This window comes from Glycine soja, chromosome 20, assembly GCF_004193775.1.
Source record: "Glycine soja cultivar W05 chromosome 20, ASM419377v2, whole genome shotgun sequence".
NCBI lineage: Eukaryota > Viridiplantae > Streptophyta > Magnoliopsida > Fabales > Fabaceae > Glycine > Glycine soja.
In genome coordinates, this window is record NC_041021.1 from 47387555 (window position 1) to 47528690 (window position 141136).

Here is a 141136-nt window from a genome sequence, read left to right on the forward strand (position 1 = left end):
ACCAGCACCTCCTCCAACGCCACCACCCTTTCCAATGCCACCACCAAAGCCTCCACCACCACCTTTACCTATTCCACCACCCTTTCCAAAACCACCACCAGCACCTCCTCCAATGCCACCACCCTTTCCAAAACCACCACCAGCACCTCCTCCAACACCACCACCTTTTCCAATACCTCCACCAGCACCTCCTCCTTTTCCAAAACCACCACCACCTCCTACTCCTCCACCTTTCCCAAAACCACCCCCACCACCTTTACCTATCCCACCACCAAGCCCTCCTCCTTTACCAAACCCGCCACCGGCACCACCTCCAATCCCATGTCCTCCCCCAGCTCCACCACCAAACCCTCCACCGGCACCACCTCCACCGCCAAACCCTCCTCCAGCACCACCTCCACCTCCGAACCCGCCTCCGGCTCCTCCTCCTCCCCCAAACCCCCCTCCACCTCCGAAGCCACCTCCGGCTCCTCCCCCCCCACCAATTCCAACACCGAACCCACCTCCCTTCCCAAACCCTACATTCTTTTCTTCATCATTTCCCACAGTTGCCACATTCCTTGCAACCACATTGGCCACAAAGACATTGGCACAAAGCAACAACAACAAAGCTACTCTCTTGTACCTCCGCAACATTTTTAATTGCTGCTATCAACTCACTGACACTCTTCAATATCCTCGTTGTTGGTTGAATTTGCAGAACTTCGAAGACGTTTTTATAACGCAGAGAGAGAGAGAGGGTCCTATATCACAATCACAAGCTGGCCCCTCTACGACTTTAATTGGTTTCAACCACTAACTGTTCGCGGCATTTAATGTCACACAATTATTCACCGCGTGTTCGGTGCACCTGCCTTAAACACTAAAGAAGTAGTAAAGTTTAAACTGCAAAACTTTGTACTACTGGACTGACACAATAAAGCTAACACTAATTTGAAATTCACACATGGTACTCCTTCTACTTACTATCATGTGGACTGTGTAGCTTTATCCCATTGGCCAACCTCTTGCAAGTATGCCATAACTGTTGTCCATTTAGCTTAGCAACACTCCTAGTTCTATTTCTGCAACTTGTCTCCATGTCGGTGTAAGTTCTAGTATTCCCATTCATCTTGTATGCATGCCTTAAATGTTATATCCAAGTGTACTTCGTAGGTTGTCATATGTCTAAATGAAATAAGCGTTGCATGGATGTTTCTCTAATTTCTACAAGTTAGATTAGATATTTTGGAAAGTATATTTATTATATACATATATTTTGTGCATACTCTAATCTAATCATTCACTAAATATTTTGGGCATACTCTAATCTAATCATTCACTTAAGCATTATGAATTAAGTGGTTGGTTGGGCTTTTATTATTCTTCGTAAGTGCATGTCGACTGTGGCAGTACGTGCAATTCTGGTTTTGAGAATTGAAAAATATCTTAGACAAGATTCTATGGGTACAAAGTCTGAACATTGTGTTATAAAACCAATAATCTAAATCTGGGTTAACTCGGGTTAGGCAAGGTACATATAGTAAAGATCATGGGCCCAACCCAAGTCAGACAGAAAAATTATGTGTTAGAAGGATTCACATCGAAGTTTAGGAACAAAGGTGTACTTTGGTGAACCATTGCATGTGCTGGGCAGATGCAAAATTTATTGCCCGGTGGAATTTTGTTTTGTTCTCCAAATCTGTGTGTGGCTGGCATCCATATCCCAGCAAATTAAGTAATCGGATAACGGAAAGAAAGACCCACCGAATTAGCCTAGAATTCAATTAATATTACTTAATTGTTATTTCGCTTAAATTTTGTTTTACTTTACTTTAATTACATCAGTTATATATTCGTGGAGAAAACTCTGAATATTATACATGTCCTGTGCGAGATATTAATTATGGTCACATTATATATGTTGTCTTGTCTGTGGAAAATCTTTAGTTGTAATTCTCTTCCCTAATGTCTAGACCTATCAATTCAATGACAAACATATGTAGTTATAACAACATGTTTGCCTTTCTTATTATCTAGTATTTAGATTACAATTAATTACTAAAAATTAATTTTATAATCTGTTTGAAGAATAATAAGTAACTCAAAATGGAAGAAATTAATCCAGAGTAACAATTAGAATAGATCAATGTGATCATGCTTTTTTAATCAAGAGAGTACGTTATGCCTCTTATCTTAGTGTTGAGCAGATCATTTGAGGTTTCGGTATTTAATTAACCTAATATTATTACTCCGACAGTAATATATTGTATGTAAAATTTAATTTAATTGTTTATGGAAGCAGAATCTGGCAGGGAATCATTTCATTTCCTTTTGGCTTTGGCTAGTACGTAACAGTATATATGTCTTTTTCTTCCCTATAGGCACATATATATAGATATAAGAAGCAAAAATTAAATGCCGATCTCAACTAACATCCAATTGGAAACTGCAGATATGAGTTGTGCAGATTAGAATTCGTTTTCTAGCCTCCAAATGTGACCAAAGCTGTCCGGTTGTTGAATCAGACCAGAAAGAATTAGCTATCAATAGTAAACGTTAATTTGTTTTGAACATATACAACCGTAAAAGCAAAGACCTATATCTCCTTTTTTAAAGTAGCCAAACAAAGTTCATGTACAGTACAGATCTCGGTCATTAATTAGAACATTAACAGAAAAAGCAATTACTCTTCCTTTTTAAAGTTAATTTTTAGCGGAGAAAAAATGATGAAGCTATAAAAATTTTAACTTCTAAAGACTATATAAAAGCACTATTAAGCACAAGAAGCTCTCTGCAGCACAATTTATATCATATCTCAACTCTCACCAGTGAATTCTCTATTCCTATATTCCTCGTTCCCAAACATACATATAATACCTATTGTTTGGAGGCAGTACGATTGTGCAGGCGAATGAAGGATTAAGGTATATGACAATGGGATAGGTAGGACAAGCACTCTCGTCATCCGTTTCGTTGGATGAAAATTTATCCCGTTTCATATATGTAATATTTATTTAGAAGTTATTTACAAACTTTATAAATATTCGAAAGTATACTCATGGTATTCATGGATATTTGTTAAAATACAAATTTTTAACTAGAAATAAAACAAAACTAACAGTAAATAATTTTGAAAAAATTATATATGTATACTAAAAATAGATAATTTTAAAACATATTCATACTAAAAAAATTGAGCAACTTACTTTGTAGATAACTAAATTTATTAAATAATTACAAATTGTTGGTGCTCACGGATATATGTACCTTACTGTCCGCCCTAGCTTGTCTCGCTAATAATCCGGTAGAGAAAAAAAAATTATTTATTTTACTTGCAAATATTCATTAAGTTGTTCATTTTCAAATTTTCAATCCATATCAAATTATACATGCATACATATATTTTTTTTATCATTCTTAATTAAATATGATAAGGGTAGTTTAATTTAGAATTTTATTTTATAAAAATATGAAAAATATAAATATTAAGGAGTTGCAAAAGTTAAGACCTACTTTTAAATTCTTCGAGGCAGACGACCCAAGCCTGTTTATTTGACCCACGAAAAGAGAGCTGACCCAACCCACTAGCAGGATATGCAAGATGCATTCTGGGATGACCATGACAACCAAAAAATGATCGAAAAGAAAAGCCATGAAAGATTCTCCCTCGTGGATTTCTTAATTATTTCATTTAAAAAATTGATTAGAAGAGAATTAACTTTGGAAATCGATGATTTTTTCTACCTTACTAGATATGCAGATAAAGTCAAAATATACAATATTCAAGAAATTAAAATTATGAATGTAACATTGATTGTAAATTGTATCTTTAATATTTGTTTTGTTTGTTAGACAACAACAAAAAAGAAAGAAGAAAAAAAGCATGACAGATAGAATATTACTTCCTTGTGAAGCAAGTTCTTATCTCATCAGCAACTAAGGATGTTTAGATTTTAGTTGGAGGTTCTTGTAAAACAATTAGAGATTATACTCCCTTTGTACAAATTTTAGCTAAGAAGTTCGTACATATTGATTTTTCTCCAAAAAAGGTATATAAGTGGATAATGAGTTGCGTGTTCTTATGCATGAACTCCCTGGTAAAACAGCAAGTTCATTTAGCAAAGTGGTGACATCCTGTTGCGTCACAAAAGACTTGTGTTAATACTCACAATTCACACAGCAAAGCTACTCAAAGTAACTTGCAATTTTCACATCCGTTACGCGCATTTTCCCTTGTCAAGACGTGGAATTGAACCAAACACTCCATTCGATCATCTAGAATGAGATGGATTATGTTGTAAGGAATCTGAATAGTAATCCACTTGTCAGTAACCAGCTTCCCAACAAAGTTTAGGGCTAGCTACGAGCTCAACAGAGTTACATACTATATAGAATCCAACCCACACTAACATAAAATATTATCAGAATGTGTGAATCAAGGCCATGAAAAAAAAAGTTTAAAAAATGAAAACGTGGCTTTGTAAGTATTGGAATATAAGTTTTGGAGTATTTTTTTTTATAACAAATTGTTTAGTTAGATGAGGATATTGTTTTTTTTCACAGTATTTCAAATAGAATTATCTCGAAAGAGAAATATACGTGAGAAACAAAACAATAATTAAAATGAAATATTTGAGTGATTATTTATTCAATTAATTAAGTGAACAAAATTTAGTTCAAAAGCTTGGGTAAATGCAAAAACCTGGGAACCTCTAATCCATTGTAGCATGAAAATCAGAATTTTGAAAAAGAGGAAATGTTTAAATTAGAAATCAGGATAATATTTGTTTTTTTTAATCCGTAAGTATAAAGATAAATATGAAGAAATTTATAACAACTCGTATGTTTTACTTAACTAATTAAGTTAAACTATTGTTAGGATAATATTCATAAATACACTAAAGAACGACAAAAAAAAATGCAAAAAATGGAAGATTAATAAATTGGAGGAAAATAATAAAGAAAAATTAAGATGTTTCGTTAAAGAGGTTAATAAAGATTTGGAGATATATATCATATAAGAGCATTCAATTTTCATCCTCATTTTTACAAAACAAGTTCAAAACCTAAAATGAATGACAAAACTTGACAATATAATTAATGTGTTTTTTTTTTTACCTTAAATCTGTATCAAATAATAATCTTCCATACTCACAATAAAAGGGTTTTAGACACAGTAAAGAAAGAGTACATTGTGCAGTGGTAGACATTAATGCTCATAGAAAACAGTACTGATAAAATCGTTTGAATTAAAAAGTTTGAGGAATCTTCAATATAACGTGAGATAAAAAAAAATACAAATACATTTGAAGCATTTGATTTGAAAGTTTTTTTTTATATTTTATTTTAATTAAAAGAACGAAGATTTACAATAAATATAAATTATGAAATAAAAATAACAAAAAATAATTACTATTAAAGGACAATTACTAATTAACAAAAATGTATGTTTGAAAAATTAATTATCTTTGAAATACAGGAAAGAGAAATCAATTTCAAACTTATAATTCACTTTTCTTCAATAAAAAAGTATTCAAATTATTCCTTACTTGACTAATAGAATTAAAATTTAATTTTAAAGTAAACATTAAAATAATATATATGAATCATACTAATGTACATTTTAAATATATTGATTATATAAGAAACATTTAATTAACTACTTTTAAATATATGATATCTATTCCTACATTAAAAATTTCAAAATAAAGTTTGAAAATGTATTTAATTAATTACTTTTAAATATATATTTTTCTTTTAAAATAGTTCACTTAACAGTTAACACCGTAGAACAATCGATTAAATTTTTTTCTCATGATTAATTTAAATTACTCTTTTTTGTTTTTTATTTTTATTTTTCACCATAACATTTGCACAGTATCCATCAATTTTGTGTGGATAGCTTATTTTTGTTAAAAATCTTAATTAAGTCACCTTTAATAGGATTTTTTTTTCAAATATTTTTTTCGATGAAGTTTGAACTTGAAATTTGCTGAAAGCTAGGGATCAAAATTAGTTCCAATGAGGCTAATGATTTATTGGGTTTCTATTTTTATTTATATACTTAATACTAATAATATATAGAAATTAAACTTATAATTAAACAACAAAATATATTTTATATTGCGTATAAACATATTTTATATTTTAAGATATTTGTTTGTTATAAATTTTACATAATATAATCTAAAGAGTTTCTATGTCCCAATAATTTAGGGGGCTTTGATACTATTAATTTTTTAACCAATCAAATTATATGTCATCTTTTCATTAATTGTTTTTTTTTTGTTTTTCAAATTATTCATTGATTATTATTTTTAAAATTTTTAAATTGTACTTTTTTAAAATTAGAAGATATAATTAAAGATAATTTTAAAAGTCTAAACCCTAAAATATTTTTAATTACTTATAACACTTTTTATCAAACTTATGCTTAAGAAATAATAATAATAATAAAATAAAAATAAAATTTAAACCCTAAATCTCAATTTTTTTATAAAAGGCGTCGAAAGTAGCTAAAAATATTTGAAGGTTCAAACTTTTAAATTAACCTTTAATCATACTTTTTAATTTAAAAAATTTGTATTTTAAAAAAAAACAATAAACAAGTACTAATTTGAAAAAGCAAAAAAAATAATGAAAAAATAACATGTAATTTGATTGGTTAAAAAATTAATAGTATCAAAATACTCCAAATTATTGGGGACATCATAAAAACTCTATAATTTATATATTTAAATTTTTTTTTTCCTTTATAGGTGATTATGCTTTAAATACGAATCATATGATTAGACCCTGAAAATAATGTTTCGTGATAATAAATAAAATCTATTTTGTTGGTTATTGTGAATATTTAAATAAGTTTTTGATAATTAAAGAGTTACAGTGATATTTTTATTAATTACCTTAATTTAACAAGAATATCATAGTATTTTTTACTATACTAAAAAAAATTAACTTGAGAAAGTAAAATTTTCACCTTCCTAAAAATATTTTTGTAGGAAACTAGTTAAAAAAGATTGTCTAAGTAGAAATTTAAAAGTTATTCCCCATAATATACATCCCCTAAGTTTTTCTAACAAAGATTCAAATCTTAGAGAAATAATTCATGGTTTAAACAATAACTCAAATTTATACTCTTCTATTCTTAATATATATCTTTCACATGAGATAATTCTATTACAATTAAGATAAAATAATTTCATATCAATTCATTCAGTGTGTGGTAGAAAAAAAAATTTAAATTGCCTTGTATTAAGGACTAGAGTTACGTATAAAGCTTGTTCCCTAAATTCAACTCTCACTGATTTTTATTATATGAAATATAAATACTAAATTACTAGTGTAACTTACATTTTATTTTTCTATTATTAATAAATAAAATAAACAGTAGTAAGTGGCATGGGAGTTATATCATTGAGATTGGAGGACAAATGTGTAAAACAATTGAGCAGATAAATATATTGACCCTCTTTTTCCCTCACACAATATTATTCCTTTTCCCTCTCCCATTCCTACTCCCAAATCACAATTCCTCTTCTTTTTTTCTTTTTCTCTGAGTCTCAGCCATATCCATCATCTTTCTCTCTCCGCCGCATGCGGCGGTGACGTTTGATACCCTTCTTCTTATACAGATCCGCCGCCCCTTCTTCCTCCCAACGCCGCTTTCTGGTTCCCTCTCTTCCCCAACCCTTAACCACATCTTTTCGCCCAATTTTTAATTATTGTTATTATTATTATTATTATTTTTTAATTTGTTACCGTTGTCACTTTCATTATCTAATAGATTTTTCTTTTGATTGCATGTTGGAACCTTTAGCTGTGGACCCGGTTTATGACGATTCCTTGGCAAACAACAAACGCATATTGAAGAATTTGTGGTTTCACGATTTTACCCCTCGAAATCAGAAGTATCAGTAGCGTCTACGCTTGACAACCCTACGATGATGAGTCAGCATCCCCGTAGGAAGCTGCCACGTGGCAACCCAAGAAAGGGCAAGCACGCTGAAGTTGACAAGCCGGCTGCGCCGAAAGCTACTGAGCCGCCATCCTCAAATCGGCTTCTAGCCGGCTACCTTGCGCACGAGTTCTTGACCAAAGGGACTCTGTTGGGTCAGAAGTTTGAGTTCGACTTGACCCGATCCGGCGTGGCTGAGCCAAAGAGGGAGCAGGATAATTACAAGGAGGTGGCAAACCTTTTGAGGACAAAGGGAACCCATGTAAAGGGAATTGTGAATCCCACCCAGCTTTTCAACTGGATTAACAAGGTATTATGACCTGGATTTTTCTTTTGTGTTGTGCCTCTAAACGCATGAATCAATGATCAATTGTATTATTTGCACAGCTTAGTTTGAATTTGATTTAAGTTTGGGGATTTTGTTGTTACCAAAAAATATAATGTTTGTGCTTGAGAAATATTACTCATCGAATGTGCAGATCATCTTTATCGGTGACTTTTTCTGATTCTTGGTTCTTCCATTTCTTTTATGTGTATCGTAGCTAGGATGCATGATTGTGAAAATATACCCTATTTCTTCTGTAGATCAAGATGATCTAAAGTGAATGGTGCGATTGATATTAATAATCATCAATTTATCCGTTTAAATTTTCATCATCTTTTTATAAAAAATAATAATAAATTAACTTAAATAACGTGTTGGTATTAGAATTAACTTTGATGATATAAGTTTTATTAGGAGCAGGAGATTATCCCGAGTATCGAAATCGAACACAGAGATTCTACGTAATAACAAATTTCATATATAGATTGTAACTGTATAAGGTAGCTTAGTTATTATTAATAGAGAGGCTGGCTAAAATAGCGAATGGAGGATTGGAAAGTGGAGTTGGAACTTGGAAGCGAATTGAAGATGACATTTGTTTTCATTGAGAGAGATATGGTTAATATAGAATTCTGACTTTTTTACATTTATATATCATATTCACATAGTTAACACTTTTATTTTCTTTTTATCTCTCTTTTCCTATCAAATCATATCACATTAGAATTCTGCTAACCAATGTCTTTAGTGTATTGGTTAAAAAAATTTTAAAAAATACTTATTGTAAAAATGATAAGAAAGTATAAAAAAAGTCATGAGCCTAATTTTATGCATGCATCCCAATGAAAATATTTTTCCTTTAACCAATGTTCCAATAGTATTGGATAACATTTGCCCACATGCTACACTTCTCTCTCTTTCTCTCTCGTGCATGGAGTTTTGATTTTTTTTACATCCATATATCATACATACTTAATTGACATCATTATTTTCTCTTTATCTCTATTTTCCTATAAAATCATATCACATATTATACCTATATTTTTTTCTCTTTCTCTCTCAAGATATCAAGTAACATGGAGGTATCTATGCATCTTCGTTTGTTAATATATAACATTAACTAAGTTTTTTTTATCTATATATAGAGAGAGAGAGAGAGAACAAAAATAAAGATATTTATTAAGCGTTTGAAATCCGTGGGTTTCAAAATATAAGTTCTCTTTAATAAATTTGAAGAAATCTTGTTCCAGTGCATATTATTCTCCAAGGTATGGATAAGTTGTCTAGACTGGCTTGATATTTCCTATAATAACTGTACGTCCCATTTCTTCCAAAATTATCGAGTTTAGCATTTATGTTGCAACCTTCAAAACAGAATCATGTGGAATGTTTGTCTGGTTTTCCCAATTATATATGGTATAATGGTTCATATGGCATGCATGCAACCTGCAGGCCACTTTCAAGGCTGCATATTGGGAGATAATGGACGGCATGTTGTTCAGATAATGGTCTTGGTTGAATGCTAGAGTGAATAGTTTTATTTATCCCTTACATGCACATGCTGGCACCTTAATCCTACGCTTTTTAAGTTAAGCTCCTTTGGGTCTTAGTGGGAATTATGGAACATATATACAAAAACAATGTTACTGATTCGTGCTTACTGGTTTCTAACAGATGTATTAATTGTATTTGTGACTGCAATAGGGCAAGGGATCGCAAATATGGTCTATTGTTGCTCGTGTACGTAAAACTAATATCAAATTAGATGATTATAAAATTTCAATTTTCAAGCCTAAAAAGTTCTTGCCTACACGGAACATATTAAATATAAAACTAATAATTAGAAAGAAATAGATAACTCATTCATTTGTACATACTGTTAAAATAATTAATTTCTTTGGTTTAGTAGTCAGATAATCGAACTTATTTAATTAATTAGGTAGCTTATTTAACAATTTGATAATACATAATTAGTTGATAACATAGCTAAGTTTGCACTAAGTATTTGTTTGATAACTTATTAATTTTGAGAAATAGTCACTTTTTAAAAACAGGCAAAAATATATAAATGATTATTCTTTTGAATTTAATTAGAGCGCATGTACGTATAATGTATAAGTTGTTTAAATTATTACCTATAATCATAAATTGGTCGTATAATGTATAAGTTGCACACTCGCACCTGAATTCATTTTTTGCCCACACACAAGCATTCTGATGTCAGCTTCAAATTGTTTTCGACTTTAATAGAATTAATGTTGAAGAGAATTGAGATTAAAAAACTATTTAAAATAATATTATAAACTAAATTTAAAGGAGTTCATTTAAGTTGACTAGTAAAATAAATTACTTTTAAAATATATTTTATGAGTTTTATATCTTACAAATAAAATTTTTATTTTTCAAAATCAGATTCACTAAAAAAATAATTTTATAAACACAAAAAATACCAAACAAAATATTTTTTCTCAATATTAATTCTAATAAGGAAAAACGTATTTTAAAAAAGGGCTCTAGAATAAGTTTGGATCAGATGGTTTTTAAAAATTAAAATATGATTATAATTTTTTGAGTTTAACCCACACTATTCTTGCCATAATTTGATACCATCAGTAAGCAGGAAACTAATATCTCATGTATCAATATTGGCAAGTGCTAGTCCAACCAACCAGGTCATAACAAGCAATGGAATAGTCTAATATGGCAAACAAACTATGGTGAATGCTCCCCTATTAACAAATATGGTAGATTTTTTCCATCCCAATTTACATAGGAAGGAAACAGAAAATTACCCAAAAGTGTGAAATTTATGATGTCCTAGGAAGCCTTAATTGCAACAGACCTTGCTTTCAGATTCAGAAAGATTGCCCTGACGAAAGAAAGTAAATCAGAGGCCCATTAATTATTAACTCATGCTTCCCTTTAAGAAAACATACACAGTACAATAAATGATCAAACTTAAAAGCAAGGAAGAAACTTAAAAAAAAAAAAAAAATAGAGAGAAAAGATTGAAGTACACCTTAGAGAGGATAGGATATCCTCCAAAATATTGAAACTAGAAACAATTCGAAATGATCAAGGCTAATCCAGTATGATCATAAATCAGTACAACTATACATGACTTGGCTTTGCCAAATTACATGTTATTTTGAGCAGATGGAATAATCCAGTATTGCTAATGTGTGGTCAATGCATAACCAGTTAATCATCTTATAGTACACTTCAAATTGAGGACAACACAAACACATTGCATAATGGACAGAGAAATTTTTTTAGTTAAGTGAGGAATATGTAGAAAACCAAACTTACCAAAGCAATCAGCATGTGTCACTCACACAATGCCTTCACTTAAAACCTATTATGCACTTCAACCTCATGTAAAATGAAAGTCCTAGTGGCTTAGAAACATACTGGCATAATTAAACCCGATTCTAGGCATCTGTTTTGTTTTTAAAAAAAGAAGGCAAGGACATCAAAAAGGGAGGAACATCCCAACTTTGCTGGTACCCACCCATCTAAAGATCCCCTGCCCAAGCCAACCCAAATTTATTCATGATAAATAGATAACAAAAGAGCATGGGGGATTAGACCAAAACCCATGTCAAGGAAAAGGGAATCTATACTAGGGAAGCCCCTTTAAATTGTGGGCGTAAACCTGAGAGGAAAAAGAAGGGACAGTGTTAGCAAAATTGGCAATACAGTCTGCATAATGATTGTCTTCCTTATAAATGTGAGTAGCTCTAAATTTGGTTATAGTACTTGAATCTTTAAAATATTTGATTGGAGGACTGTTTGGTTGACATTCAAAACTAAGGTTACACACTTTCTGATGCAAAAACACACTATCCAATACACTTTCTCTCAAAGCAATTTTTTTTGCTTCCATGAAACCAAGTTTTACATCCCCATACAAATAACAGACACTAAGAATATGTTTCCTAAAAACTTATAAATTATAAGCAGATAAATAACTTTTGTTATGATCTAAAAATCAGGATTTCAGTATGAAATAAGCACCATCAACATTTATGGAATTCAGTTCAAATGGGCTATGTTTATTTCCATTCCTTTTATTATAGAAAAAATGTACTACATTTAATCTATTTAACAGAAAATCAAATTACAGCTATATATTATACTTGGTAGCAAGTTAGGCATAAGCCTTATATGGTAGCTCTTGCAAAGATTCAACAAATATCAATAGTATTTTATCCACTCTAAAATCTATCCTCTCTTATGACCTTCCCCATAAAGTCAAAACTGAAACTGCTACTTAGAGTAAATATAATTTCACATCACTCAATAGGTACCTTTTGTAATTTACAATAAAATGCATACCTATGATAGTATTATCAACTGATGATGCTTATTCATTAATTTTAGAACCAATGAGAGATGACATTAACTAATCATGGAAGAGTAATAAATAGCAAGTTGAAAGATGTAGCTCACCAGCAAGCAGCAACAGAGCTGTGAAATACAACACGGAGCTGCAGAGGCATATACTGGTAATTCACCCAACCAACTATAGGCCAAAACTGCAAGTAAAAAACAATATAACTTCAAAAAACTAACTTTTCAAATTGCTCCATAAGCTAAACTGCAGAAGATTGTTCTCATAGCCATACCTTCCATGCAGTCAATTGAACAGAAGGGTAATCCTTTTTAACTTTGTTTATGACTGTACTCCAAGGTCTTCCTGCAAACCAGCCTCACACTTTAATTACCATGCAATGCAGATAAAATAGTTAGGATATTTTATTTACAAGTAGAATTAGTCATGTAATACCATTTGTATTATTCATAAGTCAGAAAATTTTTCAAAAGATTATTTTGTCATATTTAAGAAATGATTCATTATATCTTCAAAATGTATTAGAACACTTAACAATGCCAGGAAGCTGCCTACATTTTTGGTTTAGTCCATGAATAAAATCAGAGAGAAATATGAAGTGTTTTTTTTCTAAGAAGCTTAAATTTTATCTATCACTCAATGAATACTAGTTTATTAAAACTTCAATTTGTTTGTGTCAAAGATAAACCTATGAAATTTTTATTATTTTTAAAATTTAAATAATAAAATAACTGCTGCAGAATACATTTAGCATTTCCCATGCGTTGAAATTCATTATCAGTGTTATGGTAGGAAAAATAAGAATACACTGAGGAAATTCATTTTCCAAGTACCACATTCCAGAGCAACACCATATTGGCATACAAATGCTTTGAGCTTAGGAAGACGTACTAACTTCAGAAATACAACAGTAACAGAATCAAATTAAAGAAGTAAGCAGCAATATGTGACCAATGTCTGGCATTGGCATAATAATCATGCTAAACATATAAAAGCAGGTATTTAAGGAAGAGCAAAAACACAATGGTTCCTGTTTTGAGTAGGGAGGTGGGGTGCAGAGCAGATGAGACATTAAAAACAAAAGATGCCATTAAGCTTTAATGGAAATATTTCAAAATTATTATGTGTAAATTGAGGAGTAACATACAAATTCAACCATATTTTTATCAATGAGCATACCTTCTATAACCAAGCCATAGTACATCATGAACAAAAAGTTGTTCCATGGGGAACTGGTTATCTGTTCAAGGATCACCTAATAACAGGATATTTCATTTCATCAGAGCATTAGTTAAAAAATTGTAGCAGGGTCAAGGAAATTATAGAACCTAACAATATACAAAATACTGTCCCTGTAAGTGAAAGGGGCAGAGGAGTGACCAGCATACAACATCAGAAGCTTACCATACCTTCTTAGCAACAGTATCATTGCCTTTGTTCCCCTTAAAGATTTTATCCATCAATTTGTGGAGAAAATGTCCAAAGGGTCCAGAGTAGGCGAAACCATAGAGCTGCGAATCAAATTGCTTAGTCCTTAAAAATTTCACTTCAAACTTAAATTTCTGCTTCATCTTTTTGAGAAAAGGTGAAACAGTTAGCACAGTGTGTTGATTTATTTTCATATGATCATTGGTTGAGAGTTATGAAATGGTTAATGGCAAAGACCATACTCTAGTTATCTTCATGGAAAATTCGGATTTTCAGTAAATTCGATCCAGTCATATAGATAAAGTCCAAATTGATTAAGAAGAAGCACAGTTAAGTCAAATGGACATACCATGAAAAGAAGCACCCTTCTCAACTGAAGCTTCTTGGCCCCAGATAACTTCTGAGCAACTGCATCACTAAAACCAGCCAAAACTGCTGCAGTAATTGCCTAACACCGCAAAAGTTTTGTTTTTTGAACAACCCCATTAGTGTCTCTCTCTTAAGAACAAAAGTGGAAAATAAATAAAAATAAAGACAGTTTCTTTCAATTCAACCGAATCATTCTCTTATTAGAAATCAAAGTGAGAAAAATGAAAAGGGAGATTAGAAACCTTGGTTCTGAGAGGATGGAGCTGAAGCTGGTTGAGATATTTCTTGAAAACGCTGTTGACTTCGTCAGACATGGTGGTTGATCAATCCCGGATTTTGTATGAGTAGTTTAGTTTGTGATAGTTACTCGTATCCTATATATGATGGAGGGAGATTGAGAGCGACAGAAACATAGAAATTGTGGAAGGACAAAACAAAAGCATAGGAAAGGGGTACGGAATGTTAGGTGGAAAAATCAAATAAAGTGAGGGGTGCTATTTGCTAAAAATGAATCACACGCAACATTCACCAAAGACTTAACCATAAATTATTTCTTATTAATTAATTAATGCCTATCATAAACATTTAAAAAATAGAAAAGAACCAACGATGAGGGAAGCCTGCCTCTGTTGATTGGATCTAATTGATCCGATATATTAATTTAACAATCAAAATTAAACTAATTAAATTGATTTCATTAATTACTTTCTTATAAATGTTAACTAGTGTCTTAAGTCTAAGTGAGGAAAAAGAGAAATATTTTTACTGGAAAGAAAAAAAATAGGCTTCCTTTGATTTTATCTAATATTTTCAAATGTCTTCATTTAGTATTTTTTTGGTATGTACTCATTTATTTTTATTTTATTCTAAATAAAGAAATTAATTATATGTATAAAGTGATAATTATAGAAAAAAGTAGTTAGTCATTCAGGAATAAGAAATATTTTTATATGTTAACATAAAATAGAAAATGAATAGAGATAAAAACTTGGAAAACTACACCAATTTATTTTATATCTTAAACAGATTGACTTGGTTAGCTAATTAGCTTAAGTAAAATTTTTAAAACCTCACACCAAATCAACACAATTAAATAGGCTAAAATATATTTTTTCCCTATAAACATAAAAATATTGACAAAATTTTGAGTATTTTTTTTATTTATACAAAATTAAAACATGTTACTTTTTGATTTAGAGAAAAGTTTAAATATCCAAAACGTGTATTATTTTTTATATTAGTTTAGAGCAAAGTTCAATTTTGTCAAGACAATAAAGTATTCAAAATTTTATAAAAGACAAATTTTAAAAAAATATATATTTATGAAGACCAAAAACATATTTTATATAATTGATTTGGATTTAATTTTATGTTAAACTCAAATCAATCAAATCTATATATGAAGACCTTTGCCTATTGTACTATTTATTTACTATTATTCAAAAAAATTGGAATTTTTTATTTTGATATATTCTATTGTTATTTAAGATTATAATATTAATTTGCTGTTGTTTTTTTTAGGCAGTTTACTACTGTTTTTTTATACAATAGTTATATTTTAATTCATGACTATAAGTAATATTTCATTATCATTTTTATTAATTTAATAATATTTTATAATAATTTCAATTTTTATTGTTATCTAATATATATATATATAGTTTGAGAGAGATATAAATAAATGAGATGAAGTGAAATAATTCTTATTCAAATAAGGTTATTTATTTACAATCATAATTACCTAAAATGGATGTAACTTAGTTTGTGGGAAAGAATATGAATTCAATCCCATAAAATACATCTTTTGGAAAGAGTGAAATATTTAAATGTGACTTAATTTTTAATTAAAAATTATTCCCATAATCAGTTCAAAGTATCAAAGTTTACTAAATTTCTTAGAGTGCTACTAAGAAACCAAAGATTTTATTTATTTATTGTAGTTAAAAAAAATAGAACTATAATTATGTTATCTTTTAACAATCTTATATGATTTTAATTGAAAAAATAAGTTATACAAAATCTATATTTAAATATACAATATTATAATTTAACAGTTTATTTTAATCTAATAATTATTATAAATAAATACTTTCATTCGTGTGCAAAAATTTCAATCTATATCAGCTGGGTTAGATGCGCATGTTCAACCTGCAAGTCTGCAACTCTTGATGAGTTGATGGTCACTGTTGGACCTACAATAATATACATTTGCGACATTATTGGTATTTAGCATCCAAAAGGAAGACTTTTAATTAAATTAAAAAATTATTTCTAAATTAATTTAGTGTTTATTACTTTCGTCGAGGACTTGGTTGGCGATCATCTTTAGACTTGGTAGATATTTTTTTAATTTACAAAACTTAAAACATAATATATTTTTTAAAAGAATTAATTTCAATTTTACTCTTATCAATAATATATTGATTTAAAATTTGATTTTACTTATTTGGTCTTTTAGACTGAGTTTCACCTTATTTTTATTAGGAATATGCATATTTTTTTCTTTTCTTTTTTACATGATCAAATAAGAAAATAAAAGTACCTTATCAATAAAATTAATAGATATTTCACATTAATAATATAATGACAAGAAAAAAAATATTTTTGTAACATTCATACTAAGTAATCTACAAATCATCTCACCTTCAACTCAATTGTTTTTCTTTTTACAAAACAAACCATAATTGTGGTTATTAGATGAAATAGAGTAGCTGAAATTACTGACTCATCCAAGATTATTCAACATGCATGACATATTCCAGCAAAAATATTGATAAAAATGTTCTGCATCCCTTAGTTTTTCTCTTAATATATTAATTTGTTTAAGCATTTGCATAACACTGTGGTCTATAACTAATTTGAGATAAATTGAAACAATATAACAATAAACGCAGGAAGAAACTATAAGAAAATTCATGAGCTGGATTCTAAATGTTACTAAGCAATGGACAACAGTTCCTTTATAGTTGCAAGTATTGATGATATGAAATTTCATTATTAGTGCTGATGGAAGGTGGCACTGGTGCTGGAGGAGCATTTGGCGGCCCAATCCAACCTTCAATTTTTCAAAAAAGGAAAAAGAACATTTCAATTTTACAATTAATTTGAAAACGAAATGTAATTGATTATTTCTTCCTTACTAGCTGGTTCCCAAACGTAGAAATAAACAAGTCTCTGTAATACCTTTGGAAGGGTCGAAACCCCTCAGCATGTTCTTGGCACAAGGCACACGCTTCGCAGCAGAAATTAACACAGCAATCACAACAAGGTTCAGCTGCTAATTTGGGGTTGTTGAATGAAACAATTTGAAATGGCTCATGCAATTGTCTTTAGGCATAAAGATGAAATATGTTTAACAATTTTATTATTCATTGTCTGCTTTACCTTGAGTTCATTCTGCCGTCTCATCAGTCCTCACCTTACATCCTTTTTAGATAATTATTGCATAACTAAAATTTCTTTGGCCCGTCTTCGCCATTTTCTTTTCTGTAGTCCTCGTTGCATTTTTTTTAATTGGTAGTTAATTTTTTCATTTTATGTTAAATTAAATTTATTTTATGAAGAATCAAATGTTTTTAAAATTTTGAAACTTGCAACTAGAAAGTAAAAACCATCCCAAACTGGCCCCATTCCGGTTGCGCGTTGAGACTTTGATTAAACTCAAGTTTAGCAAAAACAAAAAATACTTTCTAAAACAAAAAATTATATAAGCTTTATTAAAAATAGTAATAAAAAAATAAAAATAGTAAAGTTTAAAACGATAAAGTAAGTAAAATTAGTATCAATTTATTCTCTTTTTTTATCTTTTACAACTATTTGCATTTATCTTATTAAAAAATCATTTTGTGGGAGCAAGACCTATTTTTTTATGGGGATAAAAAAATATTTATTCTAAAAAAATTTACATTGTGGGGGCAATTGCCCCATTAAACTTCATGTAGATCCGCAAGCGTGTGTCTTCTTCTCCTTGTTGTGACTCTTTGAGACCACCTCCCATTTATGCACATTCCATTTCTATGATTTGCAATTTAATATGTCTTGCAAATAGTACAAATCGAAAAATTCAAATATCGAATCTACAAGGACTTACCTCTACTTGGCTAGTGCACAAACTAGGCAAAGGATAATTTGTTTTTTATGTAATATGATTAAAAACATAAAAAATAAAAGTGAACAAAAACACCAAAAATTAGTGGGTAAGAGGAGCTAAATGCAAAATAAATGAAGTGTTGAAAATTTGGCTACAATGAACTAACAATTTTAGTAATCACAAAGATTTTATTTATCTAATATTCATTCTAATGTTACCTCAACCTTCAATGGTGCTCTAACCATAATCCCTCATATGAGAGAGCTTAAGTTGTTTAACTCAACTCCTAATCCCTTTAGAAGTCAAGCTAAACCACTTGGATTCGAGAACAAAGGTTAAACAAGGCTAACAAGTGTTATTTCATCCCTAGACATAATGTGACACCCTCTACCCCAATATACATATTTAAATAAAAAAAATACATGAAAATGCGGAATTACATAAAAGATTTTATTTTCTAAGCATAAAAGAGTTCATGTGGGTAAAAGGTTCACATTGACGTTAATCATTGAATTAAAAACTTATCAAATAAGAGTTTAAAACATCTTCGACCTAAAACAAGGTCGTCCAATTTTATTTTTTTTTACAAAAGGAAAACAAGTTAAGTAATGGAACAACATAAAATAACATGTTCTGAATATTATGCAAATAATATAAAAACCCATGTCCCAATGTCACATTTTATCAGAGCGTTGTATCCTAGCGTCCTCTAATACGAGATTCTTTAAAGTCATTCACCTAACCATCTACTCCAAAGAACATAAGGTTCGAGATCATTATAGGATCCAAACACAAACAATACAAAAGGAGTGAGTTATCATATTTCTAAATAGGTAGAGATAAATGAAAGCACACGCACACACACAAGTATAACAAGCTCAACTTAGCACAATTCGCATCATTTTATCACTCATTGTGAAACATCACTTATCCTAAGGATTTAATCACAAAATCACATTTTACACCTTCACATTAATCATTTGTTCAGAACAACACATCTTAAGTACAACACAACATCTCACACTCACACAATTCATTACCCACCATTACATAATAATTCACAATGATTATTATAGAGGCGTTATGCAACAGATACATTAAGACTCAATCTTGTATACAATATGGTACCATATCAGTGAAAAATCTCGTCAGACGCCACGTCAAGGAGTACATGACAAGACATACCACACATTGGTAAGTCATATCACTTTCACTAGGTAAAATCATAGAGAGACCATCAGAGTCACGCTGTTTTGTGAGAGTACTCTAACCATGTGGGATCGACACAAGCTTAAAGGAGCACTCAAACCGGATATATTTACCTCGAAGGTCTAAATTCTGAAGAGTCCGTCAAGGAGAAAAATGAAGGGAAATGAAATATGAAGCTCCTTAGCCACCAGACACAACCCTTGGTGAATGCTCTCTTCCATCCTAATGAAAACAATATTTAAATAGATCCAAAAAGGTTGTACTATCATTTTTGCAAAATGGCTTGTGCATTGAGCCCAGGGTTCACGCTAATCGTGTATACAAAAATAACATTTGGTTAAGTGATTGTGCCTTGAACTTGAGGTGCACGCCTAGCCCAAATCTTTGACAGTCAGAATAATTTGCTTAGTGTGCACCAAGATTCAAATTCCCCCGGTAGTCTGTAGATGTTTTTCATATGGTCTTCCAAGTTGACTCTGATGCATTAAGTGTGTGCAAGCATGCTAATAAACTGTTTCATCAACTCAAAAAAATTTCCTTCCTTGTTGATGCACAAAAACTCTACAAAACATAACTAAAACTAATGAATTCACCAAAATTAACTTCATTAAGCTAAAAATATAAAAGAACACCAAATTCTAACTTATTGGAATAAAACTAAGCAATAAATAAGAAGAATTAAGATTGTTGTGAAAATTAAGTACAAAAATTAAGTATGCAACAATTATCACAATTCCCCTACCTATTCACAAAAGCATCATAGGGATACACAATTTAAGTCCACGATCACCCAATCACTCACTCGTTTACAATCACAAAAATCCAAATAAAAGAATTTCTTATCACTTATATAAACAAAATGCCCCCAAATAAAGAAATAATGCTTACCTTGATCCTTTTCACTCTTATCCTGACTACAATCCACATAATAATCAAAATCATCATGTCATCTTGTTCTATAAGTTAAAAGTTCATCAAAGACTATAAAATAATGCAGTAAAAAATAGATAAAAAAATCCTCAATTTCTTTTCCTCAAAACCACAAGTATTTGAAAGCCTGAAGGATGCCGATCCAAATAGTGAGAAAAAGGACAATGATCCATGCATTGCAAAGCGACTATGATGTGAATGAACGAACCCTATTTGGCTATTTCCCTTTTGATTAATTTCTGCCACCAGGCTGGGCAACCAGGCTATTTAGGGATAAAAAATTATAAAATCAGAAAAGAAAAGTGTAATAGAAATAATAGGGAGTGGAAATAGCAATTGCTAAACAAAATTATTAAACCTGTTTTGGTCAGTTGCAGCAGCGAACCCAAATAGCTATCGGGTTAATCGAATATAAGCAGAGAGCCCAAATTTCTATATACATGGCCCATGGTTGTTTTCTTGCAATATTCTCTTGTCACGCCGAACCCAACCACACCAGTGTGGAACCAGTGTTTAAAAATTCACAAAGTTGTGTAAGAAAATTGTAAGCGATGAAGAATTTATTAGTGTAAAAAAGGCAACATTTTAATGTAGTTGTAGAATCATCAACGTACCATGATGATATTTACGTCATGATAACGTCAATATTTGATAACCTAGGAAATCTTGGCCTGTAGTTTGATATTTGATAACCTAGGAAAAGCAAGAAGTACTGTTTCATATTCTTTCAGTGCTCTGCAATGGATGATATGATAGTGTCTCCTTAGGTGCATCTTCTTGGCCTTTCCATATAGATTAAATATTCATTCGTCGATTAGAAAGTAGCAATTGATGCCAATTTCAGTGCTCTCACGGTGAATTCCATAATGGGCCCTTATTATAAGGATGTCGATAATTACATGCTTTTCTTAGGAATTACTTGCATATTATAAGGATGTCGATAATTTTTCTTGTGCCATCAACCAATCTCACGTCGAGTTATTGGAAGAACTTTCGAAATCATGGACTTATCGTGTCACCCTTGAGAAAAATTGGTTTTATTTACCTATCATTTTAAAATTTCAACAACTTATTAATTATTATTTTCTCAATTATACTTTATTAAAAAAGAGAAAGAACAACCGTTTATATGAAATGTTAAAATAATAAATATGAGAATAAAAGACATATTAAAAATTTAAAATAAGTTTAACATAAATTAGGAAATTAACCGTTGAATACTTGGATTAGCTGGTGAAAGCTAGGTTTGAGTTTAAACAGAAATCTTGGGTATATTTGTGATTTATTAAAAAAATGACGAATTAATATTTTTTCTTAAAAAACATCAAGCAAAAAGAAACGACCGGAGTATGTAACAAGAATTTTTTTTTTTTTTTTTGGTCTCAAGTTAATAGCTAGAGGGAGCATGTATTCGAAATTGAAGTTAGGTTATGTAGATATGATCTGATTTATGATAATGGCACCAAATAAGAATATGCCAAAGAACTCTGCTGTGCATTTCACTTTGTTGCTTTCCTCTTTTGCTATTTTCTTTCTTTATCAAATGGCCTGTTTGGTTTGGCTTACCTCTAATGTCTCTGTCACTATTTTATACATTCTCCACTCAGAAAGCTAATTGGTCTTGCCCTTTTCTTGTCAATCTAAAATATTAAAGAAATTGAATGTTCCAATCCCCACTTAAAGTAGAGCCATTCATTATATACATTCTGTATTCTAAAACTGGATTGACTCCACTATGTGAAATCCAATGGTAAAAGTAGAAAACCTTTGGTACCAAATATGATTCATACATCTATAAGCTGTGAAGGCTACCGTTTTCATCTTCTCCATAATTTCACTAAATCACAATCATTTTTGAGAATTAATCAGTTCGTCCTGTATTCTAAGTTTTTGTTTGTTCTAAGAAAAGAAATCAATAATTGCACATCTCTATGGTCCACATAGATAGCTCAGAAAATCATCCTTAAAACATGATGGAAATTAATAATATATTAATATCTGTATAGGTTACTGAAACATGAAAGTATTAAAAAATTAGTGCACCAATAGAACTATTTTAAGGTTTATCAAAAGCATTCAATAGTGACAATGGCAACAAATTTTAGGTGTCTAAGCTTTTTGACTGGCAGTGAGTGTTAAAAGGAAATAGCAAGAGAAAAATAAATTGGACAAAAAAGCTTAAAGATTGTCAAAGAAAAACATTCAATTGACGCGGATCCTGATTTATTAGTTCATCTGTCCCCATGATGATTAGACAGGTTGACCAAAAAGTGAGACAAGTACTAACTTGCACACTTGAATTGCGGATGGGGAATGTAATGGTGGAATGTTAAATGTCTTTTTCATTTGGAAAGAAGAGATCCTTATGTGATAAATGTAACAAGCAATCAATGGAAAGATATGGTTTTGGTTCCACTTTAAAAGTTCTACAGACATGTTCAAACTGCATCATTCAAGTACAAGCAGCCTCTTCCCAGATTTGCTTGGCCATTATTACTTATAACAAAAGTAATCACCCTCTTGTTTGATTCTTCCTTTTCCCCTTTAATTTCTTTTTTTAACAATCCTTGGTGGGGCCGTGATGAGGTAGAGAATTAATGAAGTTATGAGCTGCATCTTAACTTTCATACAACATGGTTAAAATTTTGAGGGGAATCACTAATTTATTTGATCCTAGGAGCTTTTCATTGTCATGTCACCTGTAAATAATAAAAAAAGAGGACCCAATTGAATGAATCTTTTTGCTTCTTGAGCATGTAGAGATTAATGGACCCAATTGACAATGTAGTACTTTTGTGAAAGGTAATTGTGGAGTGATCTGTATATATGCCGTCTAACTTCTACTCTACCAGTATTGATTTGTCAGATATGTGAATAAACAAAATTCGTTCACCCCACTTGAACATTTTTCATTAACTTTTGCTTTTCACACACGCCTCATATTTCAATGGCTTGAAATTTTATGCAAATATAATTTTCGTTGTCACCACCTTTTTACGAGTTAATCAAATTTGACATGATTAGAATTCTCATTTTACTTTCGCAAAATATCTTTCTCTCTTAGTCCTCAGGTCAAATTAGCCACTATATATATCATATTCTTTTCCCCTCACACCTACATATAACAAAATGAAACAGAAATGAAGAGTTAGCAAAAAGCTTCAGGTGTTAATATAAAGTCTATATGTTGACATTAGATAAAAACTAGTACCGATAGTGATGGCCAAAGAATTACCACTACATCCCACAATACTATTTTTATTATCATAAAACATGCATGTTAGGTTACTATAATATTTTACATATTATAAATGATAACGGTAGGGTCAACTTATAAGTTTCATCAATCGTAGCTTAATTAGTGTTATTTTATTTGATTGATGTAAGAACACAAGTATGTCACTACATGATGTTTTTTTGCAGTAAAAAAATAAATATCACATTGATAAATGGAGATATAACTAATTTTATGACGAAAGTAAGATCATATATTTTGTATTTTATAAATCACTGCTTACTTGCCTTGTGAGTAAAAGAAGCCATATTCAGATTACAGTAAAAAAGATAAGATAATATGTCTTTCAAAACATGGACTAATGTAGAGTAGCCACCCAATTTGATACCTTACAAGCCACTATTAATTAAGCATAGAAAAAGATAGATTTGACAGTACTCTTGTCAAAACAGATCAGTGCCGTTACAATCTTACATGTTAAATGCACATGATGTAGATGATACTTACACCAAAGTCTAAGCCTAATGAATCATGATTCCAGCAACATTAAAAAATTAATACCACTATAGGAATCTACACCAATTGCATTAATATATTGCATGTAAATTTAGTCAGTTTATGTACCTACTTGATTATTCATTTTTAACTAATCCAAGATTCAGGGGAAAGTGGGAACATAAATTATGTTACCTCATGTAGACCATTTCCTTGGCTATTTTAAGCACGGTTCTGCTACGTGCATTTGCATATGAGGTTATGCTTGCCACTATATGCACTATGACGCTATCTAGTTAATGCCCATGAAGATAATGGATTACACACCTCTAACTGACTTGTCTTTTGCAAATACTAAGTTTAATACTAAAATATAGATTGAAGAGTACTCGATATGGAGCAAAATGAAAACATATATAGGAGGAGAAAAAGAGGAAATGGAGAGTGAGTGGCCACTGTAGAATGCACTATGTTGTTTTAATTACAATAAAGTACGTACACTTGATTGAAAACGTGACCATACAAATGACTCGTTATTGTTATACAGATCGATAATGATCTAATCTCTATCGTTTGAAAGTGTGCACTTAAGAGAGTAGTTTTGATTCAAAATTTAGCGAACAAGGAAAGACAGTAGCCGCACCCTGACCCTTATGAAAAGACAAGATCATTTTGCTGAAGAGGGAAAAAATCATGGTGATCGAAAGACTTTGATAATAGCTTATCAATTTTGACGAATTATTTGTCTGTTGATATAAAAAAGAATCGATTATTTAATTATTGACATGTACAAAAGATTAATTTGGTTTTTGTGTTTTTATTTCTGTTGTCTCTTAAATTATTAATTTACATTGTAGTATAATTAATGTAATACCTTGCTTCCAGAAAAAAATGTAAATATATATTGTTAGTGTGAATTTAAAATATTTATATTTATAACTTACTTTGTAAGATAAAGATTATATTAATGTTTAATATTTTTTAGTAGATGTATTTTCTTTTTTCTTTTTTATTTAAAAAAAAGGCGTTATGATACTATAGTACAGCCAGCTCAAGGTATAGTTGTTACTTTAGCACAAAGGTTATGATAGAATAATAGCATGTGTACTATTATAATGTAAATCTACCATGTGCATATTTTGTTAATGCCAAGGTATAGTAGGAGACAAGATGGATACGAGAAATGCAGTGGACACGGGCAGGACACAACCGGCAAGTACACCCTGTCATGCAAGTAACATATATTTTTAATGTTGATTTCATGGTAAACAAATAACAGTTATCGGATTCTAAAAAAACTTATGTTATCTAGACAACCGAAATTTTAGTTGACACAAATGAGTAAAATATTACACAATCACGTGAGAAATTATATGATTATGTAATTTTGTATAGAAGAGGAGTGCTTAACAATTTTTTTTTATTATTGATTAAAATTTGGTAGAAATTACAAAAACCATGCTCATAAGTGAGGCTCATTAAATGAAAAGTAAGACTCATAATTTTTTAAAAATTTCTAATAAATTTTAGTCATTAATAAATAATGAATAAATTTTTCTCTTACATAGAAATGATTCCTTGATAATACATCATCATATAAAATCACATGATGCTACTAAAAAACTTACACTCATATGATTGTGTAATGCTAACAACAATTATTCTTTGGTAGTACTCGATCATGTAATATCTCCTAGTTGTATTTATGTGAATTACATTTTTATGCGAAAATGATACATGTGACTTCCTAAAGTTCAACAAACCTTATACAACTCTAATACACTTCCTAAGGTCTGCAGATTCATTTAAAACCCTACATTTACCTTAGTCATTATTTTTTAAAAGAGAAAGGAAGTATTGGAAAATTCAGTCTTGGCGCTTGAAGCGATAAAACTAACACTAAGCACTAGAACAACTTTTATTAAACCAAGAGGACATGCACCAACACTAAATACTAGAAAATGAGGAAAAACGCTATGCATAGGGATTAATGAGAGAGTTGCAAGGTCAAATTAGCGAGTTTCTTATAGTGAATCTCATTGCTATTACCATTACCCAAACAAGAATGAAATGTATTGCATATTTCGTCGATAGGTCAAATTGCACATGTAATTATTAGAATAATTGTTGGTGGAAACTCAAATGGTGAATATGTAAGCATGATAATTTGTTATTTGATATCTCAATGAATTTAAGAACTTTTGCTTGAATTGTATCTTATGGTCTACCTACTGAAACTGATAAAATTCAAGATTATGCAGGATTATCATGAAAGATCCTTATTTGGTTTATTAAAAATGGATTCTCTCATTCATGCTTTTAGAAACCATGTATTTTTAATCCACGCAAGACAATCTCAGCAGGCCATTGATCATGTTTGCCCGTGAGAGTTGCAAGGCCCGGGTCTGCCTCAAAATTGTTAAAAACTCCACAGTATAGTATAGTTGCTAGCAGTAACCCACCCACCCACTAAAGTAGTATTCTTCAACCCCCTCAGTAATGGGCGTCTTTAAATTTGGTATGCACCAAAAGTCACCCCTGCATGCACAATCCCATTAACTTAAAGAAATGTATTTGGGGAAATACTGTCTTAGTGGGAGCAACATAGTCTAGTAAGTAGTATCCTTCCAACGTCATCCACACTCAAGACTAGCTAATTGCCTCCACGATTACAAACCCACTCAAACAAGTTCCTTTGTTCCTTCTACTGTATAAAACAACTCTCTAATAGTTCAAGGATATTCCTCTTCTAGCTGGATAGAGCCCCCAAATTCATGCTTGCATTTCGCTACACTCTGGCAGGGAATCTTTACACGTGGTTCTACATGTAATGTAAGATATATTTACCCTAATTAAGTAATGTCTTTGGTTAATCACTTGTATTTTTATTTTTCTTTTCTAAATTTTAGTTGAGGGTGTCCTTGCTACCAATAAGATATGCAAAGAAATTGTTGTTATCTGCTGCCATAACAATGAAATAAGCCAATAATAATGTGAAAGCACGCACATTAATTATAAGCTTCAAAGAGAATGGCATGGCACAAGAATACTTGACACATAGTAACCCTCGTAAGATTCTAATGTAATGGCTTTCCCACCTTCAGATAAAAATAAAATAAAATAAAAAGAAGCGAGTGACATAAGAATGCTTAAAACATAGTAGCAGTGTTTAGCAAGCTTTGCTTTTCAGAAAACCATGATTTGAAATGCACCAACCACCAGTCTACTTAGCAAGAAGAATAGCAATGAAATGGAATGGGGAAGAGATGCTTGCTGCAGAGTGCAAAGGTTGTTGGAGAAAGACAAAAAAATCATTGACTCATTAAGTAAAACAATGAGAGTTTTTTTTTATATATATTTTTTATTGCTATTGTTTAGCTTTACCAAAATTCCAATCAGAAATGCCTTGAATGTGCATGTGCAGAGTGCAACATGAGTCCATGCGAGACCCAAGGATTCTGTAAATTGGAGACAATTACTATGCCTCTGTGAATCAAGTCCCTTATTGCCCTGTTTATGTTTCTCACGTACGTCTTTTATTGCTGTGTCTCTATGTCTCACATTCTTATTGTTCCGTTCAGTCCCTTATGTATCACAATCACATACATTCCCTACAGTTTCTTTCTTTTCTTATTAAAACATTTTTTAAGTGAAGAAAACTTAAATGTGATAATTATTATGCTACGAAATTATTTAAATAGATAAAAAGTTGTTAGTCGTTCTATATATTGACAAATTTCTCCTAAGATTATTGATTTTATACTTGTTTGTTGTTTCACCTTTTTTCTATTTTTATAATTGAGTAACATAAATTAGTTCAAGTTCTTTTAATCAATTTATTTCATGTCACATATGTGAGGAAATTCTCACCAAAAAAAAAAGTGTGGAAATATTAATTTTTTTAAAAAAATCATTTCAAAACTTTGTATAAAAATATGTTAACCAACAATTGAGTAAAACTTCTATACTGCAACCTCCATGTTTAAATGATATATGAAATTCCAAAACAAGCCAAGTACTTGTAATAAGGTGCTGCAAGTTGTCATGACATTGTACTGTGGTTAGATCCCCAACAAGTTACACATACAAATGATTCATTAAACGAAATCAAACATGCAAAAGTTTCAAAGAAAACCAGATATGAAATCTTAGCAAAGAAAAGTTTTCTACTTGGAATCCCTCCATGCATGCATCCCTTTTTCCTTTCATTATTTTCCCTAAGCTAAATGGGGTTGTGCTTTTTACTTTGGAGTAGTATCTACTCAGAATATTCCAGTTTCAAGAAATTTATTAAGCAACTGAAGTGAGGTGGGGAAAGTTCTTACGACATCGTCTTTAAAAGTAATAAATTATGGATTGGATCCAAGACCCCTGCCCCGCAATTGTTGTGTTCTTGGAGAAAGCTCTCACTACATGGTCTTTATTACAAGTAATAAATTGTGATACTGAATCCAGGACCCCAATTATTTTCTCTTCATGCATAGTACTACAACGTCATCTTCCAAGATCCTTGAGTCCCAACTTTTGTGGTCTGGTTGATATATATTATTCAGGTTAACTGGTGTTGCTTTTGTCGTACATGGAGTGTAGAAAATACTACTCCCTTCATACAATTATAATTATCGTAGAAAAACATTAACTTAAAATAATTATTATTTTAATTTTTCAATGTGACATTAATTATTTTTTATTTAAATTTCTTATAATATTAATGATAAATAACAAAATTTATAAATGAATTAACGACAAGATAAAATTAATTTTATAAAAGTATTATAGTTTTCTATCTATTTATTAATTTTTCTTAATGTGTAAAACAATCTAGCACCAGTATAAGTTTAAACATGTTTATTCTTATAAATTTACTTTTTTTTTAATTTTAGTTTTCATAAAAAAAAAATTTAGTTTAATTTTCATAAATTTTACATGAATCTGATTTTGTCATGTTAATTATCATTTTAAGGTACTATGTAATAATATTTGTTTTATAAACCAAAGTTTGCTAGCCTCACGTAACACTAATGATCCCAATTAGGTTCACATCCGTAGCACCTAAGATCCTAAGTAACAAACCAATAAATTTTTTATATAAAAAAAATATAAGTCAATTTAATGAGATCATGATAAGATAACATAATCTTTGTGTAATTAAGTGCAATTATTATCCCGTATTATTAGCATGTGATCATATAAATCAATTTGTTTAGTCTAGACGTAATCTTAGAAGTTTTATTTGGAGAATCAATTTGTATAGTTTAATTTTACGAGATTTTGTTGAAACTCTCTTGTATATATTTATGTCTTAGAAAACATGAAATACAGAACAAAATTATTCTGTTATACAATCCTTTATGGTATCAGAGCCAATAGGTTTTGTTTGAAATTTAGTGGCAATGAGTCATCATGAAGAGGAGACTCCTAAGAATAAGTCTCATAAGCAAAAAGAACATAAGATGGTGAAAAATACTTCATCACCGTATGAATTAAATTCCAACGACAACCTGAGAATTGGACGAGGAAAAAGAGGAATAGTACGTGCAAATGTTGTGTACAGTGGTGGAATAAGTGCAGACACCAGAATCTCAGAAGGAGACAGTTCAGGTTTGACTGGATTATTATAGAGCAGTGACAGATGATGGTAGAATTACTAAATGCTCATAAAACAAACTCTAATGACAAGATGACAAGTGAGCGTGATACCAATATATGGATAATTGACACAGGGGTTTCCAACCACATGACTGGAAATCTGAATCATATGCATGAACTACGAGATATTTAAAGTTGTTCAGTTGGACTTCCTAATGGACAACATATAACAACGATTAAAGAAGGAAACATGGTGATAGCTGGAGGATTAAAACTTACTAATGTTCTCTATGTGCCTAAATTGAATTGCAATTTGATATTTGTTTCACAGATGATGGATGAATTGAAATGTGTTGTTCAATTCACTCATAAGTTATGTGTTGTGCAGGACCGTATTTTAAGGAAGCTGATTGGAGTAAGTGAACGGAGGGATGGACTTTATTTCTTCAGAGGAGTTCGAAATGTGAGAGCTTACAAAACTAATGGTTTGCATTCCATGGACTTGTGGCACAAACGGTTGGGACATCCTTCCTTGAAGATCACCCAGTTGATTCTTGAGGTTAGAGAGCACAAAGTTAGCAATGTAGTGAATAAAACATGCGAAGTCTGTTCTAGAGCCAAACAGACTAGAGAGAAGTTTCCTTTGAGTCAACATAAAGACAGTAGTGTATTTGAATTAGTTCATTGTGATTTATGGGGACCATATATAACTCCTTCTACTTGTGGTGCTTTTTATTTTCTGACAATAGTTGATGATTATTCACGTGCTGTATAGGTATACCTATTAGCTGATAAACGAGAAGAATCAACAATGCTTCACAATTTTTTTGCTCTGCTTGAGAGGCAGTTTCATAAACAAGTCAAAATATTCATAAGTGATAATGGGACAAAATTCACAAGCATGAAAAGATATTTTCTTGAACATAGAATAATTTTTTAGACATCTTACACCAGAACACCCCAAGAAAATGGGAGAGTCGAACGAAAACATAGACATATTTTGAATGTGGCTCGGGCACTACGATTTCAAGGTAATATTCTTATTAAGTTCTGGGGGAAATGTATTTTAACTGTAGCATATTTGATCAACCGAATTCCTTCCACTGTTTTGAATGGAAAAACTCCATATGAGAAGCTACATGGGCAACAATCTGCATATGAACATTTCAGAATACTTGACTCCTTATGTTACGCCCATAATCAAAGAAGGAATGGTGATAAATTTGCAAGTAAGAGTAAGAAGTGTGTGTTTATTGGCTACCCATATGGCAAAAAAGGGTGGAAGCTGTTTGACTTAGAAACAAAAGAGATTTTTGTCTCTCGAGATGTTGAATTCGTTGAGACCAAGTATCTTTTTTCTATTGATGTCACTACCAAAAAATATGTTCCTCCTAAAAATTGGAGCTGTAAAGAAATTGTTGATGATGTGATTGATGGTGTAGAAGAAACGGATCACAGAGGAGGTACTGAAGAAAGTGGTGATATGCCAATGGATGATAGAAGGGGTGAGCAAGATGCGGGGTTCGATGAACAATGTGTTACTCTACAAAATATGGACACAAGATATAGTGCTTCCATCTATATCACCAATCGAGTCATTATTGGGTATAGGATATATAACCAAACAACCTTCTACTCGATTGCAAGATTATGCGACAAATACCACCAAAAGATTGAGTTCATCCAACTGTTCACTCTCTCCAAAGGCAGACTCAGGTGCACCGTATCCCATAACTGATTATGTGAATTATGACCATTTTTCTCTTGCACATCGTGCTTTTCTTGCATCCATTTCATAGGAAAAAGAGTCTGTCACTTATGCTGACGCGGTGAAAGACAGTCAGTGGAGAGATGCACTGAAAAGTGAGATACATGCACTTGAGACCAATGGAACTTGGAAAGCCACACAATTGCCTTAAGGAAAGAAAGCACTTGACTGCAAGTGGGTGTACAAAATAAAGCATGATTCTGATAGAAGTGTAGAACGGTTCAAAGCACGGTTAGTAATTCTTGGCAATCATCAAAAGGAGGGGATCAATTACACAAAGACTTTTGCACCCGTTGTAAAAATGGTAACGGTATGCACAGTGTTAGCCGTAGCAGCCACACGAGCTTGGGAATTACATTAGATGAATGTGCACAATGCATTCTTACACGGGGACCTTGAAGAGGTTGTGTACATGAAGCTGCCTCCTGGCTTTCTTCCTCAGCAATATGGCATGGTGTGTAAACTTAACAAGTCCTTATATGGACTCAAACATGTGCCTCGTTGTTGGTTTGTCAAGTTGTCTGCTGCACTAAAACACTATGGATTTCAACAATCTCTTTCTGATTATTCTCTTTTCGTCTTGTAAAGACCGGGGGTACATATTATAGTGTTGGTGTATGTTGATGACCTAATCATTTCGAGTGATAATCATAAAGTTATCACCGCATTTAAAGCCTATTTACACAATTGCTTTCACATGAAAGACTTGAGGATCCTTAAATATTTCTTGGGTGTTGAAGTGACGCGATGTTTCGCGAGTATCTTTCTTTGTCAACACAAATATGCTTTGGACATTATAGCCAAAGCTGGACTTCTTGGAGCTAAGCCATCAAATGTGCTAATTGAACAGAATCATCGTCTGGCACTTGCCAAAGACTTGCCTTTTCCTCATCCTGATCAATATAGACAGTTAGTAGGTCGTCTCATTTACCTCTTTTTTACCAGACTTGAGCTCTCATACTGTGTGCATGTGTTGTCTCAATTTATGCAAACGCCTAAAGAGACCCATTAGGAGGCTGCTCTCTGTGTTATTCGATACCTGAAAGGGAATCCTGGACTGGGTGGTTTGTTGCGTAAGGATTGTGACCTGCAACTATTTGGTTGGTGTGACTCTGATTGGGCTAGATGTCCTTTAACTCGTAGGTCCCTTACCAGATGGTTTGTTCTACTTGGATTTTCTCCAATTTCATGGAAAACTAAGAAACAACAAACAGTATCTCGCTCTTCTGTTGAGGCTGAGTATCGATCCATGACAGCTGTAACAGGAGAATTGAAATGGTTAAAAGGTCTTCTCCATAGTCTTGGTATCTCTTATTCTCAACCTATGCGACTTCATTATGATAGTCAAGCAATGCTTCATATCGTCAAGAACCCAGTTTTTCATGAGCGCACCAAGCACATCGAAGTGGATTGTCACTTCATTTGTGACGAGTATCTCACTAGCAATATTGCACCTACTTATGTTCCTACATATGCACAATTAGCTAATATTTTTACTAAGGTTCTTGATCCCACTCAGTTCACCTCTTTGTTGTACAAGTTAGGGATATGTAATTTACATGCTCCAACTTGAGGGGGTAATGAGATCATGATGAGATAACATAATCTGTGTGTAATTATGTGCAATTATTATCCCGTATTGTTAGTGTGTGATCATGTAAATCAATTTGTCTAGTCTAGACGTAATCTTAAGAGTTTTATTTGAAGAATCAATCTGTATAGCTCAATCTTAGGAGATTTTGCTATAACTCTCTTATATATATTTATGTCTTAACAAAGCATGAAATACATAATAGAATTGTTCTGTCATAGAATCCTTTGCAATTATACATTTAAGAGATCTGCAAAACTATATTAAATCATATTTATAGGATTAAAAAAATATTTTAATCTTTTCATTTAATTCTCTTGTTTTGCTTTTATTATTATGCTTATTGTATTTATATGGGTTTGCAAAATTAAAAGACGTAAAGGTTAAAAAAATATTTAATATATTAAAGATAAAAATTATGAAATATTTACTTTTGATAAATTAAAGCATTTAATATAATTTATATTAATAATCAATATTTTTAAAATACAAGACCCAAAATTATTTTCAGATTTCTTTAAGTTATGGCCGAAACTAATGAGTTGAACTTTTAAATTGCTCGTGACTTGATTTATTTATACAATTCATTAATTAAAAGTTTTCATGTGATTTGTTTTTTGACAGTAAGTTTTGTTTTTACAGAAACAAAATCAAGATATTTCATTCATGATAATTTGGAGAATATAAGAAAGAATGCAATGAAAAACTTTGAGGCTAACATGAAATTTATTACCCTCGCAAGCAAATGTGTAACAATATTTGCATGTCTCTTTACAAATTTTACTCAGTTTGGATTCGCACATATATCTTTCTAATAGTGGCTCATATCTCAGTATCATCTATGACAAATCAAGCTGTTGATTTTATCTACAACTATTTTGCAATCAGACTAAAAAATAACGTGAGAAACCATGGAGGTCCGTCACCCATTGAAGCGTCTTGAGAATTCCCAACGCTTATTCTTCAAGAACCTGCCTGCAAGGATAACCCCAAACCTTTGTCATTGTTAAAAAACAAAAATCATCATATAACCTATATATTTTCATTTACTGTATATTTTTAAATCATAGCAAACCTACCACGGCAATATGGGGACTCGAAACATATTTTCATACCCTCGGATCACAAATAAACTTTTGATGTGTTTACCTTAGCTGGAATAGAGAACCATTCCATTGAAGTAATTATATATGTTATATATTCTAATTATATAATAAGAAATGATGTCTAGATTAAAGATGGAGATATCTCAAACTAATTCTTTTCGCTCTCTCTTCTTAAATGGATATATGAAGTCCATATATTAAGTTTGTATACTTTCATTATTACAAATAACATACGATTACACTAACTTTATATTATAAAAATCTATTGCGTGGGCGGCTCAAATTTAAAAGCTAGAGAAAATAAAATGGAGCGTAGAGATTCGTACTACAAATTTATATAAAAACAAAATACTTGATAAAATATAATCATTAGCTAGCACGTACATGTGTCAAAATACTTGATAAATTTTTTTGAGTTATAAGATTAATTTGATGGTTAAATAAAAAAAGAAAGGAAAATCAAATACTATTATTTCTAACAAACATCAAAAGTTTCAATGAGAAGGGAATATATATCATAGCAAGAATCGATTTTAATTGCAAACAGAGTTTAATGTACAGCTTGTACAGCCATATGTAACCACTGACTTGCTTTAATATACAAGTTATTTGCCTTTCGAAAAAAAAGAATCGATTTTAATTGCAAACAGAGTTAATTATAAAAAAAAAGTTATCATAAAAATGCCAACTAAATATTTATCAACGCATAAAATCACTAACCAGCGCAGAGATAAAGTTTCAATTTAATCCAACCAATCTTTTTAACCATGACCTTAACCCATGGGTTACGGCAAAAAAAAATACACAGAACAAAAAACAAATCTCTTAAAAAATTATGGTAAAAAACGCAACAAAATCATGAGTCAGGACTAGCCAATGGACCTACTTTTTTTTTATTTATTTATAAAAAAAGACAATAACTATTTTGTTGTTAAAAAGTATGCCCTATCGATTTTATAGATCAACCCAATTCATGAGTTGACAAGCCCACTATGAGTTTTCTGACTTGCTTCTATTTCTTATTCATAAGTTATATTAATTAAGTTGAGATAATTTTTTTTAAAAAAATTTATTATCGAACAATCCAATTTTTTTATAGCATTCCAAATTCATAGAAATGTGAAACTAACAACATTATCATTTAAGGGACACAATTATAGTTTTGTAAATTTTTTTAATCAATTTATTTATTATTATATTAGACTAAAATATATCTCTTTATAACATACTAAATTACTCATGCCCTCTTGCACAAAGATTATGTGCTAAACCACTGGATATATGAGTAAATTGACAATCCAGATTAAAAATTAACTAGTGATCACTCGATCACCACTTAAAAAAAATCATGTATTTTTTCAATTCTTACCATTCAGATATGATTTAATGACATGTATATTTTGTAATTCTTATTAATTTCTCATTTGATTCATTTAATTATATAGTTACATGTCTATTTAAAAAAATTATATATAATCACATTTCTCACACACACACATATATATATATATATATATATATATATATATATATATATAATCAAATTATAGCGGTGTAATTTTAATAATTATTATACTATTTTTATAATTTGATATAAAATGTGATTTTTATTAATTCAATCATTGAATTATATCTAAATAATATTAAGATCGTTTGTGTCAAAATTAAACAACAACAAAAAAATAATCAAATAATTCATATTTTAAAATATTTATCAATTTTAATTTATATAAACAAGATAATAAATGATTTTTTATTAATATAAATTTTTATATATGTGATTTATGTGAAAATGATTTTCAATTTAATGATGAATTTTAAAAAAATATTATTCAATTAAAAGTTATAAAATAATATAATTATTGAAGTTACAATGTATCTATCTCTATGTATATAAAAAGTAAATCTTAATTAATCAACCAATAATATAAAAATGATTAAAAGAATTTTAATCTTAAGTTTACATTTGAATTGAAATTGGCTACTCATGGTCTCCTCTATTTGCACACGGCTTCTCTCTCTTCTATATATATAAAATCTCTCTTTGGGATTCGATTATGACACCCCCACTTCTAATAACCTATCTTCCACAGTTCCACCTTTTCCTCTACACAACACAACACCTATCACTCTTCTAGCTCTGATCGTCGATCATCCACAAAAGATAAATTACAAAATGGTGAAGTTCTCAAAGGAGCTAGAAGCTCAACTGATACCAGAATGGAAAGAGGCCTTCGTCAACTATTGGCAGCTGAAGAAGCAGATAAAGAGGATCAAGCTCTCCAGGCTTCCCAAGCAATCCCACCACCACGCAAAACCAGACTTTGGTCTCTCCATTTTCGATTCTTTAAGCTTCTTTGTTAAGAATATCGCTCAAAACTTCTCAACTTCCGACCATCATGACCTCAACATCATTCAGGTAATTAAGGAAGAACAAATATTTATCATAATTATATAATTTTACTTTGATCATGAGTTTGTGCTTAATTAATATTACTTCCCGCGAGTTTGGTTAGTATTTTCCGTCAAATTTCAGCTTTTTTTTTTGGTGTTTTCTGGCAATGAAGTACTAGAATATATCAGTATCTATCTGGCACGTCCGGAAAACCTGTGTTGGCAACAAAATGTCACACACACGCACGCTGAAACCTCGGTGACATTTTTGCGTGTCTCTCTATCTTTTGTCTTCTAGTGTTCCATTATTTTATACTAGCATGTTTTGGATGTGATAAAAGAAAAAAATATGAATAAAAAGAAGAAAATAATTTTAGAAACAAAATTTTTATTTATTTAATCTATTCAAATAGAAGAGGGGTGATGTTTTAGCGCATGACTTTACTGCATGCAAATGGAAGAAAACTAAAGCGACATCTTTTTTTCTGACAACGAATTGTTTTGGAGAATTCAACAGCTGAAACTCTTCGCTTAGTGCGTTTTTAAACAACAGATTATTTTTTAAATCCTCGTTATGGTTAATATGAATGGCCAAAAACAAAACAAAGAAAAGAAATTAAAATTAATTTGTTTGCCAAAATTGTAGTAACATAGTGTGCGTAATTGTAGTTGAAGCAATTAACAATTGAAAACCTTATTCGTCATTCATATACACCGTGTGTGGTCCAGTGAAATTGTCCACATGATTCCTAGAAATCACCCATATTTGATCAAATTAACAATAAACGAATACTAACTAACGGGGTGTCTGGAGAATATTTATTGATAAAATAATAAATAATTAGTTTTATTAGCAATAATGATAAAATAATTAAAATGCATTATATAATTATATTTCTGTATGATTTAAGAATACTTATTAATTCTTATCATTCTTTTTTATTTAATTAGGTATTATTATTGAATTTTTGAAGATAAACCTTTTGACATAATCAATACTTAAATTGAATTAAATTATTTTAACGATGTATCAACATACTATATATAGAGCGGCTGTATCGTAAAATTATTCATCAACTCAACAATCCTATATGCATGGATTTAAGTTCTTTTTTTTCTTATTACCCGCCCCTCAAAAAAAGTTCCTTTTTTTCTTTGTATTTTGCTATTATTAAATGCCATCACTTATTTTTGATGAATTTAAATGCCACCACTTAGACATCATTGAAGTTGATATTTCATTTTTATCAACAGTGAATGGTAATAAAAAAAGAGGAGAAATACAATGAATCATGAATGGTTATTAGAAGAAAGAGCTAGAAAATAAAAATTAGGAAAAGTTGGGCATGGACGGAAAATGTAGCGAGATGAGTATATGTGGGGTTAAGTACTAAATAAAGTTGGTTTGGTGGCCTCCTTTTTTTTTCGTGAAACCCTTTTTCTGCTTTCTTTTGGGGAGTTTCTCAATCTCTCACGAAAGCCAACGACACGGTTGTGGTGTTTGGGGTTCTATCTGTGCCACTAGCGTGACAACATAAAATATAAAGGGAAAAAAAAATATTAATGTTAACACCAAAAAAGTAATATATTGCTAAAGAGAAAAATAACTAGGGATACATTAATTAATTTTGTGACGTATGTATGTAGGTGAGGAAGAAAACCACAAAGGGTGACGAAGAAGAAATCTATGAGACAGAGCTTGCACAATTATTTTCTGAAGAGGATGAGGTATACATTAATTAATTTGTTTTATATTTACTAAATTATGTGTATATAATATTGTTGGACTCACATGCATGAAATATATCATTGGTTTTTAATTATGATTTTATGTTCAGATACGTGTGTTTTTTATGAGGCTGGATGAGGAGCTGAACAAGGTGAACCAATTTTACCGGAGACAAGAGAGTGAGTTTATCGAGAGAGGAGAAACCCTGAACAAGCAGCTTCAGATTTTGCTTGATCTCAAGCGAATTATCAGTGATCGTCGCCGGAAAAATTCTCCGTCGAAGCCATATAGCACCGGAATATCCCCTCAATATTCTCCAACCCGAGATTCTGATTATTCGGGTAAGCTTTCTTCTTCATCTCATTAATTTTTCTCTCTATCCAAAACCACATACAAAGATGGAAACCTCTGCTCTGCATATTCAGGAGATGATTGTCTAGATTAATATTATTATTTTTATTGTAACATTGGATTTTATACTATTTAATTCAATCAAGAAATTGGATCTTGATTAATTAGGTTAGTTTGCGCTCAAGAAAATTCCTAGTGTCGATCTATTTGTGCTTTTAAGTGCTTGCTGACATCATACAACATATAGAATATTGTATGTCTATGCGGAGTAGTACGTGGAACATTGTCGACCCATCACATATATACTTCAATATGCAATAATTCTTAAAAGTAATGATCGATATTTGTATATTATTTCTCTTACGTTATGTATTTTAGATTACACGATAAAACAACACATTTCAACATACTCTATTATCTTCTATTTCTCAAGTAATTAAATAAAGTGTTAGCACAGTACATAATATTGTTCAAAATTTAAAGGGAAATATTTATGTATGTATAAATAAATATATAGTTCTCATTACTCTTATTAGCACAACAATACATGTTGAAGCCAAAAGTGAGAAAAAATAATAGTAACTAATAAGGAATGCGTGGAATGTGTGGGAGTAAATTGTTTTGTTAGAGGTTTAAGATTTTGACAAAAGTTATATAAGTAATATTTTAATATATCATTTATCTTTCATATTAATTAGATTTTCTTTTATTTGTATTTCTTTTTTATTTTCTTAAAACAAATTGAGATATATATAAAATTTCAATAAACAATAAACGGAAAAAAATGCAAAAACAATTTTTTGTGTGTCTATAATGAAAATATCAATGTTAGAACTTAAGATCTTGAGTGAACTATTTAAAGCCTTCATTATTAGGTTGACCTTGGTAGATAAAAAATTTAATGAATACATATTATTAGTGTAAAAAAATTTAAAACTAAAAAATTAATTTTTGTATGAATTATAGGATAATTATTATCAAAATCAATAATTTATAAACAATGCATTGTAAATTATGATTGAACAATAATATAAAAAGTCTGGACGATACTTTCTTTTTCTATATTCTTCATATATATGTGATGGAGTATATGATTAAGTTGCATAATTATATATTAGTTTGTGCAGGAAATTTTGGAGATTCTGATGAAACAAATTCAGAAATTTCACATACGGATGAGGTAATCACAACATTAGAGAGAAACGGTATAAGTTTTGTGAATTCAGCGACGAGGACAAAGACGAAGAAGGGAAAGCCAAAAACGGCAATGAGAATTGATGTTCCAGCCACCAACCCAACTCGGGCAATTACAGCTATCACTAGCATGCTGTGGGAGGATTTAGTCAACAATCCAACCGGAGACTTCCTTCACAAGAGAAAGCTCCAATGTGCTGAGAAAATCATCAGAAGTGCCTTTGTGGAGCTCTATAAAGGCCTTGGCCTACTCAAAACTTACAGGTTCTTTTTTTTTATTATTATTATTATTTATATATATTCAAATTCCGTAGTTTTTATTAGTATTTGATTATTACAGAATAATTTACTTTTAACTAATGTTTATTTTAGTATGAATCTTCAATATCTAAGTGTGAAAACGAGTAAAGCTAATCTAAAATTGTAAAAGTCTGTAACTGTTTACCTTTTCTATTAATTCATATATAAAGTTTGAACCGTAAATTTTACTTAAAAAGATCAAACTTCTCAGCATTCAATTCAAGGTTGGTACTTGTTGTTATTAATATTATCATCATCGTTCCATTTGCCGGTTAAAAATGAAAAAAAAAAAACCTTAGAGAAAAGGGAATATTGATTTCGTGATTATCTTAGCCAAAGTTGGAAAGAATATATAGAAATGATAAGGAGGCCAATGAAAGGGTGTGCTGCATGGCAGTTCACAACATCACGTAAGGTTTTGGATTAGAGAGAATAAATGAAGGTTGGTGTGATTGTCACGTTAGATCAATAGATCTATTCACTCAAAACATATCACTCAATATTTATATATAAAATATATATTATATTATATTATTAATATGTACTCATAATATCTCTGTACTATTAATTTGATTTCATTTAGACAAAAGTTATATTAACATAGACAAATACTAATGTTTGACATTTATCTTATCTACTATACTAAATGACATTTTTTATAGTGTGAATAAGGCCAATGGCATGCTAGGATATTGTTTCTCTACCTGAAAAAATCAAAGACAGTGTGAAATAATGAAAAAAAAAAATTGGCATATACCAATAAAAATATGTTAAGTATTAAGATTATTTTCACTTAATATAGTTATTTTCTAAAAAAAATTAAGCTGATATAAACATTGTGATTCTACCCTAATAATATAATACTAGTACATTACACTAATATTATGATATACCAATTAATAGAATTATCATTTTTTATATTAATAAAATTATTTATTGGTATACATTGTATTATTGTATAAACCCTTAGTGTTTATATTGATTGTATTGATAATTTCTATCTTTAATAAAATTAAGTTATACTATCACAGAGAAACACAGGACATTAATGTGTGTTGTAAGGGGCATTTTTTTTTCCAATGAATCTATGCATGTATGAAATAATTATAATAATTATTACCGTGTGAATGTCATTCAACCTTACATTTCTTTACAAAATATATGAATATATTTCGTTGGGTGGTGGGTTTTATGCAACATTAATTTACGTATAAGCATGCACCTCTTTCATGTTTTCGCAACTTCTAATACCACATTCTCTCATTTTGGCAGCTCACTGAATATGGTAGCATTTACAAAGATATTAAAGAAATTTGACAAGGTAAGGCTTAAAAATGTTTCCTCCTCTTTTCTCTTATTATAACACGCTACATGTGCAAATATACGTAGGCAAACACAAATTAAGAAGGATATGATGAGATTGAAGAAGTTCTCGTTTATACTAGGTGTTACTCTGATGTCACATTCAATCACATATTTTGCAATAATATTAATAAAGACGAAAACCTAAAGGAAGTTTCTTAAGAATTAATCCTTTGTCGTATTACTATTCATGCTTAATTGCACCTGAAGGCTACGCTAATTCATACATGAAAGTCATCAGAATCTTAAACTATTTCCATGATGGACAAGATCAAACCTGATTTCCCATCACAACTAAATTTGACTTACAGTATATATGACCTAAAGATAGTGATAGTACCACTAAATTTCTCTTTTCCATTTCCTTTTGAGTGATGGAGTCACATCTTATATATACGTCCAAAACTCTTTTTGCTTCTACATCTATTTAATTTTATTCAATCAAAGGGAGTACAGCTGTTTGACACAATATATGAACTTAACATTTTTTAGGTGCAAGTCTGCGAGTGCATAAGAAAAATATGTGCGTTCGAATATAATATTTATGATCATAGTCATAGAGAGCTTAGCTTCATATATTTAATTATGCTTAACATATAGCTGGTGCGTGATGGCTTTTATCTTTTTCTTTTTTAATAAGATGTGGTATTACAATTCTTTAGTCACAATATGGCGCGCACTCGTGCTTTTCTTGCAATAACATAATCCGTTTGAAAATGTTTAAGACAAAAAAGTTATCAGTTTGAACCCAAAACAAAAATTCTTATAACTTTTTTTTTTCAATTTTAGAAAGACAAGAACCACTTTTTTTTTTTTTAGGTAAAAGTGAGTAAAAGGTAAATATTGGAATGGTTATCGGCGCATTCAGCAAAAGTGAGACTTTCAAGAAAAATAATTATAGTGTTCTTGTAATTGAATATTTTTTTAATTTATTTTTTATTTACTTCCGAGTTCCGACAATAACCTTTAACGGTATACAGATGTGTTATCCATGAATGTGTTTCGGTAAATCAAATCATCAGAGTAATTTGTAATGTATTTGTTATAAAAAATAAAGGAAAGAAGATGATATTAACCCAATTCATCAAGATGTCTAAGGTTGTTGGAAATATAGCTATTAATATTCCTGGTAATGCATATATAAAAAGATCCTGATAAGGCTTAGTTAATCTTTTTCTTTGAATTTGCCATTGGGGTTAACTTAGGTTGAGTTTATTTATAATATGATATCACAATTCATTCAATGTTCAATTTTAAATCATGAGGAAAATGTTAAGATGTTCCACACGAGAGATTAGTAAAATTTAATCAAATATTAGTATATTTCAATGTAATATGCATCAAAAGTTGTGCGTGGTCTCAAAATTACACGAGCTATTCCTTGGCATTGATAATTTATTATGCTATACTGACTTTAATTAAGTTTCCATATCTAATCTGTTACTATGAGTTCATATTCCTATTATATAAAGAAAAACATAAATAAATCATATTGTCATCTGATCGAGCAGGTATCTAGTCAAAAAGCTTCTGCAAATTATTTAAAAGAGGTGAAGAGATCCCATTTCGTTAGTTCTGACAAGGTACATTTTGGTTTCTTCCAATGCCTTAAAAGAAAAAAGATAAGAGATCAAGCATTCAACTTTAATTTTTTTTATTTTGGTCTTCTTTAATTCTTGATAATGGGTTATATGGTATTCTAATTAGTGGTTATCATTATAATACGTTGGGTTTGTAAGGCTTTTAGACTAATGGACGAAGTGGAATCCATATTCACAAAGCACTTTGCCAACAACGATAGGAAAAAGGCAATGAAATTTTTAAGACCCCAACAACATAAAGATTCTCACATGGTCACTTTCCTTTTCGGTAATGCTTCTCTCTCTCTGTCTCTTCCTTCATATTGGCATGGCACTTTAACATTGACTAACACTTGCAAAATATTTTACACACAATGAAAGTAGTGTCGCTTCAAATTGCAATGAAATATATCTGAGTTGATCACTGCATGTACCAACAGACAAGTCAACTAAAATTTTGATGTACTGCTATTAGCATATGCTTAGTGGCCACTAATTTGAGAACTGCGTGAACCTACCAAGCTGATTAGTCAAATTTTACTGTGTCTGCAGGGTTGTCTACAGGTTGCTTTGTATCCTTGTTTTGTGTATATGCAATCTTGGCACATTTGTGCGGTATATTCTCCTCTAGTAACGAGCCAGCTTATATGGAAACAGTCTACCCCGTTTTCAGGTTTCTTAACATTGTTCCAACTTGAACACATTTCACACATTATCTCTTTTATGTACTATTCTACTCCACATCCTAACTCTATGACCAAAATACCACGTAGGAATGTGATATGCAATTCTATATATAAATATGTTCAACACAAATAGCTAAGTAGAAAAACCGGTTTGAAATGAGCTCTTACTAATTTATCTCTATTAATAAGGGTAACCTTGAGATAAAAACTTCCCGTAGGTAGATTATAAAATCCTATATATCTTTTTTAACCTTGCTTTATAATTATAAACCATGAAATCAAATGTAGTTAAACTAAGCAGATTGTAAAAACTCCCCTGAAAATTTAATTTCCAGAATTTTAGACAAAAATGCCTATGATATAGGTGCACTAATAATGGTTACAATGATTTTGTGCAGTGTGTTTACATTGTTAAGCTTGCACTTGTTTATGTATGGATGCAACCTGTTCATGTGGAAGAATACAAGAATCAATTACAATTTCATATTTGAATTTTCACCAAGCACAGCACTCAAGCACAGAGATGCATTTCTGATAAGCACTACCTTAATGACAACTGTGATTGGGGCAATGGTCATACATCTTCTTCTAAGGGCTGCAAACTTTTCTCCTACCGAAATTGATGCCATTCCTGGAATTCTTCTTCTGGTTAGCCTAATCACTATTGCTTTTCCTTGTTATTTATAAGATAAACTTGTTTGCTTTACATTTGGGAAAGTAGTTTATTAATCCTTATAGTATAAGGCTGATACTGATAATGAAATTCCATTTTCAGTTTTTCATAGCACTGCTCATTTGCCCATTTGACATTTTTTATCGCCCAACACGTTACTGCTTCATCCGTGTTATTTGCAACATAGTATGCTCTCCCTTTTATAAGGTAAACTTCCCTCGTCCAATTTATTGGAAAACTTGGATACATTGAAATACCATATATGTAGAAAACTGAGCTGGGCATATTTTTTTCATTTTAATTTATCATTTCTACAGGTTCTGCTAGTTGACTTTTTTATGGCTGACCAACTAACTAGCCAGGTGATCTTATTATAGCCTACAAGTTGATTTTACTATTGTGATTTTTTCACTTCTACTTATTATTATGCATCTTAAGTAACATTAAATTTCTATGTTATGGTTGTGTTTACAGATTCCATTGCTAAGGCATTTGGAAACTGCAGGTTGTCACATTTTTGCTAGAGCTTTCAAAACACACCACCCTGATACCTGCCATTCTGGAAGAGTATATATGGAAATAACTTACATCATCTCATTTTTGCCATATTATTGGCGTGCTTTGCAGGTAAGCCTAGGATGCAGATTGGTGGTAATTGTAGATTCTCTTTTGACATTGCAACCTAGGAAACTAATCAACTACTTCAACCATTGGAGACATGCTACATTGCTAATTGAATTTCTCTTTTAATGTATATTCCCCATTATTTCATAAACTAACACATGCTTATTGAATGCCCTTACAAGTGTGCGAGACGGTGGTTTGATGATGGTGACGTGAACCATTTGGCTAACATGGGCAAGTATGTTTCAGCAATGGTGGCAGCAGGGGCTAGAGTAACATACAGCAGACAGAATGACAATCTATGGTTTGCTATAGTCTTAATTACTTCTGTAGTGGCCACAATGTATCAACTGTACTGGGATTTTATCAAGGACTGGGGATTTCTTAATCCTAAATCCATAAATCCATGGCTCAGAGATGATCTAATTCTAAAGAATAAAAGCATATACTATATGTCTATTGTAAGTTTTCTTTGCCTTCTGATCTGAATATCACAATCATAAGCTTTTTTATATAATGAAGTGATATTGGATTGCAGGTCTTAAATATTGTCCTAAGAGTGACATGGGTAGAGACTATCATGCACTTCAAAGTAGGGCGTGCCCAATCACGACTACTAGAATTTTTATTAGCTGCACTCGAGGTTATTCGAAGAGGGCATTGGAATTTCTACAGGTATATTTTATCATATTTAGAAGAGATGAATGAATTTTTTATCTTCCAGAATTTCAAAATGCCTATCTCATCCAATGTAACACAAGCTATTTCACTATTTGTGTTTACCAATAAGCAAGGACACAACACATGCCTACGTAAACTTTGGGTCAAAACAATAATGTCACTACTCACTAGAATATAGGGTGACAATGACAGAACTCTAAGTCATAATGATTTGGTTTTGTAATATCTTTTACCATATTACAGACTCATCTTAAAACCTTAAAGCTAAGCTTCTAAAATTGGTCCTTAACAGTTGATAAATAGTGAACACAGTCACTCATGAACTTGATAACTTGTCTGAACAGGTTGGAAAATGAGCATCTAAATAACGTTGGCCATTATCGGGCAGTGAAGACAGTTCCACTACCATTTCGAGAGGTAGACTCTGACTGATGAGTGATGAGGTGATTTTTTTTGTAAAAAAAAGATGTCCTATGGACATGCTAACCAAAATAGAGGCATGGAGTGTAAAGAATAAAGAAGGGAGGAGGAAAGAAACTTTTCTTAATCTTTTTCTTGTTTATTGCCTCTTTTTCAGGCAAGTGGACATGCTAAAAATCGTTCAAAGAACATATTGTTCTTTTTTCTTGATTTTAGTAAATATTGAAATGTTAGTGTTGCTTATAATTTAGTTTGTCAGGTAAAACAAATTTATTTTTTTTTATCCGTAAAAATAAAAAATAAATTATTAACAATAAGTCATATCCAATTTAATCAACTAAATTAGATTCTCCTAGTAAAATAAATTTAAGTTGGCCTACAATGTTTTCCAAGTTTTAAAATTAAAGCAACTTTCCACTAAATTTGTTGAACTTCAATACTCTCCCTCACTGACTTTTTCCCTTGACGCAAATCTCAAAATCAAGCTAAGTTGTCTTCTAAACTTTTCAAATTTTGGACCACTGAGTCCTTTGGTAAGTGTATATTTAACCGAGCCTTCAGTGCTATATAGTTCTTCTCAATGTCACCATATAGTACCATTCCTTTGGTACAATTTTTTTATCAGCCAAAATGGAATTATATTAATAGAACCGGGTATTAGGGTACCCGAACAGTTACAGGCAAAAAGAAAAAAGCAACTACTATACTGGTGATTATTAGATATTTGACCAAGATGATAATGCACTTCCACATGTTTGGTTCTGGCATGAAAGAAAAGATTTTCTACCAAGTGAATCACTACCTGATTGTCACACAATATTGCATAATCAATCAGTTGATGTACATTTCATACTAGTTGTATAAGCAATGTACACCCTTGAGGTGCCGTTATTTCTACTCTGTACATAACAAAGATACAGTAGACAGTCTCTTGGTGCACCAAGACACTAATCCTGACCAAAAAAACGAACATATATCCAATTATCAAATAACACGTGTCATGGTTACTACTTACTAGTTACTAGTATAAGCAGCAGCACAATATCCTATTACGCTACCAAATGTTACTTCTTTGGGTTCTGCATGAACCAACTTACCACATCCATAGCATAGCATGTGAATGCAGGGACGGGGGCAAAAACCTTTATAGTTAGGCTGATTTTTTTTTTCTTTATAATTGTTTAAATGTCTAATTTTTAATAAATAATAATTTTTTTAAAAAAATTACTATTTTTACCCATAAAATTAAAACTAATTTTATATTAATTAATAATAATCTTAATTGTTATCATTGTAATAATAAACAAAATCAATTTTACATAATTTTACATTAATTATCATTTTAATCATTATAATGGAAAAAAAACATAATTAATTTACATAATTTTATTCTAATTAACATTAATCATTATTATAATAACAACATACAAAATTAATTATATACTAATTAACTTAAAAATATATATGTATATACATAAAAATTTTCCAAACGAAAAAAGGACGGAGAAGAGGTAGATTTGTCCCTATCTGAATGTAATATATCATAGCAAGTTAAAATATGATAGATCAAACTATATCAACTAACTCCCTATATACCGTGACATTTTCTAAGTCCTTTAGTTGTTTCGACCTCCAGACCTAGAAAGTGTTTTGACTTTCTAAGTTCTTTTACCTGAAAGTGTATAGACAAATTACTTCTTAGATGCACTTCCTCTTCTACTTTATTTCAATGTTGAAGATTTAGGTAATTAAATCTTTATTCTTAATTAATAACAGTAGGCAAATTACAGTAAAAAAAAAACTCAGCCAAATTACTTTTTAGATGTACTTGCTCTTCCTCTTCTCTCTTTGCCTGAAAGTACGACATTTATTCTATAGCCATTACTTCTAAGTACACACAGGGTTGATCCTGATATTTTAGAGGCCGATGACAAAACTATAAATAAGGACCCCTTAAATATTTAAGTGTTTTAAAATATGAATATATATTTAAGAAATAAACATGTAATTTCATTAAAAATAATATATTTTATTACATTGAGTAAATAGCCTAATTTAGACAAATCTTTTTTAAAAAAATGTATTTTAATCAACTCCATTGCTATCCTTTATCATCAATCTTTTTTAATTAATTTAAATTCTTATTTTTATTATAGTATTACCACCACACTTTTGTAGTTTTGTTATTAATTTTTAAAATAAATAATGAATTATTTCTCTTTTTTATGAAAATAAGTTTTTTAATTTATCTAATACCAACTTCAACAGCTACAGACTAGATTAACTTCTTTTGTATCTGTACTTGTCTATCAGTATCATTTTTTTTCTTTGGCTTCCATATTATCCAATCTTCATGTTGGGAAAAAATCACGTTGCTATTACAAAGGCACAGACCTGGAGAATAGTGAAATTATTTTAATGTTTTAATAAAATTTGAATCTTCAAATAGTTGAAAAGTTGAAATGAGATTAAGTCATTAATTGAGAATTGAATAAGATAAGTTGAAGAAACAAAAGGTCACAGAGATTTTTATTTGAAAATATTAAAGCTGGAACTTTTTTGGGTCCCTTTTCCAACATGGGCCAATGCACCAAACCATGCTCTGGGTCGGACCTGAGTACACATGCAATGATGCAAAATTTAGATAACTTTAATTTTATTACTATTTTTTAAATTAATTTTTATTTAAAAGACTCTTTCGATAATCAAATAGAAAGTGAATCTAAAACGATTATCATTGAATATTTTAAAGCTTTTGCAATAACTAAATAGAAATAACATCTAAAATGAATGTTATTAAACTTTTAGTTTTAAATTTTTATATTTTAATTTAAGAATTAAACTCTCAATTAATTCTCTTACACACAATAAACAAAATTAAATGAAATAAAATTTTGAAAATAGATACAAGAAAATTCTATTTTTATATTGTATTTTTTAATCATTTTTTTTTTGGATTAATTCGTTGACATTTTTATTACAGACTCACAAACTCAAATTAACTGTAAAAATAAAAAAGCAATTCAGTGCGGATCTAAAATATTTATACAAAAAGATGAAAGTGAAAAGAAACCAACAAGCCCAATAAACTTGGAGCAGTAGCTTTGCTTCGGAAAAACCAAATAAGGGAATTACTACTCCCTTCTTCTTTCCCTTTCCCTCACTCCTCACTTCCCAGCACCTCACCTTCCCTCTTTTCCTATTTCTTTTCTTTGATATATTTTGTTATATATCTTTATTTTATTAATAATTTAATTAATGATTATACAAATTATCGGAATGATGAAAAATTACCTTTATAATAGTAATACAATTAATTGTGGTATAAATTACTTTTTTAATTAAAATTTGAATTAATTATTACACAAGTTTCCTTTTTTAATCGAATTAATTAGATAAATTAATATTATAATTAATTTGATTAATATTAATAAAATAAATTTGTATAATAATTAATTCAATTACTTTTATATATGATAACTTCTATAGTAATGAATTCAATTTTAATTAAAAATGATATTTATTACTGTTAAAAAAAGAGGTAGATTGTATTTTAATTTAATTTAAAAAGGGATGATTTATATTATCATTAATTTCATTAGTTTAAAAATAGTAACTTGTATCAATAATTAATTATAATTTTTTCTTAAAAGTTTAACAAGTCAAATACATATATTTGTTGTGTAAAAGAGAATATAAAACTACACAAAAAAAAAAAAGATTAACAAAATTATATTTATGTTATTAAAACATGTTTAGCGGAAGTAAAAAAATATATATAATGAAAACAATGAAATCATATTTCTTGTTGTATAATTTTTTTTATCTCCTCTTACATTACAAAAATACATTTATATGATATATTTTATCAAATGAATAATATTTTCATAAAAAAAATATTTTCGGTAAATAAAATTTAAAGCAGACTTTTGGGGATGAGGATAACAATTATCACCAAATAATAACACAGGGCCCTCCATTTTTATTTTTATTTTGTGATAGAAGATAGAAGATGCCTGTTTGGTAGAGTGAAAATGGTGAAGAAAGAGGGGTGAGGAGTGTGTAATAGTTTTTATGTGTGTTGTTAGGTGATGATTAAGAAAGGAAAAGTAGGGAGGAGAGGTCCCTCTTTATGCTGCAGGTGCTGTAATTTAAGCAAGAAGAGATAATTTGTTGGGAAAATATTAAAATAATGCCCGATGTTGTACACTTTAAAAATGAAGATTATAATGACTGAGCCAATTGGAGTGAGTTAATGACAGGGCTATACAAGTGATTGACCCAATTGTTTTAATTAAGCTTATCTGTGCCCATGTTTAGCCTGATTTCATTTCACGTTCCACATTGTGTTTTTGGTGAACTTTTGACAGTTTGGCCATGCACTCACTCTAAAGTAGATACTGATGTGGGTCATTCAAAGTTCAGTTGAATTTCAAGTGGACCGGGAAAACACTGAAGCCAATCATCAATTCACTAATCATGCATGTTATTCCCATAAGAACGACCCATCATCTCTGCAAGCTAAAAAATTAGTTTTGCACAATGATATTAAAGCAAGAACTTTAATGCCACGAATCTGATCAAGCTTTCTCAGAGTTTACTTAGCCTGTTGTAAATTCCCTTTTTTTTTAATGTGTATTTGCATTTTTTATATATAATGTAGCACTCACGCTGTCACGCTAATTCAATTTGCTTAAGAATTAGTGCAATCCTTGGACAAAAGATCATAATCATTTTGAAAGAGTCTTGTGCAACATATATAGGCAGTGTTGGAGTTTGACTTTACTGTCTCTATTTTCTGCAATCTTTATCTAAAAATTGATAGTTATATATACTTGTTGCTTAAAGAGGAGCTCAACAATTCCTTCAAAGAAGAACAGTGGTGTTAATTTCGTACGCACGAATTAACAGTATTTAGTTAGCTAACCCCTAACCATATAGCATTGAATACGAAATTTCCTAAACTGTTTCAATTCCGTGCTCTTTTGTGTCTTATTTTCTTTCAATAAACTCCACGTGTGCAATAAGTTTGGAACTTGTTTTTATCGCGTCAAAAACTTTTTTCTATCAGGCACGGTTTTTTAACTTTGACATGTTACCGTTGTCATCTTTTGATTGGATTTCACATCTTAATGCCATGACTGAATTAAAAATCAAACATATCTGTTAAATAAAATATTTCTCTACTTATTTAAAATGGAAGAGTGATCAAAATTAACTAAATAGATTGCATAATTTTTTTTATAAAAAATAAAACAAGATTTTAATTTTTATATAATATAGTAATAACCAATAAAAATACCTAATTATTTTTTAATTCTTAAAATAAAAAATACATACCAAAACATTTATAATAATTCACATATTTTATTTAACTAAATCAATTGAATTAGATTCTTTTAGTAAAAATATCTAAATATAAATTTTAAAGTAATTAATTTAATAATTAATAAATTTATCATATGACATTCTATTAATTAAATGATCATATACAAAATTACGTGTATTTTAATTATTTAAAAAATATATAAATTTGACCTTAAAATTTAAATTTTTACTTTTTCTTAATATAAAAATATGAATTTAATTTGGCATTGCTAATGTAAAATTTTTACACTCTCAACTAATTAAAACATCCTATGTATAACTTTTTAAGTCATTATTACAAAAATCAATATTATCGTATATGATAATACATGAAAATGGTGTAAAACAATTACACTATCACTTTATTTTAATTAAATTTTAATAATATTATTATTTTTGTCTTATAAAAATATTAAATTAAAAAAACCTAAAATGCGAAAGAAATAAGATTTTCCATAGTTTTCACTTCAACTCGGGGGATTATAGAGTTTATTCTTCATATATTATTGGTGTAAATATTTTGTGCTACAACAACTACTTAAATACGGTCTTAAAACGTATAAATTATTGAGTGTGTGAATCAATTATTGTTATTTTTTTTAGTTTAACTAATAGTTTTAAGTTTTAATTTAGGTATATATTTATGTTAAATACTAAAAAAAAACTTTATTCATGTAAAGATTCTACTTACCTCAAGAAAAATTGTCTCTTATGAAAAATATATGCAGTTTTTTTATATATAAAAAAATAATTGTTACTAATCAATAATATTATTATTTGATTGTGTAAAAATTACCTAATAGTATACTCTATTAAATTTGTTTATGTATGGAACTAACATTTTAACTATTTTTTTTCAATTTTTCCTGCCAAATAAATAGATTTTTTTTATATTTTTATTCTGCTTCCCTTTCATCTAGTTTCTTCCTCTTTATTTTCATTTACCTTGTATTTATTTGAGAGGAAACCATTTAAAGAGAAAAATAAAATTTTAATTTTTGTCTGTAAATACTCAATTTTTTCCAAGAATAATCTGAAAAAAAAATAAAAATAAAAATAAAGCAAAATTTTTGAAGATTTGAAAAATGATGAAACCATAGAGAATCCAGAGAGAGATAAGAATGAGATTTTGAAGATTAGAAAAAAGGAAAATAGAAAATTAGAAAGAACCTGGGAACGAAATATGAGAAGATACGTAAACAAAATAGGATATAATGGAAAGGAAATGAACCAAGTCAAGCTAAGCTAAGCTTTATTATAAATAGACTGTCATACACTCAAGAAATGGGGAGGAAAAAGATTAGACAAAATGCAAAGGAAAAAACAGAAGAAACTATCTCTTGCAATTATGGGTGGAAATGAGCCAAGCCAAGCCAAGTTTTATTAGGCTTAAGCTCGGCCTGAGTTGAACACGTAAGACTTGAGCTTGGCTCATTACGGCTTTTGTTTAAGGTTCGGCTCGACTTATATAAAAGTCTGGCTTGGTCTACGAGCCTATTTAAAAGTCTGCTTAAAGACGTCTTTGATTAATTAATTATTTTAAAACCTAGTGAAATACTAACTAAAAAAAGAAACTTATAAAATTTCCTATAAGTAATGTACAAATCCAACAATAATTGATAAACAAAATCATATTGAATTTAAGTCGTTAAAGCACAAAGTATATCAAAAAAAAATAAAAGAGTATAATATTAAAAAATGTATGGAGTAGAGATGATTTGCAGAAAATGAATTTTATTCTACGTGAACAGTGTGCATGAACAGTAATAAAAACTGGAATTCTAAAATCTTAAAATTATTCTCTTCTCCAAAAAAAACTCCTTAAATTAAAACCTTGGTGCCCCAAAGTTTACAATTCTATTTTAAGTCCAAACACATAAATGAAATAAAATAAAATCTGGACAAGATAAGATGAGATGAAATAAAATCTGGAGGAAATAAAATCTGGATAAGATAAAATTTGATAAAATAAAGTTATTATTATTATTATTAGGTAAACAAGCCGGCTTCTTAAGTTTAACAAGCTATTTTTATGGTTTGAGTTTGGCCTTTTTATCTAAAAAGACTTTTTAAAAAGCTTGAGTTTGACCTTTATAACAAACAAGTCAAACCGAGTCGAGCCTTAGAGCCAAAGGTCCTCGATAAACTGCTCGACTCATTTTCACCCCTAGTTGCAACAAAGTGCATTTTTCTTTCTTTCTATCAATTACATCTTTTTCTGTTTATATACTGGTTTGTTTTTTTTATTTGTCTAGAATTAGATTGAACCGTGTTATATGCCATTGTGCCTGTTTAGAAATTTTCTTAGTAAATACATATGTTTCAGATTATTTTCGATTCCTTTTTTTTTCTCCCTTTTGCTTCCTTTATCATCATGTCAATAGCGTTTATCGAACTTTTTAACTTTGTGATAGTTCTTGACTTGTTGTTTTATTGGTGCTTTTGTATATGTATGGTTTTATTTTTGTAGGTAAGATTAGAATATAGGATTAAAAAATTTATAGATTTAAGTTTATTTTTAAATGTTAAAAATAACAATAAAATAATCTGATTATGTATTTGAATTAATTTGTAGTATTTGATATATATGATTTTAGATAAAAATAATAAGTAGAATTTTAATATTACTTAAATCATAAGAGTTTACAGAATAATTGTTATCATAAACTCTGAGCATGGAGTAAGATAAAGTTGTTTTTTTTTTTCATTTAAAATAAGAATAAAGTCATCCCAATATGCAATAACTTTTATTTCAAATACCAATTTAAAAGGCCTTATCAATATTTTTCCCAAAAATAAAATACTAGTGAGGACTTTATTATAATTATTTTTTGTGTCGTTATTGTGGTGATCTGATTGTGAAAAATCATTTATCCTTTTTTTTCTTCTCTTAATTAGTAGATGCATCTTGGTAAGTGTTAGTAATATATTTTTTAACACTTTTATTTAACACATTTTATTACAAAATCATGAATAAAACTCATTAAGTATACAATAAGATTTATAAAAGTTTATAATTTTTATTAAGTTTTTATGAACAACAAAAAGTATGTCCAAAAAATATTATAGAATAGGTTAGCTGGTTCATTAAACATGGGGGAAGGCTAATGTGGTCCATTTTGAAGTGGACAAGAAGGAAGGATGAAGCATCTCTCAGTCTCTACTGTCCCAAGTCTCAATCCCTAATTTGACCACACTTGTAGGAAAGATTCTTCATGAGGCAAGGCAAAACTGAACCAGAAAAAAAAAAAAAGGAATTTTATTACACAATATAATATTACTATGGCATCATAATAAAATAGTAATAAAAATTAAGTTAAAAAAAAAAAGAGTCCGTGACAATAATGATCCTCTTCTCCTGTGTGAGTTGTGCTTGGCCAGGAAAGAATTTCTCGTTTTCTACTTTCGAATAAACGAATAAGAAGCCTTCACACCGCTTCGTTTTGTGGTGCTTGCTTCTTTTTCTCTTCCTTTTCGCTTCTTACTAGTATTCCTTTCTTCTTCATTTCGTTTTCTCCGCCGTTTTCGTCACTCAGCATCAGCAGCAACAGCACCAGGTTTCCTGCGTTTTGCCATCTCACTGTCGTTCATACATGTGTATATATATTTTGTTCATTTTTCAGTTGTTTCTCTGGTTTCGAGTGTTTTTTTTTTTTGCTCTGATATGGATTTAGCTTGACTAAAATTGTCTCTGATTTTGAATCTGAAAGTGTTTTCATATATCATATTCGAGATTCGTCGTTTTGCTTTTCTTCTTCTTCTTTCGCTTAAGAGAGAGAGAGAGTTTCAGTTGTGCACATTTGTATTTTGTGGAGTCTCTTTGCGTGCTTTTGGCTTTGTGTAGAGAGCAGAGGAGTGATGAATAGGGAAGGTATGGGAATACATTGACTTTATTCAACCGTGTGGAATAGTGATGTAGGGTTACTGCAAATGTCTGTTTATTTATAGGGGAAGTTTGTGCTAGAATGCGTTTTATTGAGTAGTTAGTGGCCTATGTGGTTAGGGTTCAATAGTTGTTAAAAATGTGGCATTCCTCAAAATTAGGAAGTTATAAAGGCAACACCCCAGGCTTGGGGTTTGGCTTCAATTTATGATTTCAACCTTGTAACCATGAGGAAGAGTCCCTGGTTAATACCAATTGACCTCTACATTTGTATTTAGTCATAAGTTGTGAATTAATAAGCAGTTGTTGTCCATTCAGTGATTCCAACAAAAGCTGATGGATATGGGATTTTCCACATATTGAAGTTAATATTGGTTGGCTTTTGTGGTTAGAGATCACAGATGAATGTTTGTGTTCGGTTTTTTCTTTGTTGTTTCTTTTTTAACAAAAACACAAGACAAAGATGAATTTTGTTTATTGAGCTTGGGTGAGTGAAACAAAAAAGTGTTGATGGATTTTTCTGTGGTAGATGATGCTTTTAAAATATAAAAGTTACAGATATTAAGCATTTATTGTATGTTAGATTATGTATCATAAAGCAGATATGTGGTTCATAAAGCAGATGACTAATAATGAACCAAACGAAACTTGTTATCTGTACCTTTTTTGTAAAATCTAGAATGTTTTGTCAAAGATAGGAAATAGGGATTGGATTAGTAATGGCTAAAATAATGGGCATTAATTGTAATCCTTAGCTGTGTGAGAAGATCATGTAGGCATCCTATTGTAGAAGTTGCTTATTATTCTAACTGGAGAACGAGACTATGTGAGTAAATAGCCTAGTGCTCAAATGGCTGTGGTCCTGTGGATAAGATGGTTATAACTATACAGATCTCTATTGAATTGAATTAAAAAAATGAATCACTGGCAAAATTCATTTAGCTAACCTTCCCTGCTCAACATTTATTTCTATAGTTAGTTAATTACCTTCATATATGTCATGCTTTGACTTTTATCCTCTGAATTTTGTGCTATATAATGGAAGCTAATTTGTCTGGCTTTTTGCTTGGAAGGTCTACCTACATTTGGCCCTGTTCGGATACAAGGCTAGAAGTGATTTTGAGAGCTCTTGAGAGTTTCTCTGCTAGAAAAAGCTCTATATTTCTAGTAGAGAAGTTCTCAAAAGCTCTTATGACTTGTATCCAAACAGGCCAAATTTAGATCATATGTAATAAGTGTGTTGATTATGCTTCATGTATACAAAGGGGTATATTTTATGTCATTTATTTTGCAGGTGTCTACTATCTGACTACACATGTGCTGTTTACATTGTCTTTCAATTGGGTGAAGTCTGACTGAAGAGCAATGCAGAAGGATACCAGTACCACTGCCCCATCAACCACAAGCGGTCGGGTTAGGCACCGAAAACGCTCAAATGAGGTTAATTTTTTAAAGTTTAATTTATCGCTTGATCATCTTTTGTTTTGTCTATTAAAAGAAAAATTGTATTAGTGAATTTCATGTAGGAATTGATCCTGAAATTTGAAGAGAACATGAAAAAACTGTCAAAACTATCGGACAACAGATAATTGGAAGCATGGTTAAATTCTATTTTTCTTTTCTTTTTGAATCTATGTCCTTTTATTTTTATTACTGTTAGGTTCCTTCTTGATGCAGTTGTCTCCAAAGATGAATTTGATGTAATAAGTTTCAATGACATGGGAATTGAATCCCTGTAGTATCTTTATGGAAAAGCTTCTGTATAATATTTGAAGGTAATTTTATGATGCCTTTATCTTAGGTTATTCCGGAGGTTAGCAAAGCAAATGGGACCCAGTTACTGGTTAATGACAAAAGCAAATACAAATCCATGCTAATTCGAGCATATTCATCCGTATGGATGATTGGCGGCTTTGTATTGATCATCTATATGGGTCATCTCTACATCACTGCAATGGTGGTTGTTATCCAAATCTTCATGGCAAGGGAGCTTTTCAATCTACTCAGGAGAGCTCATGAAGATAGGCAGCTGCCAGGATTTAGGCTATTAAATTGGTATCTACACAATTCATTACTCATGCAGCAGTACAATAATCCTTTTCATGATTAACTAATGGCCAGAACCTTTTTTTTAAAAAAAAAAATAGTAACTCGTCATTGACATATATCATTTCAGGCATTTTTTCTTCACTGCAATGTTATTTGTTTATGGACGGATTCTGAGTCAACGCCTGGTTAACACAGTAACTTCAGACATGGTTTTATATCGGCTAGTGAGCAATCTTATTAAGTATCATATGGTTATCTGCTACTCCCTATACATTGCTGGTAACTTATGCTTATCTATTTTGTCCTTATAATGTTCATTAGCCAGTGCTTGTTCAAAGTCTCTATCAGATGCCTGGCATTTTCAAGCTAGTTTTTTTACCTTGGCCGTGATTTTACTGGCTATTTTCTAAATATTGCGAGGGTGCTAATACTTTGGTTATCTACCCTTTTATTGGTTGAGTGCAGGATTTATGTGGTTCATTCTCACATTGAAGAAGAAGATGTACAAGTACCAATTTGGCCAGTATGCTTGGACACACATGATTCTAATTGTTGTATTTGGCCAGTCCTCCTTCACTGTGGCAAGCATTTTTGAAGGGATTTTCTGGTAATATAACCTATGAAAGGAAATGATGATTATTTAACTCTTATGCTAAAAAAACTGCACTACATTTTGAGGATTTTCTTTTGCATGAAATCATATCATGCTTCACAATGCTATTCCTCATACATGTGGACACTTTTTATTCTGGATTTTTTAAAATGTTATTTGACCGGTAGTTGATGCCATAATAATCACCTTAAGGAATGGTTGAATGAATTGCATAGTTTGTGGGCTTGTTGACTGAATCACACAGGATGTTATCTGGTCTTTTGCCCAGATGGTGGAATCAAGGCCTTATGATAGGAAAGATGGAGGAAAGATTAGGGATTGAGCCATGAGTGATAGTTTTCTACTCCATGGGAGGTGACCAAATAATTATATTTTCATCAAAGAGGACTATAGGAGTGCCAATAAAGCCATAAAACAAGATCAATTCCCAACTTTTCAGACTGCCGGGAATTGAGTTTTAAAGTTTATTCCCATATCGTGTTTGCTTTTGCTTGGGTTGATTGTTAAGGGTGTTATTTTAATTCTTCTCAATGAAAAAACTGTATTGTTTACTGATGATATTGACATCATCTTAAACTGCTAAGATTTAAGTGATTTTATTTGTATGTATATTTGCTTTCATAGAATCATTTTGTTCATATATTTAATTTAATGTTTGACCATTGCTATTATACGAATAAGACCTGTCATGCACTGTTGCTTCTTAATTGCATTGATGTTAATGTCTTGCTTGCATTTTGACCTACTGTACAGGTTTCTTCTCCCAGCAACACTTATTGTCATTAATGACATTGCTGCTTATATCTTTGGTTTCTTCTTTGGAAGAACCCCTTTGATTAAGTTATCTCCAAAGAAAACTTGGGAGGGTTTTATTGGGGCATCCGTTACCACCATCATCTCTGCATTTATGGTGAGCACAATTTCAATTTGTTATTCAAGATGCAACTATTGGGATGGTTTTTTTTTGGTGGGGGGTTGCTTGTCATTGAATCAAAATCACTTGTTGATGTTTATATTCCTCTTATAGCATGATTAAATGATTGCAACAGTCTAAGTAAACACTCAGAAAGCTTGATCAGATTCATCATTCATGGCAATTAAGCTCTTGCTTAAGTCTTTATACATCAATCAAGTTATTCTGAACTAGATGCTAACATTATCATTGAAAACTCATTTTGTAGCTTGCTAACATCATGGGTCGTTCTCAGTGGCTAACGTGTCCAAGGAAGGTATAACTAATTGATATAATGTAAGGCATTATTCAACAACAAACTGACTAATGCTCACATCTCTTTGGGAATAACATTCAGGATTTGTCAACTGGTTGGCTTCACTGTGATCCTGGTCCACTGTTTAAGCCGGAATCTTATCCCTTACAAGGATGGATTTCCCACTGGGTAAGCACTTGAAATTCCGCTGAACTTTGAATCTTATGTTCTACATCAATATTTACTTGACAGAGTAAGTGTGTGCATGGTCAAACTAGTAAAAAACTTCCCCAAAAACACAATTTGGATGCCTTAAATAGCAAAAAAAAACCTCAAATTTGAGTTGGAGAATAAAACACTTCAAAAAAGTATAGCACATGAAACTTAACAGATCTGCATGAAAACAATTGGGTCAGTGACTTGCATAGCTCCGGAATGACTTTCTCAAATTGGCCCAGTAAGACATTTTAGTAAATTTTTATCATGAATGTAAAGAAAGTCAAATGTGGATAATGCATTTTAACCTTCATTCTTCTTGGATAAAGGGGATGCTGGGAAGAGTTTATGCGGTCTTATCTTATGGCATAAAAGTAGTTGGATAAACCTACAAAAAGAGCTCATAACCGGCTCATAAGTTATTTTCAGCTTATTTCAATAAGTTCCATAGAGTAGCTTATGAAATAGCTTCTGCAGAGCTTGAGCTCCCCGTCCCGTCTTTAATTTCCATCCACTCCCTTTAGTGCTTATGATATAAGCTCCCATGTAATCAACACTTACTTAATAAGTGCTGTTCAGCATATAAACATTAAAAAGTGACCATTCTGTATTCATGAGATGCTAATCCAGATTCCTGGAACGTCTGAAAATCATAACTTACGACCCACTATATGTTGTCTTATACAGTTTGCTTGGAAAGAGATATCAATCCTACCAATTCAATGGCATTCTTTATGTCTTGGCTTGTTTGCTTCAATTATTGCACCTTTTGGAGGCTTCTTTGCAAGTGGTTTTAAAAGGGCTTTTAAAATAAAGGTATGCTCTCAAAACTTCTGTTTTTGTAATCAGGAAGTGAGCAAATATAATCCATTTAGGTATAAACAGACTTGCTGTGTTCCCATTTTTGCAGGATTTTGGTGATAGTATTCCAGGACATGGTGGAATTACCGACAGAATGGATTGCCAGGTAGATTCTTTTGATGTTACAATCTACAAATTTATTTTCAATCATTAACTACTTGGGACTCTATGCTTTTTTGTCCTTGTGGGGAACTTTTAATCATCATAGTACATAAGCTGACCATGTTTTTCTATCCAATGTCTCTGCCCTGCCCCAACTAAGTTTAAAAGGAGAGGAAAAAAAATGATAACATTAAAAATGACTGTACACATTGAATAGGTAGAACAGAAAATTAATATTCACTTAATTCAATGTGAAGTAAAAAGCATTCAAAGAATTTTTCAAGAACTCAACAAGAAAAAGAATCTTCAATGACAACTAAAGACATGTAATTGGTAGAAGTCTTGGTGGTCAAGTCTAGTGATTATGAGTGTCAAATGCATACTGTTATGACCCAGGTCTGATTTAATATCATTGTGAAGTGGTTATAGGTATTTTATGTGACATATGGTGCCATTAAATAGTATAAACATAACAGACCAAAATTTGGAACTCACTGGCAACTCCTATTTTTCACTCTCCTTTACATTCTGCCTCAGTACACTATTTGTATCTTTAGTTGAGCAAAATTTGACCAATTTGTCTTGGTGTGTAGATGGTTATGGCGGTGTTTGCATATATATATCATCAATCATTTGTTGTGCCGCAAACTCTCTCAGTTGAAATGATTTTGGACCAGGTAATTATGCTTATTTTACTAAGTATATTGCTTTGTATTTGTATTTCTATTAATTAACACCTAAGATGTTTAATTTATGGCACTACCACTGTTTGCTTCAGATATTGATCAACCTAACATTCGATGAACAAGAAGCTCTATATTGGAGGCTTGGGGAAATTTTACAACAGGGGATTACAAGGAAATCTTAGATTCATGGCGAGGTGTATTTGTTCTGTCACCCTATTGTATTCCTTTACATACAGGGGGAAAGGAAAAGATACTCTGTACATGCGTTTTCTATCTTTTGGGTGAGACGATTCAAAGGTTCAGAAGCTGTCAAGATGTGCATAGTGTATGTTGACCGTTAGTTCCATTCTGTTTTTCTCGCCCGTGTTTGAATAGTTGATTGATGGCTTTGCTTGAACAGCTACCGTTCACTCGTGATCTTAAATAATTGACATGGCCAATGGCAGTAATTGAACGCCTGTGATGTATTCAATTCCTGGAGGTGAGGGGTGTTAATATTTTTCAATTACCTTAAATGTAGCTTGAATCACGTTTTGATAATATATTCTGTTCTAATGCGATCAACAATTATTTTTCTTCTTCTATCAATGTTGCCTATATTGTGAATGGAAGCGCAGATTGTAATGTGTGAACAAATTATATGATGAATAGGATATAAATTGTTTTCCATTTCTATGCCACTCTTTTCTTTCTTTCTTTCTTTCTATTTTGTACAATTACCATGGTTTTGGCTTGCCTTGGGTTCTTTTTGGACTGTAGATTTTTGCAAATTCTTTTTCGGTATGTTAGGTATTCAATGTGTCCAACCCGTCACTCACTGTTACAATTGGATCAAAAACCTCCCTTAATTGGACTTTTTATCAAGCTGGCAACAAAAAAAGCAGTGGTATGAATTTCTTTGTGATTAAAACATTAGTTTCCTTTAGACGTTTTAATACATTGAGGATTTGAAGTTGAACTGGCAGATTAGTAGCAACGTTTTTTATGTTTTCTTGCCATCAAGATCCTGAATACAGCCAGTGGTTCGCAGACTGGGGTTACTGCTATTTGTTGACAATTACACTGCCAATGGAACAGATTATCGCGAACATTTTTATCGTTAGCTTGTACTTCAAGGAGTTATTTTAAATAAAATGCTCGAGCGCTTTTGATCGAATGCAAAATAATTTAATCTAATTATGCATTAAGAAAAACTACTCCTTAGCTGCAAACATGAATATGATCTGCAGATGTACATATTCAGTCGCATAGGGCATGATTCCCAACTAGCTTTGTAAAGAATCATAACAAAGTAGCTCTTGCCAAAAGGGACGAGAAAATGTCATCAAATTCCAAAAATGCATACTTATGGTTATGATGTTGCTTTAAGCGTCACCAAATTCCAAAAATTTCTCAAGGAAAGTTCCCCTGTGAAAGCAACATCAAACTGAGTTTGACGCTTAAAGCTCAACAAATAAAAGTTAATCACATGCTCACCTAGAAAGGGTTACACTTGCACAAAATGTTACAAAAAAAATGTAGGGTGATTCAACTGAGTATTGCTAAATTTTTAGTTGCCATAAATAGAGTTTTGTCCAGGCTCAAGCGACACCATCCATACAGTGGCATAAATATGGTATACATGTCCTACGTGTACACAAAACAATTAGTAATCATTTAAGGCACTCTATAGTCTAAAAAAAAAAAAAAAGCCAAGAACATCTATAGCTGACAACTCTTTTCCAAAATGTATCATGACAAAAATTTATTTTCATCTTGTATTATTTTCTGTTACTGGCGTCTTGGCTTCTGAATCTTGACATAGGGCAACACGCCCATTAAACGGACAATTGTTGGAGACCAGCCACATTGTTGAGCACGGCAAAACATCAAGAACGTGTTAGCAAAGTAGGAGTTGAAACCCATGAAGAGATGCCTTGTGGGTTAATTGGCCAACTTGATATCATGTTGCAGAAAACAAGATCACTTAGCCAACCTGAACTTCCCAAAAGAAGAGTAGCTACATAAAGCCGTGCGAGGCACTTGGCGCACACATCATCGGTGTAAATGTAGTACTTGTATATTCTAGGAATACAGAGGAGGCAGAGGATGACATAGTGAACTTTGAAGCCTATTCCTTAACGGAGCACTGAATGAACGATGGCGAAAACGGCACCATATAAACATAGGAAGATGGGCATTGTACGAGGATACTGCCAACCTGGGGAATAGAGGATGTAGATGTATAGCAGAATCTCCCACATCATTGGATTTTCATGGCTCTGCTATTGCCTAAATCAAAGTGCAACAACATAAAGATAAATTGTAAGAGATATTTAATTATGTACGGATTAATAATTAAATATTAAATTGTAATTCGATTAAATTAAAGTAGTTTATAGAGATGATTATTAGTTTATGTGAGTAGTGATTATAAAGGGGTTAGTACTATAAAAAAACACACACAATGTTGATTTATTATTTGGGAGAATCATTTATTTCAATATTTAACTGATTTCCTATAATTGTTAGTCTTGAAAATTCTTAAAATTTTGCATAAATCACTCACCCTAAACAAAAATATTTTTTTTATCTACATATTTTTGTTAGAAATATCACTTCAAAGGATTTGAAAGTATTTTTGTTAAAAATTTTGTACATAAGGAAAACATGGCGACAATGGATGGAGACTGAAAGGAAAACACACGATGATCGTCACATACCAGAATTCTAATATCCAGTTTGTTTTTCGTTTACATCTCGTAATGTTTAAACTTGTACATTAAAGTAAAAAATACGTCAAAATCTCAAAAAATATTCAAAAGAGATGAAGAGAAAAAACAAAAAGAATATACAAGTAATTGTAATAAGAAAAAAAGTCTCCAGTTGAACCGGCATATCCGAACTAATTTTTAAAATTATACTTTAAAAGAGTGCCTACATGCCCAATGAGTACGATATAGTTATTGCAATAATAAAAGTCTAAACTTTCACTTACAAGCTTTGTTGAAACTAAAAGACTTACAATGGCTATATTTTCAAGATGGGATAATACATACTAGAGATGTGAAGGACCAGAACTTTTGATTGCAAATTGAATCTTTATAAGCTATTGTAATCTTATTCATTCTTTTAGTGTGCTAAGGCCTAAATTAGAACTTCATCTTGGACATCCGTCTTTACAAGTCAATATAGGGTATATTTGGATTTTCAGGTTGTAGTGTTTCAAAAATATATTTGAAATTAAAATTAGTTTGGAATTACATCTGATTACCTCCTAAAAGTATGCTTGAGAGGAAATTTTACCTAAAAATTCAATTTTAGAGAAGTGAGACTTGAGATATTTTTACAAATTCAATTTGTAAACTTAAGTTTAATCAACTTAAATTTGTAAATTTTAATTTAAACATGTACATAGTTGGTGAATTCTTACACTTAAGTGTGTAAGTGACTCGAGTTTAGTTGATTTAGATACAAGTCATAAGCTCTTTTGAGAGCTTCTTTATTGGAAATATAGAGAATATTTCCAGTAGAGAAGCTCTCAAAAGAATTTATGGTTTGTATTCAAACAGACATTTAGTCTATTTTTCAACTTAATCCAATTAAAATTAATTAAGTTGGGTTTTTTTTGTTGCCTCCCAACCCAAACCATGGGGTTCAGTCATTAAAAAAATTGTCTCATCTTCTATTCTTGAAAAAAAAAAAATATTAAACTCAAAAATAATATTGATCAAATAATTGTTGTATTCATATATAAGCCATAAACATGTTATTTGTTTAAGTAACTTATTCATAATGGTAAAACATAAACATGTTTTTTTTTATCCGTGAAAATCGAAGACTGTCAGTAAATTTATAATAATTCACGCACTCTACTTAATCATCTAAATTAGACTTCATTGACACATGTAACATGTTTAACAACTCTACAATATTCACAAAACACAATATCTATATTTTTTATGTGTTAACTTTGTATTCAAGTTGAGTTTGGTTTGATTGAGTTCAAACTTCAAATCTTATTAACAAATTTAGTTTTAATTGGATTAACTGCAATAAACTCAACCTAACCCAACCGACAAAAATGTAATTGAGATGGGTTAGTTGGATTTGAGGGTTGGACACAATCCCTTACATCCTTACTTGCACTTAACCTTTTCCCAGTGAAAATAGTTGAAACCTGTGGAGATTTTGTAAAAAATAATATTTTTTGAGTTGCTTGAAGAAAAGTAAAAGAATAATTATACTCAAAATTAAATTAAATAAATTATAATGTTTAATTTTTTTCCATATTTACTATGGTTTCAAATTTAAAATTTGCATGAATTGCTAATTCAATTTGTAATAAAAAATAAATTTAAACAAAGGTATAAAAATGTGAAATCCCTTGAGACCTACTAAATATAAGTTAAAAACCCAAAAGTAGTAAATGTCCATAAATTTTATGGGACAATAAAATACACACTAAATAAGAGTGTTTGTTTTTTTTTATAAGCCTCATGAAATAAGAGTTAAGCACTCAAATTGGATTCATGCATGCAAACTGCAAAGATGCTCTTAGATAATGTGTAAATACTCAATTTTGAAAGATGATTTGTAAGTCACTTCCAAAAACTTAATTTCAAAAGCGGTTTATTAATCACTTTCGAAATGAATTTTTCATGAGAGTGTTTAATTTAATACATTATAAAATTAAATTTTGAAAAGTGATACAAAAAAAGTGGTGTGACTAATAATAAAAATGTGGTTCAAAAAGTAATCCTTGCCAAAATACCATTCTCTCTCTTCCCTAATATTAAAAATACAGGTAACTGTTTTAAGTGGTAAATAAGGCCACCAATTATCTTAGGGTCCCTTTTCTTTAGTTTTTATTTTTTATTCACAAAATTATTACTTTATGTTAACTTGTTCTTTATTTTCAAAGATTTGGACTGTAAATATAAAAACAAGCAAAAAAATGTTGTTTTGGTATAAATATTTGAAAACAAAAAACAAAATAAAAATAAAATGACAATTTTGTAATTAAAAATAAAAACTGAAAATATTTTTTCAAAATAAACGAACCCTTCTAATCTTGATCATTCTTAAATAATTAAATGATTCAAATTTATAGTTCTCATTTTGAATGATAATTAATTGTTTTCACAGGAGTTACTCCAATAAGAGTACTTTAATTTTAATCTTTTTTTTTTATCTTGAGTTAATACTAATCCCATCCGACACCAAAATTTGGATATATTAAAAGTTTCTTCTCCTCATTTCATTTTGACGTAGTCTTCTTTTGTTGGGCCTTTGGCCCTGTTGAATTAAAGAAAAATTATTATACTTATACTTTTATACAAAATTTAATGATGGGATATGGCAATATATTTTATTCAATTAATATAATAAATTTTATAATACTTATACTTTTATATTTTGATTGAGTCTAGTTATTTCTTGTTTATCCAATATTCAAACGTTACGATGCGTGTTATAATTAATTACTTAATTATGTTGAAATTAAGTTTAATATTATTTATTATATTTTGTAAGTTATAACTAGGGTTTGAAATATTTTTTATTTATTTAAATACATTTTATATTAAATTTTTTTATTTTGTTGACTTTTTATAATTAATTTTAGTATTAAAATTTCAAATTTATTACTTAGTTTATAAAAAAAAGTTTGTCACAAGGAATACATATATTTTATTAAAGCGTGAATCATAAGTCAGTATATAAATACATAGACATTCAAAGGGTATGAAAATAAAAATTATTCGAACATAAGTTTAGAAATAAGATTTTTTTTTTTTTTAAAAAAAAGGAAGAAGCTCAGTAACCTGCTTAAACCCCATTCATTATTATTTTGATGATGGCTGATTATTTTTTATAAGAAATAATATCAAATACTAATAAATTTTACATAAGCACTTTATATTTATTTATTTTATTCTTGTTTTTGGAAAGAAATATTTTTCCTATAAACATTTAAAAAACTTTTTTTTTTGCTTTAATACATTTAAAAAACTTTAGTAAAAAAACAAGGTAAATAATTAAATTTATTCTTAAAATGATAAAGAGGCTGACTTATTGATTTTGAAAAATAAAAAATTTAAATTTGATCATTAAATATATAAAAAATATGACAAATTAATCTTATAGACAATTTAATAACAAATAATTTTTTAAACTTTATAATTTAATATGAATTTAATCTTAAAAAATAAAAATTATTATCAAATTAATTTTTAAACATTATAATTTAAATAAAAAAACCACCTTACAAATTTAACATATTAATTTATCGTTTTTTTAATATATTTAGGAATTTTTTTTAGAACCAATTTGATTATTTAAAAAAAAACACTCATTGAAGCATTATTATTACGTGGCGCTCAGCGGCGACCACAGAAAGTTAAAAGTCACTCCTCTTCTGGTCCTGGTGTCTTTGTCAGTTAAATCTCAGTCACAAAAACTCAACTTCCTCCTTTCTCCAAAAAATCTCTTCCAAATTCCACACTTTTCCATTTCCCAAACCCACCCTCCAATCCATGGCTTCCCTGAACCTCCTTCCCCACCCTCCACTTTTCTCTTCTTTCCTTCACAGACCACACTGCAACACCCATCTTCTTCTCACACCAAAACCTTCTCAACGAAGGCCTTCTCTTGTGGTCAAATCTACTGTGGGTGTGGCTGACCCTTCTCCATCTTCTTCTTCCTACGCTGGGGATACCTCTGATTCCATCTCTTCTTTGAAGCTCAATCTGCTGGTGCGCTTTTATAGTATCTTATAATTGCAATTTTCATGATGTTTTGTTTTGTTCCTTATGAGTAATGAATAATAAGTGCAGAGTGCTGTTTCTGGGCTAAATAGAGGCCTTGCTGCAAGCGAAGACGATCTTCGAAAGGCAGATGATGCTGCTAAGGAACTTGAAGCTGCTGGAGGACTTGTGGATCTCTCGCTTGGTCTTGACAATTTGCAAGGAAGATGGAAACTCATTTATAGCAGCGCATTTTCGTCTCGAACCCTTGGTGGAAGCCGTCCTGGTCCTCCCATAGGAAGACTCCTTCCTATTACTCTTGGACAGGTTCTGTTCTGTTACCACTTACCAATCACTTCATTCGTTTCTAGTTGTCAAATGCATCAAAGTTATTGTTTTCCTTTTTTCTTTTTCTTTTTTTGTACGTTGATAGGTTTTTCAACGAATTGACATCTTGAGCAAAGATTTTGATAACATAGTGGAGCTTCAACTAGGTGCTCCGTGGCCCCTACCACCCCTTGAAGCGACTGCCACATTAGCTCACAAATTTGAACTCATAGGTTGGTTTTATCATTTTATGTTTTGTGTTTTTGTTTCTTATCTGTATGTGCGTGCTAAATTTTGCATGATTACTACTAATTGCCAGTTATGAGAATTGTAGTATTGTATAGTCTTTGAGAGTGCCTTTTTATCTTTTGTGGGTTTTGTAAATGTCCCAGGATCTTCAAAGATAAAGATAGTATTTGAGAAAACCACTGTGAAGACAGCTGGGAATTTGTCACAGTTGCCACCATTGGAGGTGCCTCGGATTCCCGATGCATTGAGGCCTCCATCTAATCCGGGAAGCGGTGAATTTGAAGTTACATATCTTGACTCGGATACTCGCATCACAAGAGGAGACAGAGGCGAGCTAAGGGTCTTTGTGATTGCTTGAGTTCCTGGTGAATGCAACTATGCACTATGCATTTTCTCTGTTGGACTTAAAAAAAAAAGGGTTTCAACACCTTGTGCCATCATTTTGTTTAGTTTTTTCCTCCTGATGGTATTTGTTCTAAGTTCTTCAATATTGTAAACATGATGGAATTAAACTCTACTATATAGTTCCAAGGAAGCAGGGTACTTTTTGTTTAAGTGTAACATATTTCTTTTTTAAGGAATAATTGCTTACAGATCATTAGATATGGATACTTGAATACACTGTTGAGAGAATTCCCCTTCAGTCTTAGACTCTGTTCGCATTGGTATAATGTTTTTTTTTTAGCCATATTTCCTGTGTTTGTTCACCATAACAAAAAACTCCTTTATGGCAATCAAATTCAAATCCATACTTTTATTGCTTAAGGTTTTAAAGAAAAGACAAAATTAAAAATTGGATTACTATGTTATCAACCTGATGCTTCTTGCCTCAGTGTAATGTTCTTTGGAATTATTGTGCCCCTGAGGCCCTGACTCTGGTGTTTGGGCCATTTATCTAAATTCTTGGTCATAACCAAGTACTTTGGCTCTTTGCTCTTTTTGTCTCTTATTTTGAGGTAATGACGCATTACATCTTAATTCCAAATTATGTTTCTCTGTGTTCTTATTTCATTGCTAAATTCAAGAGGGTTTTGTTGTGGTGCTTCAAAATAGTTTTTTTGGTTGAAGGTTTCAAATGCAGTTACTACACAAACTTTAGTATGCTTAAAATGCTACCTACATGGGGATTAGAGGATTTTGACCTCTCTTTCTAAATATACTAGCCTCTATCCATCCTGGTGAAAGCATGAATATTCAGGTATTGTCTTTTCAATTGAAGATTACCTGAAGCTGAGAATGATCTCAATAAGAACTTGGAGATTTGTTGGACTTGCAATATCTCTAACATGAATGTTGGACATTAACGATAATCCTTAGTCTTGTACTCTGGTCCTCTGGTCTTGAAGATGCCTGATGTCCTACTAACATAGCTTAGTCCTGCCCCTACCTCAAGCCCCCAAGGGGGTGGATGATCATTTGGTGCCACTTTTTAGGGTTTCTGCAATTGGTTACTAACATGCAACACTGGTAGCTTCTTTCCTTGCCCCCTCCCCCCCCCCCCCCCTCATTTTCTTCTATCTATTTTTTGTAAGCAATGGAATTTAGCAATAATTACTTTATCTATGTAATTTCTTGCATATATTTTAGAGAGATTTTAATACTATTTCCTTTTATGTTTATGTATATATAATTGAGTAATGCATGCCACAAAATACGTTTTCTGTACGATGCCTCATGTTGCTACTGTTTACTTCTGCAGATGTGATTTTTATTCATCTTTCCATGAGGATAATTTCGTTCTGAACTTGGTTTTTATTTTGATCCACTACTTTGGAGTTTATGAACCAATGTATCTTTCATCTGAAAAATGCTTGTATGTTAGGGCAAAAAGGTATCTTCTACCTTAGATTGTGAATCATCACTATTCGCTAGCTTAGGAGAAATATATATAGTTACTAGAATATTGAAAGCACATTATTATAGATGGAATTCAATTTCTCATGTTTCATAGGATGTTGCATGTTGGTTTTCATCGGGATCTAGTATTCTAAGAAATTTTGAACCAAACTTTAGAATTTTACATTCATGAGCATGTTCGGATGAGTTGTTCAGATTCTCTCAGAAGAAGTGCCACCTAAAATTTTGAACCAAACTTTAGAATTGGATTTATGATGGTCGACAGAATTTAAGATCTTTATTAAGAAGCATTTATTCTCTTTTGCTGTTTTATATCATGTGAGGTTACAGCAGCTTGTCTTTTTAAGAAGCATTTATTCTCTTGTTTTCTACATCAGATTTGAAAACATTTTCAAATATGGACAGTAGTCAAATGTTGTTATATTGAATTGAACTACTATATGGTAATTGCAGTTCACGTGAAGCATTTGTATCGTAAAATCCATGTAGATCTTGCTGTCTTAGTAGTGACCTAATTTTAACTTTCATTGTGCCCTGACAAGGACAAATTTCAGGATGGAAGAACCTTAATCTTTGGAAGACATCGATGGTGAGATGCAAATGAATGTGCAGGTAGTAGTCAAGACCCAATTAATAATAATTCTTTTCCTCTTCAATTTTTTTTAATAGTTAATATTTTGTATAACATGATATTATATTATAATAAATTGTTTATTTTAAAATATATAGTGTAAAATATATCTTAATTAAAGTTTATACTTCTTTTTATTTTACAATTTAACTATACATAATATTAAAATTAATATATTATATTAAAAAGTCAAGTCAGCATAGTCTTGTCTCATATCTTGATTGGGTTGAGTTTGGATTTATAAAATCAACCCGATCAAAATTTTGGGGCGAAAATAAACAAGGATAAATTTGACCCATGTCTACACCTAGAATGACATATTAGTGGGTACTACTGCTTATTCATTTAGGATAAATTGTAACTTTGATTAAATTATAAAAATAAAATAACAAGTTTTTTTGTATTTTTATTGCTTCAAATTAATTAAATACTTTTATTCTTAAAATTAAGTAAATTTAATCTTGTTTTTAATTCTCTTCTATTAAAAAAACCTTTAAATTCTCATTTTTTTTAATTTATCATTTTTATAAATTGAATAAGTTAAATTATTTTAATCCTTTTCCTACTCAAAACACACAAACCAAAATATCAAATTTTACTCAAAATACAAAATCTCAAAGTTTTCCTAATTTCAAACCCTCGTATCATATCTTATAAAACTTTAAAATTTTATCATTTTTTTTACAAAATTTTGAAATGTAATTGTATTTAGTTTTTGATAATTAGGTCCAAAGTGACCTAGTTAAAAAATCAAATACATGTTAGAGATTCAATTGACAAAATTAATTCAAAGACCTATAATGACAAATAGCTCAAAACTAACAGATTAATTTAACTAAAGAAATTATGAAAACGAGTAAGTATTTTGCACATTGCACGTGTTTTTTTTTATTATTATTATGGGTTGGAGATCACATGTGCCTGCCAAATTTTTGGATTGTCATTGGTCAATAAAATTTTACCAAAAGAGATTGAATACAAATTTCCTTGCTAAATAAATTGTTTCCTCATATAAATACAAGAGAATGCTACACACGTCAACATTATGTGTTACACATTGCACATGTTTACACATGATGTAAAATATTAACAATAAATTAAAAAATACTTAAAAGTTATGTTTATTTAATTTTTTAAAAAATTCGTAAAAATTAAATTAATTAATAAAATATCATTCTAAATATTTTGAATGATGACTATAAACATTATATTGTATTTAATGTTGATTAAAAAATTAATAATGAATTAAAATGATTAAATATACTAAAATTTATACTTAATTGGTAACTAACTATAAAGGAAAAAATGGATTTGATATAAAAATTCGTAAGATACGTGTTACAAAATAAAAAAGACATTGATAGGTAATAAATTTAAAGAAACATGAAGTATAATAAGATGTTTAAACTTTAAACCATCATTCAAATAATACTTTGCTAATTAATTTTATTTTTAAGAAATTAAAAAAAAAACAACTAAACAATTATGCTTTTATATATTAACATATTTTATTACCGGTAAAGAATTAATTATTTTTCAGAATTATTTTTAATTTTTTTATTTTACTTATATTATAAACTTACATGAGATTTATCCCTTATTTTTAAAAAAGAAAGAAAGAAAGAAAAACACATAGGAGATACTTGTTGCTTCTCCTTCTTTTTTTTTTTTTTTTAACAAAAGATACTTTTTTTAGAGAAATTTGTCAGAAGATACTTCGTACTTTGTTTAACGTGATTAAAATGCAGCAACATTGAGCAATCATAAATTGAAACCCTTAGTAATCCTCCCAAATTTAAGTCAACTTTAATATAAGGTTTAAATATTTTTTAGTCTTTATAATTTTTTTTTATTTTTAGTCTTTATAAATGATATTTTTTTATTTTTTACTCTTATAATATTTTAGATAATATTTTTTTACTGTTTAAAGTAAGATCTAAAATTCTTTAAGGATTAAAAATAAAATAAACATAATTTGTAAGGACTAAAGTTAAAAAAAAAATTAGGAAGACAAAAAGAAAAAATCACTAAATTACAAGGATTAAAAACTATTTAAATATTAATATAATTTCTTAAAGTTTAGAAAGAATTATTATATCAGTAACAAAAGAAAGAAAGAGTTATTATAAAAAAACTTTTGCGTTAAATTAGTAAATGCTAAAATGGGGTAAATTTGTTCAAATTTATTTTATCAAGGAGCACTTTTATTTGGACTCGTTTTGTGAGTTATTGTCCGTTAAATAAAATTAATTTTGGTCAAATTAATTTTCTCCCGTGAAAAATATAAATGGAAACCCATATAGACGTTAGAAACTGTAACGGCTACATTTTCTTTGAAATTTCAAAACCCTCCTTTGTTTCTCTCTCTACCCAACATTTTTCATTTTCTTCATTTCTTTCTAGCTTTCTTGCAAGTATTCTTCCTCGTTCGTGATACTAAATTGGGGTCACAGATTCAACCCCCGAGAGATTCAATCCAATCTTTCTTCTCATTTCTTTCTGGTTTTACAATTTCTCACATTCAAATTCTCCACCATGGCTCCCACCCCTTCTTCGAAACAAAACCACCCCACTCAATTGAAGACTCCACAGTCCAAGCACCGTCTCAACTTCAATGGCCTCAAATCAGCACCTTCTCCGAACCCTAATTCTGTTGCAAACAAGGAACCCCCACCTGAACACCCAATTGAAGTCATTGCCAGAATCCGTGACTACCCAGATCGAAAGGACAAGCCTTTGTCCGTTCTTCAAACCAATTCCAACTCTAGTTCCATTCGGGTTCGTGCCGATTTTGGGTACCGGGACTTCACCCTTGATGGGGTATCCGTGTCTGAGGAGGAGGACTTGGATGTGTTCTATAAGAAGTTTGTTGAGTCAAGGATCCATGGGGTTAAGCTGGGGGACAAGTGCACCATCATGATGTATGGGCCAACTGGTTCTGGGAAGAGTCACACCATGTTCGGGTCGTCGAAGCAGGCAGGGATTGTGTATAGGTCTCTGAGGGACATTCTTGGAGATGGGGATAGTGCAGATGGAGATTCTGGGGGTGGGTTGGGGACTTTTGTTCAAGTCACTGTTTTGGAGATTTACAATGAGGAGATTTATGATCTCTTGTCCACCAATGGAGGAGGTGGGGGAGGAGGATTTGGATTTGGCTGGCCTAAGGGGGGTAGTGCTTCAAAGGTAATATAACTTATGTTGCTTCATCAATTTTTTTGCTTGTGTCTGTAGGTCTTTTGGATTGTTATTTGGGTTGCTTTTATTGTATACTCATGATGAAACTTACATGTTGTTACTTGTTTTCATACCTAGTATGAAATTGGCTGGCTAAATGTATTTATTTTGTGGCTCATTTTGCTTTCAATTTTTGCTTGCTTGTCTGTGTGAATTCCCTTTGTACGAAATTGTGAGGCATTTCTTACTTCAGAAAATAATTCCCCCTGTTGGTATGCTTTTTTGGCAAAAAAAGATGAATCTTGACTGGAAACTTATGTTAGTAGATGCTGTAAAAAAAATTATTTTTTTATATTATTTCCTTTTGAATGCTTGTTGGGGAATAGCTTAAGGGCAGCCAATTGCATTGCTTAAATTCGGATTGGAACTCCATAATGAGCAAAAGCAAGTGATGTTTCTCTTATTTGTGCCCATATATGATTATTGTCAGCATAATGAAACATGTATCGACTTATTTTCCAAGAAAAAAATGTTTATACAAATTATCAGATAATAGTTTGGAAGTAGTAATTGAACTATTGCAGATTGCTCTTTAATTAATTGTTTCTCCTTGACATATGAATGGGGTCACTTTCTTACTTTTACATTTTTACTTGTAGGTGAAACTTGAAGTGATGGGGAAAAAGGCAAAGAATGCAACCTATATATCTGGAAATGAAGCAGGGAAGATCTCAAAAGAAATTCAGAAAGTGGAGAAGCGAAGGATTGTTAAAAGCACACTTTGTAATGACAGAAGTTCCAGAAGTCACTGCATGGTAAAAAGCTGCTTTGGAAGATGGTTCTAATTAGACTTGATTGGTAACTGATTACATGTCTGTCTTATATTTTTTATCAGGTAATCCTTGATGTTCCAACTGTGGGAGGGCGGCTAATGCTTGTAGACATGGCAGGATCAGAAAATATTGAACAAGCCGGTCAAACTGGATTTGAGGCCAAAATGCAGGTAACTTTTTGCCAATTTGATTTCATTTTTTAATCATGTAGTTCTCTGCTGATTAGTATACTATACTGTCAATGAAATTATAGACTGCAAAAATCAATCAAGGAAATATAGCGCTGAAGAGAGTGGTGGAGTCCATTGCAAATGGCGATTCACATGTGCCTTTTAGGGACAGCAAACTTACCATGCTTCTGCAGGTAAATATTGTAGTCTTTTAATTGAGTGAATTGCTAGATTCATATTCTCTGTTATTTGAAGTTTTATTGATTGTGAGTACTTTTTCTGCTTTCCCTTTTTAAGGATTCCTTTGAAGATGATAAGTCAAAAATTCTAATGATACTATGTGCAAGTCCTGATCCTAAGGAGATACACAAGACAATCTCTACACTTGAATATGGGGCAAAAGCAAAATGCATAGTCCGTGGACCTCATACTCCAGTCAAGGATGATGAATCTTCTTCAGCTGTCATTTTGGGATCAAGAATTGCTGCAATGGATGAATTTATCTTGAAGCTACAAATGGAAACCAAGCAAAGAGAGAAAGAACGGAACGAAGCCCACAAAAAGCTTTTGAAGAAAGAAGAAGAAATTGCTGCGTTAAGAGCTAAGCTGGACATGGCAGAAGGCAAAGGAACTCCTCCAAGCGAGGAGGAAATTAACCTGAAGGTAAATGAACGAACCCGGCTTCTGAGACAAGAGTTGGAAAAGAAGTTGGAAGAGTGCCAAAGAATGACTAATGAATTTGTTGAATTGGAGAGGAAGAGAATGGAAGAGAGGATACTGCAGCAGCAGGAGGAAGTTGAAACTCTGAGAAGGAGACTGGAAGAGATTGAGTTGCAGCTGTGTTCAAAGCAAGGGTGTTGTGTGGAAAATGAGTCAAAAGACATGGAGTCGAGTGGGTTTATGAGAAGGTTATTGCGTGTTTACAAAAGTGAGGATGATCCTGGAATGGTGAAGTCAATGGATTTGGACATGGATGATCAAGAACCCCTTGGCCACGAGGTAAATATCGTTGGTGGAGTTATGAGCAGGGGTGATTACAATGTTAAGCAGGACTTATCAAATCAACCTTGTCCGAATGCTTTGACTGGTGTAAAAGAAGATGCTCATGTTTTTTCACCAAACTTTGGCCAAAGGGTGTGCCTTAGTACAGTATATGAGGAAGAAGGAGAAGGAGATGAAGACAAAGGGGAAGATGAGGAAGTGGAGAAAGGAGTGATAGAGGAAAAGAGGGTATGTAGTGTTGACAAGCCTAGTGCTGCAGGTTCCTTGGGAACCTTAAACCTGTCTAACACAAGTCCAAACAAAGAGGAATTTTGTTTCAAGGTAAGTTCAGTGGATAATGACTCTAGACTCCTGAGAATTCAAAATATATTCACTCTGTGTGGCAACCAAAGAGAGCTCTCCCAGCACATTGGAACCCCAGTACAACCTACAAAAAAGAGGTCTGATGAAACTTTTGAGTTTTCTCCTGCCAAGACAAGTGACAAGGATTCCGTTTTCAAAATTTCCAACAAGGAGAACTTTGAACCACATAATGTTCTAGGAAATTAGCTCTAGTTGTTTGTTTGTATTGAAAAAATGAAAAGACGTGTACTACTTGTCATTTTTCCTTCTGGAAATACTGTGTTTTTTGGGTGTTCTTTTGAGTATGTGTACATAGTTTTCATCGGATTTGTAGTTGTGTACTACTTTGTGTTCTATAAATATATTTATGTCTGCCCTTCTTTGTTCTATAAGCTATTTAAACTAATTTTGCTCAAATCACTTTCATCGATAGCTGTATTATATATTTCTGTGTCGGCCTTTCTTTGTGTTATTTAGTGTGTGATCAGAACATTTATAAAAAGATTTTAAATTTAATTGATTTTTAAATCATTTATGTTTGAATGTTTTTATTTTGAAAATAAATTTATAGAGTAAATGAGTCATTAATTAGAGAGATAAATGCCATATTAGAAAGTTACTAGATATTTTCTTTAATACATGTATAAAAATCTTAAAGGTCATATGTTCTTGAAAAAGAATATAGAATTTGGTATCAATTTTTCAACTCAAATAAATACATAGTTGTCACTAGTCAAACCAAGGTTTTGAAACAATTAATTTTACTCGATAGGAAACCAAACACACTATTTAACTACTAAGCATCTAAAATTTTATAAAATCAAATTTAACCACATAAAAAATCAATTCTCATTATTCCAACCCCAAATCAAACATGTTGTTTAAACTCCATTTTTTCACCAATAAAAAATATACGCAGTTTCAAAAAAGAAGAAAAAAAATTGCACAAATCACTTTGATCAATAGGTGCATTTTATACCAATTCGTTACATATTATGTAACAATTGAATCCAGAAGGATCCAAAATAGCCGATGACACTATTACAAAAAAAAAAAAAGGAACTGAATCTGGTTGGTAAATGGGATGGAAGTCAGAGCAGAAGACGAAGCGAGATTGGTTTATAATACATAGTAGAGTACTTAATAGGTAATTAGTAATGGAAGAATAATTAATTTCTTGCCCCTGAAATCTCTCTCTAAACTGAATCTGCAGCTGGTTCACTATCACGGAAGATGTGTGTGTCTCTCTCTAAGTGGGCCCAGGCCCAGAATCTGAGAAGGAGAAGTCAGTTAAGGAATCTCCCTTGGAATGTCTTTGAGATCTGGGAGCCCTCCTCGAGGAACCTTCTTTCTCGTCCTTCTCCTCGGACGACGTCATCTTGCTCTTTCTATTGCGCTGCGAATGTTTTGTTGTTGTCGGAGCCTTCTCTTTCTCTTCTTCCGACAAGTGGCGATTCATCCTTCTAGAAGATTCCGAATGGTGTCGTCGGCTCGGCTTGGAGCCTTCGGCGTTGGAGATGTCTCGGCTCGTCGAGGACTGGCTCTCTGTAGAACGAGGCCTTGACTTTCGATTGTGGCTTCGCTTCCCTTCCCCTTTACTATTAGCATCACTATTATTATCTACAACACCACATTAATCATCATGTCAATAATAATAATCAATATCAACTAAGGTGTGTAAGACTTTAAAAAACTAATTCAACCTTCTGTTGTGGCCTTCGTGGGGTTTACGACTGTTCCAGATGAAGCTTCTGATGATTCTTTGAACTCGGCCAACTGAACAATATGTATAATTTCACGTTTAGAAATAAGAAGCAGTTGAAATTAATTACGTAAATTGAGAATCGAGAAGGTGAAAATGAATTAACGTTAATTACCCAGCTTGGTTGACTTGCTTTGGCATTTTCAGCTCCAATGTGTGCCAAGTGCTTTACGTCTGTTGGGAACCCGATCTGTATCTCCTTTTCATCCTCCTCGTCTTCCATTGCAATGCAAGTTAAAATTAACATTTATTTTTCTAAATTTAGGGCATCCATGCATGCATGACTTCCAATTATAACACACACAAAATTAAATTTTTTTATGTATACAAAATTAAAGGTTTAATTGAAATATACACTGTACCTTTTCTTTTTTTAATACCAAAGCATATATATATATATATATATATATATATATATATATATATATATATATATATATAATACATGTATTATTTTCCCATGCACTAGGCGCCACATGCATTAACTACCCAAATCCATGCATACTTGCACCCCCATCTCTACATTTTACCATCAATACAATACCCACTCACCCCTTGCCCTTAGCACCCAAAACCCCAGTCTGCATCCACCTGTATCTCCCTAAAAAAAACTTTCCTTTTCCATGACATCCTCGATGACTTGTGTTTTCTAAACAAGCCAAAGGATTTAAAAATCAAGAGCCTCTCTTTTTCCATCCTAGCCAACTTAATTTTTATTTCTTCTACAATATCTATAGGATGAGTTTGTTTAAACTTAAAATAAAAAGAAAATTATTTTTTAAGTACAAATAGTTTAGACAAATATCCTTGAAAAAAATATAAAACTACTTATTTTATTAAAATAAGTGTTTGTTTTAATAAATAAATTTAGACAAATTAATTCATTATTGTTTATTGTCAAAAACCATATAATAATTTGCCTTCAGTATTGTCTACACCATACACCACAACAAATCATATTGTGTCCTCTATCATTCTCCTTCCACTCGTGACAATCCCTTAAATTGTTAGAATTATCTTATTATGTAAGGGTTTTACTAATAAGTACTCTTAACATATTGATTAAGAAATTAAAATAAAAAAATATTTATTATGAAGATTATAGGATAACGTAAAATAAATTATGAACAACTTAATTTTGTATATTTCAATAAAAAAAAATCTCATTTTAATTCCTTAAACAGTATCCTAAATGCACTCATTAGCATTTGTTATTATGTAACACTGTATATCATCCTAACCACCTTAAACATATGGTAAATCCTAACCAAATGATTAAGGAAGTAAAATAAAAAAGTATTTTATTAGAATGCATAAAATGTGCTATCGTATGATTTTTAAATATACTCCCATTTGATTTTTTATTCTTCTTTAATTTCTTAACAACCTTCAAAACATTACTTAATAAGATCCTAAACATACTAACTCCATGAGGACCATGTGCACTAATACATAAAATAAATGATTCATTGACTCCAAACACCATATCTCATCATTCGTCAATATCCCTCTACGCCTGAGATTTTCTTTGTGGGCAATCTATTTTTTGTAGCAACTTTCATGCAAAGACTGCCACCTTCAAAGAAACCACCCCTATCCGAAACTTTCATCCAGATCATACGACCATGATTCCTACTACTTTGTTTGTCCTCCATGAGCACCTTATAAGCATAAGAGTCTCCACCAATTGCACTTTCCACTGAAATAACTCCATCCTCCAGGCCCAAGACCACACCAAAGACCCATCCAACCAACTTCCACACATATATGTTGCCGCCAAAGGGACCCATTTCTTTTCTTGCATAATTTACGCTCCTCCCCTTCCTCCCTATTCAACCCAACCAAAACCTTATACCATAGGCTCTCCTTTTCCATTAACATGCGCCACCCATCTCTCATTCATGACAATGAACTTTCCTCACCTCCTCATAACCACCCCCATAAAGTTCTACTTAATCAAATCCTAAACAAAGATCATTTTCTCCTCTCTCTTTTTCTCTATAGAACCTATGCATATATATTTAGTTTTATTTAATGAAAATCACTTCTACAAGGCTAAGGAAACATATTTCCTATTCTAGTTTTTTGTGATGATAGAAGATTGTGCTTACCAAATATTTGGGATATGTATCTAAGTCCTTTGAGGAGGCCTTTCATCTGGCCTTTCACCACACCTGACGTCATTGTTGAAGCTCTTTGATCTATTTTTGGGTCCGAAAACTTTCACTTCAAATGTGCTAGTACTTCCAATCTTCAATGGAACCAGCTACAAATTTCTGAAAACAATGGGATGATACAACCGATCTTCTTACCATTTAATCCCATTAACGTACAACTAATCACATTATATCATGGCCCAACATTTCATAGATGCATTTCTCAAAATGACTTAAGGAACTAATTGCACTATTCTCCCAATTCTATTTATTTTCAAATTGACATTTTTTTAAAAATAAATAAAAAAGCAAAAAAGATAAGAATACAATAGAAGACACCTACCTGATTACCTCCAAGACAAATGTTTGAATCAATCAAATGATGTATTCTTGGTGTTGTAAATGAATTAGAACTAACGTTGAAGGCAACACAGGAAGAAAAAGTTTTGAAAGTTATTGTGGTTCTGGATTGGATGTTTTGGAACGAGCATCCAACCCCAGAAGAGAGAGATTTCAGGTTGGAAAAACTCAAAAGTGTAAAAATGAAAGAACTTGATTTTGATCTACCGCCCCCAATTGGTGGCCAGGCAAATCAAAACCAATAACACAACATGTTTTTGATGGAAGGCCAGAGAGGTTTAATTTCACTGTAATTTTCATCTGCATAAGCCAAATTTAGTGGAAATGCGAGAATAACGGGTTGAAAAGCATAATCCTATGGCATTTATGAATTTGGTGAACCTAAATTAAAAGGAAAATAAATTAAATAAATAAAGTATTAACTTTTATTGTTTTTTTTTGGTGTTCTCTTTGACTTTTATGTTTTTTGTCTACTACCAAAAAACAAACAAACAAACGGAAATATGGGAGTTTCCAACTTGCATTTTTTTTTTAATTAGAATAATGATATCAAGTCCCGTACTTCTATATGTCTCGTATGAAATTAATAAAACAGTCTTAAGTATATTTTTCTATTACGGTAAATATTATAATTTTTGGTTTGATCTTTCATTAATTTGTGTTTAGTAGAGATCTCTCATTTTTCTCATTTTTCTAGAACGATGTAGTAAATGAAGGGTATATTTGATAAAAATACCTTAATTTCATTTAAAATAGTTTTTTTAAATTTATAAAATGTGTGTCATGCAATGCAGCATATTACCGTAACTCCAACTAGGTTGACATCCCATCCGTTTAAAATAGTTTATATATAACTTGTTTATTTTGAGATACTTTTTCTTTGCAAATTAAAAAAAGAGAATTTAGAGTTGCTAATTCGGACTAGCTTAATCCATTTGAGTTGCAACATGGGTCAACACATATTGTGTATTTCCAACTTTATCTCTTTAACTTTTCTCATCTAACGATGTGTTTTTAAATTTTAGGAATATATTTTGTCTTTTAAAAGAAAATAGCATTCTCTCTTATCACCTTTTATTTAACTAAATGAATGGAGAAAGAACTCAACATTTCTTTTTATTCTGTTTTATTTATCTCTCGTACCAAACAATATAATAATGTATTTTTTTCCTTCTTATCATCTTCTTCACTGCCAAACAAAATTACTATATCTCATTTTAACTTTCCAATTTTTGTAAAAGCTAGTTAAGCTTTTCTATTTTTAAAATCAAGCAAATTTGGTTATATGATATATTTTCATATATTTAAAATCCACAAATTTTTAATTTTTATTCAAATATTTAAGGGTTAACAATTTAAAATATAAATAATTTTAAAAGATCAGAAGTTGGAATTTTAGTGAAATTTTAATAAAAATAGAAGGATTTTATTGGATGTGAAATTAAGGGTTGAAATGGAAAAGATTGAGATTTTTTATTTTGAAAGAAATATAATGTTTTGATTCGTGAGTTGAATAGAATGGAATGTGAAAATTTAAAAGTTTTAAGTATAAAAAAAATGACAAACGAACGAGTTACTTGATATTAAACAGAGAAAATTTTAATTAATTTAAAAATAAAAATAAAAAACCTAAACCACACCGTACAAACTGAAAAGGAAATTATAAGTACCATTAAGCCTCAAAACTAATCATCTGTGTTTTTATAATAATAAATAATAAATTAACAACATGCGAGTTCAAGTTTTTTGTAGCCAAGTAAAATTGTGCTAATATCTCAAGATTCTATCCCACCAAGCACAAAACAAAAAATTTGCGGTACACGATTGAAGTTATTGAATGTTTATCATGCTGGGTCTGGATGCCTACAAAGAAACATAGAGTTTTAGAACTCAACATGAGAGTAAGAATGCAAGAGCCATTCATCAAGAGACTTCTGATCATGAACCCGTGACTTCATGACGCCTTCATATCATCCAAGCCACAACGAGCCTGTGCCAAAATAGTAAGCCTTTAAGGTCCTACAACATTTTAAAACTATAATAAACTAATATCTTTGTCATGGAACTGCTAGGTGTTATTAATTGAATGCTTAGATAAAGAGATTAGATTTTTTTAAAATTTAACACACACACCCCAGAATATGTATGGCTTAATCCAGAACATGAGGCATGCAGTTCAATGTCCTATTCCAGGCCATTTAGACACATGCTAGTAATGATCATCGATAAGCTAAAAAATAAATCTAAGACATCTTACCAGAAACTTGTGATTCTCTTCAAAGATAGGAGAAAAGTCAGTACAAAATTTCTGTATATCAGCACTGATATCACCAGTGCCTTGTATCACCTCCATGAATTTTTTCCTATCAGGAGCAAGCTTCATTGCTACCTGTATGTAGAGCATTTAGTCATTTACTATGTCACAAAAGCATGTTAAATACTATATTCCCCTGCCTAAATTAGAAAAAGTCAATTGCAAAAAAAAACATCAAAAGAATATTACAGTGAAGCTTGAACTTGCAAGCCAGCCATGCCACTTCTTTAGAGTCTTGTTATAGGAATCTGTACAGGCTTGTGACATTGACCAATCTGCATGCTCAATTAAGTTTTGGAATAATGCCACTAAGAAATCCATTGCTCTGAAAATTTTGCACGTTAGAGAAATAAATGAATCATAAATTAAAATACGAGAATTAAATGCAACTACTAACCATTTCTTGAGGTCTCTGGTCACAAAATAAAAATTAGTAAATTACTATAATTATTGATAAATATCCTCTTATTACTAAGGTTTACATTATAAGAGCTAATGGGAGGGTCTATGAGAGCCAGAATGGGCAAGGGAAGGGAATTAGGCAAGAGGGACTGGCTCCGATGTAATTATCTGTAAGCAGGGAGGTGAGAATGATAGTGTCATTCTGTTATTGGAAGGTGGGTAGATGTAATGATGAGAGCTAAGGTAGGCAAGAATTAAGTGGTAAGGCTTGAAGGAAGGAGGTCATTGGAAGAACCTTTGTGCTTTCTTTCTTAAGTTTCCAGTACCTATCATTATCAATTATCATGCATTCATGCTACACCTTTAGAAAGATAAGTTGTTTGTTTACTCATGGACAACAGACTCTGGGCTTGGAACATTACAAATTAAGGAAATAGTTCTCTAAAATAACAAATTTTGGAATGCCATAACAGTATGAATTACATGTTAAATGGTAGTTGCTTGGTGTTCTTTACCTTGTAAGCCAAAGAAGTCCATTGGTACAACTGGATGATGACTTAGCCGTTTTAGTTTCAACCTCTACTTGTACCAAACTGTACAGGTAGTTGAATTTGGTTGGATTGGAGGAATACTTAGATTCCAATCTCTGCTTTGAAAGTCAACGCATTATAGAGTGAGAACATATAACATTTGAAGTTTTGAACCAATATTAAAGGTTCGGGTACATAATCCATACTAAAAGTTGTATAAAAAGTAAAGCATGAACATGTATAAACAAGCCAGCCACATGACATAGAAAAATGGTCAACACCCAAGTCATGCTTCAAGTATGGTAAAACCCTATAACCATAGCATGTGATAAGAAAAAATAAAAAGCATATTAGTAGTATTGCATATAAAGCAGCAAGCATGCATATTATGACCCATATGTACCAAAAAAATAGGAGCACATAAGATAGAAATGGGTGACAAAAACCTACCGATATGTTACCACCAATGTCAGATTTAACAAGGGCCATAGCAGCTCCAAACTTGTCTGCCATAAGAAAAGTATTAGTCCATCAAATAATAGTAAGTATTCATATTGTCATACATTTTAGGCTTAACCAAGCATCACTCGACAACAAAAGGTCAACAATCTATTTTGTTATACATTTTATGTTTTAAAGTTAGATTGTAACTCACTACTTCTACAGATTAACATATTGATCCGGAAGGGTTCAAGATCCTCCTGTTTTTTACTCCTTTTCCTTTTAACAAACTCTCTCCTTATAAATAAAAAGGATACAGATTACAGACACTTGAAAAACCAAGAAACATGTCAAGCAGGTAGCAATACTAAGAGCTTGATGTAATATAGGCACCAAATTTGTTAGGTAAACTAAGATCAACAATTTTTTTTCTCCCATTTAATATAACAATATATGTTTGGACAACTTTCAAGTGGGATGGAGAGAAGCAGGAGAACAGGAGAGCAGAACCCACTGTAGAAAAAATCACTTATATGCATCTCATCTTGTTCAAAGAGAGAAAAATCCATTAATATGTAGTAAATATAACATTGTTTAACACACTGTAGATTATTCAAAAGGAGTAAAGGGCCATTGATGTTCCTCTCATAAAATAAAACACAACAAACAAATGGAAAGAAGAAAAAAAAAACACTGAAAAAGGCCCAAATAACATCTTTGCCTTTCTTTATCCACTGTCTTGCGACAGTAACAATTTGAGGGATCATGATCTTGTACCTATAACAGGCAGTATATGCTTGCAAGCATCCAAGAAAGGCTGGGTCAAAATTTCTCCTTGCTCTGATTTTACAAGCTTAATTCCTTCAAGTGCAGGAGTGAAAACAGTCCCCTCCATTTTTGTGCTTTGCTGCACATAACATGGCCAAAAACCAATAAATAGATAGGTAAAATTTTAACAGAGATCAAATTTAAAGTACATAAATGTATTCCCTTTCTTTTCTCTATCTGGTAAGTTTCAAAATATGAAATCAAGGGAAGAAAAATACAGAACTTTCGTCAGTAGCAGGCATGCATACTAAAGTAAAGTCTGGATACAATTTAGGTGAATTAATGTCGGAAATATCTAAAAATCACACCAGCAAAACGATGAAAAGAAGCAAATTTAATGAAAATTGCACAAACAACGCATCAAAACTTATAATTTAAAACAATAATTTGTGGTGAGTACATCTAACTTTTATATGATCATCACAATTTGTTTTTCTTAACATAATTGAACTGCTATTTTGCTCTACACCAAATGCAAATAGAAGACCATAAAACCCAGTGAGATTAGATGGATATAGGTGGAAAATTCCAAGGCCAGATCAAAGAATCAAACTTTTACTGAACCAAGGTATGATGAAATAAGAATTTCAGATCTCTAATCAACACGGAAAATTCAAAAGCAGGAACAACCTGGCAACTAAATTGAGTTCAGAAACAACACAAAAACAAAGATTGATCGATGAAAAGGGAGAAAGAATCACAATTGAGATAGACATACATTGAACAAGGAAAGCCTCGGTGATCTTAGACTGAGAACAACAACGGTAGACGTATCACAAAAATTTACAAGTAGTTTTTTTGTTATTGGTTTTGGTGGCGATTTGGGATGAGAACAACAGTTGTAGGAAACAATTGGATTCTAAAGGTGACGTGGAATTTCTGTCCTAAAATTTAAATATGAAAATTAGTAAAAAAAATATTTTTTAGGATGAAAAACATAATCTTGTTGTGAAAATTAACAATATTATTTTAGAATCCAATAAATTTATAAAATTCCTCATTTTTTTTTATAAAATTAACATAAAACATATAACTTAATGAAAGTTAGGATAATTTATTTAAAATGTTTTTATTTAATCTTTTGTTCGTTCTAATCTAGACTATTACGGGGTGTCACGTTCAGATCTATCGTTACAGAACGTGCGGAGATGATCGTAGTTCCAAAGTTGTACGCATACAAATTTGATTGACGAATCTTCCTATATTTCCTTGATCTAACAATACCAGTGAAGGTCTATTTCTTCAAAGTTACTTCATATGCATATAGTTGGGTGTTTGGATGAATTAAAGAATACCTTTGGCATAGTAATATATATATTTATAATTATTTTATAACTATTATAAAAAGAACAATCTCATTTATTATTATTTTTTATGTTTTTATTTTCTATTATTATAACATTAATTTGAACTTCCAACAATAATAATTATTTTTCAAAATAAATTACACTCAATTATATATATATAAAACTTTCAAGTTCAAGAGGAGGGAGTATCTTTTTTACACTAGTCTACAACAATAAATAAAAGAAATACACATCTCAATAAATATTTTTTGTCTCCACTTTTTTAGATTATTTTATCCTTAATAAACACTAACTGTCTTTACATGATTTAATAAAAATAATAACACTAATCATTTGCAAATGAAAAATACAAAATTTGAGTTATCCATTCCATTTACTATTTTACCTCTCAACTAAAACTACTTAATAATAACCACTCAGTAACTTCTCTCCACTCTCTCAAACAGTACGTTGGATTTCGTAGCAAAGGTTTTTAAAGTGCTTCCCTTTGTTGTTCTCATTCTTATTTCTTCACCTTCGCCAATGCCTGCGCCTCCCCCTTATAAACCTCACATAATTAAATTCACACTAAAGAGAGACACATAAATCAACACAAACAAACGTAGTAACTCTGTTGGTTTTTTCCCTTTTCCGGGAAAGGTAGACAGAAAGGAAAGAAGAAGAATAAGTTCCTTTTTGTGGTATCATATGTTTGTTTCTTCTGGGAATCAGATTCCTCAGCGTGGTGTCGGAACAAAAAAAATATATATTTTGAGGCGAGAGACTCGGATACTCAATTGGCATATTGATGAAATGCGCGAAGGGGGCGTGAAAAATTTTGCTTCTGGTGTTGTGGGTGTGAACCGAGTTTGAAGTTGAATTTGCGCGTAGAGTTGAATTGTGGGTTGGTTGGGGCATGTGATTGGAAATGGGGAGAGGGAAAGGGTAAGGGGATGGCTCGGGGGAATGGGAGTGTCGTCCCTACAGACCCGCAGGCAATGGCGGTTGTGAAGAAGAAGACGCAGTCTTCGAGGAGTTGGATTCTGTTTGACCCCACAGACAAGGCTCCTTGCTCGATGTTGACAAATATGCCATCATGCATAGGGTTCATATTCATGCACGTGATTGGTCCTGAGAAGGCCATTGTTCTTAATTTGGAGGTATTGGTATATTTTTTCACAATTGTTTTGTTTCTTCTGACTCTGTGTTTCAGCATATCAAGGCAATTATCTCCGCTGAAGAGGTTAGTATCCTTCAATATGTTACGTGTCTGCTTCCATCTCTGATGAAGGAGCGAGATTAGAAACATGATGGCTTCCTATTTCTGGGAAAGGACATGAATAAGAACATTATGAAATTAGTATGGGAACACATGCTTTGATTTTTTATTTTAGGCTACTCATAATTGAAAAGCTTAAACTGATTGAGAAATCAGGATTAGAGGAATGGTGGTAGATGGGGCGTTCTCTTAGCATATTATCCTACCATTGCATTAAATGGTCTTTTATGCAGATTTTTTAAATTATTGGTTGATTACTGATTTGTATAAATATTATGTGGTTGGTACAATATTATAATATTTTACCTTTCAAAATGTAATTGCTCTCCAATATTAGTAACGACTTATTCTATATTTTATTTAGCCTTTAACGGTTACTTGAATAATTGTATACTATCTCATTTTTTATTCAACAGATAACCCTTCACATGCTTTTTTTTTAATACAATTATTATTTATATTTTTAAATATTTATTTATTGTAGTTTTTATAATGCTTATCAAGTTTATAGGGTATTTGTTGCTCAACTATGCTATAAACCTTCCTACTAAAGTAAATAACACTTGCAAAACCATTTTATTCTAGACTTCTATGTATACTGTATAAATGATAATTCTTGTATATGTTGTTGAATAAATTGATGATAGATCATTTATCTTTGATCCAATACCAATGATTAATTTATTTCTAGGATCTATGACTTTTTATATTCAAAAAATTAATTTTAACGAAATAAACATATGATAGCATACATTTTTATTTTAATTATTTTTTATGAAAAAATCATCTTAATCAAATTTTATCAAGTAAAAATGTAAAAAATGTCTCAGAAACCAAGAATACAAAATTTAAAGAAATAAACATTTGCTTCATTTGTTACTATGTAATATAGTTTAAGCAAACATTGACACAAATGATTAAAATAAAAATGTTGATAAAAAGTAAGCCTTTAATTCTTATTTAACATATTGGTAGGTTTTTAAAATTTTAAAAATGGATAATTATAATTAACAAATTAGTAGATTTTTAAAATTTAAAAATGGACAGTTTTAATTAAAATATTGGTTTGTTAAAAATTTAACAACAAAAAAATAGCAGTTTTCATTTGGTAGATTTTTAAAATTAAAAACAATCAATTTTAATTAATAAATTGGTAGGTTTTAAAATTTAAAAATGGGAAGTTTTAGTTAACTAATTTGTAGGTTTTTAATATTAATTATCTTTTTGTTACTCAATTTTAATCAAAAGATCGTTTATAGACTTACCCAGGCAAGGAAAAAAGTTTATCGGTATCTTAATAGATTGAAGTCTTTCATTGCAATTATGTCTTTCAAAAAGCTTTTAAAAAATATTATTTTAGTCATGTAAAGAAGAAGAAAAGTTCAAGAACAAAGTTGAAAAAACATTAAATTTTTTAAGGGATGATAAAATTATTGGGTATAAAATTTGATTCTTATATTATAAATTTGTAATTTTCTTATTGAGTTAAGTGTTTTGTCTAAAATTCAACAAAAAAATGTTAATTATTTATTAAAATTATGATAAATTAAAGAGAATTACTGACATAAAATTATTGGGATAAAGTTTTATTATCTTATCATGCATTAACTAATTATAAATTAATTTAATACATCAATTAGTAATTAATGTATGATAAGATAAATTTATGATATATATAATATATTTATTATTTGTTCTTATCAAAATCCAGAACTAAGACATAGGACATGTGAGGATGATCGTGATTAAGGTGTGGGCTTCCGAGACTTCATACATAAACTTTGAGAGTGACTTTTGTCGAGAGGACAAGAGAGAAGGGGGATCTCCAAAATAAAAAATAATAATTGAGAGCTTCTACATAATGTTAGAGATAAACTTTAACTTATAGATAAAAACTAGAAGACAATTATACCTTGTAGATAATATTTGACTTTATAGATAATTAATTATCTTCCACTAGATAAATATATTCAAATAATATTAAAAAGTTAAAGATAACCTGTTAGCCGGAGAGTCCAACTGCTAAGGATTTCGCATTTCGTTGTCGTTGAGGGTTAACACGTGTCTCCGAGTGACATATAAGATGTCATGTGTATTTTTGTGACTCTCAAACATTACATTATTTATAAAGATAAATGAAAATGCAAACACACAAATGTGATAACACTTGTGTTTCTGCTAGTATTAATAATGAACATTACTTTATTTGATGTACTCATTCCAGTAAACAATTTTACCTTTAAATTACTTCTTAAATTTTAAAATTTTCTTCTAACTTACATTGATTTTCCACTACTTTTATTTTTTTATTAACTATTTAACTTCTATTTTTTTTACTATTTAAAAAATCTAGAGAGAAGTACTTCTCTTCCCCTAGTAATAATGAATTCATTACCAAAAAAATAATATACCCTAATAAATTATAATTTTAATAACAGTTATTTTTGTAAAAATTTTTATATATTAAAAAAATTGTGTATGTAAATTTAATTTTTGTGAGCTGTAAATTATAATATCAATTTTTTTCTATATGTATGTTTTTGGTACAATTTTATATATGTATGTGGTGATACCAAGAGGTTATACATAAATTATTAATATGTTCAAGTTAAGATTAAATAATTTGAATAATATTAGAGTTTGATCTTTGATGAAAATAATTATTGATCAGATTTTGTTTATCTTATAATTAAATTTTGAATTAGTGAGATCTCCTTCTCATGATCAAAAGGGGAGGATTAACAAATATATATATATATATATATATATATATATATATATATATATATATATATATATATATATATATATATATATATATGTGTGGAGTCTAGTCCATTGAGAATAAATATTAAATATAAATGAAGAAAATAATATTGGGTTGTGCCTGGAGTTGCGTGACATCTTGGGCTTGGGCACCAGTACAAACCCACCCAAAGAACAGACAGGGAGGCCCATGTTAAGGTGGATCCGAGGTTCTTAAGTAACAGAACACACAAAACCCTAGTTAGTGTTAGTGTTCCTCAAGCCACCGTACCGTGTTGCCTCTCTGCAATCTACAGCCAAAATGGTGATTCCTCTCCCTCTCCTTTTCACTCTACGCTACTTCTTCTCTTTAATATTCTCGTATTCTAACTGCGTTTTCTCTGTTTCTTGTTCAGCCTTTCAAGAGGTACGTTGAGATCGGGAGGGTTGCCCAAATCAACTACGGCAAGGAATATGGCAGGCTCGTCGTCATTGTCGACGTCATTGACCAGAACAGAGTAACTCCCCACCACCACCCAAGTTCTTACCTTTATTCACATTTACGCACACCCATTTGCATGTTTTCTTAGAATTAGTTCTTGCTTTGTTGATAATCCTAATAATATTAGGCTCTTGTCGATGCCCCTGATATGGTGAGGTCCCAAGTCAATTTCAAAAGGCTTTCCCTAACCGATATTAAGATTGACATTAAGAGGGTCCCTAAGAAGAAAGATCTTGTCAAAGCCATGGAGGATGCTGGTTCGTTGCTTTTCTATCGATTATTGTTATTGTTAATTTTATCATTAGGTTATAATTGAAAATATTTGTTTATGTTACTTGTTAATGAACAGATGTTAAGACCAAGTGGGAGAAGAGTTCATGGGGCAGGAAACTCATTGTCAGAAAGAGAAGGGCATCCCTCAATGATTTTGATAGGTTCAAGATAATGTTGGCCAAGATCAAGGTATAATTTTCTTTCTTCGTTGATTGTAGTTCTTATTAGTTAATGACCTTGTTGCACACGGTGAAACTGAAATTTGTGTTTCACTGTATTGTTATGTCAATGTGTGTCTTGGTTTTATTCAATTGTAATTTTTGGATTTTTTTAATTTGTGCAGAGGGCAGCGGTTGTAAGGCAAGAGCTTGCTAAGCTGAGAAAGAGCGCTTAGGCATAGCTTCACATTATAGTCTTCAAATTTTTGTTATGAATTTGCTTACCTTGGTTGTTGTGAGATTTCATGTATCATTGAACCGCTTGATTTAATGTTAGTACTCCAAGTTTCCAATACTTTGCATTTGCTTGCATATTTTATAATATTATTTGTAAGATCAACTTATATTCTCAGGCTGCAAGTTAGAGTTGCAACTGGTTTTTCTCCCATAATTTTATATTTATTAAGTTGGCTTTGTGATTAGAATGTTCGGCATTGTAGTTTCAAATTTGCGTAACACTGGTACTAGGGTATTCATGAAGTGTCGTACATGAACAAGTTCTATGTAGTTAAATTAGCCCGTGTGCCGTGTCTGCTTTTTTATGAAATTGAATTTCTTGATCCATAATACTATATGACTCAAACTGAGTATATAATTTGGCGGACAGATTCTTATTCTCATTAGGGTTTATTAGCACGCCCCTATTGATTTTTTAACCTAGGGTCCTACCCTATTTAAGGAGAAAGATAGTTGTGTCAAGTAGGTTGGACGAGACTCCGTGATTTCGAATCATATAATTTCTCTCTGAAAAAATACGCTGCATAATTTTTTTTATAATGGCGTAAATATAGAAATCCTACTTCTAGACTATCACTAATTTAGGGATATATAAACAGCATATGTAATCTCCACCAAATGCATAGATTAGATCTGACTCAATGCTAGAGTAGATTTATCAGTCGGAAATTCGAGTTTATCGTTTTAATAACTTTAAAGCAATAATAAAACAAACAAAAGGCTTGAAAAATGCAAGACTGTTTTCTTAAGCCCACAATTTCCGATCTGCCCCAAATTCACAATTATTTGAATACTTTTTTCTCATTGAATGACAAACTTCACACTTTTAACATGCATTTAGTGTATGCTTTTAAATTTTGGTGGTTTAACAAATTGTAACTGAATATTCAAAATATTTAAAATTAAATCTATTTTAAATATTAAAAAATTAATTTGTTCAACATGAAATATATTTAAAATTAATTTTAAATATATTTTTTCAAACTTTTGAATATAAAATATATTTAAAAATATTCTTTTAACAAAAATTTTCATATTTATCATTTTTAACACCTTCCGTTGTAACTTGAATTTGAAAATTTTGTAAAGAAATTATCAAATTATTAAAGATAATATATCACACCATAAATTATTTTACCATAAATTTATGTATTTTTTTATTACATATTTTATTATTTTATCATAAATTATTTATACTTGTCAATCTTTATTGGTTCAATATTTAAAAGTATATTTAATTACTACTAATTAAAATTTAAAAGTATATTTAATTACTACTAATTAAAATTGAACTACTATGAATTAGACTTTCATTGATTCAATTTTTAATTTTAAGATCATAACTTTTTTAATCACAGCGACATTGATATAAGTATTCATCAATTGTAATAATGACTAATTTGAATCGAAAAATCTTATCGAATATTTTTAATAATAAGATTCAAATTTAAGATTTTGATTGAGAGAATTGAGCCTTGATATACTTAGACAGACAATCAACTTGTTGGTAAATACACTTGTTTTAAAAAAAATTAAATAAAACTGCCGTTTTATATATAAAAAAATTGTAAATAAATCAAAAGTATCAACTAAGTTTCATATCTTCCGGAAAGGTACATACAATGCAATACATGGAAGCAACTCAAATAAGTAAACAATTATAAGGATACCAAACTAACATTGAATAATGAAACCAACTCGCATTCAAGATTTAGAACTTAGAAGCACCTTCATGAACATTAAGCAACCTAAATGCATATTGATGTGCCATGTGTCATTTCTCCTCGGATTTTTTTTCCTTCCCTTGCCGTTCTCCATTATTTATTCTTCTTCAGATCATCAGAATAAGGGGAGTTTACCTTGTTGCAGATTGTGGAGATATTTTTTATCATGGTCAACCTCTTGTTATAAATTTTAATTATATAAAATTAAATATTTATTTTATAGAAACGGATACATTAAATTTTAAGAAGCCAACGGAGTCACCTCTTGATAGTTACGGTTACCCACTTGCAACACAGGGAAAAAGCTCAAAATTCTGAGTGGTCATTGATACGAATATTTGGCATGTCCACCCAATTAAATAGTACATTTAAATTTCAATTTTTCTTAGTTAAAAAAGTAAAGCTTGACAGCCTTGACTTACGTCTTATTCAAACTTTTTCATAAATTACAATTAAAGCTAATTAATTTTCTCATTTAAGCAGCTCTAGAACTCATCAATGACTCAGCAAGACCTTGTGTTTCATTTCATTCACTATACGGTAGGGGTGTTTTCTTTTCTTTCCTTTTATTTTCTTTGGACATTCTTCTTCTAGATTCTGGCTCAAGGTTTGAACCAAGTAAGTAGTCAAAGGAGAAAACACACCTTTTCAATTTTAATAACTAGGCCAGGTTCGTTGCTAAGCCATGATAAGCACTTTGTAGTCAGTGCCTGGGAGGGAAGAAAATGTCAATCCCATTTGTTACTCAATACCTATATTGAATTGAATACATATTAGCATGAATTAAGGTCCGTCTTATTTTCTATCTGGAAAACTTGATTTGCTGTCACTACTTGCTTGTGCTCAGATTTTCTGTAGAAGTCTGATGAAACAATAGGGGAAAACATGGGATTCTATCTTAATCTCAAACGCAACGTAAGTCAATGTTCTTTCCCCACTTCCCTGTTACATTAAGCTTCTCTGGATTCCATTTGAAGCATATGTTTATATTAATGAAAAACAAAAGCAGTGGTCATGACCCATTTTATGTTTTTTGCTTTCCCTTGATGCTGCTATATGCTAAATCATAGCAATGATTGGTAATTTACAGCAAGAGCTAATCTAGCTATTGACTTGAACAGGCGTTCCGGCTAAAACGGTTTCTGCTAGGACATGAAGGCAGAAAAAGAAAATACAAACAGGCAAAAAAGCCTTCATGGATGAGGCCAATGGCATATGGTTATCAAGTGGTGGAGCATAACATGGCCAGAGATGGTTCTGATGATTCAGTTGTGGCACAGAGAGAGGAAATGGATCAAACAGAATTATGGTATTTTGGAATCTTTGACGCACTAATTGGAGACAAAGTTACCAAGTACATGCAGTCTTATTTCTTTGACAAGAAGCTTCAAGAGGTGATCTATCAGTTCGTTTCTCCTATATATATATTCTTTACATTTTTGCCCCAAATTTGAGCATTTTGAGTAAAAGTACTTTTGATTAGTTAACAAACTAGTGCCTTTAAAATGCTTCTGCTAAACCAATCCGTCTAAATATTCTTACTCGATCCATCTTGGTAGAACTTTGAAGAAGGAAAAGTAACATGGGAATGAAGAAAAACATGTAATATATAGCCAGATAGCTAGGTTCAATAATGGCTTATTAAAATTTCTCCTATTACTCCCTCACATAACCTTGACATGTGTTGTCAAAGAGAGGTCAAGATTGAGCTGCTTTATAAATAATTCCCTTTTTTTCCCCTATTCCTGGTCTCTTCTGTTCTTCTATTGTTTTTTTATTTGTATGTCAGACTCATATAAGGAGAAAAAGCAAGGAAGCTCTAAAGAGAGCTTACCTTGGTGTAAGAGCAACGATCCGAGAGGAACACAAATTAGAGGAGACATGCAGAATGGGTTCAGCATCTGTTATGTTGATCAACGGAGAAAAACTTGTGGTAGCCAACATGGGAGATTACAGAACTGTTGTCTGCAGAGATGGCATAGCTCATCAGACAACTGGCACAAACCAACGATCAACGAAAATACATTGGTCTCGCAGACTCTTTGCAGGTATATAATGCTAAAGATCTATTTTTTGTTATGGGAATGCCTTTTCACTTTGGCAAGGATGAAACCAATGCTAAATGGAAGCAAAAACATACATACTCATTCGCTATTCCATTGTCTATAGAAATTAATATATATTCTGTCACACAAATGCTTAACCATGCATGTTTATAAATCCTACTTAGAACCCAAACAATTCCTACTCAAATGATGTTATGTCAGAGTGGCATTAACTGATAACGAAAAGAAACCAGAATATATGTTATATCATAGTTTATTTTTGTTCATCAGTAAGTGGCACATCTTTTTTATTCATACATCTCATAATGTATACTATACATGTTTTCACAAAGGACCCATTCTAGCATGTCAATCAGGAAATGCAGCAGGTGCAAAGCATTCTAGAGGTTCTGCTCTTGTCATTAGAAGTGAAAGGATCGATTCTGATACTGAGTTTTTGATATTAGCAAGCACTGGCATATGGGAGGTAAGCTGCAATACAAACTATTACATATACCTTAAATTAAAACAAATGTGAGATTTTCACATAAAAGTACTCAACTATAGTAATTTCGTAGGAATAAGAAAAAGAAACTCATAGCAAGTAAATCTCCATATATGTGTAGGTGATGCAAAACCAAGAGGCCGTGAATCTGATCAGTCACATAGAGGATCCACAAGAAGCAGCTGAATGCTTGGCAAAGGAAGCTCTAATTAGGATGAGCAAAAGCAGCATCTCATGCTTAATCATTCGCTTTGATTGACACCTTACCATATGCAATCCTAATGGCAGTTTAAGATGTTTCCTTTTAGAATGCAGTTAAATGCATTGAAATTTTTTTGTATACCAAAGCACCAAAGCTCCATACAGCATTGACCCTTATTCGACCACTAGTGGTCCTAGTCATCTGACTTTTTTCATGGTCCAGCTTCATCATTATACATCTCATTTGACTTCAATTTTAGAACAAAAGATAGTTCTCATGATATATTTTTTTTAAATGGATACAAGCTCAAAACCTTTCCTACCCCACCCCGTTGCTTGGGTTTATTGAAGTGTGATTATACACAATTAAATTATGATTAACAAATTAAAATAATCTCTTTTTTGTGTAAATAATAGATATAGTGTTACTCCCATATTTTTATTCATGCTCTTTTTTAATGTCTACACTAGAATAGCACCGATGATAACAATGGTATGCATTCAGCGTATGTTTGTGTATCCGTTATTAATGTACTTTCCTTCTTTCAAATGCATAAAAGCAAAAGTAACAATTATGTTGCTCAATGTGTTTTATGCATTGGAATGAAAAAAACTACATTGCAATGTGTACACAAACATATCTTTAATCTTTGTGTGAACACATTTGTTGAACTAACTCTTGGATTCACATTGAACTAAAGGAACTTTGATTATCGTTGCTTTTTTATTTTAATCTCGAAAATTCTATCAACAAATTTATAATAATTCACGTACGTGAATCAAACCACTATGTCATGTGCTTTGTTTAGTTTTATAAACAACATTTTCTATCTATCATTACATGAAGAGTTATTAATTTTTTTTCTAATTATAAAAAATTATAAATTACATAAATTTATTTAATATACAATTCTTTTTACTTTTATTTTATATCATTTTATATATTTATATTTGGAATAGTTTACATATTTTTATTTTTATTTTACTAAATTATATTTGAGTTTCATATATAAATATATAAATTATTTACATAAATTATCTTTTATAATTTATGCAGATTTTGTAAACTCAATTAATATATAAATTATTTTTACTCTAATTATATAAATTAATATAATTACAGTAAATTAGTTCATGTAATTTATACAAATTATGTAAATTCATTTTAATATGTAAATTATTTTTATACATTAAAATTAACCAAATAAAACAAATGAATAATTAACTTCTTGTCACGTAAATATTATATCAAGATTCTATATAAATATCACATCAGCACTAATATATATGATCAAAGTTATATTGATTTTGAATGATAAACTGAAAGGATTAAAATTACCAAAAAAAAAAAAGTTAAAGCACAAAAAGAAGCTAATTAGCCGTATGACTTCACAATGGATTGAGTTTGTTGATAGAAAGACGAATGTGTTCAGCCTGTAAGTAAATCTTGTGGGTAGGCTCCCAAATTAGCCTGTGTTCACAGCTCACCCATACTGAATATGGCTCGTTCCAACACAATTTTTTTTTATGAAATAAGTGTTCTAGATTTCTAGCATTAATTTTTTTTTAAAAAAAATACACCAAAAAAAATTAAAAGGCTAACCGATCAATTAGCCACAAGTCATCTTTCAAGGTTATCATTTTTTAGTCTTATAGTGAATTTTTTATTTCTTAAAATTTATATTTTAATTTTTAAAAAATCTTTTTTTTTAACTTCGTTAATTAAAGAATTTTAATAATAAAAATCTTTAAAAATTAAAATATAAATTTCATGAACTAAAAAATTCACTTATTAATGATTAAAATTAAAGATATATTAAAAAAATTATAAAAACTAAATAGATAATTAAATCTTCTTGCAATATACTTCGATTTGGATATAAATGGTTTATGATTAAAATTTAAGAGACATTTTGAAAGTAATTAATTTATTAAATTATATTACATACAATCTTGTTAGTCCACGGGAATTATTGTTCATAAAAAGTTTCGGTAAATCTCAACCTTAATTCAAGATTTCAAGTGACATAAATTTGCTCAGGGTTGCTTGTCCAACCATGTCTTTCTATTCAACTGGAAAAATGCAAGTAGAGAACTATTTTTGTTTTTTTTATTATTAAAGATTACTAGTAAGTTATATTTTACAAGAGAAAAGTTATGAAGACATCTTTTAACACTCTTTTGAATACATTATTATGATTAGTTAAAATTTATTAAAACTCACAAATTTGTGAGATAATGCATCGCTCAAATTATTTTATGTGCAAATTTTGTCATATATAATGCGGAATATAAAACATCCTCAATCCAGAGATATATAACGTGAAATAAAATCATGAGTAAAATATACAAATCACTTGGGCATATGCACATCAAAACAAATATACAAAGGACCAATTTCATAGCAACACATTACTCAATCTTCTTTCCTAGCTAGACAATAACTCGTGACATTTGAAAAAATGAAAAGAATCAAGTAAAGGGTCTAGGTTGTCACTGCATCAATCTTACCAATAGCAGCATCCACTCTATCAAACCATCATTATCTTTTTTTCACTGTTCTTGCTTCGAAATGGTGATAACAAGGAGAAAGATCGAGAAGCTGCACAAAAATATTTGCCAAGTCCATATTCAGAAAAAGGAATCTAGATGATTTTGTAGCAAAAAAGGTACGGATAAACGAAGACTTGATTCAAGTCCACTTATGAAAATTTAGGATGCAGTGAGTGCTTACACTTTTGTTGAGTTGTGCTGGCAGTGGGAGTTTCATCTTGAGATATTAAGTTCTTTAAAGTATGAACTGAAGGTGACATGGACATATGGTGATTAGTTTAAGTATATATATGTCAAATAAAATTGAATTTGTGAACTTCATCATACTTATAACCACAAAGGCAATTATAAAACTGAACAAACGAGTGTATATGAAAAATTCAATAAGATCTAGCTGTTCTGAAGCACAGGCTATATAGTATAGTAAAATACACTTTAGCCAAGGCATCAGCCATCAGTTACAAGTAAAACAATGAATGATATAGACTATTGGCATTTTTTAATTACAGTTATACATGTTCAATTTACTCTAAACTCTAATGTACAATTTGCATTTCTAGTGAAACAAAAGTCATTCCTAAATGTCAGGATCCAGGTTAGTTAAGGTTCTAGAGAAATCAATTTCATTTCTGAATGTTGGGATGCAGGCAACTGAAGTTGACACTCGACACAAGATCATTACGCAGTGTGAGAGGAAATCTGATCTAGGCAGTAATAATTAATTAATTATGTACAAGGAAGTTACTTGGTGTTGAGAATCAGTATTCATATTCAACATTCATTGTAATAAATATAGTTTATAGGCACATACATAATCACTGATCTAGAGGAAATCAAATATCCTCCATTTATTTGTAACAAGTGCAATAAGCCTATATAAACTCAGTCCCGTGCTGTATTCAGACACAGGGTACCTAGAGCCTAATAGAGGCACCTCGATAGACCCATTATCCCTGGCTATAATTTTCATTTTTTTCGGCGAACCACTTGCATCCGGTTCAACCTCCTTAAGCCCCTTCTTCATCGGTGCACTCTATTCATTCGTTTTCCGATAACTTTTCTAGCAACCACCGCAGCAGCCGCCACCGGTGACATTTCCAGCCGAAGATTCCTCAAATCTGTCACTCACGTCTCCATCGGAGTTCTCACGCACCGCTCCTTTGACGAGCCAAACAGCAGCTATCCACGGTGCATGACGGCGCATGCGCGACCCTTTCCGGACGCACTTCCAGTTGTGATCTCGCCTCCCTAAGGTGACCCTAGCCATGGGGTTTCGCTTTCATCAGAGCACTTTGACGAAAACTCTATATTGTGTTCTTTTTTTTTTTTTTTTGCAGGGGTTGTTGTTCGTGTTTCTCTCTCACCATGGCTTTTGATGGTAAGGCAGACACTCCAATTTTTTCGAACCTCCCACTTTCTATTGAGAAGTTGGATGGTTCGAACTACTCTACTTGGGCATCCAGCATCAATTTGTGGATTCACTACTTCTACTGAATCCATACCTAAGGCTGAACATGCACAATGCGAAAGATCGATTGTTAGTTATGCAGTGTTATCAGGTCCACTCTCTCAAACCAATTTTCAGGCCTCACAACACCAATGAATCGCTTTGGAGTGAGGCATGGCACAAATGATGCTCAACGGTCATACGGCGTGTGCAAAGACTAGATGACCTTCCTAGCTCTTCTTCAATTTCACGGGCCCAAGTCGGCCTACCTAGGGCGAGTTCATGCAGCTCTCCTTGATTTTAATGAGCTTCTATCACACACACCAGTAAATCTATTGCTTGCATCTCTCCTTCATCTTCCTTGGATCCTTGGGTACTTGACTCTGGTGCTACTGATCATATTTCTGGTAACCGTTCTCTTTCTACGTATGGCTATTTACCGACTATTACCTCTACCAATGGGTCTCAAAGAAAACCCCAAGGCATTGACACCACACACTGTCGAGTCTGTCCTTTTGTTACCTAATTGTTCGTTTAACCTACTCTCTGTACATCATCTTACTCAAACACATGATCTTGTCGTTACATTTACTAAAAGTTCTATTATATTGCAGGAACGGATTTCGGGACAAACGATTGGCGTCGGATGTGAATCACATGGCCTATATTATCTCTCTGGGTCGCCGCAGGTGTGCTTTTCCATAATTTCTCCATTAACAATTCATGCTCAATTGGGACATCCTGGTCTACCCACACTTCAGAAAATGGTTCCCAATCTCCATCAGCTGTCTAGTCTACATTGTGACTCATGTCAGTTCGGGATACATACTCGTAGTTCGTTTCCTAGTCGTGTCAATAAAAGGGCTGCATCCTCATTTGCTTTGGTTGACTTAGATGTTTGGGGTCCATCTCGAGTTATTACCCCAACAGGTTTTAAGTATTTTGTCACTTTTATAGATGGTTTTTCGCGTTACACGTGACTCTGGCTAACGAAAAATAATCCTGAATTGTTTTCCATCTTTGAAAAAATTTATAATGAAATAAAAACCCAGTTTGGTATACCTATCTGTTGTTCTCGTAGTGATAATGTCAGAGAATACCTCATCAATTTCAGTAGTTTATGGCGTCCAAAGGCATCCTTCATCAAACATCTTATGCCCATACTCCACAACAAATGGGGTTGTTGAGCGCAAGAATAGTCACCTTCTTGAAGCAACCCGAACTCCTCTCCTCCATGGCAAAGTTCCCTTACGTTTTTAAGGTGATGTTTTCACAGCCTGCTACCTCATTAATCGCATGTCATTTTCTATTCTAAATGACCAACTTCCCTACTTTGTCCTATATCCCAAATCACCTCTTCACATACTTCCTCCTCAAGTTTTTGGCTCTACTTGCTTTGTTTATAATTTGAGCCTTGGAGTTGGCAAACTATCAGTAAAGTCTCTCAAATGTATTTTCTTGGGCTACCATCGCGTGCAAAAAGGATATCGTTGTTTTTCTGCTGCTCTTCAACGGTATTTCATTTCTGTTGATGTCTCATTCTTTGAGTTTGTTCCTTATTTTGAGTCTGCTCACTCTAATGCCGATATATGGTGTCCTCTCACCCCTGGTACTCCAACACTACTATTTTCCCCTTCCTATTAATCCTCAAAATGAATCAGTTGTTCCACCCAAAGAGCCACCGGCTGCACAACCCTTTCAAGAACCAGCCCTTACACCGACTCATGATGACATAATAGAGGCCATGGCAGATTCTTCCCCTATGTCATCTCCTATATCGGATTTGGACTTGTCAACCTTAATTGGCCCATTGTTATGAGAAAAGGCATTCGTTCTACCCAAAACCCATCTCCTCACTATGTTAACCTTAGCCATCATAGGCTCTCTCCCTTGCATTATATTTGTTTGTCCTCTTTGTCTTCTGTGTCTATCCCTAGTTCTCTAGGTGAAGCATTATCTTACTCGGACTGGAGGCAAGCAATGATTGATGAGATGTGACACTTCAAAGTAGAGGCACTTGGGAACTAGTCTCTTCCGTCAGGAAAATCCGTTGTTGGGTGTTAGTGGTTGTATACTCTTAAAATTGGCCCTAATGGAACCATTGATCGTTTCAAGGCACATTTGGTGGAAAAAAGTTACACTCAGGTGTATGGATAAGGATTACACAGATACTTTCTCTTCAGAATCCAAAATGGCTTAAGTTTGTCTTCTTTTGTCTATGGCTTCCATCTACCATTGACCTCTCTTCCAGCTTAACATAAAGAATGCTTTCCTACATGGCTATCTTGAGGTAAAGGTTTATATGGAGCAACCAACGGGCTTTGTTGCTCGGGGGGACCATCGAACATGATGTGTTGGCTTCGGAAGTCTTTATATGGACTTAAATAGACCCCTCGAGCCTGGTTTGGCCGTTTTCGTACTGTGGTACGACAATTTGGTATGATTCACAATGAAGTCGACCACTCTGTCTTCTACCGCCACGCACCTTGTAGGTTTTTTTTTTATCAGCAAAAGTATCATATATATTATAGAAAAGTGCCAGGGGTACTAAGAATACAGGAGTATGACTATGTGGGATAATGGTCCCACTGTTAGATTCCAGACTAGATACATTGTTACATTTGGTCAATAGCTACCCATCTATCCTAGTTACAGAAAGCTGCTGAAAGGTTGCTGGACTAGTAATTGTAATGCTCTGTAAATCCTTTCTCCAATTCTCTGAACCATGACCAGACCAGGAACACTGCATCCTCCATCATTCTGCTACCATTAAATGGTTCGTTTGAGAAAATAGTCCGATTTCTGTGCTGCCAAATTGTGAAGGTTAATGCAACCCACCAGCATTTCCATCTGTTGTACTGTTTCAATCCGAGTAGGCCAAAAGAGTGTTGCAAGAAGTGATGCCTTGGGTTGGCTGAAAATGCTCCCGATGTGTTAATCCATGATAGGGATTCCCACCATACGGGTTGTGTTTTTGTACAGCTAAAGAACAGATGTGAAGCTTCTTCCTCATAGTTTCTGCAGAAAGGGCACAATGTGTCATTTAGCTGTACTTGTCTCCTTCTCAAATTATTTTTAGTTGGCAATCTGTCCTTGACTAGCCTCCAGGCAAAAATGGCTGCTTTTGCTGGGATTTTTAGCTTCCATATCTCCTCAAATGCAGGATCAGTATTTACCTTTGCTGCTTCATGTTGCATCAAATGGTATGCACTCCTTGTAGAGTAGTGTCCATTAGGTTCCGATTTCCATACCCAGCAATCTGTTAGGTGTCGATGAATGGGGAACCGTGATATGTCTTCCAAAAAGCCAATAGTTGCGGCCACTTCATTGTCAAACAAAGGCCTTCTCCATTGAGATTTCCACTCCCATGCTGTTTCTGTGATTTCCCACTTGATGGACGAGCTGTTGTTGTTGACAGGATATTTGATACAGTCTTGGATATTTCCTCATTAATGTCTCCCCCTCACCAACCCATTTGTCCTCCCAAAATCTAATTTTGTCCCCACATCCGACCTTCCATATTGTTTCATTTTGGAGCACTCTATTCAACTGATTTTCGTGTGTCACCTCCATTAGATCCTGCCACCATATTGATTCATTGTTGGCTCGTTTGGCTTCAGCTAATGCTCGCCATCCACCATACTTCGACTCCAATATTCTAACCCACAATTCTGAGTTCTACTGCAGCATGTTCCATCTCCACTTCCCTAGCAATGCCTTGTTGAATATCCTGATTTCTTTTATTCCCAAGCCACCCTTTTCCTTTGGTAGACAGATTGTCTCCCATTTGACCCACGCAACTTTCTTTTGATTCGGCCCTCCACCCCATAGAAACCTTCGCTGAATTTGGACCAGCTTGACCGCCACTTTATTGGGAATCCTGAAAAGAAAAAAAAAGAAAATTGGGATAGATGTTAGGATTGATCTTATTATTGTAGGTGACATTGTAATAACAGGTAGTGATCAATACGACATTACAAAATTGAAACAAGCCTCTGTCACCAATTCCAAACTAAAGACCTTGGTAAGCTTCGACATTTTCTTGGTATCAAAGTTGCCCAATCCAAGGATGTTGTGGTTATCTCTTAGAGGAAATATGCCCTTGACATCCTAGAAGAAACAAGCCTGTCAAATGCCAAGCCAATAGACACTCCTATGGATCCTAGTGTCAAATTGCCACCAAATCAGGGGGAACCATTCTCAGACCCTGGAAGATATAGGAGACTGGTTGAGACACTAAACTACTTCACAGTCACTCGTCCTGATATTGCCTTTGTAATGAGCGTGGTAAGTCAATTTCTAAACTCTCCCTGCCAAGATCATTTGAATGCAGTCATTCGAATCTTGAAATACATTAAGAGATCTCTTGGAAAAGGTCTCATTTATGAAGATAAGGAACATTCTCAAATTATTGGCTATTCAGATGCAGACTGGGCGGGGTCACCCAGTGATAGACGCACATTAGGATATTGTGTATTGATTGGAGGAAACTTGATATCTTGGAAATGTAAGAAGCAAAGTGTTGTAGCCAAATCAAATGTAAGAGGACACACAAATGACACTAATATGTGACAACCAAGCAGCTTTGCATACTGTCTCCAATCCAATCTTTCATGAGAGGACCAAACATATTGAGGTGGATTGCCATTTTATCAGAGAAAAGATTGAATCGGGATATATTACAACAAGATTTGTTAATCTCCAGTGATCAGTTGGCAGCTATCTTCACTAAGTCTCTAAGGGGACCGAGACTTGGTTATATTTATAACAAGCTTGGCACATATGATTTATATGCTCCAGCTTGAGGGAGAATGTTGAGAATCAATATTGATATTCTACATTCATTGCAATAAATATAGTTTATAGGCACATAATCACTGATTTAGTTAGAAGAAATCAAATATCCTCCATTTATTTGTAATAAGTGCAATAAGCCTATATAAACTGCGTACCATGCTGTATTCAGACACACAGTTTCAGTCTCAATATGCCTCTGTTCTTTCTCTTTAACACTAGGCAAAATCATTTTTATATTAATTTTGGATTAGGCTGTTATAGTTATGATGTAATAGTTATAGTGATACATAAGTCGTGTTACAGTCTTGTAAAAGGGAATTAAGGTGCTCGTTTGTTATTCCGTGTTTTGAAGGAGGAAACTCCTTGTCAAGGGAAAACCCTGTGTTCGTATTCAAATCTGGCCATTATTTCTATCACTCAGAATTTAGTGTGTTTAATTTTAGATTTCAACATTGTTGAGGCTTGTGCAGGGTTGTCCCCAAACTCATTTAGTATGGCCAGATTTAACATAATGGGCTGGACCTCAGCCCTCGAATCACAGGTTTGTCCTTCAGAAAATGTGAGAGCTGTGTATTTGGTAGATAATATAATAGTATCAACATTCAACACTATGATTACTAAACTTGAGGCCCTAGAAGTGGCAGTATAGCATATATCTGAAAGTTTTCCCGGGAAGTACTAATATCTGGATACTAGTTTATTATGCTGATGCCTATGATGAGCAAATTACCTTCGTTAGAAGAACCGTTGGTTCCAACCTCATCTGCCTCATTGTCAATGCTGACATTATCTGATTCCATGTTGCGTTCAGAAGCTAAGCTATGACTTCTTTTTCCAAACTTTAGCAGTCGTCTAAACCCTTTGGATGATGATTCCTTTACCAGAGGCTTCTCAATTGCTTCAGGAATCTTCTCAAGTGTTGAGTTCTCGTTGTTAGACACATGTACTTTAACAGTCTCCACACCAATTGCTGCAGTCTCTAAACTTGGAGGGGCTGCTTTACCATACTCACTATTTCTGGTACTAGGATCTTCCATAGAAGAAACCCGAGCATATGGGGCATGATATGTTTCCGCAGCAATACAAAGACTGGATGATTTTGAAGTTTCTTTCTCTATATTATCAATTTTGACCTGATTTTGGATGATATTATATTAAAAAATAGTTGATGAACTAAGAAGGTATCCCATCCATTGAGAATTTGAAAAAATATACGAAGACATCCAAAATCAAATTAAAATTTATTGCTCATACAGTTAAAGGTTTAAAATAACACATAATTGCTGAGATTTAAAAATCAATTATCAGAAAATTTCTAATTATCATAGAATTGAACAGAGTTATTTCCCAGACATAATATCTTAATTGTATAAATTAGAATGTGTGGGAAATCGAAAATTTTAAACACTGGAAAGTACAAGGTGGACCAGATGATGACTCTTGGTGCAAAAGTAAGGATGCTGGTCTGTGATGTGAACTATGGGTAGAAACATTAACAAACACAATAAAAGTGTGAGAGTAGGGTTGCACAAACAACCCTTCCCAGAACCGAAGTCCAACAATGGTGGGAGCCTCACGCCCCTAGGCAATCCACACACTGAACCAAATTTTGGTATTATAAAGCTATTTCCACAATTTGCAATAAGCACATAGAATTGGAAGTACATTCTTGAGCTTAGTGAAACATAGCTTATAGGAAACATAACATACAAGGAGTTATAAGGTTGGTTTGGTGGTTGAAGGGAGAAGGGGAGATGGAGAGGTTGTGGATTCGAATCCCTCCCACAAACAATTTAACAAAACTAACAACTAACATTTGCTGAAAAAAAGGTGCAGTTTTCAAGTCTTACATAATAAGTAACATTGAAGGAATATAGATGGCAGGAAAAGGTTATTGCAATATCCATATTTACTGTAATTTATTTGAAAGAGGATGTGCTGTCAGCAGCAGAACATTTGTTCTCATTATCATTATAATGTTCATGAAAAAGTTTTTGATGCACTTTAAAAGAAAGGCAGTTAAACTATCATCAAAGCTACTATAAGTTATCAATACATACCTCAGTAGATATGGGTTGCAGGTGTGATTGTCTCTCTGAGGTTTCTTTATCTATTATATCCATGCTTAACGGTGAAACAGGAGCACGAATAGCAACATAATTAGATGCTGTCTCTGTTTTTTCCATCACTTCATCATTATCATATTGTTTCTTTGGGATATCAAAATTTTCTTCAGAACTATGAATAGGGGGGACATAAGGTTTCTCACGCTCAAGCATCACAACAGTCTTCTCAACTACAGGATTATTGTCTCCATCATCATCGAATGAAGTACCAATTTCATTTTTCTTCAGCATGGTACCTTGTGAATTCATAGAAGACTTGTTATCATTCAACTTATGTGCCTTCTCTTTGACTGTGGTTCTGTTCTGAGGAACCTCAGTTGCTTTGGATGTTCTGATTTTCAGTTCTGGGAGGGCTGCTGTCTTGCTTTTATCATGGTTCACAATAGCAGAAATCTTTTTGCTCTCGGGTCCATCAGCTGCTTTAGTCTTTGATATTGTTCCAGTGCCATGTGGTTTAACTGAGGAAGTCTGATGAGTAGTACTTATTTTAGGTTCTGACAATCTTCTAATCCTTGCCATTGATGCCTTAGTATCAGTTGTGTTATCATCCTTCTCTAGCTTAGATTCAGGCAAAGAAGACACTGATCGGCTTAATTTGTTATTATCCAAGTGGCTTCTAGAAATCAATCTGCTGGTTTTTGAGGCTTTCAAAGAATCATTAGATCCAACAGATGCAGTTCTGACAGGGAATCTTTGAAGGGGTGAGGATTCTCCTGGCTCCGAATCACAAAATTTTGACCCTTTATGGGAGCTTGGCGAAAGTTTTGTTGGAAGTTGTTTCTTGGTTAGCTGTGATGGCGACTGTGCAGTGATTGCGCTACTCTTGGCAGCAATCCTCTTTTGCCTCTTCATCTTTAAGGCTTCTAGGCGTTTCATCTCTTCCTCTTCCTAATTATTATAAACAGAAGGAAATAAACAATGTTGAATAACAGATGAATGCGAAGCATATAAGGTGAGAGATGAGAGCATGAGAGGAGCAAATCTCAATCATATATTTAAAATGGAATGTACCATTTTAATTACTAACCATTCATGTACGGTTGTATAACAGATTTATTCTTCTAATCTTTTATGCTCTCAGTCTCGCTAGATATTTGCACCAGATTAATGGCCCTAAAAACATAATTTTCCAATTAATCTAGATGTAAATGCACTAAACTATGTAAAGGTCCTTTATATAGGGTCACTGATCTTGATTATTTGTTTCACATCCATTTTAAGCTAATTATGAAATAGAAACATGAAAGTGAGAAGGAAGACTGGGAGCTGTGAAATAGAAGTGAGTACATTCTCTTTCTTCATTTTCTGGAGATCAGCTTTGTAGTTCCGTAAGCTCTCAGCACGTGCTCGTGCTTCATCCAAAGGATTAAGTTTAGAAGTCTTCCCTCTTCTTATCGGCCCACCGGTCTTTCTTTTATCAGAATTATTCGAGGTAAGTTTTGATTTTGCCTCCTTATCCAACCTCTTAGATCCTGGTTTGGTGTCAGTCACTACCTCTTTGTTCTTATTTTGTAAAGTACCACCAGCCTGGGCCTGCATTTCATAGTCTAAAGCAGGGTCATAACTCATCGATCCCCTTTCAGCTCCTCGTTCAGGCAACATGCTCAATTCATCTGGCTCATAATTGATATGGTTTATCTCATCAGAAGATTGCTGCACCATTGGGATCTCAGAGTCCATGTTAATAGCATTTCTCTCAACATTTCCTGCATCATTGACTCCCATTGATCTATGCTCCAATATGTAGGAATCATCATTCATATCATGAAACAACTTCCTTTCTAGTTTACTGTTTGAACAACCTAGTGAAGTTTCAATATCCGAGGAAGGGTAAGCATTGCCAAATTGATGTTCTTGCTTGGAAATGATGAACTCATCACGGGAAGCCCTCCTATAACCACCCTTTTTTCCAGTTACTTCTAAGGATTGTACATCATCTCCAGACCAACCATCACCAGACTGTCCTGCGCTTGCAGATAACAATAAATCATCACTGGATGTCTTAGGCATGTGAGCCAATCCTTTGCTAATGTTATGCATATCTATAGCAGAACTTCCTTGAACTTCATGCATTTCCCGGTCATTAAAAACTAAAGGATCATTGACAGCAATGTGTTTTTTTCTTCTCACGTCATTCACCTTTTCCTGATCATATTGGTCTTGGTCAATGACATGTCTGTCTTCATCAACATCTCTCAGTAAACAATTTTGGAATGCTTGCCAATGGCCTCCATCTGCATCCTTCCCATGCTTGGTTTCTTCCTTATCAGATGAATCCAATTTCTTCAAAGATTCTTTTCCGGGTTCCCTTCTCTTAGAGGTCTTCACAGATTCCTTATTATCTTCACCGGTTTCTGAGGCAGAATCTGAATATGATCCACTGCCAGAATTTTCTGCCATTGTTATGTAATTGATGTTCCGAATGACCACCACGCCAGATTTCTGTCTACCTGATTGCCTATCCTTCTTCTGTTGATCTCCAGTATGTGAACCTTCCCTCTCCATATCCACTTCATCCTGTGTTTCTGATTCAGTATTGCTGTGCCTACTATCCATGGAATGCCTTCTGCGCCCGTTATTTTGACCAGCAATTAGTCTGGGGTCCTCCATAGGAGAATAATTTGGCTGCATAAATGGACTGTTTCCTGGATATGCTGGATAATAGGGAATGCCTTGCACTGGATATGGTGGAAAGACTGGTACAGAACCTGGGGGAGAATGAACAGGCCAAGGAGGGAACATATGATGTGGAAATTGGCCTTGAATATTATCTTGGTTATCTACAGATGGTTGGCGGTCCATTGGAGGCACATCCGGAAATTTGTAAACAAGAATCTCAAGACACATTTGAAGTAACAGTTTATTGTTTAAATAAAATAAAAAAAGGAAAAAAGAAAATTGTGAATAGCAGGATTGTTACAAACATGTGTATGCATGTGTAAGTGCATGTAAAAAGCAGTAATGAATTATTATAAATGTAAATTCATTAAGTCATGAACAATCCATAAATTCATAATTTCACAATATGCTGGAAATGCCAGGTACCTGAACTTGCCTTCCCATTACTCTCAGAGTCCAATTCAGTATGGGATGCGGAGGCCATATTGGGAAGTATAATGCCAGAAACATTCAACGAAGAGAAGTCTGAGCGATTGGACATTGTTTCAGCAGCTTCAATTTCAAGCCATTGTCCAGTTTCATGTTTTCTTCTCCAAAGATCCCTGAATTTTGTGCATGCATCCCTGACATGTAACAAAAATTAGCAAAAGCAAGATTGTCCAGGCCATATGTACATTACAGGTCAATGGGTGAAGAACACAACACTTCACCAACAAATATCTAAGCTCATAATGGTCTATGAAAAAAATAAGTTTCCTTACTTCATGCGAGATGCTCCAAAGCATTCAGCAAATGACATCAAAGGTGGTATATAGTCAATGTCAAAACCAGCAGCAACAGCACGAGCAAATGCCATGCCTTGCTCTTTCTGCAATGCTGACTTACGTGTGTCTAGGACTTTCAGAAGATGAACTCTAATACAACATGTAGAAGTGAATGAGTTAACAATCTGTTTCACATAGTGCAAAGAAACTCAATAAATAAACTTCACCATATTTATATACAAGCAGCTCAGACTCAATCTAACTGAGCATTGATTAAAAATTTATAACAATGTAGAAACAGTTACCAAAAAGCTTAAGCTATCATAGATGCATTAAAAAACCATCTCCATTTGTATACCTGCTCAGCAATCATAAATAAATGAAATGCATAGTTTTCTAACATGCTGCTTTCAATACTGGTGGATAACCAATTACGCTCAAGAGGTAAATATCAACTATAAATTTACAGTCAAGCTTATGAAAGATTCACCATAAAATTCCTTTCCTGCCTAACTCCTAACAGGGATGTTTAAACTAAAAGTAACTTGATCAGAATTTTAATTGATTTTTTTGAAGTAACTCTAACGGAATGGCAGCCTTCCATGTTGGTGACATCTCTGCTTTATGCACTACAAGCATATTCTAGGAAGAAAATTAACTGATAGAACTTAATACATGCAAGATCTGGAACGGACACTTGACGAATTTTACTATTTAATCATAAACAACTTAAACATTACAATTTTCTACTCTGTGAGAGATGGTCATAGAAAAGGATGAAAATAAAAGGACAAAGAATTTACTTTGAGCTTTCTTCCAATGAGGTGCTTCCATTTGCTTGAGGTGGCTGTGCTTCAGGCTGGCACATAACCATACGGATTGATAATAAAATAATAAAATCAATATAAAAATAGGGCATTAATTGTTAAAGACCCTACTAACCTTGTAAAGTACAATTGCTCTCTCCTCATTAGTATCCTGCTGAGTCTTCCTGCCTGTGCAAAGCAGCAAATTTGGTTAGTTGTAAACAATTATAAAACTTAGCAGGGCTTTAAAAACTCCTATATTTGTTCAAGTTAGTTAGTTGTACACAGTGACAACTTGCAACAGTTGTACTTGTGCTTTCAGAAGTACCTTCAGTGCTTTCAACATGTTTTACTTGATTTTCTTCCACCTGTACAAATACTCGACTAATGAAACAGACTTTTTAAGTGCCATGGGAATGAATCATATAGAGTAGAGCTAGATATTTACATACAGTGTTAGTCCCTAAAGAACTATTTCCTTGAATTGCAATTGCCTCTTCAATCTGTAAGATTTCTGATTCTACAGTATACACACGTTCCAATATCTCAGGAGTACTCACAAAACGAACAAACCTACAGAAGCAGAGAAAATTAGTCGAGCAGACTAACTTTCAGTTACATGGTCATAATATATATGTTTAATTTCAAAGCATGGTTTCACTGCCATTTCCCCAGCACTTTCCTTTGCTTTGGAAAGTGTAAAACAAAAGAGATATACAAGAATTTTGGTCTTAATATCACAGCAACTAGAAGAGGGACTTGAATTTCAAAATGGCAGTAAAGAACCATGCTGAGCACTGGATACAATACAATAATAATACCAACGATAATCTCTAAGAAGCATGTTTAAATGGATTCAACTTTCAATCTCCGCTGAACAGAACAATAAACCAAAATGCTAAAAAGTCAAACCTTTCAACAGTTCCCTTGGTAAACCATGAGGTATCAGTGTTACCCTCAGGTGGTTCAAGAACAATTGAATAACCACCCTTGTCCATCTGATTCTGAGCAGCCTTCAAGTGGGAAAGAAAAGGGTTGAGCAAGCCTGAGGCAATCTTCTCCTTCTTTCCATTCACAGTTATAATCAAGTCAAACCTGATTTATAGAAGAATCAAACCCACAAGTAAGGCTATAAACATGTAAATGTTTTCAATGAACATTCACATAAAAGTATTATCTATTACCTGGTTCTAGTGGGTGTAAGCTGAAACACAGCTAAATCCAACCTTGTTGAAGTGTTCATAGTTTTGTCAAAAATAGCAACCAAAAAAACTGAGACTAATAACCTAGAAACTGGGTTCTCACCAAAAAAACCAGATTGCAAACACAAAGGGTGTAAAAAAATTAATCAAAGACCCAAAACGGGTTCAGTGATAAAAAAACAAACTTTTCTATATTAAAAAACACCCTTTTGCTTCAGGACTCAGAAGAAGGAATAAAAATAGAAAGGGAAGTGGTGAATGGAGAGTGTGACAGAGAGAAAGCATCCAAAGATTGTTTTGTTGTTCTTCCTACTTGGATACCTATTCCAACCCCAACAAGGATGACCAATTTTCTAACGTGCTGGAAATAGGGGAAAAAGTTAAGGGCATAATGGGAAATTCAGAAAAATGACAGAAACTATTGGATGCGCCGAAGTGTGACAGTGACAGCGTCAGACAGACAGAGCTCTATTTGTAGCAATCGCAGGGTAGACCCGAAATTACTACTCTACCCCTGACTTTTTTAATTAACCACTCTGCCCTGTTTGGTGAGTGTCAAGTTGGCTACCAGTTTCAACCGTGCCTTCATCATCAAAGATTAATAATTATTTTCCTTGAAAACACTTTCGATTTTGACTTGCCAGTGTGAAATTAGAAAGAAAAAAAAATGATTTTGCACTGTCTAGATCTTGTTTTATTTATTGCACTTGCTCGGTTAATTTAATTTACCATTTAATAGTAATCATATCATTCTTTAACGTAAAAAAAATCCCAGAATTTTGAATGGATTTAACTTGCTGATAATGACCCACTCCTTAATTAATAATTATTTAACACATTAAATCGTTAATGCTATAAGATTATGCGCGTGTGACATGTATACACACACGTAGAGGACTTGATTCGAACAAAATCTTTAAGACCAAAGTATTGGACTAAAAATATAATTAAGTGATTTTTTTAAAAAAATAAAAAAGTATACAAAATTAAATAATTTGTCGTGATGTCTTTTAATTATGGGTTTAATCCGATAATCAATTAAACTTTTTTACCAAATAAAAACACGACGGGTGAAAATAGAGTAGTAGATAGATATCATTGGTTAAGTACATTACAAAGGAAACGAGATAGAAATGAATCGATTATGAATTATCAACACATTTTGAAGCTAATTGAAAAGCCAAAATACCCACGAGGCGTCAATTGCATTTTGAACACTTTTTTTCCTAGAGATCTTTAGAAGAGACGATGAGGAGGAATCTATATTCTTAAGTTATGATGAAGAAACGAACCATCATCATCACCACCAAATCCCTCAATCATTGTAAATGAAGAGGAATATACTCATGAACAACATATAGTAGCATTTATTTATGTTTCCATATAAAATTGTATGCTTCTGCCTAGTTGCTTCCCACAGTCTTTTTCTAAAGAGATATAATTATGTTGCCTTTTGCTCATATGTTTCTTATATATTGGTTTTTATATTAAACTGCCTGAAAATTAGTATAATATTTAGATACCATGAATGTAACGGAAATAATTGACTACGCGTTATATTGTAAAATAATAATGTCTTCGTTCAAACCGACAAACTTGTGCACAAACATAAGCATGCTTGTGAGATCTCATATCTCCAGATCACAGGACATGGTAACTCCTCAATAAAATTCTTGTCTGTTATTTTTTGGTGTGTATCATTTTTTTTTTGGTGTATCTATTTTTTTTTTCTTTTTGGACCATTTAATTTGAACTGTAATAGTATATGATTTTGATTTTTTTTAATTTTATTGAGTTTAATATTGCTCAAGACCAACGACTTGTTACATAGTTATTTTATTTAAATATTACAAAAAAATCAAACTTAATTGAATTTAAATATTTAAAAATGTATCATGACTTTTCTATAATATTTGAAGATATTTTTTAGAGATTTAAAAATAATCCTTCCAAACTTGCTTCCCCTACTTGCTAAACGTGTTTCTCAAAAAAAAAAAAAAAAAAAAAAAATCTGAACGTGTTACTAACAAAATCACTGTCAAATCTCATCACCACCGGACATTGTTAAAAATAAACAATAAAAACAAAGCCATTTCAAGTTTTACATATGAATGGACACTTATTGAATAGAAAATTCAATTATACTGGAGTATATAAATAAAAATACAACTGTAAGTAAACTTAATTTAATCAGTGAGATTTGTTGATCGACGTTAGTGGATGGCATTTCTCCGACGCTGGACCAAATTAAGTGTTTGTATTGGTAATAAATGGGTGATTAAATGGTGGTCGTTCATCTGCCTTTTTATATTTGCTGAGTTGGAGGTAGACATGAAAGTTTCAATACATTATTTTCTTTGCACTCAAGTAGCAGTACCTTAATTAGTTTATCGCAAATGTTAACCATTACTACAAGTATATTGGCTAAGATGTTTTTATTGGAACACAAAAAATTATATTGTCTGTCTTTTTTTTTTATTTTACGTTTTCCAACAATTTATATAATAAATATTTTTTTTAACTAATATTCTTAGATTTCTGAATTAATCAAACTCTTAGTTTATCACTCCTATATACAAGTAGTTATTTTGTGTTGGCCGCCGAACTTATGAGTTATGTCTTGTAAGAGTCAAAAATGTTTTGTGAATCTTTCGAATTGGGCCAGGCAGCTGCCACAAAGCAATTGTTTTTTCTTGGAATTCTCTGAAGGCTGTAGTTTCAAAGATCATCTTGGTTAGTCCAAAATTGGGTTCATCTAATAATGCAGCGCGTGGCTACTGTGAGATATCAAGCTATTATTAGTGGCTATTATGGTCTTATTATCTATATTACCACTCATTATAAGTAAGGATATCAAATTGGATATAAGTATCTGGCATCCTCAATTTTCTTATTTATTTTATATTTAAGACTAATTTTAAATATATAAAAAAGAGACTAAAAATAAAAATAAAAAGTTTTAGAGGACTAAAAATATGTGATTCGATCAGTTTCCATTTGAGGGTTATCCGGTATGACAGTTGATATGGACATTATATATAATTCACATTTCTTTTAGAGAGAACAATAAAAGTTGCTATGTTTCATTTTCACAATACATGAATGGTAGATACTTCTCTCTCAACTAGTAATTATGTAAACATCAAGAAAAAAAAAGTATCATATTTTGTACTTCACATTCAACAGACAAAACATGTTACAAATTAAATTAATATGAATTTCTGGAGACATTATCTATGTTTCCTTTAACACATGTTACTCATGCATATGGCCTAGCTTTTCCCTCCTGCCATTACATTCTCTCCCTTTAAAACCAAATTGAATATTGGCGATCAAATTTCTTTTGGGTCACCTTGCTCCCCACATCAGAGAGGCATCTAAATTCAATCTTTTCACGATTATCTCCTTTTATGGGACTACCACCAATAATCTTTGAGCAAATTTCACTTACAAACCCTCTTGGTTTTTCCATGTCTTCATCCTCATCAGAATCAATCAAAATATTATTCTCTTCACCTGCAAGACGTTTCCAAACATGGTTTTTGGTCACATTCTTTGGCGGGAGGACTATATTAATATTACCATCATTTGCTATGGAGGGTGAGTGATGTTTGTTTAGCTGATCATTGGAATCAAATATGTAAGTAGGGGTACTTGTAGTAGAAAATGAATAGAAACAAGAAGATCCTTGTGATGCTTCAGATGATAAAGAGCAAGGTGATGGTGATGATGAAGTTGGAGAGTTGAGTGAACTTCCAAAGCCTTGTATTTCTTTTGTTATTTTGAGAGCCTTCAAACGTGCTTCTATGAGAGCTTCTTCATCCTGTAAAAGCTTGAGTATTTGCTCTGATAGTTTTAGCATTCTTGATCCCCAGTTAAACCTGAAATAAATAAGTTTAATCAAGTATAGGAATGAAAATGAAAATCGAAATCATGACTTATAAGAAATTTAAAGTATACTATAAAGCAATATATGAAAATCAACTAGCTCCCATGTTTTCAATTTATTATTTCATGTCAAGGTAATCCAACTACACATAAGCGATAACTATGTAGCATCATTTGCTGCTTTATATTGATACTCGGACACAACTTGTGCTGGAGTTTTCTTGATTAATAAATTTTGACTTTGGCTTTGGAAAAAAAAATCCAACTACTACATCAGAAATGTTACCTCTTCTCTTCTATATGGTCAGATTAGTTTGAAATATAAACATCATCGAATCACTATTTAAGTATATTAAAAAAATTCCCTACAGCAATTTAAACCTTACATGTTGCCATTTTTCTTCCTACACTGACACTTGTAACTTTTGTCTTTCAGTTTCCATCCTAATATGCATTTTCATTATCTCTCAATTTTTAAAAATAAACTTAAACAAAAATAAACAAATTGTTATACACCATTGAATGTGATTTACCACAAATTAATGGATTTTTATTTAAAGTTTACCCTTTTTTATCAATATGAGTAAAAATTCCTAGTTCTTCAATAATTTCTGCATCACATTGAAATTCTTGAGCAAACTCTCGAGTACCATGGGTCAACAAGAATTCCAGAAGAACTAGAGCTTTGTAGGATTGCTTCCATTGTTCCCAATCAATGTTATACAACCTGCACTTTAAATGATATAGTAAACAACCAAAGGATATATAAACTCTAGAGGAATGACACATTTATTATAAATTTGAAATATATAATAATGCTAGCTTAAAAATTTAGGCAAAAAGGGTGCCAATGAACAAGCATACCTTTTGTGAAGAACATCAACAATCCTCCAATATTCATCTACGTCAAATGATGCCTCCGCAATTCTAGTCATAGTTTTGGCATCAGGGCAGCAATCATCCTTATTTGTTGCTTCCTCAGCCAGCCTAATGATATAGTATTATATGTTAATGCCCCTTAATCTTATAGTAGCCAAAGTCTTTTGGAAACCATGAATATGAATTAACCATATAAGAGTTACATTTATATATTAGTAACTTGAGTGAGTACAACATATACAATATTATCAATAAATTGTACATTACTATGTTTATACACATACACACAAGCACTTACATTTCTGCTTCAGAAACATCAGTAAACGCCATCCTAGCAGATTTGTACTTTTCTTGTAGGAAAGTTGATGTCTGCTTTTTTATTTGCCCTAGGAATAAGCTACCCATTACTACTTAGATCAAACTTTCAAGTGGTTGTTTGTGAATATAGTTCTATTAACATTGGTTAATAAAATATGATACTCAATGGCAAATAAAAAAGGAGAAACCATGGAAGTGAATTGATTGGTGGCTATAAGAACATATTAATTCATGGATAGCCAAAATTATAGCTCAGACAAAGCAGGAATAGTGCTCATTGGTGAAAGAAAAAAAGAGGAAACGAGAAAAGAGAGAATGGGCCAATAATAGAAAGTTGACCGAATATAGTTTATGAATTTGCCTATCGCCATAATTTTTGCATAATATTGCCTTTACTGAAAACTAGGATCTTCACACAATAACGACCATCAAGACTCACACTTCTATTGATACTAATTTCCCCTATGATCTATCCTTTTCTTCCCTGGGTTAATCAATTCCTTCCCAAGGCAAAATCATTGAAAACACATTTTTCATGAAGTAAGAGTTTCTCATTGTGTGTATTATCAAACATTGAAATATAGGGAAAAAGTCTCAGAACAATAATTAGACAAGTATAATGCCGTAAATCTAATTAGACAATTATTAAAAAACCTTTAATATACAAATTATTCTTAGAATGAATAATGTGAGAAGCCTAACTCAACTTCAAAAGTTAGTTCAAGGGATGAGGGTTGCTCCTTATTTATATATTTTAATTTGGCTTTATTTTTAGGTGATGTGAGACTTGCGTATTTTCCAATAATCATGTTTTCATTTTTTCTCATTAATATATAAAATCATTAAATAAAAAATTTAGTGCAGGTTGTTAATGCACTCGTAATTAACTCATTGGTTTTTAAGTTGAAGAATATCATGTTATAGAATAAGTTTATATTTGTAAGTCTTTACGGGTGGATATGTTATTAGAAAAATCAAGCATTGAGGTTTTTTTACCAATACTTGAATATATATTTAAATTGAACACATCATCAATCCAGTCAAAGCACTAGATCACCGGACCAATGATCAAATTAGTGAGTTACTAATTAATCCGTATGACTTGGTGTTTATTAAAAAAAATTTAAAAATTCCATACTTTGCCACACATATATATTGCATTTATTTATTAAATAATTATATGGTGGTAAGGTGCGCTGCTAATTCTATTTGGGGTCCAGGAATCAAGAGAGTGAGATTTTAGCATATTTTGTTTAAAAGTTTGCATAAACATTATATGTATAAGATAAATATAATATATGTCGATATTATGTCATTTTGGATGCTCTGGAGCAGTGGCAATGAGCGCTTTATCCTAGTACGGGACGTTGGGCAAACTACAAGACCAATGCGATGTGCAACCTAACTCGATCAGGCCACCAGTTCCAAAGTTCGGGTCAAGTTGGGTTTTAAAACAAGGATTGAATATATTAATAACAAAAAAAAAATCAACATTTTTACATAGTATTTGTAATTTTTTTTATAACTAACATATTTAAGTCAAAATGGAAATCACAAATTTCAAATTCTAGACCTCATCAATCTCATTTAGGACGAAATTACAAATATTCTACATATGTTTTTATCTTTTAGTGATGATTAATTTTCGTCGAAAGATTTAATTAATCACTTTTAATGAAATTTTTTTTTCTAATCATTTTTTCACCCAAAATTCAAATTCAAGACCTTACTTAATAGGATTGAGTTCAATATCACTCAGACAAAAATTATAATTTAAAAGATTAAATAAAAGGAGCAAATTAATATTCATTTAAGAAAAAGGAAAATATCCCTTGGAAAAATTAATAATTAAAAAACATATTCACATTTTTTTTTCACTATTCTATCATTCATTGTATCATTAGCATCTTTAAGTAATTTGAGAATATCATAAATTTTAAATTTTGAACTCATATTTTGTTGAAACCATAAATATGTTGAATTTGGGAATTATTTATACTTGCGTAGCCGCGCCTCAATTATAACTGTAATTATTTTTTAAGGTACTCTGATTGTAATTTAAACCTTGAATAATGATGAAAATTCAGATTCACTAAGAGAAAGGGCAAATTGCACATGAAAATTTCATTTACAAAAAACACAAATCAACACTTCTATTCAATAAGAAATTTTCTCATTCTCTATAACTTCATCTTTAAGCCAAGATGAGAATCCAGGCAACAACACTTTAATACATAACTCAACATAAAGACAAATTCATAATTAAAGACACAATTTTACTTTAAGCTAAAAACATACTACATGATATGGTAGTTTTCACAACCACAAACATCATAAATAACTCACAATAACAATGAAGTAAGAAATAATCCTTTAAAGCTCTAAAGCCTTAAAGCTAGATCCAATGCCCTCACCATTAATAATAACCTAATTGAAAACTCAATTGTTGTCGATGGGTTTATCCAGTAGATCGATATATGGCTTAGTTCCATCAATAGGAGAAACCTCCATCTCCCCTTGGTGGATTGGTGGAGCAAGCAATTGAGCCGTTTCAACATAATTATTGACAAATTGTGTAGCCTGTGGTGGACCTTGAAGTGATTGTGAAGCAGCAACATTATGTTGGATAACAAGAGGAAATAGGTTTGCTCTAGATTGAGGCATCACCATAGGTTGTTGGGGTGGTGCCTGGAAATTCATGTTAACGAAGTTTCTTGTTTCCTGCATCACCATTGGCCTAGGAAAATTGGGCCGCAAAGGGTTGGGAATCATTCCTCTTTGAGGGTTGACATGGTTTGATGAATAAAGATTTCTAATGGCAGGGTTTTCTAGAGTAAAATGAGACTCAAAATGGGCTTTGAGTGCTTGGTAGCTAGGGAAAACATGGTTGCACAATCTACATCTAAAACCATTTTGGCTGTTTTGCCGAGGGTCTTGTCCAGAGTTGAAAAAACTCGGCTGATAGCTATTGTTAAAAAAATTGCTGATATTCATGGGCATGGTTTTTTTTTTTTTTTTGAAGAAAAGAATTCACAAAGAGCAAAGCATGAGTGAGAACTTCAGGCACTCAAATAGATATTTATATATGAAAAAAATGTTTACACACATTAATTGCATAAATGAACATTTTAAAATTTAATTAATGTTTCTTAGAATATTTAATAAATTTCTAAATATGAAAAAAAACCGTATAAAAAGTAAATACTACGATAAGAAAAATAAGTTAAGAAGAAAAGTGTTTAAGATAAAAAAAAGTTTAACATTACTGACATAATAATTTTGTGTATATATTTTTATAAGGAATGGCCAAGTTACTTAAGAGTAAATCTTGATAAAGTTATTTCTTTATTAAATAAATTCAATTTAACACTTATACATTATCAAAATATAAGTAAATACTGTCAATAAGATTACAAAACTACAAATGTGATATTTATTTGAAATTTGACATGTGCGACCATTGAATTAATATCAAAATATTCAATGATTGAATTAATTTAGTTTGATATTGTAAAGTTATTGAAATGAAAAAAAAAATAAAGAGTTATTGAAAGGGATAACTTTACCAATAATTACTCTCAAAGTAACTTAAATCTTCTCGTTTTTATTTAATAATTAAATTCTTTTTTAAACTCAAATATTGCACTGTTTACTCTTTGACATACGCATTCATGATAAAATCTGTTACTATTCAATTGAAATTACAAATATTTACTTCTTTTTTGAAGATAAGACAAACACTTATTTAATACTTCAAAATAATTAATAAGGTGTATTAAATAAATTTTATTAAATAAATTCTTACCATACTTTGTTGTTAATATTCAATCATTTTATACATAATATTAAATGAAAAAATAAATATATTATATTTTACCAATATAAAAGTATTTAATATTTTATTTTTAATGAATAAAAAATAAATATGATAATGCTAAATTATTATTCAATTAATATTTACTAGACACTGTAAGTGGAAAATGAAGAAATAAATAAATAATTTATTGAAGTGATAACATCGCTCTATCATGTGCATTGTCACTAATTAAATTTCTAATGTATAATGTCAAGTTTCGGAATATACTATCCTTCAAAAGAATAAAGTTATTAATTGGGATTCTTTCTTAATTAGTTTCTTTCCCTAATTTCATTATTATATTTCCCTTCATTTTTTGGTAATTATTAAAAATTTTATAGTTAATGTATCAACTAGTTAATAAAAAATTAAAAAAATATACAAAATATTCCATATCAATAAGATTTGTCTGAAATTATTATAGTTTTTCTGACATGTAAAAATCTAGGATAAATTAGCCAGATTCATGTCTTCTGATATTTTATAATATTAATAATAATAATAACAATAATAATAATATTTCCTTTTTATATACTGGTCACATTTTATTTATTTTCTTCCTTTTGTAAAGGTTATTAAGATTTTTTTAATGTTTGAGTCATAAATGGGATTTAAATTTTTTCAAAGCATTCCAATTTGGTTTATCCATAATTATTAATTAGATAGACCTTTTGGCATGAAACAATTTAAAGACAGATTTTAATTAAATTGCGGATCTCCTACCATTAAAGTACAGAAAACAAAATCTTTTATTGTATGTATAATAAAAATATAACTCAATCGGTTAAAAAAAAAACTCTTTTTTTAATCTCTATACTTAATGATATCCCTTTAATTAGTCCCTTTACACATATGATTTTTCTTTTTTTTAGTCTTCATTTCATTTGTATAACCTCATTGAGCACCTTAATTTAGTAATTATTTTTTATATTAAATACTTTTTTTCATCTACAAAACTTAAACTAAATATTTTACTTAAGGAATCTGATCCAATTCCACTTAAAACAACCACATATTGATAAAAGAATTTTTTTAAAACTATAGAAACTAAATAATTAATTAACATTTTCGCACCTCATTAAACATTCAACTAAATCAAATCAAATTAAGTAAAAATATTAGTATAATTAAATAAGTATAACAAATAAATTTATATTTTAATTTGGTTTAATTACTTATTTAGTCCTTATAATTATATATATTTTTCTTTTAGTTCTCATACTTAAAATTGCTTTTTTAACTGTAAACATTATTCTTTTAAGTTCTTATACATATGCTATTTTTAATTCTTTTAGTTCCTATAAATTTAGACATTAGAAATTAAAAGTGATTAAAAATTATATATAATAACTAGAAGGGATTAAAAGTAATACATGTATGTGTATATTTATTTTAATAAAAATGTAACATGTGTAGGGACTTAAATGAATAATTTTTTTAAGAAAGTAGTCAGTGAAATTTTTTAATAGCTTACTTATTAATAGATCTGATAAATATTTTATATCAATGTTATGGGTATAAAAAAAATAATTTTTTTTAATTATAAGAACTAAAACGTAAAGTTTATACAAATATAAAAACTAAATGAATACTTAATTTTTTTAATTTTTCACACAAATATAATTTTAGAAACTCAAACTCAAAATTCTTATTGTGATAAAAAAAAATGTTTTCAGTCTGCTTGTAATTTCATTTAAACTTAATTTTGGTCTATATACTTTTAATTTGACAAATGTAGTCTTTAACTTTTGAAAAAATATGAATCTATTCCTTTATCATGTTTAAACTTAATAATTAGTGACAATTTTTTATTTACACAAAATCGGAGGAAGGTCAAAATTCACATATTATCTGATTTTTTTTAAAAAAATAATATCAATTTTAAAAGTACAGGATCATAACCATATTTCCCCCTTTTATATATATGAAAATTCCATATATTAGCAGCCTATATATATGTAATGTGTCAAACAAAAATAAAAAAATCAACTAACAAAATATTCATTTTTTTTATAAATACACTTAATATGTCAGTCACACTTTCACACTCCCTCTTTAATTTATATTTTTACCCCTACCTGCAAAATAATTTGCAAAGAAAATATTATATAGTCAGTATATTATATGATGATAAGATTAATTACCTTCTTTATTTATATTTACTTATAAGTTTAATTGTATTTTTTATTTCTTAGGTATTATAATTGTGTAATTTTGATTTCTTATATTCTAATTATGCAAATTGAGTCCTTAATGTATTGTAATTGCACAATTTTTTATATGACAACTAATGTTTTACCTGACATATATGCTAACCTTGTTGTTTTGATCTCTTGCGATTTTGATATCTAAGAGACCAAAAGCGTTATTAAGCCACACAAACATATATGTATATTAATTGTCATTTCATCAACATATCATCATTACGTCAAAAAATCTATGAAATATTCAACAAAGGATCAAAATTCCACAATTACAATACCTAAAAAAACCTAATTTTCACAATTAAAATCTTGGGGACAAAAATCAAAGAATTGCACTATATTATGGATAGAAAAATAATTAAGCCTTACTTATAGAATCAATTAATATTTAATATTTTATGCATATCTCGTGCATTGTATGTGTACTTTTAAAATTAAAAAATACTTAAAATGCATAAATTAAGTAACAAAGATTTTAAATTATGATAAGAGATGCATCATTAATTTAAAAGAATTTAAAATTAAAAAATCGTTAATTATTTAAGTAGATTAAGATATTATGCCATTTTAAAATAAGTATTAATTATTGAATTAATATAAAGAAGGTGAATTTGTAAGTAAAGAAAAGATCAATATTAATGATACTCTTTTTGACACTTTTTTTAGCACTCTCTTTATAATTGATTAAAATTTATTATAAATCATCAATTTTGGTGGGTCATAATGATCTTCTCTCTTAATTTAGCAATATGACATTATGATCCATCAAAATTAATGATTTTTTTTAATAAATTTCAACCAATAACAAAAGAGTGTTAAAGAAAATGTCACTAGCATTTATAATAAAGAAAATATTAGCAACTAAGATTGCAATAAGTTTTATCATATTTTAAAAAAAAACTAAGATTTAGAGAAAAATTAACAAAAATAATTTTTTTGAAGGTAATTAATTTGAGAGATTTTAAGAAACATAAAAGAATATTTTTTTCAATGGAAAAGTCATATGCTTTTCAATTAAAAATACCTAACCTTTAGAATGCAACTATAATGTCCTCTAAAACAAGAGTGAAATTTAAAAACTAAAGTCTAAAATTATATCCATTGATTAAAGTATTAATAAAGTATATATATTGTCATAAATTATATAGTTGATTTCAAGTGTCCTCTAAAATACATTCTATTAAGTAATAAAAGAAAAATATACTCTAGTATGTAATAAAAAAAAGGTAAATAATCATATTCGTCTTTTGAATGTGTAGAGCACCGACAAATTCGTCTCTGAAAGATGAAATTTTAGAACAACAAACAGATTATGCTTATTAATAAATATTATGTTTATTATGATATTTGTTCTAACTTATGTTTGCTTGGCTTTTTTAAAGTACTTATTGTAGTGTTATTATGCATGCAACGATTAAAAGAGGAGAGAAAGATGAAGATTAAATTATATTTTGAGTAAATAGTCAACTTCGTTCATGAATGTGTAGAATATTGACAAATTTGTCCTTAAATGTGCCACATAAACTTTTTCATTAACGATAATGAATGAAAGTTAACGGCTAGATGAATTTGTTACACCTTTTTCCACTTTCGGAGACTAAATTATGCTTACTATTATGTTTGTTCTGACTTATGTCTATTTTTTTATTTTTTTAAATGTTTATTATAATGTTATGTTTATAATGATTAAAAAAAAGAGAGAAGATGAAGATTAAATTATACTTTAGTAAATAGTCATTTTCATCCCCGAATGTATAAAACGCTAACAAATTTGTGTCAGGTAGGTTTTTTTTTTCATTAACGCTAACAGATGGAAGTTAGCATATGGATGAATTTGTTGCACTTTTTTTATTTTTGAAAACTAAAATTTGAATTTTTATTTTTCGGGAACGAATTTGTCAACGTTTTACACATTCAAGAACAAAAATAACTATTTGCCTCCCAAAAAAAAACTCTATTAAGATGTGGAATATGCCAGAGTAGTAGTTGTCTTGGAAGAAAACATAAAAAAACTACAGGAACTTCCTTCAACTTTTATGGGTATAAAAAGTACAAGATTGTAAGGCCAAGATTTTTATTTTTAAAAAATACAAAATATATTGGGCTAAATTTCAGATACATATTATATACAAGAAGAAAAAACATTGATAGGAACATCATTCACTAGTCTTCCACGCTTCTCGCAAGAGCTCATATCGTACAACCTTGCGGCCTCCCTTAACTAGTGCAAGCTTTTCCTTGGATGAAAGTGATGAGTCATCCATACCAAGAGCAGAAAGTGGTGAATCCAATTCATCAAGTTCATCATCACTGGTATATAACTTTTTGAGCACAAATGACCCAGTTCTTAGTGAAGTTTTGTTTCCCACTTCTTGTAGCTTGCCCACAACCGAAGAAGCTGGAGGTGGTGCATAGAGCGTGAAACCAGCAGGACATGGAAAGCTTGTAATGGCCCCTTCACCATCCTGAATATCCTAAAATAAGAAAATCCAATAAAACAATCCTTAGGTGGACATAGAATGTAGACATTGCAATAATCAACTCCTACACCACAGTTCTTATGAGTCACGAGAAATGCTAGCAACACCCTCTCCGATATTCTCTTTTAGACATTCTTTTACTATTGTTCTAAATTTATTAGAAAGTACAAAATTTGGTGGGCCTCACTTCTTATTTAAGAGTTTCGGCCATGATTTTGTAATTTTCATTATTTTTACCAATAGTAACAAAATGTATTAAAAAGAGTGCAATTCAGAGTATAGTGCTAACACTCTAATATTTATTGCTTATACTCAAACAGAGCAAAAGCATGCTAAAAATTAACCAACCTCGTTGTCCAGGGCGTCATACACAGCATCAGGGATAGGCCCTGGGGAGAATTCATCGGGAACAAAATTGTAGACAACTCGTTTTATTAATGATATACCAAATTTAGGACAAACCTGCAGAATTTTTCTCATAATACAAGTTTAGAATTAGTTTCTCAAAAAAACAAAATTAAGAAAAGAAAAGTCAACAATAAAGAAGTTTGATCCAACCTCTTTTATCATGGACCCATCTGCAAGCATGTCCAATGGAAGCATCATTAAATCACTTAAAGCATTAAGGAATTGGAAAGGTTTGAAGGATGATTCACATTTGGATTCATTGTTTTCATTGCTAACTTCACGAGAGTCACTATCATCAATGCTAAATAAATCTGAAAGCCATCTTGACCAGTCACCAATCTGAGTACAGATAATAAAAAGTTACTCAAGAGAACGAACATCATATATGACATATATATCCTTCATGCAATAGCAACCAAACTAATTTTATTAGGTAAGGTTGGCTACATGGATGTATCTACGACATTAAGCTCTATCAAGCACCAAATTTTCAGTTAAACCATTTAGTGTAAGGTTTTACTAGATGTTTTCTCAAGTTTTCTTAGGTCTTTCTCCACCTTTTTTGATTGAACTAACTTCCATTTGATCCACCTTTCTCACTGAAGCCTCTACTGGTCTTCTTCTCACATGATCAAACTAAGCGAGTTTCCATCATCTTCTCTTCAGTTGATGCTATTATAACACTGATAAATACATTCATTCCTACTCTCTTTTCTTGTGTACACACTCATTCACCTCAGCATGCTCATTTCTGCTACATTCATTTTTTATTTTATTAGCACTTCATCGCCCAAAATGCCCACTACCTACATCACTAATTATATAACTTAAAATTTATTCAATTTTGTTTTTGTGCCATCCTGCAACAATTTTACAGGCACAATGTACAGAGTTTGTATAAACAAAACTTGAGAAAGACATGCTTTAAGATCAGGAGCTGCCAAGAAAAAAAGAATTCCATAATGCTAAATTAATGCTAATTATGAATACATCCAAATTCAAAAGCTTTGAATTTTAAGTGTCTTTCAAATTTTGAATGAGGTTAATGAATCCAAAATATACTCTCGAGCCATCAATTTTTTTTTTTTTTGTAAATTGCTATAAATTTTTTCTGACCTAAAAATAAAATGAGTTAAAAGAATTAGAGTTTGTCTCTAATATCCACTCCCTATGTTTCAGTAGCATTTGTTTAAGATTCAACAACTGATAGGATTGTGTTTGTTTTTACTTAATTATACTAAAGCATCATAAAATACTTAAAATCTTTGATCAGCAAGTAAACTTTCTCAAAGTCATCCTAATGCATATTGCTGTGGGTGCAATGGAAGTAAGACTTACAGTGAAAAATATATAAAGATTAAGATTAATATTGTGTTATTTAAAAGAAGAAAGAATGCATTAAACAACTTCAGTTTCATAACTCACAGCATTCTTCAGTTGTGCACCAGCCCCAAAGCCTGATTTTCCAGCTGGAATAGGAAGAACCATAGAATCACTAATGGGATCTGATATAGGATCCATGGGCATCTCTTCAGCGGATTCACGAAGAATAGCATTGAACATTGCCACATCAAGTCTACTAACCAACTGCTCCATTACCTACAACCACAACAACAGTCCTATTTCAATCAGGCTGCAGTTTATTTTATTTTTTGTCCTTTTAAGATTGGAACAAATAGCCCATATTATCATTCAGAGAAAACAAGAACATGTACATCTATACAACCTGGAACTTTTCAAGAATAAATCAATGATATTAATAATTCTACATACACAAAATATTGATCAGAAGTAAATAACAAAGAATAAACAGATGAAAAAAGCCTATGTTTCCCTCAACTGTCAAGAATCAAATTAACCCAAAAGCAGGTCTAGAACAGTTTTTATCTCTAACAAGTAGGGTCTCCTCCTAATGAAATCCTTTGATCCTAAGCATGGATAAAGAACATCTAATGTAAAAATTCAATTTTTATATTATGAAGAATTGACATGGTGAGGATTAAGTCATGACCACGTGTAGGGATGGAAATAGGTCAGACCACTCCATGGGAGGCTATGACCTAGCCTACATTAAGCCCAAGCCAGACTAAGCCTTCTTTGGAAATAACCTAGGCTAAGACTTTTATAAAAGTTTATTTGGTTAAAAAGGCCTAATTTTTGGTCATTCAAAAAGCCTAAGGACTAAAAGGCCAACCTTTTTTTTACCAAAAGATTAACCTATTTAGTTATGCTTACATCATATAAACAAGCTAGACTCAACTCTTATAAAGTCTAGTCTACCTATTTCTACCTCTATTTGATACTTTTAGTAGTAGTTCTAATTTTCATAGTTTATAGTTTGTTTTACACTTTTTACAGAGTTTTTTTCATTGGCCTATTAGTAGATTAGTTTATTTAAAGATAGGTCACACCTACATAAAGCATTAATATGAAATAGGCTTTTAAGTAGACTAATAGGCCAAACCAAAAGCTTTTAAAAAGGCCAGACTCGACCTAAAAGAAAGCCTATGACAGCTAAAAGGCTAGGCTTAGCCTTGGATTTTTTTAACATGCTAGTCTCATTTAAATAAAACCTTGTTTAAACTAGCCTATTTCCATTCCACCCCAAACCACATGGTCAAAGAGGATCTATTCCATGTTAAGAACCAAATCAACCAGAAGCTTAGGATCTATAAAGCCATTCAATCCCATCTGCCTACATAATATAGTACAAATAGTCAACTATAAAAAAACTAAACAGCACACAATCCAACCCCAAAAAACTAGTCATGGACAGAAACCTATATCGCATATGTTGATTGTTAAAAATAAAAGAGAAAAACAAAATGAAGATACTTTAAGGTTTGGAGTAGATAAGCTCTAAAGAGTACAATGATATAACAAAGTAAAGAGTAAAGACAGCAGTAAGCCTAAGACACCACCATCTTCATAAAGCAATGGCAAAAGTTACTTTAGTTTTCTCCTACCTGACAAAAGTGCAGACTTCCCCCTCATGGTTTCTATTTTAGCTTTTAATTTATGTATACTAGCATCTTCACATGCACATCAACACCCCCCCATCCCCTATATAAATTTAGAGAATAAATGATTTTGTTCTTTTAAACAAATACCCCCAAATCATAACTTCCAACATGTCAAGATAATGTTTATCCACCAGTGACAAAGATACCAAGCTATATGTTTTTTCATATTATATTACTACATATACATGTACATCCGTACACATGTATAAAAAGAAGAATGTCATGAAATCCAGCATTGCAATACATTGCATCAAGGAATATCAATGTTAAATTGTACCAATCTAGCTATCACTAGCAAGCAGCCGCACTCATGCCCTCCAGCTCGAAGAGGGCAAATCCTTTCACATGCATCCTTGAAAGCTCTTTTCCATAAATCAATAGAAAAACTTCCCTGATCTTGATCACCAACACGATATCTTCTCTCATAGGCTTTCCTAGAGCTAGAGTTCTTAGCAGCTGCAGATTGCATATATGGTGTAAGAGTCTGGGGACAACAAACACAAAAATATTAGGAAAAACTACAAGTGGTTCAGTTTCAGATCAAAGTTTGCAGAGTGGAGATCAAGATGCAGAAGAATCAGAAGAAATACAAGAAAATGAAGGGTTAGGATTCTACCTGCCACCACACAGACTCAACAATTCGAGAGAATATCCATGCTTCAACCTTTTCCAATGCAACTAAAAATGTTTCTGGATCTTCCCATCTATGAAAATGTTTTTCTGTATTGTCTTTTTCTTCTTTGTGAAGAGTGTTACCAGTTCCATCACTTTCACTGTTGATGCATGGACCATCACCAAAGTGTATATTCTCAACTTCTTTGCTCACAATTGCTCTCAGCAATATTAAATTTGAGAACCAAAATGTCAACCTATTCATGATTAAGAAGTTTGTTAAGAAATGGTATGAAATAAATGAGCGTAATGAAAAGTATCAACAGGTCTTTTTGAAAATGATGTTAAATCAATCAAATTTCAGTAGATACAACAATCGAGCCTTGTCCCAGTAGTTGGGGTTGGCTACATCAATCAAACAATGCTGTTGTGTTCAAGAAAAGGCCAATTTTTTACATAAGCGAAAAGAATTCCACTTAGTATCTTAGATCAATGCATTCTTAATGATTTTTCATAAAGTTTTCTTCCTTTACCTATTTTAAAATTTTAATTTAGTTCATTTGATCCATTTTCCTTATTGAAGCCTTTGTTGGTCTTCTCCTAGCAACACCAAGTCACCTTAGATGAGTATCAATCATCTCTTCAAAAGGTGCTTCCCCAACTTTCTCCTACAATCATTCACAATCTTAACTTTTTTGCACGCTCAAACTTCAATAGACAAGAAAACACTATAGCAGATTCTCAAAGATAAATCTCCTTGTCAGAAAAGGAAGTTAGTTATATTAGGTTCAGCTTTTATCGAAGATTCTTGCTGCACTTTAGATTCATAAGAACAAGATCTTCAATTATATGCTCCTGAACTTTTTTATGTCATTTCAGCATAGTTAAAAAAAATTATGAAATCGAGTTTTACATACCTTGGAACATCATTTCCACATGCCTTAGAAACCAAAACAAATCCCGAGACAGCACTCTGGGCTGCAGTAGCCATTGTAGCTGGGGACCCAACTCTACAAGCATGGAAATAGAATCTAGAAAGGCGCCGAGCAGGTGCATGGACCTTGTTTGATGAGCTACCATGTTCAGCAATAACTGAGTACATTGAAACTTCAAGAGCAGCGGCTTCCCTCAGCTCTTCTCGAAGCATTTCAACCTCAGCCTTCAATTCAGTTTCATTGTTATGAAAGCTTCCATTCACATTAACGTCTTCATGGCAAGCAGTACCAACATGAACATCATTCATAGTATTAATTTCCTCGGCCTGATTATGGGTCTGACTGCTGATGAACAGCCCATAGTTCTCAGCAGATTGTGGAGGAGATTTTACATTTGTCACGTCCTCTGTTTTATCATTCATCAAAATACTTGTTGGATGATCATGTAATTTCTTGTTTAGCAAATGAGTAGTACTATTGAATTTCCCTTTCTTTGTAGAATCATCGTCAGATAAATTATTAACGAGCTCATTTTCTAAAAGTTCATTCCTCATAGTAAACTGTTCTTGTCCTTTCCTTCCCTCCTTCGTTTTCTCTTTGTCGTCCATAACTCCAGTTTTAGAAACACCGCTAACTTTCTCCAGAGAATCTTTATTAAATCTCCGATCTCTTGTGCCATCTTCTTGAGTCATGCTATCCTCTTGAGTCACTTGAGACCGTAAAGATCTTTCAAAGTTTGGTTTACTACTAGATGAAATGTATGAAGGAGAATATTGTTGAATGCTTTTTCGAATTTCAGAACTTGCATCAGCAAGTTTGACACTTTCCTCGGAAATTTTAGGTAATAAAGGCCTTCCATGGGAAGCATTTCCCACATCTGAGCTCAGAACCATAGACGAAGAGGGAGATATGATGCCACTGGATTGTGTGGATGGTTCACCCTCTGCGTTTCCAAGTAAGCTAGCAGTAGTACTTTCTGAGGGTAGAACAAATTCTCCATGAGATCCTTCTGTTCCTCTGCTGATTTTGGTGCTGTCTGAAATCAAATGGAGGCAGGCTATTAATATGGAAGAGCAGGACAATTGTGTTTCTGTATAAGTTATCATTGGTCTAGAGATCAGATAATCAATAGAATAACTGCATCATCAGTAATGCGTCTGCATAGTTCTATCTAGTTCCTTCCCTATATATTTACTTAAAATTTAAAAAGGATTACCTGTCAACAGATTTGGAGTTCAAATATTTGGACATTTTATGTTGGAGCTAAATTAACAATTAAAAACCAACCTTAAGAGGTTATTGATATACAATTGTGTTATGAGCATACAAATTTACTACAGTATAATAATGTCATCTCATATCCTGAATATAGTAAGATCAAAAGAACATGAATTGCAGCAGCATACTGCATGCCATTGCATGTAGGCATACCTTCACAATCATACTGCATACCAATGCATGTATGCATACCTTCACAATCATACTGTATACCAATTAACAACTAAACACAATAAGCATGCTGATGTATATGATCAATGCATACCAAAAGTAATTAGGAAAACAATCAATACCATAACCAAAAGTAAAGCATCATAGTGGTTTTTTGTTGAGAAAAATCCAGCTCAATAAGGTGACAGCAAGAATTTGAAGTCAACTACTACCAAATCATAACAATGATCTGATAATGTCCATAAAATGTAAAAAAACAAAGCCTTTGAAAAAAGAGTTGATGGTTTGATCTATTTGCATTATGCACAATTAGAAGATAAAAAACTTTAGTACTTTTTCATTTAGAGAGGCCAAACCTCCAGTAATCTCTGAAGCAGGTCTGCTAGTTTGGGAGGTATTTGAAGGGATGTCATCACTGTCATCATCAGTAAAAGAGGCAATTTCAAGATTGTCATCATCTTTTAGTGATTGTGATACAGATTCGCTTCCTTCCTTCTCTAGTGACAATTCTTTTGACAAGCTGCTGCTTGGTGATGAGCTGGAACTCTCTATATCAAATGGCTGAATATTAACATAAAGAAATGGCTGTGAAGAAATCCTGGAACTCTTCTTGCAGTTAAACTGAATGCTTAAGGCTTTAGTTTCCTTAATAATTCCAAAATCTGCAAGGTTTATTGTGGCTGATCCCAACAGTTGACTCTTTACTGTCTTGTCATACAAGTAAAACTCTAAGCAGTTCTTCTGGAAAGTTTCACGGTGTTTGCCTTTCTTGGATGCTTCTCTACACATAAGAACTGAAAGCCTGAAAGATTCATTAAATTCAATTTTCCCATTGCCAGCAGTGGATGGTAGGGACCCAGAATTTTGATCTCCATTTTCCCATTGCAGTAGTACTGTTTGAACTGATCTCAGTGATTGTGAAGGGGGCCATGGCTTGATCTCCTGAACATGGATGATGTAGTGAACTTGGATTGAAACACTTTTTTTACTCTTTGATCTTATTCCCAGTACCATCTTCACAAAAAAACACCACTACTATTCTTGGCAACTATGCTGACTCACTCTAAACGATGAAACCTAAACACAGAACAAAAATTAGACAAAAAAGAGATGTTCTAAAACATTCCAGACACATTTACCTAACATAGTTACTAACAAAGAAACAAACAACACATGATGCCAGAAATGACAAAACCAAAATAAATTGTGATGCCAATGAACCATGCATTCTTATTGAAGACATATTCGTTAACACCTCAAACAAGAAGCAAAAAGGCAGAGTGAGACTAATTCTAACTTTTCTCCTTTTTCTATATTAATAAATAAGAACTCAAATAAAACATTGACACCAATGAAAAAATATTTTAAGGTAAGAGACAAAAGCTACCGAGTGGAATGATGATGTCAGAAAGAAGAAACCAGATATCCAGATTCTAGAGGAAACAGCTAAATGCATGCAAATGGTAGAAGAAAGCATAAACCAACACTTAGAAAAAATTTGATAAAGCTGAACTCAGCTATAAGCAAAGTGATCAAAAGAAAACCAATGTTGGAAAATTAAATAATGATTAAGAAATAACCGAACCAGTTAATTAATGCAATTCAAATCTAGAAGGACAGAAGAGAAAAAAGAAGCTAACTTCGAATGATATCAACGAAAAAGAGGACCAATTAATTGGGCCCAATAAAACTGATAGACGATGGGGTGGGACCCATTCGAAAAAAAAAAAAGCAAACGCGAAATTGGTATGAGCAATGGAAGAAGACGAAAGTGATTGTGATTGATTTTTCAATTGATTGGAATGAAAGAGGTCAAAGGTTGAAAAACTGAGAGGCTAAGAAAAGGAAAAGTAGAACTGAAGGAAATACCAGAACTGAACAAGAAAAGCGTGTCCTACGCACAGAGGGACATTTTTTTTACAATATTATTTTTATTTTTTTAATATATTAATTATTTTATCTCATTTTTGTAATCTCATTTTAATATATAACTTTATGTAAAAATATTATTTTTCATTTATTTCTAGAGTAAATTACATTCATACCACATGTGTTTTTTTTAATTGCATTCTCCATTTCTCCATTTCTCATACTATAAAAAAATTTCTTAATTGTTTAACTTACATTACACCTCGATTTTCTCTCATAAACACTGTTTAATCATTTAACAGAAAACAAATACATGCTGATCACATAACTTTTAATGAAAATTTATGTCTAAAATACTCCCACTTCTTCCTCATACTTGCACCCCTGCATTTTTTTCAAATTGCACTCGTCATCCCTCCTCTTTTGCACCTTACAAAAAATATCTTACTTGTTTAACTCACATTACACCCAGACTTTTTACCTCCTAAACACTATTTAATAATTTAACAAAAAGTAGACGCATGTTGGTCACATCACTTTTAATGAAAATTCATGTCTAAAATATTTTTATCTTCTTTCTCCTAACTCTATACAAAACATAACATCATTTTCAACCTGAAATTTTTTTAACACTCTTGTTTTTTTTGTTTCTAATTAGACGTGAATCCAACTTTTTGTTGGATATGAACTCGCCTTGTCAATACGCAAATGTTCCTTCTTTTTTTTAGTTCAATTTTTTTGGTGTGAGTTGGATCGTTTGGTTGTTACGTTTTTGTTAGACGTGTTCTCAGCAATGCCTATTGATTGAATATGATCATTTTGCTTCAAGTTTTAGTATTTTACTCATGCATTTGTGTTTTTAACTTCTTTCTTTAAAATATTGATTTTTTATGGCTAGATGTTTGATATAATGTCTTAATTAAGAGCAACATCTTCTTTAAGTTTTAACAATAATAAAGTAAGAGTCAAATATTAAAGGAAAAATTGTTATTGTCTTAAAAAAGATTCATTCATAGAATCAATTGTTAATTTGCTATTAATAAAAATATTAGGACAATTTCGTCTACTCACATATTTCAATTGACGTTAGTTAACGACGTTAATCGAAGAGATATTAAAGTAATTTAAAAAAAAAGGAATATCAAGTGTAATTTGAAAAAAAAAATACAGGAGGTACAAGTGTAACAAAGATATTAAGACAATTTTATTTGCTTATATATTTCAATTGACGTTAGTTAAAGACGTTAAAAGGAGAGAGATAAAAGTAAAGTAAAAAGAAGGGATATCAATTTGAGAAAAATAAATAAAGTTCAAGTATAATTTACTCTTATTTCTATATTATTTTTCACCTGTCTAGAAATACTATGTACCCACGTATGTTTTGAATTTTCCCTCATAGTATCGGGGTTGTTAGGGTGGGTATCCATGTTACATGTTACTTTCTTATGTATATAAATATAAATATGATAGTTTTTTTCTTTTTTTATTTATGATGGCTGTAACGAGTAGGATCTCCTAGATTTCATGAAATAACAAACATGCCAGAAAAAGGGTTCAGGTCCATAATTTGTTTTGAATTTCGAGTGTTGTTATTCTCTCTGAAGAACTTCAATCATTGTTTAACAGCCATTGTCATACAACTTTATCCAAATGGACGTTTAAATTCCAGAACCAAACCATGGTGATGTGGTGGTCATTATCACTCTTCATTCATTGGTAAACAATCATAATTTACTAACATAACACACAAAAATTGAGCCAATGTGTAGGAAACAAAATTCATAATCGCTCAGATGATTTCTCCGGCATGCACTCATACCAGCTACAACATAAATCTAATGAAAGTACCGATATATAGTCAGAGACCTGAGTCACCTATCTTTCCAAATCAGATGCACCGACTGCCTCATTTCAATTCTTTCTATCCACCAGTACAATTATAAGAAAAACTCATCACAACTACAAAGAAAAATTATAGTGTCAATGCAAACAAGAAAGGAATCATGATCAAGCATCTTTACTTGCATTGCTGAAAATCATAACCAAGTCACAATGACAGGTTTAGTAGAGAGAGGTTTGGGCATAATGGGTAGTTTACACTTTACAATTGATTTTTGACAAAACGCAGTAATGTTGCTTGATCTATGGAACCAACCTCAACAAGTGAAACAAGGCTTTAGTGATCGTTATTATCATCAATATTTAACTGAAATTTTCCACAAAAAACTCTAGCACAGCATAGGATTGAAATAATAATGTAGTCCATATTATATTTCACAAATAACTCTAAAATGAAATGTTCACATTCCAGTGAAATCACAACTAAAACATTCCACTCAACATTAATCTTGAAGCAAAATACTTCATTAAGAAGTAAGAACTCACTGTTACACAAATCAAAGCTAAGAAGAAAAAACAAAATGATCATATTAAAACTACAAAAATAATTCTATTTCACATGTAACTTGTGAGAAATACAAGCCTCTAATCATGGGAGACATGATCAGAGTCAAAATGGATTCATTTGACATCATAAAAATATCTAAACAATGGAATGGGAACATAATTCCATTTTACTCCATCCCATTTCACTACTCACCATCAGATGTCCAAAGACTCCAAACATAATAAATAAACCATATAACATGATATGATGATTGGGTTTCCATCTATTTTGGTTGCCCCAACTAGCTTGAATTTAAATCAACGCTGGTCCTAAACATTCCTTGGCCACAATATGGCATTGTAGAGACTGATTTTTCAAGAACCTTGTGCTTATGAGTTAAGAATACATTTTTTTTTTTTGTATCTTGAGGCAGCACCTTATATGTTAACCATCTGCAGAAGGCTCGTGCAGTTTAGGTAGCAGCGGGTCCAATTAAATATTGATTAAAAAGGGGGCTATATGGCTTGTGGACTGGTGGTGTTCCTAGAAACAGTGGTTTGTCAACTGTTTTCCTGCAAACCCAGATCCTGCTTTCACTCTGCCGTAGCTTTGGGGTATCTTTGGTATTACCATGGCTAAGAAGATGAAATTTCCCAAATTTATTATTGAAAAAGATTCTAAGGCTGCTCAGCATCTAGTGGTTAAAAAGAGTGAAAGGACTCACCATTGCTACGAGATTATGTAGGATATCCGTATGCTTGCTAATGGTTTTGAAGCCATCCAATAATCACCACATAAATCAGAGGATATAGACTTGCTCATCAAGTCAATTCCTAGAGTTGAGACTCCATCAGTTCACTGAGGTGCCTTCATTTCTACTTTGGTTTTTTCATATATAAAAAATGCATTAGGTACCCCAAGCTCGTTACAAATTGACCATCAGCTGGATAATAACATTATAGCCTCTTTAACAAAACAAAATATCAGTTCATTGTAGCTTACAAGAATTATTAGAGAATAATGCACATTTGAAGAAAAATAAACGCCCTTACCATGTTTGAAGGACACCCAATCATACAAAAATATGTACAAATAAGACTAGCAATCCATAACTTAGAAAAGAACAAGACTAATGCACCTGATCCAAATTCTAAAGATTTTATCACAGCTCTTATAGAAAAGTCATACCATTTACTTTGTATGTATGAGCAAAATTGCACCTGAGACAACATTAGTTGCTTAAACACAATTCTTTAGCTGATCTCCTGCCCCTTGGAAGAAAACATAAGAAAGAGCAAAATCAGCAATGAAGATGCCCACAAGAGAAATAACAACAGCTGAGGTTGTTGATTCCCCAACACCTTTAGCACCTCCTAAAGTTGTAACTCCCCACGCACAACTCACAATAGATATGATAGCACCAAAAACCTGTGACTTGATCATTGCACTAATAATATCCCATGATCTGAGAGCTCGCTGAGCGGAATCCATGATAATGTTGATGCTCAACCCATAAACACCATCAGCAAGAAGGGCACTAGATGCCATCCCTAATGTAAAACACAACAGGGTCAAAAGGGGCAAAGCAATACAAGTGGCTAACACTCTTGGCGTCACCAGATAATCAACAGGGTCTGAACCAAGAACTCTTAATGTATCAGTTTGCTCAGAAACCTGCATAGTTCCTAACTCAGCTGCAAAAGCACTTCCAATGCGCCCTGCAACCACAATTGCTGTGACCACAGGACTTAGCTCCCTTGAGAAAGCCAGAGCTAAAACCCCACCTACTGATCTATTTAATCCCAACCTGGTGAACTCTCTTACAAATTGAATGGTGAAGGCCATGCCCACAAAAGCCGAAGTTAAAAGACACACTCCAACTGATTTAGGACCAACTCTCTCCAGTTGCTGAAGAGTGTTCCTCCAATGAATCTTTCCCTTTAGAGTCTTGACAACCACCTGCCCTGCCAGGATTAAAACTGATAACCCCCTCCACAAGTACCTTGGAGGTGACCAGTTGCTGAGAAATGTCGGTGACATGCCATTTGGAGCATGGTTTGTGTTCATTTCATCATCTACTGAAAAAGCAGATGGATGGTTGTCACCTGTGTTATGAAGCACATACAACCTGTTTGGTTTTATGGGGCTGGGAGAAATATAAACACGAGGTCTCCCATTGAATCCACATTTCCGACCCAGTTGAGAGGGATATGGTGCACGGAATTTCACAGAACCCTTACTCTTCCCATTTGTACTGATGTTTCTGCAATACAATTTTGTTCTATTTCACATTCAATAAACATAAATTTAAGAAAACAGACATAATATTATAAAAACGAGGGGGAAAGGGTAAGCATAAACCTGCAAGAGAAACAGAATAGAGGATGACTATACGATGTCGTTTGCATGGTGAGATCCTTGACTAACAGACTCTATTTCAATTTGGGGTCATCCAATCTATAAGAGAGTAATATATTGAACGAAGCATAACATTATCAAACAAGGTATTATTCATACTCATAGTTGGCACTAAATAGTTTTCACTTTTCACAAAGGAAGCTTCCGTTTTTTGTGAAAATTAACTAAATATATGCAATGTACATAAAGAAATTTCTCTATAAAGAAATTCTAGAGAAGACTCTGATGTAGAAGAGTCAAATAATCTTACATTCTTATGTACATAAATCAAATTCGCTTACCTAGAATGATTCCTTGTGCTCCCCTATAGTAAAAACTGGTTAGAGTCCTGAACCTTTCCTGCCCAGCTGCAACAGATGTGATGCTATTTTAAGTAATATAACACAAACAAAATTGAAAATAAATAAATAAATAATAAGCTGCAAATAAATGAGTTCAACAATGTAATTCACCTCAATTTTGGTTCTCGTAATTGTTGTGTTGAGTTCTCAACTTTTATTTCCACCCAACATTGCCAAGTCTGATTCCAAGAGTTAGAGCTGCAACCAAAATTATTTTCATAAATGCACTAGCAAACTAAAAATAACCAATGATTGCGTCACTGAGCAACACCACTTATGATCTAGACGAGCTAATACAAACTCTTAGCACTTGTACTTGATTAGCAGTCTACTTTTGAACAATTCAGAGTAAAATTGTTGTTTTTTAGAGTAATAGAAAGGAATCAAGTTCACTTTTTTCACATCATAATAACTATCTGACTCATCCACATAAAATTACAAGGATTCACAAGCTAAACCCTAACATTGATTAACCACTCTGAGTATGGATCCGCAATTTAGAAATGAACTTGGCTTTTCCGCATGAAATTAATAAATTAACAACAAAAAAACATCCAATTAACTAAAATCAGAACTATATGAAGGTGAATTCTATTGATTCGAGAAGATTTATAAATGTCTGGGTAATTTACTCTAAAAGATTTGTACAATGACATTAGCTCAGGCATTTTATCAAACAGGTAGTAGGCAAATACGCAAGTTAGATAAATCACAAGAGCTGCCAAAACCCGGCCAACAAAAGTTATCAACTACGACTCAACGTGATATAGGAAGATTCAATCATCGATACAAACTAGAATATGATTGCAAATTGGAACCAACAAAGGGAATGAACTACACAAACCATTAACTAACTAAACATTAAGTTGTGAATAGCTTCAGGTTAAGAATCAAAATGAGAGAAAGGATTACGCGTGCGTGAGCTAAGAAGAACAATCACCCGAAAAGGTTATCGTCGGGAAGGAAATGCGGACACCACTGACGGAAGTGTTTGAGATAAAAAATGAGAAACCACTAACGCCCCCAACCAACAAAACGCACAGTTTAGACTGTTCAGCTATGGGTTTCGGTTTGGTTGGGAGACATGGATCGGGTCGGGTCAGATTATTGGGGATTATTCAACAGATTTCGAAGGAAAAAAAAAAATCTGTTTAAAGATAACCATCATGATAAAAACAAAGTTTTTTTCTTGAAAAAAATGTTTTTCAATAATTTATATAGTGTAATAGCC

At 31.6% G+C, this 141136-nt stretch overlaps 16 protein-coding genes and 1 pseudogene across 35 annotated transcripts in view; 8 read left to right on the plus strand and 9 right to left on the minus strand.

The window, feature by feature from the left end:
* The window catches only part of LOC114402585 (glycine-rich cell wall structural protein-like), a 1837-nt gene extending 991 nt beyond the window's left edge, over positions 1-846 (minus strand). The window contains exon 1 of the mRNA XM_028365215.1: positions 1-846. This exon is cut by the window's left edge and continues 991 nt beyond it. Coding sequence (XP_028221016.1) covers positions 1-636 — 636 coding nt within the window. The 5' untranslated portion in view covers positions 637-846.
* A 6610-nt stretch (positions 847-7456) lies between these two features.
* Positions 7457-10063, plus strand: LOC114401600. 3 transcript variants are annotated; one of them, XR_003664306.1, is made up of 4 exons: positions 7457-7653; positions 7802-8249; positions 9717-9849; positions 9936-10063. XR_003664306.1 is itself a non-coding variant. In XM_028364149.1 (4 exons), the coding sequence occupies exons 2-4, from the start codon at positions 7926-7928 to the stop codon at positions 9745-9747; spliced, it is 387 nt and encodes a 128-aa protein (XP_028219950.1). In that variant the 5' UTR covers positions 7457-7653; positions 7802-7925; the 3' UTR covers positions 9748-10063. The 3 variants fall into 3 exon arrangements, 2 of the variants coding, with proteins under 2 accessions (XP_028219950.1, XP_028219951.1); XM_028364149.1 differs by adding an exon at positions 9501-9532 and having other exon boundaries at positions 9717-10063; XM_028364150.1 differs by having other exon boundaries at positions 9717-10063.
* A 738-nt stretch (positions 10064-10801) lies between these two features.
* On the minus strand, positions 10802-14918 carry LOC114402424 (peroxisomal membrane protein PMP22-like). Of its 2 annotated transcripts, XM_028364990.1 has the most exons (7): positions 14658-14918; positions 14396-14494; positions 14028-14129; positions 13798-13873; positions 12893-12963; positions 12717-12802; positions 10802-11133 (listed from the first exon to the last, which is right to left on the minus strand). In XM_028364990.1, the coding sequence occupies exons 1-7, from the start codon at positions 14727-14729 to the stop codon at positions 11082-11084; spliced, it is 558 nt and encodes a 185-aa protein (XP_028220791.1). In that variant the 5' UTR covers positions 14730-14918; the 3' UTR covers positions 10802-11081. The 2 variants fall into 2 exon arrangements, with proteins under 2 accessions (XP_028220791.1, XP_028220792.1); XM_028364991.1 differs by lacking the exon at positions 14028-14129 and having other exon boundaries at positions 10878-11133; positions 14658-14913.
* Positions 14919-36474: 21556 nt separating this feature from the next.
* On the plus strand, positions 36475-46668 carry LOC114401342 (phosphate transporter PHO1-like). 2 transcript variants are annotated; one of them, XM_028363845.1, is made up of 15 exons: positions 36475-36847; positions 38470-38550; positions 38661-38892; positions 40021-40360; positions 41669-41717; positions 43270-43341; positions 43498-43627; positions 43891-44011; positions 44423-44672; positions 44800-44904; positions 45015-45059; positions 45172-45324; positions 45504-45782; positions 45860-45996; positions 46347-46668. In XM_028363845.1, the coding sequence occupies exons 1-15, from the start codon at positions 36605-36607 to the stop codon at positions 46432-46434; spliced, it is 2325 nt and encodes a 774-aa protein (XP_028219646.1). In that variant the 5' UTR covers positions 36475-36604; the 3' UTR covers positions 46435-46668. The 2 variants fall into 2 exon arrangements, with proteins under 2 accessions (XP_028219646.1, XP_028219647.1); XM_028363846.1 differs by having other exon boundaries at positions 40030-40360.
* Positions 46669-55094: 8426 nt separating this feature from the next.
* On the plus strand, positions 55095-62087 carry LOC114403402 (phosphatidate cytidylyltransferase 1-like). Of its 2 annotated transcripts, none has more exons than XM_028366346.1 (12): positions 55095-55346; positions 56967-57112; positions 57474-57727; positions 57849-58000; positions 58187-58328; positions 59088-59244; positions 59516-59563; positions 59645-59731; positions 60446-60574; positions 60669-60725; positions 61315-61398; positions 61500-62087. In XM_028366346.1, the coding sequence occupies exons 2-12, from the start codon at positions 57038-57040 to the stop codon at positions 61587-61589; spliced, it is 1275 nt and encodes a 424-aa protein (XP_028222147.1). In that variant the 5' UTR covers positions 55095-55346; positions 56967-57037; the 3' UTR covers positions 61590-62087. The 2 variants fall into 2 exon arrangements, with proteins under 2 accessions (XP_028222147.1, XP_028222148.1); XM_028366347.1 differs by having other exon boundaries at positions 55107-55386.
* A 1090-nt stretch (positions 62088-63177) lies between these two features.
* Positions 63178-64284, minus strand: LOC114402182 (annotated as a pseudogene).
* A 3538-nt stretch (positions 64285-67822) lies between these two features.
* On the plus strand, positions 67823-69357 carry LOC114403791 (plastid-lipid-associated protein 6, chloroplastic-like). Its single transcript, XM_028366950.1, has 4 exons — positions 67823-68141; positions 68223-68459; positions 68566-68692; positions 68852-69357. Exons 1-4 carry the CDS (start codon positions 67923-67925, stop codon positions 69064-69066), a joined length of 798 nt encoding a protein of 265 aa, XP_028222751.1. The 5' UTR covers positions 67823-67922; the 3' UTR covers positions 69067-69357.
* Positions 69358-73547: 4190 nt separating this feature from the next.
* LOC114401473 (kinesin-like protein KIN-10A) lies at positions 73548-77106 on the plus strand. The gene is made up of 5 exons (XM_028363983.1): positions 73548-74379; positions 75030-75185; positions 75266-75373; positions 75457-75567; positions 75671-77106. The coding sequence occupies exons 1-5, from the start codon at positions 73732-73734 to the stop codon at positions 76922-76924; spliced, it is 2277 nt and encodes a 758-aa protein (XP_028219784.1). The 5' UTR covers positions 73548-73731; the 3' UTR covers positions 76925-77106.
* A 571-nt stretch (positions 77107-77677) lies between these two features.
* LOC114401428 (CRIB domain-containing protein RIC6-like) lies at positions 77678-81231 on the minus strand. The gene is made up of 5 exons (XM_028363940.1): positions 80979-81231; positions 80591-80755; positions 78595-78695; positions 78421-78493; positions 77678-78337 (listed from the first exon to the last, which is right to left on the minus strand). The coding sequence occupies exons 2-5, from the start codon at positions 80661-80663 to the stop codon at positions 77967-77969; spliced, it is 618 nt and encodes a 205-aa protein (XP_028219741.1). The 5' UTR covers positions 80664-80755; positions 80979-81231; the 3' UTR covers positions 77678-77966.
* A 1436-nt stretch (positions 81232-82667) lies between these two features.
* LOC114401652 (glycolipid transfer protein 1-like) lies at positions 82668-86359 on the minus strand. The gene is made up of 7 exons (XM_028364228.1): positions 86229-86359; positions 85460-85589; positions 84692-84747; positions 84227-84357; positions 83499-83634; positions 83253-83384; positions 82668-82985 (listed from the first exon to the last, which is right to left on the minus strand). Exons 2-7 carry the CDS (start codon positions 85575-85577, stop codon positions 82950-82952), a joined length of 609 nt encoding a protein of 202 aa, XP_028220029.1. The 5' UTR covers positions 85578-85589; positions 86229-86359; the 3' UTR covers positions 82668-82949.
* Positions 86360-91000: 4641 nt separating this feature from the next.
* Positions 91001-92235, plus strand: LOC114401538 (probable 60S ribosomal protein L14). The gene is made up of 5 exons (XM_028364063.1): positions 91001-91145; positions 91237-91338; positions 91450-91579; positions 91672-91784; positions 91939-92235. The coding sequence occupies exons 1-5, from the start codon at positions 91143-91145 to the stop codon at positions 91987-91989; spliced, it is 399 nt and encodes a 132-aa protein (XP_028219864.1). The 5' UTR covers positions 91001-91142; the 3' UTR covers positions 91990-92235.
* A 2021-nt stretch (positions 92236-94256) lies between these two features.
* LOC114401537 (putative protein phosphatase 2C-like protein 44) lies at positions 94257-96847 on the plus strand. Of its 5 annotated transcripts, none has more exons than XM_028364059.1 (6): positions 94257-94314; positions 94622-94689; positions 94896-95168; positions 95564-95822; positions 96173-96306; positions 96446-96847. In XM_028364059.1, the coding sequence occupies exons 2-6, from the start codon at positions 94660-94662 to the stop codon at positions 96581-96583; spliced, it is 834 nt and encodes a 277-aa protein (XP_028219860.1). In that variant the 5' UTR covers positions 94257-94314; positions 94622-94659; the 3' UTR covers positions 96584-96847. The 5 variants fall into 5 exon arrangements, with proteins under 5 accessions (XP_028219860.1, XP_028219861.1, XP_028219862.1 ...); XM_028364060.1 differs by lacking the exon at positions 94257-94314 and adding an exon at positions 94318-94392; XM_028364061.1 differs by lacking the exon at positions 94257-94314 and having other exon boundaries at positions 94406-94689; positions 96185-96306.
* A 1970-nt stretch (positions 96848-98817) lies between these two features.
* On the minus strand, positions 98818-113226 carry LOC114403342 (COP1-interacting protein 7-like). Of its 5 annotated transcripts, XM_028366247.1 has the most exons (13): positions 112822-113221; positions 112550-112732; positions 112090-112210; positions 111966-112005; positions 111774-111826; positions 111635-111690; positions 110829-110981; positions 110494-110690; positions 108736-110228; positions 107383-108336; positions 106053-106455; positions 99260-99325; positions 98818-99127 (listed from the first exon to the last, which is right to left on the minus strand). In XM_028366247.1, exons 1-13 carry the CDS (start codon positions 112878-112880, stop codon positions 99057-99059), a joined length of 3849 nt encoding a protein of 1282 aa, XP_028222048.1. In that variant the 5' UTR covers positions 112881-113221; the 3' UTR covers positions 98818-99056. The 5 variants fall into 5 exon arrangements, 4 of the variants coding, with proteins under 4 accessions (XP_028222048.1, XP_028222047.1, XP_028222050.1 ...); XR_003664639.1 differs by lacking the exon at positions 106053-106455 and having other exon boundaries at positions 112822-113226; XM_028366246.1 differs by lacking the exons at positions 98818-99127; positions 99260-99325 and adding an exon at positions 100396-104405 and having other exon boundaries at positions 112822-113223.
* LOC114403344 lies at positions 99797-101586 on the plus strand. 2 transcript variants are annotated; one of them, XR_003664640.1, is made up of 2 exons: positions 99797-101053; positions 101140-101586. XR_003664640.1 is itself a non-coding variant. In XM_028366250.1 (2 exons), exons 1-2 carry the CDS (start codon positions 100747-100749, stop codon positions 101503-101505), a joined length of 552 nt encoding a protein of 183 aa, XP_028222051.1. In that variant the 5' UTR covers positions 100717-100746; the 3' UTR covers positions 101506-101586. The 2 variants fall into 2 exon arrangements, 1 of the variants encoding a protein (XP_028222051.1); XM_028366250.1 differs by having other exon boundaries at positions 100717-100932.
* Positions 113227-116042: 2816 nt separating the features above from the next.
* On the minus strand, positions 116043-118024 carry LOC114402521 (epsin-2-like). The gene is made up of 4 exons (XM_028365127.1): positions 117905-118024; positions 117592-117714; positions 117293-117454; positions 116043-116720 (listed from the first exon to the last, which is right to left on the minus strand). Exons 1-4 carry the CDS (start codon positions 118009-118011, stop codon positions 116147-116149), a joined length of 966 nt encoding a protein of 321 aa, XP_028220928.1. The 5' UTR covers positions 118012-118024; the 3' UTR covers positions 116043-116146.
* A 7893-nt stretch (positions 118025-125917) lies between these two features.
* LOC114403303 lies at positions 125918-134736 on the minus strand. Of its 3 annotated transcripts, none has more exons than XM_028366172.1 (9): positions 134532-134736; positions 133248-133968; positions 131425-132478; positions 130512-130764; positions 130173-130379; positions 128298-128471; positions 127023-127211; positions 126813-126926; positions 125918-126458 (listed from the first exon to the last, which is right to left on the minus strand). In XM_028366172.1, exons 2-9 carry the CDS (start codon positions 133903-133905, stop codon positions 126141-126143), a joined length of 2967 nt encoding a protein of 988 aa, XP_028221973.1. In that variant the 5' UTR covers positions 133906-133968; positions 134532-134736; the 3' UTR covers positions 125918-126140. The 3 variants fall into 3 exon arrangements, with proteins under 3 accessions (XP_028221973.1, XP_028221972.1, XP_028221974.1); XM_028366171.1 differs by having other exon boundaries at positions 134477-134736; XM_028366173.1 differs by lacking the exon at positions 134532-134736 and adding an exon at positions 134279-134470.
* A 3332-nt stretch (positions 134737-138068) lies between these two features.
* LOC114403528 (protein TRIGALACTOSYLDIACYLGLYCEROL 1, chloroplastic-like) lies at positions 138069-140997 on the minus strand. 4 transcript variants are annotated; one of them, XM_028366543.1, is made up of 5 exons: positions 140846-140997; positions 140017-140103; positions 139846-139911; positions 139508-139603; positions 138069-139427 (listed from the first exon to the last, which is right to left on the minus strand). In XM_028366543.1, exons 4-5 carry the CDS (start codon positions 139552-139554, stop codon positions 138386-138388), a joined length of 1089 nt encoding a protein of 362 aa, XP_028222344.1. In that variant the 5' UTR covers positions 139555-139603; positions 139846-139911; positions 140017-140103; positions 140846-140997; the 3' UTR covers positions 138069-138385. The 4 variants fall into 4 exon arrangements, with proteins under 4 accessions (XP_028222344.1, XP_028222343.1, XP_028222347.1 ...); XM_028366542.1 differs by having other exon boundaries at positions 140818-140948; XM_028366546.1 differs by having other exon boundaries at positions 138069-139409; positions 140818-140947.
* Positions 140998-141136: the final 139 nt, after the last annotated feature.

What these genes read in the sequence shown, in the direction of transcription:
- LOC114403342 (XM_028366246.1), bottom strand. Translation starts at nt 112,880, where the DNA reads ATGAACACTTCAACAAGGTTGGATTTAGCTGTGTTTCAGCTTACACCC. An exon ending in GTTCTTTAGGGACTAACACT is followed by an intron (nt 112,006 to 112,089) that starts GTATGTAAATAT and finishes GTATTTGTACAG; the next exon opens with GTGGAAGAAAATCAAGTAAA. An exon ending in CAACGGTTCTTCTAACGAAG is followed by an intron (nt 104,406 to 106,052) that starts GTAATTTGCTCA and finishes TTTTCTTTTCAG; the next exon opens with GATTCCCAATAAAGTGGCGG.
- LOC114401473 (XM_028363983.1), top strand. Translation starts at nt 73,732, where the DNA reads ATGGCTCCCACCCCTTCTTCGAAACAAAACCACCCCACTCAATTGAAG. An exon ending in GATTTGAGGCCAAAATGCAG is followed by an intron (nt 75,374 to 75,456) that starts GTAACTTTTTGC and finishes ATGAAATTATAG; the next exon opens with ACTGCAAAAATCAATCAAGG. An exon ending in AACTTACCATGCTTCTGCAG is followed by an intron (nt 75,568 to 75,670) that starts GTAAATATTGTA and finishes TCCCTTTTTAAG; the next exon opens with GATTCCTTTGAAGATGATAA.
- LOC114403402 (XM_028366346.1), top strand. Translation starts at nt 57,038, where the DNA reads ATGCAGAAGGATACCAGTACCACTGCCCCATCAACCACAAGCGGTCGG. An exon ending in GGATTTAGGCTATTAAATTG is followed by an intron (nt 57,728 to 57,848) that starts GTATCTACACAA and finishes ATATCATTTCAG; the next exon opens with GCATTTTTTCTTCACTGCAA. An exon ending in CCATCATCTCTGCATTTATG is followed by an intron (nt 59,245 to 59,515) that starts GTGAGCACAATT and finishes CTCATTTTGTAG; the next exon opens with CTTGCTAACATCATGGGTCG.
- LOC114401600 (XM_028364149.1), top strand. Translation starts at nt 7,926, where the DNA reads ATGATGAGTCAGCATCCCCGTAGGAAGCTGCCACGTGGCAACCCAAGA. An exon ending in TTTTCAACTGGATTAACAAG is followed by an intron (nt 8,250 to 9,500) that starts GTATTATGACCT and finishes ATAAATTTGAAG; the next exon opens with AAATCTTGTTCCAGTGCATA. An exon ending in AGTGCATATTATTCTCCAAG is followed by an intron (nt 9,533 to 9,716) that starts GTATGGATAAGT and finishes TGCAACCTGCAG; the next exon opens with GCCACTTTCAAGGCTGCATA.
- LOC114401652 (XM_028364228.1), bottom strand. Translation starts at nt 85,577, where the DNA reads ATGGAGGGGACTGTTTTCACTCCTGCACTTGAAGGAATTAAGCTTGTA. An exon ending in GGACTTCTTTGGCTTACAAG is followed by an intron (nt 83,635 to 84,226) that starts GTAAAGAACACC and finishes CAAAATTTTCAG; the next exon opens with AGCAATGGATTTCTTAGTGG. An exon ending in AAGAGAATCACAAGTTTCTG is followed by an intron (nt 82,986 to 83,252) that starts GTAAGATGTCTT and finishes ATTTTGGCACAG; the next exon opens with GCTCGTTGTGGCTTGGATGA.
- LOC114401428 (XM_028363940.1), bottom strand. Translation starts at nt 80,663, where the DNA reads ATGACGTCAGGTGTGGTGAAAGGCCAGATGAAAGGCCTCCTCAAAGGA. An exon ending in ATACATATCCCAAATATTTG is followed by an intron (nt 78,696 to 80,590) that starts GTAAGCACAATC and finishes TTGCAATGGAAG; the next exon opens with ACGAGGAGGATGAAAAGGAG. An exon ending in AAGCAAGTCAACCAAGCTGG is followed by an intron (nt 78,494 to 78,594) that starts GTAATTAACGTT and finishes CATATTGTTCAG; the next exon opens with TTGGCCGAGTTCAAAGAATC.
- LOC114402424 (XM_028364990.1), bottom strand. Translation starts at nt 14,729, where the DNA reads ATGTCTGACGAAGTCAACAGCGTTTTCAAGAAATATCTCAACCAGCTT. An exon ending in CTATGGCTTGGTTATAGAAG is followed by an intron (nt 12,964 to 13,797) that starts GTATGCTCATTG and finishes GCTGGTTTGCAG; the next exon opens with GAAGACCTTGGAGTACAGTC. An exon ending in AGCTCTGTTGCTGCTTGCTG is followed by an intron (nt 11,134 to 12,716) that starts GTGAGCTACATC and finishes TTCTTTCGTCAG; the next exon opens with GGCAATCTTTCTGAATCTGA.
- LOC114401538 (XM_028364063.1), top strand. An exon ending in CAAAGCCATGGAGGATGCTG is followed by an intron (nt 91,580 to 91,671) that starts GTTCGTTGCTTT and finishes GTTAATGAACAG; the next exon opens with ATGTTAAGACCAAGTGGGAG. An exon ending in TAATGTTGGCCAAGATCAAG is followed by an intron (nt 91,785 to 91,938) that starts GTATAATTTTCT and finishes TAATTTGTGCAG; the next exon opens with AGGGCAGCGGTTGTAAGGCA.
- LOC114403528 (XM_028366543.1), bottom strand. Translation starts at nt 139,554, where the DNA reads ATGCAAACGACATCGTATAGTCATCCTCTATTCTGTTTCTCTTGCAG. An exon ending in CTATTCTGTTTCTCTTGCAG is followed by an intron (nt 139,428 to 139,507) that starts GTTTATGCTTAC and finishes AATGTGAAATAG; the next exon opens with AACAAAATTGTATTGCAGAA.
- LOC114401537 (XM_028364059.1), top strand. Translation starts at nt 94,660, where the DNA reads ATGGGATTCTATCTTAATCTCAAACGCAAC. An exon ending in GTCTCGCAGACTCTTTGCAG is followed by an intron (nt 95,823 to 96,172) that starts GTATATAATGCT and finishes GTTTTCACAAAG; the next exon opens with GACCCATTCTAGCATGTCAA. An exon ending in CAAGCACTGGCATATGGGAG is followed by an intron (nt 96,307 to 96,445) that starts GTAAGCTGCAAT and finishes ATATATGTGTAG; the next exon opens with GTGATGCAAAACCAAGAGGC.
- LOC114403303 (XM_028366172.1), bottom strand. Translation starts at nt 133,905, where the DNA reads ATGGTACTGGGAATAAGATCAAAGAGTAAAAAAAGTGTTTCAATCCAA. An exon ending in TGCTTCAGAGATTACTGGAG is followed by an intron (nt 132,479 to 133,247) that starts GTTTGGCCTCTC and finishes ATTTGATTTCAG; the next exon opens with ACAGCACCAAAATCAGCAGA. An exon ending in TGCTAGTGATAGCTAGATTG is followed by an intron (nt 128,472 to 130,172) that starts GTACAATTTAAC and finishes TTGTGGTTGTAG; the next exon opens with GTAATGGAGCAGTTGGTTAG.
- LOC114403344 (XM_028366250.1), top strand. Translation starts at nt 100,747, where the DNA reads ATGACCTTCCTAGCTCTTCTTCAATTTCACGGGCCCAAGTCGGCCTAC. An exon ending in TGCTACTGATCATATTTCTG is followed by an intron (nt 100,933 to 101,139) that starts GTAACCGTTCTC and finishes ATTATATTGCAG; the next exon opens with GAACGGATTTCGGGACAAAC.
- LOC114403791 (XM_028366950.1), top strand. Translation starts at nt 67,923, where the DNA reads ATGGCTTCCCTGAACCTCCTTCCCCACCCTCCACTTTTCTCTTCTTTC. An exon ending in CTTTGAAGCTCAATCTGCTG is followed by an intron (nt 68,142 to 68,222) that starts GTGCGCTTTTAT and finishes TAATAAGTGCAG; the next exon opens with AGTGCTGTTTCTGGGCTAAA. An exon ending in TTCCTATTACTCTTGGACAG is followed by an intron (nt 68,460 to 68,565) that starts GTTCTGTTCTGT and finishes GTACGTTGATAG; the next exon opens with GTTTTTCAACGAATTGACAT.
- LOC114402521 (XM_028365127.1), bottom strand. Translation starts at nt 118,011, where the DNA reads ATGGGTAGCTTATTCCTAGGGCAAATAAAAAAGCAGACATCAACTTTC. An exon ending in GATGTTTCTGAAGCAGAAAT is followed by an intron (nt 117,715 to 117,904) that starts GTAAGTGCTTGT and finishes CTATATCATTAG; the next exon opens with GCTGGCTGAGGAAGCAACAA. An exon ending in ACTCATATTGATAAAAAAGG is followed by an intron (nt 116,721 to 117,292) that starts GTAAACTTTAAA and finishes TATTTATTTCAG; the next exon opens with GTTTAACTGGGGATCAAGAA.
- LOC114401342 (XM_028363845.1), top strand. Translation starts at nt 36,605, where the DNA reads ATGGTGAAGTTCTCAAAGGAGCTAGAAGCTCAACTGATACCAGAATGG. An exon ending in TATTAAAGAAATTTGACAAG is followed by an intron (nt 41,718 to 43,269) that starts GTAAGGCTTAAA and finishes CTGATCGAGCAG; the next exon opens with GTATCTAGTCAAAAAGCTTC. An exon ending in CATGGTCACTTTCCTTTTCG is followed by an intron (nt 43,628 to 43,890) that starts GTAATGCTTCTC and finishes CTGTGTCTGCAG; the next exon opens with GGTTGTCTACAGGTTGCTTT.